The following is a 143,653-nucleotide window of genomic DNA, read 5'->3' on the forward strand; positions in this document are numbered from 1 at the left end:
GTAAATTTTGATATATGAACACATGCACCCACCTTGATGTTAACTATTAATCAGCCCATGGTTATCGCCTCACAATCTGAATTACAGCTAACTCAGTGTAAGTTACACAGGATTTGTAAGTCTACACTTCAATATTTAAAATTTCAGTGACCGGGGCGCCTGGGTGGCTCAGTCGTTAAGCGTCTGCCTTCGGCTCAGGTCATGATCCCAGGGTCCTGGGATCAAGCCCCGCATGGGGCTCCCTTCTCGGCCGGGAGCCTGCTTCTCCCTCTCCCTCTCCCACTCCCCCTGCTTGTGTTCCATCTGTCAAATAAATAAATAAAATCTTAAAAAATAAATAAAATAAAATTTCAGTGACCAAACTTGCAAATGTTTTAAAAGATATCCCCTTACATGCAAAAAACCATAATTTTCATGTAATATTCACACATGTTTGTATGAATACCCATGTTTCCAGTGGTGCTTTTTTATTCTTATCTTCAGCCCTTACTTAGGTAATCAGGTGGTTCTGGGCTCCCCAAATCCTAGATTGGGGCTAATGATGCACATTTCTTCTGCACTGCACACAAACTTACTAGTTTGGTAGTAAGTAGAAGGATGTTAGGAGAAACTTAACCAATGCTGGCCTCATTCCAGAACACCCTGGTTTACAGAAAGGATGGACATGAGAGCACGCATTAGACCTCGTATGCATCATCTGTCCCGGAATGAGACTCCATGCAGTGCTCTGGAGGCTGAAAAGGGGACATGAGGTAGGCAAGTCTGGAAGGCAAACCACGCTCACTGGCAGAGTGAAGGCTCCCACAGCAGAGCAGGGGCGCCAAGCCAGGACTCTAAATAGGGTAGCTGGCATAAGACAGAGAGGCTCAGAAAGAGTGGGGCGACCTGCTGCCAGGCGAGAGGAGTCCGTGCTTAGAAAGGGATTATTTTAATGAATGGGGAGGTCTACAAAGTGGGAAAGAGATCCCAGAAAGGACAGAGTGCGAGGAAAGAGTCCAAAGGGCCAGTGTCCCAGGCAGTAGCCTCAGGCATTAAAGGCTCCAGGACAACATCGATTCATTTATGTTAGATGGAAAGTGCTGGCAGAACACATAATGGTACAAAACTAAGGCTACAGCTGTCAGTTTTGCAAACTATATATGTCTTTCGAAGCTGGATGCACTGTGATTTTAACATGTGATTTAAAAAAAAATTATTTATAATTTCTATACCCAATGTGCGGCTTGAACTCATAAACCTGAGATCAAGAGTCATATGCTCCACCGACTGAGCCAGCCAGGTGCCCCTTAACACGTGATTTTTTTTTTTTTTTAAAGATTTTATTTATTTATTTGAGAGACAGAGAGAGTGCAAGCAAGAGCAGGGGTGGGAGGGTGGGGTGGGGATGAAGCAGAGGGGGAGGGAGAGGGAAAGAATCCCAAGCTGACTCTTCTCTGAGTAAGAAGCCCGACCTGGGGCTCTATCTCACAACGCTGAGATCATGATCTGAGTCGAAATCAAGAGTCAGAGACTTAACCAACTGAGCCACCTAGGCGCCCCTACCATGTGATTTTAATGGTTAAGAGTTAAATACACTGCAATATCTTCAAGCCCTTACCACTGCTGAATAGTCAAAGGTAATGGGCAATTATTATTTTCAGAAAATAATATACTTTGGTTTTAAAATGTGGTACCAAAATAAATGCTTTAAAGGACATACGTGTGGGCGCCTGGGTGGCTCAGTTGGTTAAGCAACTGCCTTCGGCTCAGGTCGTGATCCCGGAGTCCTAGGATCGAGTCCCACATTGGGCTCCCCACTCAGTGGGGAGTCTGCTTCTCCCTCTGGCCCTCTCCCCTCTCACGCTCTCTCTCACTCTCTCTCTCTCAAATAAATAAATCTTTAAAGAAAAAAAGGACATGTGTGAAAGGTTAAAAGTAATATTCAACAAGTGTAAACTTTTAGAGAAATATACTGACAGCCCACACATATCTACATCAACAAAGAAAACTCATTACCTTCACACTTCATATTACACATTTTGTGCTAGCATTAGATGATATATTAATTTTATTTTCTTTACATAAATTGAGGAAGAAACATACAATCAGATCCAAATATATTACAAGGCATTTAGGGAGGTGTGTTTTATTGCCCAACAGAAAATTATCTGAAATCGACCTTGAAAATGGAAAAAGACTTATTTAAAAGCACTATCCTGGCTCCTTTCTTGTTTAGAATATATCCTGGCTTTCAGGATATGTTCTGAAATTCTGTCTTATGTGGTTAAGATTCCAGATGTTCCAAAAAATCATATTCAACACATTCTTCTAGTTGTTTCAAGACCCTTGGGCTATCTGTGACAGGAAACTCCAAGACTGGAGGTCCTCGGGTATCGGCAGGCAGTTTACTCTGGGTTTTAAAAGCACAATTTAGAGTCTGGAAGAATGGCTTCAGTTGCCTGATGCTGGAAACAGAATGTTGGCGCAGAAGGGGGAATTCATTCTTCATGGTGATCTCATCAGAGCTGCCAATTTCCTGCAAAACATAACAAAACAAAACAAAAACCACAACCACCTCATAAAGATAATATGGCTTTGCTAAGGGTTAGAGATGCAAGTGAGGTACATGCAGGCAGCCAACCTAAGCAGTGGGTTCATTTTTTTTTTTTTTAAGATTTTATTTATTTTTTGACAGAGAGAGAGACAGCGAGAGAGGGAACACAAGCAGGGGGAGCGGGAGAGGGAGAAGCAGGCTTCCCACGGAGCAGGGAGCCCGATGCGGGGCTCGATCCCAGGACCCTGGGACCATGGGACCATGACCTGAGCCGAAGGCAGATGCTTAACGACAGAGCCACCCAGGCGCCCCAAGCAGTGGGTTCTTTACGAACATTCACTACCAGTACTAATGGCAGTTTCCAAATGAACTCAAATGCTGGTCTTCAACTGACATTTTCCACCAGGATGTCACCTCAGCCCCCCAGGCCCCGGCCATTCTTCCCGCCGGCCCTTCCTCTGCATAATACAGGGACTCTGTATAAAACTACTTCCACAGATCCCGATCCTGTTATCCAGGATGCTTACCTCAGCAACTGGGATGAGAAAGTGACATATAAATGAGAAAATAAAGATGGGCTTTATACCACCTCCAAGTTTTAACACTCGGATCAAAGAACTTTAGAAAATTATTCAAAGTTGTTAAAATCAAGTGGCACGTAGAGGACTTCTGCTGCCTAGACTTTCTCCCTTCTGCTACAAATATAAATTGCAAAAAGGAAGACATTTACCCCATATTTTAATTTTAGAAGTTCGAGAATCCTAACGGTGTGGGGTTTGCATTCTTGGTGATTCTCCTCTAGATCTGACAGGAAGGCAGGGCCCTCTGTGTCCACTTCTGGAACAAACGCCCACCTGTAACTGGATGAAAAAAAATCTGATGTCAGGCATGCTGACTCAGAGCCCACTTCAAAAAGATTTTTGAACAGTTTTATTGAGATATAATTCACACACCATACAATTCACCCATTTGAAGTGTATACTTTAATAGACTTTCGTTTATTTGCAGGATTGTCTATCCATCACCATAGTCAACTTTAGGATATTTTCATCACCCCAAGGGGAATCCCTGCTCCCTTCAGCTATCACCCTGCAATCCCTTGCACCCCCTTCGTCTGGGCCACCACTAATCTATTTTCTGTCTCTTCATATTTTCTTATTTGGGACAGTTCATATAAACTGGATCATAGAGCATGTGGTTTTTTGTGAATGGCTTCTTTCACTTCATATGCTGCTGCCAAGGTCCATCCATGCTGTAAGGAAACGTCGGTACTTCATTTCTTTTATTGCCGGATATTTCACTGTACAGATACTCATACATCGATGGACTTTAGACTGTCTCCACTTTTTGCTTATTATGCATAATGCCGCTATGCATACTCCTATACATCAGAACCCACTTAAAAAAAACTTTCTTTTCTAAGAAGATAGCAGGAGGGGAAGAATGAAGGGGGGGAGTCGGTGGGGGAGACGAACCATGAGAGACGATGGACTCTGAGAAACAAACTGAGGGTTCTAGAGGGGGGGGGGGTGGGAGGATGGGTTAGCCTGGTGATGGGTATTGGGGAGGGCACGTTCTGCATGGAGCACTGGGTGTTATACACAAACAATGAAACATGGAACACTACATCAAAAAAAAAATTAAATTAAAAAAACAAAAAAACTTTCTTTTCTTACAGCAGGTTTAGGTTCCCAACACAATTGCCTGGAAAGTCCGTATGTGCCCCCCCCCCACCACCCGCCCGGCCATGCGATGCCCTCCAAAGTCCAGAGTTTACCATAGGGCTAACTCTGGTGGTGTGCATTCTGTGGGTTTGAATAAATGTATAATGACATGTATCCACCATTATAGTATCAAATAAAGTAGTTTCACTCTCCTAAAAATCCTCTGTGTTCTGACTCCCTCTCTTGTAACCCCTGACAATCTTTTTACTGTCTCCATAGTTTTGCCTTTCCCAGAGTATCACAGAGCTGGAATCATACAGTATGTAGCCACTTCAGATTGGCTTCTTTCACTTTGTAATATGCACTTAAGAAGAACCGACATTTTAACCACAAACAGTTCTACATGATTATTCTCTTATCTCTGTAGGGGGATAGGACAGAGAGAAGTGGTATCTGGGGCCAGGCATGAAATTAACCATATGAGCAGCTGTGTTAAGCCTATAGGAAATGTAAGCCAATAGGGGCAAAGTGAGCTGGAGATAAGAGTGTTCCATTTATTTTATTTATTTATTTATTTTAAATATTTTATTTATTTATTTGAGAGAGAGAATGAGAAAGAGAGAGCACATGAGAGCGGGGAGGGTCAGAAGGAGAAGCAGACTCCCTGCTGAGCAGGAAGCCCGATGCGGGACTCGATCCTGAGACTCCAGGATCATGACCTGAGCCGAAGGCAGTCGTTTAACCAACTCAGCCACCCAGGCTCCCGAGTGTTCCATTTATTTAATTAAAAACAAACAAAGAAATCTACACAAATGCAGTGAGGACCACCAGCCCGTGACTCTTGTTTTATACGCATTCAATAGCAAAGCCCGCTCAACACCCCCCTCCCCCCCTGCCCAGAAACCCATCCATAAACACTATTATGAGCCAAATTCAGGAAACCACAGGTGTTGTAAGAACTCTGAAACCTGGTATTCTCATCCGCCACTAGAAACCCCAACCGGGGCTTCTCACACACCCTACACAACAAAGTGAAAGTGCTGACAAGGAAAGTCACCATTTCAAAGAGGACACATGGTCTTATCTGACTTACATTTGAAATAACGGCATCTTGTCAGGTGGAAAAGAAAGTGCTGTGTCCAGGAATTTGCAAGCTGATAAATATAAGACCAGTTCACTCTGGGGTATCTCCCCCACTGAGGGCCCATTTCCATCGGCAACTGAAACTTTCATTCTGTTGATTTTGTTGCTGTTTCTATAAATTTGCAAAGAAACTCGTTATAAATTCGTTCACATACGCTGTAGTCCATTTGCCTGTGCAAGGTCCATAAGGAGTTTTTTCTGTTTAAGAAATGGTCAAATAGCTGGTCCCTTCACAAGTACTTGAAGAAAATAACACTGACTGTTAGATAACTGTACATCACAAAGTGATGTCTGCTCACATATGCGCACAGACCCTTGCACAACTCACCTTAATAATTCATCATCCTCTTTCAGATCTTCTTCAAGCTGTATGAATATCTGAATCTTAAAAAGAAAACATAAATTCAATTTACTATTTGAGAGAGATTAAACCCAGCTTGATGTTTAGAATGTATATGGCCATAAAAAATAACAAAGCAAAACAATCAGCAAAATGAAAAGACAACCTACAGCGTGGGGAAAAATATTTGCAAACCAAATATCTGATAAGGGGTTAATATCCAAAATATATTAAAAAACTCATACAACTCAGTAACAAAAAAGCAAATAACTTAATTTAAAAACAGGCAAAGGACCCGAATAGATATTTCCTTTTTTTTTTTTTTTAACGTTTTATTTATTTATTTGACACAGAGACAGCGAGAGAGGGAACATAAGCAGGGGGAGTGGGAGAGGGAGAAGCAGGCTCCCCAGTGAGCAGGGAGCCCGACGTGGGGCTCGATCCCAGGACCCTGGGATCATGACCTGAGCCAAAGGCAGACGCTTAACGCCTGAGTCACCCAGGCACCCCCTGAATAGACATTTCCAAAGAAGATATCATGGCCCACAGGTCCATGAAAAGATGCTCTGCATCATTAACCATCCGGAAAATGCAAAACAAACAAACAAAAACCCCAGTGAGATATCACCTCACACCTGTCGGAATGGCTAGCATCAGAAAGAGAGACAACCAGTGTCGGTGAGGATGTGGAGAAAAGGAACGCTCGTGCACTGTAGGTGGAAATGCAAACTGGTGCAGCCACTGTGGAAAGGAGGTTCCTCAAAAAAGTTAAAAACAGAGCTACCTTCTGATACGGGAATTACACTTCTGGGTGTACATCAGAAGGAAATGCAAACACGATGTTGACGAGATATCTGCATTCCTGTATTCACTGCAGCATTATTTACAAGACATGGAAACAACCTAAATGTCTACCGATGGATGAATGGATAAAGAAAATGTTGTACATTATACAGTGGAATATCACTCAGCTATAAAAAAGGAGGAAATCCTGCCGTTTGGAACAACATGGATGAACCCTCAAGATATTATAATAAGTGAAACAAGTCAGACAAATACTGCATAATCTAATTTGTATGTAGAATCTTAAAAAACAAAAATAAGCCAAATTCATAGAAAAAGAGACCAGATTTGTGGTTACCAAAGGCAGGTGTGAGGGAGGGGAAATGGGATGAAGATGGCCAGAAAGTACAAACTTTCATTTTAAGATAAAAAAGTACTAGGGGTGTCACATCCAACATGACAATAGTTAACATTGCTGTAGGGTATATATGAAATTATTAAAAGTAAATCTTAAGAGTTCTTATCACAAGGAAGAATCTTTTTCTTTCTCTTTTCATATCGACGAGATGATGGATGTTAGCTAAACTTCCTGTGGTCCTCACTTCACCATGTATGTTAGTCAAATCACTGTACACCTTAAGGTTATATACTACTGTATGTCAATTATATCTCGGTAAAACTGGAAAAAACCAGCTTAAAAAATAGCAAATAATATCAAACAATACAAATTAGTTGGAATAAGCTGACAGTTAAAAGATCAAATATGAGGGGCACCTGGGTGGCTCAGTCGTTAAGTGTCTGCCTTCGGCTCAGGTCATGGTCTGAGGGTCCTGGGATCGAGCCTTGCATCGGGCTCCCTGCTAAGCGGGAAGCCTGCTTCTCCCTCTCCCACTCCCCCTGCTTGTGTTCCCTCTCTCGCTATGTCTCTGTCAAATAAATAAATAAAATCTTTAAAAAAAAAAAAAGATCAAATATGATTGCAGAAGATAAAGTATTCTCTATTCAACCAAAAGCTATGTGTTATCAACTTGAAAATTTTCAGATAAAATTAGATATATATGAAATAGTACATTATTCCTGAAAAAGATTTTGAAAATATTCCTAAATATATGTTTAGAATCTTATGACATATCTGTATGACTAATTTACAACTAGATGTGAGTAAGGAAGAAGAACTAAATGTGTGGAGTATTTCAGAAATGCTGCTCTTAAAAGCCTACCCACAAACTTATAGTGCTTTCAGAGATTAATCGTTGTTAATAGCCTTCTAAACAGCAGTAAGCTTTCAACCTTAAATTTTTTTTAAAAGATTTTATTTACTTATTTGACACACAGAGAGAGAGAGCACAAGCAAGGGGAGTGGCAGGCAGAGGGAGAGGGAAGAAGAAGGCTCCCCACTGAGGAAGGAGCCCGACGCGGGGCTCCATCCCAGGACCCCGGGATCATGACCTGAGCTGAGGGCAGACGCTTAACCGACCGAGCCACCCAGGCGCCCATCAACCTTAAATATTTCTATATAAGATATGGTTTCAAAGAAACTCACAACATAGGTACAGTGGGCCTATTATGGAAATCCATTATCAGTGAATGTGAACATCTGGCCATGAAGTTCTTCAATGGATATATGAAAGATTTAGGAAAGATTATTTTTCATTAGGAATCTTTAGTTACGCAGATTCATGGTATGGTACGGTAGGTCATGGTATGTGGTGGTAATATTTCTAGTCATGGGTGTAAACTCTATAATTTAGAATTTAAGGGATTAATCTGCAGATTATGTAATTAATGTCACCATAAATTACAGTTTACACCAGTAGCTTGGAAACACGATAACCTGACATCTTCCCTCTAATTTGCTTTTGACTTCACTTGAGATGGCACCTCCAGCTCAGATATTGTGAAGGCATCCATATCTAAAGATGATCTGAATCTTTTCTCCCTAGAGGCACTAGATCTAAAAGAGCTTGCCTAGGAACTTTCCTGACTGTAGTAGCAGGAAGATAGTAACTTACAGAGATTTTATGTTTCTTGAATTTTACCTTCTCAACTTGTCCAATGGTGGCCAGTTAGTAACGTGTACATAGTTATTCACTGTGCCTTAAAGTTTTATACTTTGTTTATACAAACTATAAAATTTCCCAGAGATACATTAAATGGTTCTGTCTCAAAAAAAATTCCCTATTTAACCAAGAGCTGACTGTGTGCTATGAGCTTGGTTGAAAATTTTGCAGATAAAATTAAGATATATATGAAATAGTATACTATTCCTGAAAAAAGCATTTAAGAAAGCTCCAGTCCCGCTTTTAAGAGTAAAATATTTGTACTTACTAACTCAGAGACCATTATGGGCCACAATGAAGTCAAATGTTGGGGAGATATTCTTAGCAGCAAAACTCTGAAAAAAAGAAACATCTGAGCAGCAACTATGGATGTCTGTCCAACTCTGAGATTGTCTGTCAGGCGTTCTAAGGAAAGAAGATTTTAAAGATGTCACACAAATATGCAGTTTGAGGTTTCTCATTAGACAAAAATATAAAACTGTATTTGTTTTGACATTTAACAACAATGCAGCCTAAGACCCCCCCCCTTGTTTACCTCCAGCCCTCTTCTTTATGAGGTGAAGCAGTTCATGGCCTTTGCTAAAGGAATGAACCAAGTGGCTCTTATTTCCCTGCCACAGCTGACCAGAAAAATATCAACTTCTGACTTAACCCAGAAATCCACTGGATGACCAATGACCATTAAATTCTCTTCTGAGAATATGAAATATAAGACACAAGAACCACAGACAGTCCTTGGTGAGTGATGGTGCTCTAGGATCACAGAGGTTGGCTGGCCGCTGACACCATATTCTGAGAGTGAGGAGTGGGAAGTGGCGTGAGTGAATAAAAGGAGAGGTATTCAATGAAGTTGGGATTTCATGGCCAAGACAAAAACTTTAATTCCTGTAGGGAAAAAAGGTGTGAGTTCCTCTAGCCCCTAGCAGTCTTCCCCACTTCTCCACTGAAGTAACTGTCTGCAGAATGTGATTTTCCTCCCCATAATTTAAGGTTTCTTAGGAACATAACAAATTGCTATGGCAAACAGCTAAACTACAGTCATGCTAGTTAAGATTTGTTTGTAGTATCTTAGTAATAAACTTGCCTTTATCTGAACTAGCTTGAGTAGGTTTATACATCTTGCTTTTTCAGCCTGGGCATTATTGCTCCACAGGGGCCAGTCAAGTGTCCCAAGACTATCAGAGAACGAATGCTCTGAATTCTATTACCCCAGGACCTCCCGGAGGCTGGGCCTTTCAACAGTTTAGGGGACAATGACAATAAAAGGAAAGTGCTTTGTAAAGTGTCAGGGTTTTTTTGTTTTTTTTTAAGATTTATTTGTTTGACAGAGAGAGAGCATGCACACAAGCAGGGGGAGCAGCAGAGGGAGAGGGAGAAGCAGGCTCCTTGCTGAGCAGAAAGCCCGATGCAGGGCTCAATCCCAGAACGCTGGGACTATGACCCGAACTGAAGGCAGATGCTTAACCGACTGAGCCACCCAGGCGCCCCTGTAAAGTGTCAGTTAACAAAAAATGAGAGGGGGTAAAAATGTCTATTTTTTAAAACATGGAGCATTTTTAGAAATACAGCACTTGAGCTATGCAAAATGCAGGGGTATGTGGAGAAATTTCTCCTTCCCTAAGGGCCCCAAACCATCTCTGAATTTAGTCAGTGCGCACGTGCACACACACACACACACTTTTATAGAATACATACAGTATTATATTGCCCCTACCTCTCTCTTCCTCTCAGAGGCATGATTTCTTAGAACATTGGATGCTTAGATTCTGCCGTGGTCAAACCATATGACACTGTTTGAGAAAGGCTCTGGTCTGTTCTTTTCCTGTTCTACATGCCTAATACTGTCTCTTTAGCTCTCTGGGCCTTACCCTGCATTTTAAAGGTGTGTGTGATGGGAGACGGGGGAGGGAACGAACAGGTGTTTGACCTCAGAGTGGAAAGGCACCAAAGGGACTGTCTGGTGCACTGGCCTACACGTTCTCCTTTCTAGCTTCCTCCTCTTGCCTCCACTGAGAGCGGACTCAAGGCTGCACTTTCCAGCGCTGTTGAGTGACCAGGTGCATACAGACCACCACGGACGCTGCACACGCACTAGAGGACAGGTGATTCCTGTTCTTGTTTCTCCCCTCTATGATTTGTAGGGATGCAACAAAGTACGGCTTTGACTCTGCATTCACTTTTTTTTTTAAATGTAAATCCAATTTCGTTAACATATACTGTACTATTAGTTTCTATTAGTTTCTATTCTGTACTATTAGGTATAATTTAGTGATTCATCAGTTGCATATAACACCCAGTGCTCATCACATCCAGTGCCTTCCGAAATGCCCATCCCCTCCAGTGACCTTCTGTTTGTTTCCTAGAGTTAAGAGTCTCTTACGGCCCTCTGCATTCAGCCAAAGTCTTTGGAGAGCTGCCTTCACCCTTACTGGCAATCCTGGCCACCATCTGACTGAATCAGCAATTCAAGAAAGGATCTGTTGATATCTGAACATTAGCTTTCATGTATTTCAAGTACTCAGGACATCATGACGTGAAGATCTCCTTACGTGTTTCACAGGTTGAAATTACGTCAGTTTTAGTATAAAGATATTTTATTATTGCAAATATAAAATATAGTCATAATTAATAATTGTGAGAGCTATTAATGTTCTGAACTACAACAATTAGGGCCTTTCAAATAGTTAATCAAGGAGGCACATGGGCTGATAATTACTACTAATATTTTTTTTTTAAATCTTTTTTTTTAAAGATTTTATTTATTTATTTGAGAGAGAGAATGAGATAGAGAGCATGAGAGGGGGGAGGGTCAGAGAGAGAGGCAGACTCCCTGCTGAGCAGGAAGCCCGACGTGGGACTCGATCCCGGGACTCCATGATCATGACCTGAGCCGAAGGCAGTCGCTTAACCAACTGAGCCACCCAGGCGCCCAATTACTACTAATATTAAGAGTAATCAGGATGACTTGGGCAAGAGAACATGCTTTGTGAGCTGACAGATACGTTTATATATTTATTTATCTATTGACTGATTGTAGGCTCCACGCCTGGCATGGAGCCCAGTGCAGGCCTTGAACTCAAGACCCTGAGATCAAGACCTGAGCTGAGATCAAGAGTCAGGCACTTAGCCTACTAAGCCACCAGGAGTCCCAACTGACAGATGTTTATAAACACTTTTTTTAAAGGGCAGAGCAAGAGATTTATGTCATAATTCTACCTGGAAACAACCCGAATGCCCTACCATTGGTGAACTGATGAGCAAGTCACAGAATGGAATGCTGTTCAGCAATAAAAAACAGTATGCTGTTGATAAATACGATGGAACGGATGACTCTCAAAATACATTATGCAAGTCAAAGAAGCCGGACTCAAAGGCTGCACTCCACCTAATTACATTTAGGACATTCTGGAAAAGATGAAACTGTATGAGCGGAAGGCAGATTAGCACTTGCTAGGGGCCACGGAAGGGTAGGGGGATGACTTCCAAGGGGCAGAGGAGAACTTTCTGGGTGATGGAAATGTTCTGCATGTTGACTATGGTGATGGTTCCATGACTACATGTGCTCATCAAAATTTACAGAACTATATACCCAAAAGGGTGACTTTTATTGTATGTAAATTATACCTTAGTAAACCTGGCCCTCAATAAAGAATTTACAACATAATTCTAATATTTGTAAAATTATTTGTTACACTAGTCTTCATAATATTAAACAACTCCTTTAAGAATTGTATTAATTTTATCTGATTCCATTCAGGCTATGAGTCTTAAGGGAAACACATTTCTATTTGAGAATTCTTTTGTATCTTGGAGAAGGGTGAATTTAGACAGAATGCCCACTTCACCACCTCCACATTTTATGAGGGAAAAAAACCCTTTAAAATCATGTACAATAGCTGTAATAATTCATTTTTGAAGCAAGGAATATGGTGAGTACAAAAGAGAGAAAAACTGTTAAGGAAAGGTTAAGGACTTCTCCTTCACTAGCCTTGGGGGTTAGTGCTGTAACCTCCAAGTATCTTGACTGCAGGTGGGACCTAGCAGGAGACGACGCTAAGAAAGTACTGTCAGACTTTTAGAACTACCTAATAAAAACTCATAGCATTACAATCATTGACTTTTAAAATAAAGTTTCAGATTCAAAGGTAAATTTCCGGAGTTCTTCTACAAGTACTCATTTTGACACTCCTCCATCCGGCCAGAACGTGCTGTGGGCCTCTCTGGCGGCCGGCCCATCTCAGCCAGCCGGGGGTCCACCCACGAGGGGGCAGGGCTGGGGTGAGGGTGGGGTGGCCTTCTTACCTTGTATCAGAGGAAGGTAAAGGTGGTATTGATCAAGTTCTCCACTGAAGACAGCAAAAGCCTGGCGCTTTAGCAGCATGGCTTTCTGCTCAAAACTTGAGAACAGTTTTAAAGAACTGCTCTGCATGTCTAGAATAAATACAGCAGTAAGTTCCATTTAGTGGGAAAACCGCAATCAGAGGTAAGTGACAGGACATTCATAATCATGTACATTTCTATCCTTCCTGGTGAAAATCATGGTCCTGACTAAGTAATTATGATCTTGTGGTTATTATTCACATATTTATTTGTAAATACAAATACTTCTTTAATGACATTAAACAATAGGGCACTAGAAGAGGATATGAGGGACAGACAAGTACTCCTAATAAATCATGGTAAACCTATCATTACTTTCAAAAATATTCCCCCACTGTAAAGGTGTAGGAAAGGTTGTTGGGCCTTCTGGCCAATAGACTGGGACCGGGAGGCTCATTCATGAGTCCTGACACATTATGCACATTATGTTACAGTTTGCAGCTTAGATGGCATCATTAAAGATCCGAGTGGAGTTTTGAGCTCTGTGGTAAAAGCCGATTATGATGGGATCAGTCCTTTAAAAGTGTGGTTTATGTGCAAGTAATATACAACTTACTCATTAAATCTTTAAACATTGTTTTCTCGTGAGTCAGAAGATGGTCAATAATGGACTTCCAACTGGATATTAAAAGAAGGCAAAATTAATTAAATATGTAAAGGATGACAGTCTGAATAGAGGCATCAAGAAAAGAACAAGCCCCTTTGAGATCTATTAAAACCTGTTTTCTGAAAAGAAGTTAGGGAAATGAACAGGTTCTAATACAAGGGAAAGCTGAGCAAAAGCTTTTCATTTATAAACTTAACAACACAGGTGATGAATAACAAATGAAAGAATGAATAATTCCCAGCTTACAGTAAAAGAAAAATGTTTTTTTCAAGAGTTGCCCTGTGTTCACACAGGAGGCTGTTCATACGCTTGTGCTGATGGAAAGAACTGGGAGTAGCGACATCAAATACGACTAATTTTCAAGTGGGCTCCCCAGAAGAGCAACAGGACTTCAAGGTGAAAGCCACAGGACTCGGGGGATAGCAGGGCAAACTTCAACCAATCGCCACCCCCCATCCATGCCACTGATAAAGACGTCAGCCATGACAGGGGGAGAGCCAACATAGTGGTTTTGTTGACTTCCCAGGAAAGGGCGCAGGGAGTTCACCTCACATCTGTCCCTCAGCAGCAGGGCCGGGCCTGGCCTGGCTGCACGGTCTCAGTGAGAACTTGTGAAGCGTGAGCTGAGACGTGGGATAAGGACAACACAGTGTCACCAGCGGGCTCTGTCATCTGAGTTGGAGTATCTGTGACTCCAAGCTGGAGCAGCACTAGGCCAGGGGACACTGGAACCCTGGATTGTGCGCTCTGGGGATTATATGCTCTCGTAACTGAAATCCTTTTGATAAAAAAAATGCACCTCTATATTTTTAGAACACCCACCCCCTCTGCCATGAACACAGTTAACATGAGGGCTTGTGACAGGGACGTCCTGGGATCTGGGTTGATGCTAACTGCTCCCCTTTCAAGTATGAGAATTATGTCAACCGAAACACTTTTTCCACTTGAGGATTTGCAGCAGCCCTTTGTCAGAACAGCGTTTCTTACTGTGCACAGCAAGTGTCCATCTGAAAGAAAGCAGGGTCCAAGAATAACTCCAAGACTTCTTTCTTCCAGGCTCGCTTCGTATAGGCGTAGCCACTCAGGGAGCTCAGCAGCTGAGCGCCGGCCCGGAAGCTGGGAGCGTTGTAGGCACTGAACAGGGGTGGGGAGGGAAAAGGGTCAATGTCAAAGACTGTGCAAAGAAAGCCACTTGGTACATTTCCCATAACCGATTTTGCTCCCTACCGGCGGGACACCAGGGAGGAGACGGCGTTACCTGTGATTGCGTAAGTAAGGAAACACGTAATAAAGCAAGCGGGAGATCAAGGGCACCGCTTTCTCCTTCTCGTCACTTCGATAAACCATGTCCAGGAGAGATGCCAGGACCTATCAGAGCGGGATCACAAGGAAAACAGAAACCTTCTAAAGCCGGTGACAGTAAGAACTCATCCTCGAGGGGCACACAACCTAACAAGACAAGTCCCAGGGGCAGCTTGAGGCCGAGCTCGGCTCTGCAGGCCAGCCGGGAGGGGCGGCCCGCACTCACTGGCCTGAGAACGGAGCGCCTGCACGAAGCTCCGGGCTGGCCATCATGCCATCGAGGGAGGACAAGTCAGGTGTGCACTGACCTCTGCCAGGAGGGACAGGGCCTGCACGCTGTACACCGAAGGGGCAGACGCGGACACCATTGCTGAAGCCGCGGCGGTGGTATCTGCTGACAGAAAGAGGCATTTCTGCTTTAATCATGGCGGATGGGCCACCATTTATGCCCCTGAAACATCACATGGATGTGCGTGATGCACCCCAGCCTTGCATACTGAGGATGTATGTAAGTATACCTTAGGGGCTCCTCTCTGTCAACATGTTCAACTTCAGGAAGAATCGGCATTGTGATCAAATAAATTAGCACTGACTCACTGTCCTCCTCCCAATCTCTCTTCTCAGCATTGTTCTCAGAATGTCCACATCCCCTTGGATGATGATCCTACCCTCTGGGCCCCTGACCCCCTAAACTTCTCTCTTCCAACAATCTGTTACTCTGTCCCAGCTCGGTCACCCACTGTCACCATCACACCCTTGGCTTCACCAATTTCCCAAATCTCCATTTCCAGCCTCCCTCTCTGACCACATCTTACCTTTCCCGAACGCTTGCACAGACCACCAAACCCTTTGGCCTGCCACCCTGACCACCCGTCAACTCCTCCAGGTCTGCCCTTCTCGCCTCCCCACCTATACCCGTGGTCTCCCATCTACCGGCAAACATCCTGGGCTGTTTTGCTGCTCTCTCCCTCTGAGGCACTCACCTGGAAAAATGCAAAGCTGGCTAAACCCACAGATCAGCCTGTGTGGTTCTGTGTAGCTAAATGCTCTGGAGAAAACCAAACAACGATGAAATAGATCTCACTTTCCTTCATGACCATGAATCTCAAAAAGGACCTGATGCTACCAGATAGTCCTACCATCTGTACCCTGGCAGTATGCTGGCTTTCCTACTCTGCAACGTCATTCTTGCAGACCTTCCCTCGATAACCATCAACATTCTTCCCTTCTCAGCTGATAACGCACCTCCTATTTCACTGAGAAAATTAATGGAAACAAACAGGAACTCCCTCAGTTTGGCTCCTATGTGCTATGAATCTAGAACATGTATATATATATATACATTCTCTGCCTTATCTCCTGTTTTGATAGACATGTTCCTGGCTCCTATGGAAGAACAGTAATTCTATTTATGACATCAAGCTTGGCCCCATGGCCATCAAGAGCTTCACTTTCTATCCTTTCTCTCTTTATTTCTTCCTCTGCTGCACAGATCTGTCACCATATAAATATGCTCTGGAATATTCCAATTCAAAAACAAAGCAAACAAGGGGTATTCTTTGGTCTTTAGTTCTATTTGGTTTCTGTCCTACTGACCAGTGAGCTTCAAGGATTCTCTGCATTCACGGCCTCCTCCTCCTCCTTTCTACCCGCTCCAGTGTTCCCACCCCCGTGGCTTCCATGTTGTCAAGCCCAGTGGATCTCTGTCCGACCTTCCTCTGTTTCTCAACAGCCTTCCATTGTGTTACCCCTCCCTCCTTCTGGAAGCACCCTCTTCTCCTGTTTCATGACTCTGTGCTCTTGGTTTTTCTCCTACCCCAGTGACCACTTAAGTGTCTTTTCTGGCTCCTTCTCTTTTTTTCTGACATCTCAAATGTAATACTTGCAAAACCAAGCTCAATTTTCTGTTATATAATGTTCTTATTTTGGTCTTCTCCACCTCAATAAATTGCGTAAGCGAAAAACCAAAGTCATCCTTGATTGTCTTTTTTGTTAACCACCACATGCAGCCCATCAGCAAATTCTGCTGACTCTGCATCTAAATCAGTCCACCTTTCCATCACCCCTGCCTCTGCCCAGCAACTCGTTCCACAGCGAGTGGGAGGAAATCTAAGCTCCTGACCAGGCTCCTCTCAAGCCCAGCAACCCTCAACTCCAGCCAGGCTGGTCTCCTGGTTCTGACCCACACCCACCTCGAGGACTTGCCATCCCTCTGGGCAGCGCCCTCCAGGTCTTTGCACAGCTGCCCCGACTTCTGACTTCTCAGCGCAACGGTCACCTCCTTGGGGACACACTCTGCAACATCTCCCCGCTCCCAGCCGCGCCCTGTAATCGGACTCTTACTGTCCTCACACTAAGAACCACTTGAAATTCTCAGGGTCATTTACTTCCTTTTTCGATCTTTGAAAAGCTTTCATTTTGAAATAACTTCAGATTTTCAAAAGAGTTGAAAGATCCCTTTGTAAATGTACTTTTTGCTTATCCTCTTCCATGCTGCCCGTGTCTGAAGCTGTAGGGCCCGCACGCGGCACACACCACACATGGACTCTGAGTGAGAACCTGCATGTCCGGTGCATGCACACCAACTTTAAATGGGGACAAATACGTTACTGGAAGCCTCATTTTGTTTCATGCTTTCTATGGCCGATATGTATACGTAATTTGTTCAAGTCAAGTAAAATATAGTCATGATCTAACCATTCAGGGTTTTTGGTACTCTCTAATTAAGTTTTATAGAGAAGCCCAAAAATCACCTCCAGCTTTGGAATTCTGATTTCTTTAAATAAAAATGAGGTAATTTTCCCAGAGTATTATCTTGAGGTTAAATGGAATCATTGCACAAAAGCCAGGCCCAGTGACCGTGGACCGAACACGGTCGGCACAGCCGCTCTGGTGGAGAAGCAGTCCGATCCGTACCTCAGTACGTGGGACAGAAATGACTGAGGGCAAATTAGCCCAGGAGATGCAAGCGCTCCCTCCCTGAACCACAACCATAACCAGAGCCACAGCCTGAGAAAGGCTCACGGTTGCTTTACATTAGCAACTGAGAGCACACTAGATCTAGTATCTTCGTTACACAATGAAGTATAATTATTTTTGTTACACAAACCACAAAACAGGTTATGAAACCGGTATGGCCGAAGCAGCGGCCAGTGGGACTGCAGTTTGTCGAGTACGCCATCCTTCCTCCTCCTGGGAAGAGAAGCCCCCTTCCGGTGGGCACCCATTTCTCGTGGCTCCCGTGCACCAGCCCTTCCCTCTTCTCCTCCGGGTCAACTGTGTGGCCCGAGACCAACCACCCAGAATCTCTGCGCGAGCCTTGGTTCGCCTCAGCTGAGCGCCTGATTCCTGCTATGCCTAGAACCAGACGCCAATGCCAGGGCTTTTCACCCACGGGCACCGAAGTGTTTTGTTCTGTTGTTTCTATTACTTCTGCTACTTGTGAGAGAAAAGAGCCCTGACTTCTTGACCCTTCTACGGGAGATTAAAGTTCACAGACTTAGCTTTGAGCTGCTGCTGTAACTATTGCTAGTGACAATGAAAGAGGCAGTAAAATATTACAGGACGGTTTTCGAACATTTCCTTTGTGGCGGGTACTGTACTATGTAGTTCGTATTAAGAACCTAAATGTAATTTTTTGCCTTTGTGTTAATAAAACTGAGAGCAAACCTGTTTACTCGTTTGGTGTAACCAATACTGGGACTGGACATACGTTCCTGTCCCTCTGTTAAATAATACTGAGAACTAGCAAAAACAATTACTTGCTTCAAGATACACTTAATCCTGAAAGAACAACTAAAACAGCTTACGACGTATCGAAACAGGCAGCGTGCTTGTCAAGATTCACTCTGGGACTCTCGCCTTGTGCTGCCCCCACCAATCCCAAACTCTGCCTAATCCCAATCAGTTCCCCACCCTAAAAGATCTGCCACAAACAACTCGGTCAAGGCCCTGCAACCCTACAAATGTCCTCCGCGAACTTCCCCGATGAGACGTTGCTATGACCCTGCCAAGTCTGTCTCTCCCTGCAGTAGGTCTAATAATCAAGAGTACTGGTTGATTGATGGTCCGAGTAAACAGATGAGTCTCCTCTGAGAGTCTCCCGACTGCTTTCCTAGGAAGCTACAACTAATAATAAGGCCAGGGTGTGCCCCGCCCATGTGACCTCCACTAGAAAATCTTCACATCTCAGACAGTGATGAGACACAAGGATCACTGAGAGGCAAGGGTGTGTTAGTCATAAAGAAAAGACACAATCTAATGGCCTGACAACAGTTTGTTGGTTTACTAAATTTTCTTTCCACAGTTCCACAAAAAGAAAAACATACACTTCCATATTTTTTATACCCCACAGATTTCTTTTACCTAATCTGTGCAAGTTATCTTGGGAAGCTACTTTCTTGGATTCTGATCTAGGCTCAGTGAGGGCTTCCACAGTAGCATACGTCACTCGGGGCCCTGTCAGTGGAATCCTATTGTTTATTACACATAAATGATGTTGTAAACAGTAACAACAGACTGTCTGCTTTTTTTTTTCAACTTTTTTTTTTTAAGTAGGCTCCACGCCCAGCACAGAGCCCAGTGCGGGGCTTGAACTTACAACCCTGAGGCCAAGACCTGAACTGAGATCAAGGGTCAGATGCTTAACTGCCTGAGCCACCCAGGTGCCCCCAGACAGTTTACTTTTAAGGAAAAACCAGACCCCCTCACAGTAGCAGGCAGCAGGCATTACCTTCTGACCCTCTCTGTACCTACCACACAAATCTTCCTCAGCATCAGATTCTTCTAGAGAGATCTGAGGCTGGGCCTTCACTTCCAGGTTTCTGCTTAGCCAGCTGGTTTGTTCCAAGGAAGAGCCAGCAATGTTCCCTACAGCTTCCAGGATTTTTTGAGTGACTTCCTGAGAGTAATGAAGAGAAAGAGGAGAGGCAGTTAGCTCAGGAAAAGAATCTAAAATGCCTACAACAGCACCAACCAGCAGAAATACAACATAGGCCACAACTAGAACCACACAGGTGATAGGAGGTTTCCCAGGAACCACATTAAAAGATCAGATGAAACAAGTTCATAATGTTTAACCTCATATATCCAAAATACGATCAACATGCAATCAATGTAAAAATTAATGAGATTTCACATTTTTTTTTTTTGCACTAGGCCTTTGAGATCTGACGCATGTTTTACACTACAGCACATTCAATTCGGACAGGCCACATTCCCCGTGCCCAACAGCCACATGTGACTAACGGCTCCCGTACTGGAGTATGATCAGTAGAGAATCAGGTCACGTGGCTGTGATAGGGAGAGAAATGCTGAGCCACTTTCTCAAGCCAGCATCACCAAGTCTCACCAGCGGAGCCTGGCTGCAAGTCCCGGCCATCTGAGATTCGAACCACCCTGACTTTGACTCTAAGCTGTGTTTAGGCATAAGGCAAGAGCACGCCCGCCTGCCTGTGGCCAGTAGGGGTGCACTTGAGGGAACTACCTTGCCCTGCGCCGGCGCAGAGGTGTGGTGTGGCTGACGGTGGCCGGGAAGAGCAGGAAACGGGACCGAGAGCTCAGAGGAGGTCCCACTTCTCATGCGGAGAGTGATGGGGAAGAAGGGCAGGCCCCGTCTCGAAGCAGGGACAAGGAGTTGGCGTCGGGAGGCTGGGCACTGTGGGACACAAGCAGCCACAAAGAGCAGGGGCGAGGTGCACCAGCCGTATCGGCTGCGGTAATGCCCGTGGCCAAAGCTACCCCAGAATGGACCAAAGGGAGGGGCGTGCTGTAGGCAAAGGGCCACAAAGCGGGGCCTCGAGAGGGGAGTTTGGGAATGCCGTCCACGTGCCAGTCGCAGTGTCTGGGCTTTAATGACGCTTCCGTCTCAACAAATGGAGGCCAAAGGAGTCCCGAGTTTCTTAATTATGCTTGACTGTGCTCTAGACGGTGCTCCAGTGGTTCAGCAGTGGGAACTGGACAGACCGTTCACAAATGCCAGGGATCGTAATGATTCGAAGAAATATCGCCAGGGCCGTAAAACTGATACACGTCCCATTTAAGTTGAAGCCTTGGCTCCAAAAGCCCCCAAATCAATGATTCTCATGGTTGCAAAATAGTGATTTCCTAACTCCATCGTTCTATTTATTCTATTTATTTGTTGGCTTTCTACTCTAAGATCTCCCTTCTCCTAGGGTGAGTTTCACTTTTATTTTTCAGGATTTTTGAGGTTTCCTACGAGTATATACTGCTTTAATCAGGGGGGAAAAGAAAGGTTTCCAGGGAAGAAATTCACATGGACAGAGTTATTAACCTAACGCTGCTGAGGCGGCGGCTCCAGCTGCATCTGTGTGCGGTGAGGAGTGGGGGCATCCTGTCAACCCACAGCAGATTGCTCAAGTCTGACACGAGAACTTTGGCAGGAGACTCTGGCCCGGGTCTATGGAGCCCTCTAAAGACCGTAACAGAGGAAGTCAGCTGTGAGAACACATGCAAATCTAAGGAACGATTCTGCCCAGTGTTGCTGATCCACAGGCATGTCCTATAAAGGCGGACAACCACTCCTGGAAACGGTAACATCTGCTGAACTTTTCACACACAGACCTGCAGGTCTTTCTGGTCCTTCTTGCTTTCCAGGTTGGGAGTTCTCGTCACAAAGTCGTTCAGCATGCTGTTGAGAGACAATCAGCTTTAGACTAAGAATGCTGCAGAAACAAGAGATGTTCCAGCAGAAAAACAGGGTAACGTGAATGCTGGGTCACAATACCTGAGGAGCAGAAAGTATCCGGGGGGAGCCAGATTCAACTGTACGGATTCCTTTAACACGCCCAACAACGAAGGAAAGTTCTCTTGCAAGGCTGTTACTGGGAGTCTGTTTTTAAAAAACGGGAAAACACCCAACTGTGAACAAGTCAAAACACGTCTTACAAGCACATTTTAGGTCTGGGCAGTTGGAAAGCAGAGGTAAGATGGTGTATCCGACTGACCTGTTTGTTCTTTTTTAAATTAAAATACACACAAACGAAATTTTTGTACTCTGGCAAGAACCTGGAGTCTGGAGACCAGAAATCCTGCTGCTGACAGGTCAGATGCTCCTGGTTTCCTGTCTGTCAAATAAAGGCCTTGAACCGGAGGCCCGTCTGATCCCTTGGGCCCATCTAGCTCTAGGATCCGGCCTCCCCGGTGTTGTTGGTAACGGAGTCGGCCCTTGGGTCACAAGGTCACCCACAGGAGGCTGATCTTCAGTGGCTCTCACAGCGAGGCCTGCGCAGCACAACACGCTGCAGCTCAGCCACAGCCCGAAGACCCCGGGTTCAAGTCCTGGTGCCCGACGTACCGCCTCCGGAGTGACCTCGGCAGTGCTTCTTCTGTAAGAGGAGGAAGGTAAACACCTAACCTGCAGCTGCTCTGGCAGCCCACGGATCACTCAGGCCGCTGTGACAGACACTTGCTAGCATGACGATGCACAGTAGCTATCACCAGGAAAGACATGACCGGGTCCTCTTTAACTCCCGGAAGAAGGAACTGAACGATACTTGGGCGTGAGGCCTCAACAGCTGGTCTGAACTGCACCCCAGACCCAGGGACTCCTGGGATGCTGACCCTCTCGATCTAGCCTCCTGCAACCTCAGGGTGTGGGGAGTTGGAAGAACCATGGAACGGGAACTGTGTTAACCAAGGAGCTTGGATCTGGTTGTCAGACTGCCTGATTGCATAACTCCTGCCACACACGTGAGGATCTGGAGGCTTCCTTGAGAAGGGGGCTCTACCCCCCACTTCCCCCTCGTTACTGCAACAGAGATGGCCCCACACAGTGGAGGGGCTGTGAGCTGCACCCGATGTGCCTGTCTAAGACCTGAGCAGCCCAGGAAGCTTTCCTTCCCACCCGTGGAGAACCGTGTGGGGGATCCGCCTCACTGCCTCCTGCAGCAGAGGCTGCTGAAAAGCGCCAGTAAGCTCGAGACACCCATGCAGAAGCCACGGGAAAGCACTGAGGACAGCACCCAAAACGATCATTTCTCCTTTTTCTAAAAGAAGTCTTTAACACGTTTAACACTGAACATAAAGTGTTCAACCAACAGCACCCGGCTTTTATAAAGTCAGATTAGATCTCTGCAGAAGGAAAAGATCATCAGGGCATTCTCACAGCTCAGGAGGAAGCTAAGACACCATCAAGATATTTTCTGAACTAAGGCTCTCCAGTCGTCAACAAGTACAACCAGGATTACATTTAGAATTGCTGCAATAGCATCTATAATTGAGACGTGTTTGGGAAGGGTTGTGTTACCTTTGGACGAAAGCATAGCAAAACTGCAACACGGGGATATCCACAAGGGGCGCTTTCTAAAAATAAAAGTGAAACCAATGACTCCAAGTTGGTAGGAAATAAGGTTAGAAAAAAGAATTACAACACAAAATAAACAGAGTCTATATCCCCACAAAGCAAAGGTTTTTAGCCAGAGTCTTTCAAATACAATAACACACGTGAACGCATCCCCCAGGTATAACAAAACAAACCTACACTATGAGGTCCCGAAACATTACTGACCTTCTTAGCAGACTTCCAGGGCGAGTCCACGCCAGGCTTTTAACCAGTATTCAGGGAAAATTTGGTATAATAACTCCTAAACAAAAAAGGTGGTGGCCAATGTTGACCCTCATGAGTGCGTGCAACTAGCTACAGGAAAGAGACGATAAAGAAGTTCTAATTCTTAGCTCAAGGAATTTCCTCAAACTCAGGCCAGACAACTTCCCTAAATCCCAAGTGGCTGCAACTACTTAGAAACTGGTTTTGAAGATAAATTTTTTCCCCTCCGTGCTTATAAAAAGTTATCTGTAGAGGTTACAGAAGTTGAGCTACTTACTAATCACGAAATGTAATTCTGTTATTCGAACAGCCAAAAACCAGCCAGCCACGCTAACTGAATTTAAATAAAACCACCAACCAGCCAGCCAGATGAGATCTAGTGCTTTGTTTTGTTTTTAGCCCAGGAGTTGCAGGTATTTGTAGGAACTGAAGTAACATGAAGGACCAAAACTGTGAGCGCCTGCCGTGTACTTAGAAGGTGTCTCAGAGGCTCCTCCTGGAGGACAGCCCAGCCCGGTCCTACAGCCATGACTCCGCTGGTAGGAAGTGACCCCCAGCTCGCAGGGTCTCCTGACACTTGGGACTTGCTCAGGGTTATAAATGCAAAATCACCGTGAATCTGATGGCCCCTCCATCCCTGCTCCCCTCTTCGAGGTTGATTATTTTAATATTTATGTATAAGAGTGAAAGGCAACAAGACTACCCGGCATCTGCGGGAGGCCCGACAAAGGCCACGGACGTCGCCCACGTGCATTTGGCATCCGATTCCTTGTGCTTCAACGGTTCCATAACTGGCTGCATGGTGTTAATTTTTAGGCTGGCCTATCCTCTTTTCCTAACTAGGATACAGCTGACTGAGGGCAGAAACAGTTTTACTACTCCTAAGTAGTAAAGGAGGCCTAAGTAGTAAAGTAGAGGCCTTCTTGGCATGGACATTTCTGGAGAGGCTCCCTGGTGCTGTGCACAAGAGGCCCTTTTGGAGGAGGCATCCAAATGCAGAGTTCTACTCTAAGACAGGCAGAGCTATAAAAACGGCTAAAGAAATTCTTGGTCAGTTTTCTCACTTACAGGGTGAGACATGGCTGAAAAGATTGCTGATTCCAAGGTTCAGCTTTTGTTTGCCATCCTCAGTGTGATGACCTTAATATCCAAAGCTGTATTCCTTTTATTTGTTATAAAACTTTTTATCATGGTAAAATATACAGAAGGGGCTCAGCTGGTTGAGCATCCGACTCTTGATTTCGGCTCAGGTCATGATCTCAGGGACCTGGGATCGAGCCCTGCGTCGGGAGGGAGTCTGCTTGAGGATTCTCTCTCTCCCTCTCCCTCTGTGCCCTATCTCACTCACTCTCTCCAAAATAAAGAAATCTTTAAACTATACCTAAAATTTGCCATTTTAACCAGTTTTAAGTGTCCAGTTCGGTGGCATTAGCATTCACATTGTCGTGCAACCGTCACCACCATCCATCTCCAGACTTTTTCATCTTCCCAAACGGAAACTCTGTCCCTGTTAGACAGTAACTCCTGTCCCCTCTCCTCCTGCCTCTAGCAACCACCACACAACCTTCTGTAGAATGTACGTATGCAACGGGCTGCTCCAGAGACCGCGTGTAAGTGGAATCACGTTTTTGTCCTTCTGTGACTGGCCTCACTTGGCATGGCCTCAAGGTTCACCCACTGTTACAGCAGGTCTCAGAATTAACTTCCTTTTTAAGGCTGAATGATATTCCATTGAATGGATAGACCTGATTTTGTTTATCCAATCATCCATCATTGGATATTTGGGTTGTTTCTACCTTTTTACTATTGTGAGTAATTCTATAAACAGTGGTGTACAAATACCTATTTGAGTAAAACTCTATTTTTAAATAATTACTTTGTCCATTTTCATTTAGGGTATTATTCTTATATTTTTCCTAACAATTTTATTTTTTTAAATTTTTATTTATTTCCTTACTTTTTTATTATGTTAGTATTGTATGGTGTTTATTTTTTAAAAGATTTTATTTATTTGAGAGAGAGAGCGTGCGTGCGGTTCATGTGAGTGCGGAGGAGGGGCAGACAGAGAGGGAGAAGCAGACTCCCTGCTGAGTGGGGAGCCCAACATGGGGCTCGATCCCAGGACCCTGAGATCATGACCTGAGCCAATGGCAGCCACTTAACCAACTGAGCCACCCAGGCACCCCTTTTCCTGACAATTTTAAATCGTGATAGAAGGCAATTATTTCAAAGTCAAAATAAATCCCTGGTTTCTATCAAATTAAGAACAAAATAGCTCCTACACGTTCAATGAGGCACCCTGCTTTGGTGAACACAAAAAGCTCTGGGGTGCCAGGCTGGCTCAGTCGGTGGAGCGTGTGACTCGATCTCGGGGTCATGAGTTCAAGCCCCATGTTGGGTGTAGAGATTATTTAAGAATAAAATCTATTAAAAAAAAAAAAAAGCTCTAAGGGCATTAAAAAAAGTGTTAAACCACAAAGTCTGCTCTGTTTCAAAAGCACTGCGCGTGACTGGCAAAGGCCTCGAGGTAGCAAGGACTCTCTTGGAGGCTGTGCTGATACGGAGAAGCACAAGTCTAGGAGCTTCACAGGTCCATTCTGGCACCCCCACAGGTGCCTACCACTTCTACCGCGGCCAGACGAATCTCTTCCTTCTCAGAATGCCTCGAAGGAGTCCTGTCCTCTGACCTGTATTTTTCACTTTTACATAAAAATTATGCAAACTTTTAACTTGCCCTTTGATGAAGACATTCCTCTTCTCTTTGAACTCTGGTCAGAGTTCTCTTCTTGACTAGGCCTGTGGGGACCAGGGCTTTCAGCAGAAGTGACTCCGTCCCCCACTAACCTGAACAAACACTACCGTGGTTTCTAAGCAGCTCAAGGTGGGGGCCCTCAGATGACAACCCCCGTCCCCTTAGAATGCCTGCCCAAGAGAGCTCAAGGCTGCCAGAACAATTTGCCATTTGCTGAGTCAACACCCGATAGGCTCCTGACCCCCCTTTTCAGAGCATTTATTAAGAAAAGCATAATTATAAATCCTTCCTTTAAGATGTACATGCATCTCCTACAATAGGAAATGTCTTTGTAAAGGACCTGGGAGCCGTCCTGTGAAATATCGCCGTTGAAAGAGACAGGGGCCCTGTCTCCCAGGCTCCGGGGTATAGGGGCCTGCACGCCCCAAGCACCAGTCAGCAAACCTGGACGGCCCGCTCACAACGACCAAGCCCCCTACCTGCTTTTTCGGAATTTTCTACTTCCCTGACTTTGCTGGACCCCTGCTCGTTCACCCTTCCTACTCCCCCATTTTCTGGCTCAAGTACCCCCGCCGCACGAATCAGAACTGAGGTCAGCTCTCTCCCCCAACACGGTAGCTACTGAATAAAGCTGGTCCTTGCCACCTGTAAGTAGCATCTGGCTTTGCCTCTCTAGGACGCCTTTTAGGCTGCAGGTGATTAGAAAGAACCCATTCCCAGGCAGGGCGTGCTGCAGCCGGGGTGTAATGATGAAAGATGGGCCCTAACCTCCAACGGCTCCCACCTCCAAACAGGTGCACTGAAGCCCATTAGGCACACCTCACGGGGTCTCCCCCAAGCCCAGTAGAACAGCTCCATTCCCCAACCCCAGGAAATCCCAGTTGCTCCTGTGACCCCCGCTTCCTTTCCCCAAACACAATTTATAAGACACGGTGACAGGAGGGTGCCGCGCGTTCATCTGGAAGATCCCCAGGCTTCCAACCTCGTCCCCTCGGATTTGCGGCGGCCTCTTCACCACCTCCTTTGCTAGGTGCAGCACCGTGTCCGTCTGCAGGGTGCTGAGCGCACAGATCAGGTCGACAAGGGTCAGCTGGGATGCGCTTGCTGCTGGGACAATCTGCCAAGTGGAAAAATAGCTCCCTTAAAGCTCACAGAGAGAAAACAAAAATAAGAATGATGGCAGAGAATACTCACAGGCAGTATTCTAGAATAGCTGCCCCAGGGAGAACGAGCTTTAACTTTTTAAAGTAAATATTTAAACAAAAACTGGGTAAAGGACTCTACTGGTGGGGATAAAGAGGAGGCTGAGCATTCATTCACAGGAATGTAATCAGCATCTGACATACATTAGGAATAACAGGGGCAGGTGATGATGGGGCAGTGACAGTGGTATGTTCAAGCTTAGAAAGCATGTTATTTCATTTTTTAAAAAAGTAATCTCTATACCCATCGTGGGATTCAAACTCACATCTCTGAGATCAAGAGTTAGATGGTCTACTGACCGAGCCAGCCAGGTGCCCCTCAGAAAGCATTTTAGAAACAGACACACTTAATTTGAAGGAAGCAGGCTGGCACTGAAAGACAGCCCTGGAAGTACGAGGACAGTAAAAGAAAAACCAGATCAACCAGGTTCTTGATAAGTTAGCCTTGGCAGGAAAGCCCTGGTGTGGGAAGTCCATGTTTGATGATGGAAGTCTGCATAACGTGATTGCATGCACTTGGAAGGATCAGGTTTACCACCAGGGAAGACCCCGCAGTGCTAATAAGCACGGTGGCCTGGACCACCAACCTCTTGTGCCTCCTCAGGGAACAGGACCCTATGTTGGGCACTGAGATAGTGTCCAGGGGGTGGGAAAGACCCTCTGAGGGAGATATGAGATAGGAACCTAGAGGGTCAAGAGAGAACAAAGTGTTGGTTTTGCAGAAATAAACCAAGTCCCTGGAAGACTTAGTGATGGACCAATCAGTGGATAAAGAACGGATGAGATGTGAACTGAAGTTATCTTTGGGAATAGGAATGGAGGATTTAAATCGGTTTTACATTTTTGTAGGTATTATTTTTATAAATTAAAAAGCCTATGGAACCTGATGTGTCAATGTAGGTTCATGACTGGAACAAACACACCACTTGGGGGGCGGTGGTGTTGATTGTGGGGGAGGCCATGCACATATGGGGCAGGGAGCACTCGGGAAATCTCTGTATTTTCCCCTCAATTTTGCTGTGAACCTAAGACTGCTCTTAAAAAAAATAAAGTCTTTAAAATAATAGTTTAAAGAAGAGCTATAAGATGGTACTACAACCAGGGAAGGACCCACAGGGGTTCTCACAGGGAGGATAACATACCGTTCCTCGAGCTGGGTGGTAGGTTCACGGTGGTTTCTCTTTTCTGTGGAGCATACACGCTATATACGCTCTTGAATGTGTGCTATTAGATATTGCATTTAAAAGGTTAACCTAGGTATTCATTACACAGAGACCCGAGAACAAGCCAGGGGAGAGCCCCCCAGAACAAGCCTAGTGGGAGGCGCAGCTTTTAAAACACTGAAACCACTTCAGCAGTTTCCCGTGCCGGCCTCCGATGTCACCTCTGATTACATGTGACTCTGGTATTTCTGGCAGAGTAAGTTCAAGTATAACTCTAATTTTTAGACTCTACCTTCATCTTACTGAGACGCTTAACCTTCTTTCTGCTCCACACTGCTGCCACCGCGGCTGTCAGCTGAACTCCCAGATGCGCCGTCAAGGGGTTCAAGAAGTCTAAAATCTTTTGTCGTATGGTCTAGAACGCGGCAAAGGGAAGAGTTACGGCAGAGTGGTATTGGTGCTATCATCTATAATATATTCCTGAACATGTTTATTTTTGGTGGGATAATACAAGACAAAAGAAGCAATAAAACCACAGAGGAAGTTCTCTCACTTTGGTGGTTTTAAAGTAAACGGAAGAGGATCCCTTCATGGCTCCAAGGAGATCGACGGGTCTCTTGTGAGTCTCCTCCCTTCTCAGAACATTCCAGAGAAGGGCCATGGTGTTAACAATTCGAGGCAACTCTTCCAGAATGGCATTCTTGGCATTTTTCAAATTGGTAGGATCGCCTACAGCGGTGGTCTAAAATCGAAAATGAGCATGAGACTTGGCCGTACCAGCTCTCTCCCCACGAGGCCAGGGCGCGGCTGGGGTGGGAGTCTGGGCCCTATGCTTCCTGTGGTTTCTTTCTGGGCACCCGGGAGTCTGAGACTCCACATCAGACTCAGTCATTCAGCCAAAGCATTAGCCGCATTTGAAAATTTAATCCCCAACAGGGCACAGCAACTGACAGCTAAAATGGCTTCAGACTGCAGATTTCACAAACACCATGAAGTCATTGTAAAAAATATGTGCAAAAAAGATAACATTTTGTCCCATTTGGTTACTGATAAAACAATGGGCAAGGGGAAGGCGCCCTGGGGAGGGCCAGAACAAAACTACATTTGCATTACTTTTGCATATTTGTGCACGCATATTTGCATATGCACTTGCATTATTTGCAAGCATACATTTGCATACATATCTATGTTCCTTACACATGCACTTTTCTTATCTGAACTGGTCATAATCCAATCAAGACAAAACAATATATGAAATGTGCCTCAAACTCAGGGGGAAAAAAACAAAACAAAGAAAACCCCCAAACTTACCTTTTTGTTTTGGTTGGGTTGTTCCAAAAGACAAAAATGACTAATGGTTGTCAGACCTTCCAAAAGAGTGAGTGGGTAATCCGGAGAAATGTTTTCCCTCTTGGAGGTTATGCTTTGGTGAAGAAATGAGAAACTCGTTTTGAGAATTTTTACGAATGAGGCTGTCAGGTTTTTAATCCTACCTATAAATGCAGACACCAGAGAGCTAGCACTATCTTCAATAAACTGGGACCCTTATAATGAAATCTTGTTATAATAATGAGGGGCATTTTTTGTGCTACTTTACATTCATTCAGTCACTTTGGAAAAAATGTTTTCAGATGTTTTAGAATTTCTGTGAAGGTGATGCATGTTTTTATTTCTGTTTTGCAAAAGTCACGGCAAGTGGCTGCAAGCTCAGCTAGCCTTGGTGTCTGTGTGGAATCAAAAATGAAGGACATGAGCATTTCGTTCCTGGCTACCCCCTCTTGACAATGGTAAATTGGCTTCTGATTAGGCTGAAATTATCCTCCACCTGGCTTCTAGGGCACATCAGCCATTCATCACAAACACTGGCCTCAAAGTAGTGATAACGTATCAAACGGTTTGCCATACCTGATAGAGAACTTTACAGATTCGCTCTCATACTGCTTGACCAGCTCATCCAAATTTTTGCAAATCTGGACAATGAAAGGGGTCACTGTCCAGCCCAGGGACTTTCCAAAGTACGGTAAGGAATGCGTGACCAAGCTCACCCAGGCCGGGTGCATGCCGTAGCCGTAGGCCGGCTGCAGCCCCCGCACCACGGCAGCCACCAGCAGCCCCTGGGAGGTGAGAGGGTGGGGCTGCACATACTGCATGGCGCTGATGGCCTGCTGGAAGTTCAGGGCTCTCCGCCACTCCCGGGACAGTTCCGGCTGATTTTCGGCCTCCTCTTGGACCTGGCCCAGGTGATGTTCCAAGACAATGAGTACCTGCAGGAGCTTCAGCAACTCGATCTGCAGGGGGTGCTCACTCCAGATTTGATCCTGGCCCAGGTTGATGAGACTCTCCTCAAAGAGGCTCTCCTGCGGGGCCCGGCCTCGCTCGGCCGTGGCCAGTCCATAGCGCTTCTGGCTCGTGTACATGGACGCGGACAGCGAAAGCAGGACAAACTCCTGAACTTTGCACCGCTGCAGCAAGCTGTGAATGAACTCCACATTCTTCCCCTCGGCAGACTTGGCCACGGAGACCAGCTGCATCATTATTCTAATCAAAACCTCCACGCTCTTGACCTGCACGTCCCGGTTGCCAAGGACGTCTCGGTGGGAGACCTTCAGGTAACAAGGGTAATAGCTGCGCAGGAAACTGAGGCACAGGTAGGTGAGAAGCTCGATCAGCAGAGAGTGGGGACACACGCTGGGAGACTGGGTCTGGAGTTTTCCATAGAAACTCTGGCCAACGAGGGCCTCCTGGTGACGAGCGAGGAGGTTGGAGATGAGGTTGAGGTGTGCGGTGGAGCTGGTGTCCATGCTGGTCCTGGACACTGCCTCGATAAACTCCTTGGGGTTGGTTTTGAGCACGGCCTCTAACACTGAGAAGGCATAAAGAACTCGCCGGGAGTCGTAGGGCTGCAGGTAGAGCAGAATGTGCTTGAACAAGGCCTCAATGGTCTCTTGCCTCTCTCGCTGCTGCTTTAGCAGCCGGGATGTGCTGAGGGCCTGGAGCTCCAAGTCGGCCTCCTCGTCACTGGAGAATGACTCCGAAGCCTGGGTCTTGTCCGAGTCCACGCGTGCCAGGCTTAATTTGGCACCGGACTTGAAGCTTTCCGCCTGGAAGGCCGCCAGCAAGGCTGAGCGCTTGGGATAAACCTTGCTGCCTACGGGGATGGGCGCACAGCAGCTCTCTTCGTTGCTCAGCTCCTGCGGGTCGTGGGAAGGGGAGGAAAAGGAGGATGAGTGCTCGCTGTCCGTGTGGGCAGAGCTCGTGTCTGCAGACTCCGTGTGCTCGCTGCTGTCCAGGGCGCTGCAGGCCGTCCCGTCGGGAAGGTCCATGTAGGAGGGAAGGTCGTCCTCGCTCAGCTCGCTTCCAGGTGGACACTTCTCTGGTTCCTTCTCCACCTCAGCCCAAATGGCCTCACGGTCAACGGTGGTGAACTGGCTCAGCGGCACGCCTTCTTCGGAGCTGCCTTCCTGAAGCTCGGGTGCTCCACATGACTCTTTGAAGGGGGTTTTCTTCCTGTTAAACCAACGATGCAAGTCTTCTGAAAATTACAAAATGACAAATGACTTCAGGACAGAAGGGTTCTATAACGATCTTTATCTTAAAGCCAGACAGAAAGATTGATGTTATTTATTTTTTTAATAAAGATTTCATTCATTTATTTGACAGTGAGAGAGTGAACACAAGCGAAGGGAGTGGGAGAGGGAGAAGCAGGCTTCCCGCGGAGCAGGGAGCCCGATGCGGGGCTCGATCCCAGGACCCTGGGATCATGACCTGAGCTGAAGGCAGACGCTAACAACTGAGCCACCCAGGCGCCCCAGAAAGATTGATGTTAATAAAATTCTCCCATAAAACTAAGACACCAGAGTCTACATTGTATTATGGACAAAAGGCACAGCAGCAAGTAAAAGTGAACAGGTCTTTTAAAATGTTCAGGGAATCAGATAATTTGGTTACATTGTCATAGAAAATACAAGTATCACAACTTTTACGGGGAGGGTGATTAAAAAAAAAGGCATTTTATTTTGTTCCTTTCAAGAAATGAGTTTCAAGAAATGTATCCCACAGGAATGCCAGCAGGTCTTCAAAGCTGTAAGGTATTGCTGAACTGTCACGTGTGCAGACAAGCTGGAAAATGAACAAAACATTAAGAGACTGAGAAAACTTGCTGTACATGCATGCCATGGAGGACTGTTTGGGTTTTTAAAAGATACACCTGTATGTACTGATATGGAGCAATGTGCGGGATGTATTAAAAGAAGAAAAATCAAGCTGCAGAATCAAGCTGTATCGAATGAGCTTATTTAGGGGAGAGCATCTATAATACGCGGCTCTGAAAAAATCTGTAAGACTATCCACCAACCATCAACAGTACCTAGCTCTATTAGCGAGCACTGCAGGGGACTTTCGTGCGCGTTTTGACCTCCTTATTACTCCAATTGTTAAAATAAGCATGTTAGTACTTCTGTAATCAGAAAATATGGAACACTTTAAAATACTCGGGTCTCTTTAAAAAGGAACAGCCAGAAAGCAGTGTTTGGTCCGTATGGCCAAACCTATTTACATATGCAGCTCTCAGCAAATCTATTTCGTGAGCATCAAGCAAAATTAGGAAAAGGAGGAAGAATAAGACATTAGAAATCGATGAGCTGCCTAAGGCTCACGGTGATATCTTCCAAAATAGGTATCTACAATATTATAGAGATAGGGTGGGGGGTAAAGCAGAACTCTTCCAGTTGCTTCCAGGGGAAGGACGTGGCAGGGAAAAGACATTTTCTCTTACTAGGAAGGTAGCAGGAAACATGGGTTAGAGGAAGCAGCAGGAAGTGCCCTGACTTTTAAAACCGGGATGTGTGGCGTTAGGACTTTCTTCTTCACACAAAGGAACACTAAAAAATTTACCTGCCCTAAATGACAGCCAAACTTTGAAGAAGGTGCTTTAGTTTATACTTCTTTGGATTTTACTTATTATAACATGGAATAATAGAATGCCTTCTCTTTGCGAAGGCAGCCAGCTTTCCTTCCTAAAGGAAAACCAGAGGTTCCAGTTTTAGTCAGGGAACCTTGTAAAGAGAAGAAGCGTCTCAGAAATGGCTGCTTATGGGGGTGTTTGGCTGCTTCTCCCTGTAAGATAAGACTGGTACAAACAGAATATTTACAGCCCAGGGGGCTAAACAAGCTAACTCAAAGCTTGTAAAATCATCACTGAGAAAACGGCAGGAAGTCATAAAACACACCTACCGTGGGAAGTCATGTAGTTCACAAACTGTGCTAGGTACTAATCACCCACATGTAATGCGCTCATCAGGTTTATTTCAGCCTCGTTTTTCTTCTTCCTACCTACATTCTACTAATCTGTGCTAAAGATGCCTCGGGGAGCACCTGGGTGGCTCAGTCGGTTAAGCCTCTGGCTCTTGGTTTCCAATCAGGTCGTGATAGAAAAATGGACAGACAGGAAAGAAACCACTTACCTTGCTGTTGAAGGTTCATAAAGAAAAGTTATTTTCTAGATAAGTACAATTGACCAGATTACATGGAAATTTCAACTTCTCGGCCACTCATAGCTGAAGGCAACCTAAACTACCCCTCGGTCTAAGCAGGGATCTGGAGAGAAACGCCGGCCTAGCCAGACATGGAACTGCGACTCTTCTAAGTGAAGGCACTGGCCTGGGAGACACTGGGATGGAGGGTCTGTTATTCTTTCCTCATACCTTAGGTGCATTTGAATTGTTTTCAGTATAGCAAAAGAATAAAAAATCAGCTATTTTTATTGGAACATGGGTTACTAACAATTTCCTTTTTTATTAAAAAAAAAATCTGATTTTTCAGCTAAAACAACAAACCCACTCCCTAGCATTTCTAAGTGCTGGTTCGTCTGCTTACATTTGAAGAGTTCTCACAACTTTACAAAGTACCCTCATACCGCTGGAATCTAGCCAAACCACTGAGTGGGGCTAAGTACCTTGACTGTCCTGATAGGCAGCTGGGGTCCAGGCGGCCCCTTGCTCCCTCCCAGGCCCAGAGGCCCTGGGGACACAGAGCTCCCCGGGCCGCCCTGGGAGGTGTGCTCACCCGCTGAGTTCTCCTGCTTGAGGCAGTGAATGGAGGTCCTCTGGGTTTTGGGCTGGAGCAGGAGAAGGAGCATGGGTTCCAGGATGCGCGCCACATCACCAAGGGAGAGCGCCCGCACCAGCCAGCCCTGGGCTGCCGCGCTGATGGCGCCGTCCGTGCAGGCCAGGCTGTCCAGCACGACAAACAGGGATCTGTGGGTGGGAAGGGTACCATCGAGCCAGCGTCTGGTGATCCCGTGCACCAGGATGCCCATGGGGAGCTTCACGCATGCTGGGCTTAGGAGACCCAAGCAGACAAAGACAAGGGATTTCCACCCTAGAATCACTGGGGGAGCTTTTAAAATCCTGATGCCCAGGCTTCACCCCAAATTGATTAAACTGACTGTGGGGGTGGACCCCCAGCATCAGAATCAGCTGGCATTTCTCTAAGGCTGTGTGTCTGGCCCCAGACACATGGAAACAAGGAAGGGAATTTTTTTTTTTTAAAGTGCAACAGATTATACTGCAATAAAACTCACATTCACACGGTCGATGACACTCAAGTGTCCACACTCAGGGTAGCCACTGCCCTGATAGAGACCCAGACCACCTCCATTTCCCTACAAAGGTTTCCTCACGAGGTATGATCTCAAAGCTGCTCAGGTGATTCTGATGTATTGGGCTTCCTCCCACCAGGACGAAATTAAGAATATTCCTACTACGTATTCACATGAGTCTGGCCTAAAGTCACTCAGGGGATCATGGGAATCGTTTGCTGTGCATCCAGAAAATGGGGTCATGCTATCAATTTTACACATCTCCCCCTCCTGGGCCCAACACACTGCCCAGGAACCTCGGCAAAGCGTCCTTTGCATTAAGGGTAATGTACCCATGAGGACCATCTTACCTATCAAAGGAGCGGTTGTGAGATGTCACACGACTGCCCTGCGTCTCTCTTGTCAGGTGCCAGATGACGGAAAACCTGAACAGGGCTTCCAGTCTTGTCCCCTTGATTAGGAAATAAACGGGAGTGAGGAACCTACTTCCCTCACAGCACACTGTTTGCAGTCACAGCAAACCCGACTTTAGTGACAAACAAGAGCTCAGCAGAATGACAGCAACATCAGCAGCAGTGCTGGGCTCTTGGTGTGCCTGGGGTCCCACTTGGCCCGTGGAAAGGAAGACCTGCATCCTCTTTTCCTTGCTCACTTGAACACAGTAAAGCATATTTTCAAGACTCCACATTAGCCCATGTCCAGGGTCACACCTGGGCCTGTGGTCGAAGATCACAAGATCACACACCTTGGACGTGCCAGGCCCAAGTGGCTCAGAGAGCAAGGACACAACTTGACTGCAAAGGATGGCCAGGGTGACGCATTCTCTATGACTGCCTACTTCACCAGTGGCTCTAGGATCCCTGCAAGCACTCAGTGTCCTGCAAACATCATGGAAGTTGGGAGAGATTTCCCTGGTGAGTCTTAATATGGACACAACCCATGTTTTTAGGACTCTAAAGGGGATGGCCAGTGCTTCTGAAGGCCTCCCAATCCTGAGATTCTGTAACACCTCTGCTTATTGATCAGGATGTCCACTGAGCCCCAGAAGGGTGGAGTACATGTAAGTCTACGCCGGCACATACAGGGATGGGTGGCCTGGCAGTTGGGATCTTTGTAGGACAGAGATGACAGGCTGCAAAGACTTACCTTGTCAGGGTCCAGGAGGGCATGGCAGATGATATCTTCACAGATGTTGGCCGTTGGGGCCAGGCAGTGCAGCCGGTAGAACAACTCTACACAGGTGATGTGATGCTCCCGGGTCTCCTTGTTCAGCTGATTCCAAAGCACACGAGCCACCCTCTGGGGCAGAAGGGAGACTGTGTGAACACAGGCAGCACCCACACTTCTTCCTTGTGCCAGTCCAATCCCAGCCCCAAGGAACTGGATCCTCAATATACAAAGAAGTACCACCAACAAACAAAATGAAGCAAACCAAACCCCAAACCAAACCAAAACCCCATCAGGCGATGTTATAGGTTAAACTTGGAGGTGTCTTTATACCCAACGTAGGGCTCAAATTCATGATCCTGGGATCAGGAGTCACATGCTCTACTGAGTCAGCCAGGCACCCCAAGACTACTCTTTTTGTTTTTTAAGTAAGCTCTATGGCCATGTGCGGCTTGAACTCATGATCCTGGGCTCAGGCATCGTGTGCTCTATCCGATGAGCCAGCCAGGTGCTCCCTGAAACCTGGAAGTCTGGACTTGCAGCTAAGCACACTGCAGCTCTTGCCCAGACATTAACATTACTTTCAGAGAGGAAATCAACTGGAAGCAAGAACCTACTGGTTGACAAATCCTTTCAACAAGCACACTTGACCAAGCCTCACTGTGTGCTGGCACCGGGGGCTGCAGAGCCATGGGCTCCAGGAACTGTGGAGCATTTGCACTGGTCGCCAATCTCGACGCAGACACGCTTACAGCACCTTACCACCTAGGGTCGGCAGACATGGGTCACCACGCGGTACTGATGAAGAATCGTGGCTTTCAACTTTAATGCCACAAACGTGTCTGTTCCCATTTCTGTGCACAGTGCCACAGCAGATGCCCAGCTCACTTTCAGGACACAAATCCCATCCCAAATCAAGTCCTCCATCTCCTCAGCCCTGATCTTAGCTCTTTAAACATATGGGGCCTGGAGCTGGCTGCAGCTCCCCCACCCCCGAAGTCCCAGGGAGCACCAGAGGGGTGCCTGACCCAACTGGGTGAGACTCAAGGGGAAGGCTGGCCCCATTTCCGGGACGGAATTTCTGAAGGCATTCTTCCAGGTCATGGGAAAAGACCACGCCTCACAGACTGTGATATTTTTAAGTACATCTCAGGTCAAATGACTTCTTTTGGCCCATTTATTTCTATTTGACAAAACTATCTTCTCTGCCTAGATCAAATTAACCATTGACTGGCTCGAGCCTCTAACCATTATTTTCATTACTTTTTTAATCTAAGGGAATGTGATTTCCAATTATCGAATTGCAATGAAACCTCTGATACAAACTTTTGATTAAGTAGAGTAGTCCCCTTACTTGTAGCCCCTGGGGGCAAATTTATGTGGAAGAGACTCTGGAAGTTTTAAAACAATGTTTTTTGAAGCGTTAAGGAGTTGGTGTTGGTCACAAAACACACGCCTGCTCCTTCATCTGTGTTAAGCTTCTCAGTCCCCATGTCCTGAACCCTTTCTCAGTGAACTGAATTCTGCCATTACCACCTGATTAGAAAGGTCAGGGCACTCGTGGGATAGTGGACCTTATTCTTTGCATCGTGGGCATCGCAAACACTGGCATGTGGGTTGTTCTGTGGGAATGAGAAAAGGGCTAGGAGATCTGGAACCAGCCCTACACCTGGAGTCCGAGAACTGGGGCGTGGCCTGGCTGTTGGTGCAGGTGTTTTCACTGCCTGCCATCCAGCGTGTTGACATGGGCAGGCACCAGCCACTGCGGCCGCTCTGGACGAGGCTGGATGCTCTATAAAGTGCACTCCAGTGCCCGGCAAGTGGTAAGGACTCAGATATGCACCAAATTGGACTCAAAATAAAAATCAAGGCTTCAGAAAGAACTCAGAAAAGCCTACTTTCCAAAAACATCATTAAGGGTACATCATCAAAACAAGAGTATTTAATGCAGTCATTTTTATTCTATGGATAGCTTTCCAAAGATTCACAGACCAAATTCTTTCTTCTGTTCTAGTCCCTGCGCCTTATAACACAGTGACCCCACACTTCTCAGATATACGCAGGAGCAAGTAAGGATGTGCCCAGTCACTGCTGCTGTATTAACACTGTTCCTGGTCCTGAGGTCCACACAGACTCAACTCTGGTAAGAAAGCAAGGGAGTGGGGGATGAGGGGCTCAGGCCAAACAGCAATCAAGTAAGGCTCTGCCAGGACCTGGCACCGTAGATGGGGTCTGAGTACACAAGTTAGTCTGGCTGTGTGAGGAGCTCTGTAAACTCTCAAAAAAATACCATAACTCATGAAAATTATAAAAAAAATACAACAATGAAACATTTAGAGTCTCTGGAAATTATCCTAAGGGCATTCAGGCAATAAAGAAACATTTATTCAAGAAAATCTACTAAATTCCAGTAAAAGCAACAAGTCTGTGGCAGTGAACTGCGACTCTATCCACCCCGCTCAGCCCAGCTTGGTGTGACGAGGAACGTGACTATCCACTCCAGGAGGAGTCCCCTCCCCCCAGGTCCCAGTCCAAGGCTCTGCATCTCCATGAACGAGCAGACCACAGCATTTCATGCCTCATCCTCACTCCTGGGTGGAGGCTGTATCCAGACACTGCAGGCCAGGGGTGCTGGGGTTCCCACTGGGGTTCCCACTGTTCTTACCCTATGTGCTTGTGGGGTATGTTGCCGAGAAGCTCAGATGACCAGAGGCCAGGGCCCCTGAGGGCAACCCGCAGGGCTAGCCCTCCAAGAGAAACAGGTAACTGTCTCAGTCCCAGCTCTTTCTGAGCAATGGGATGCAGAGACTGCCCAGAGCGAGGGGCAGGCCATGACACAGAAGGCTCCCTCAAGGAGAGCGTGAGGAAGTTCGAGCCTAGGAGTGCTCTCAAGAACAACGGAATTCTGTAGTAAGTAAGTACCACAAGCCTGGTTGGCTCCGCAACAGCAACAAGTTAAACCACAGGCCAGCTCGTTTATCAGGAACAACCAGGACAAGAGATAGCTAGGAAGAACCCTTGTAGGTAAACAAAACAACCCATAGACTGGCCTCAAAAAACTACCAGACCGTGCAGTAACGTATGCCTTTGGACATTGTTGAAAACGCGAGAGTAGCGAGCCAGCCAGCCGTTCGTGGAGCCTAACAGCTGGGTGTGATACCGACAGAGACAGCTTACGGAGAGAGCCGGGAAAGAGACGGTCAGTGAGAACCCTGCTAAGATCACCGCCACTGCAGGGTGACCATACATCCCTCCAGGGAGCAGCGCCAAAGGACTCACACGGCAGGGGAGACAGACTCCACCAAAACAGTCTAGGCAAGTCACCAAACAGTGAATAACACATGAGGACAAATCAAGATTGGCGGGGGGGGAGGGGCCAGAACACAGTAAAATTGCTACGATACACTATCTAAAATACCCAGTCTTCAAAAAAACTGTAAAATAATAAAACGTGCAAAGAAACAAGAAAATATGACACTCACACAAGGGAAAAAAGTGGGCAATGAAGGTATCTGTGAGAGCAACTGGGTGTCAGATTTATTCAACAAAGACCTCAAAGTAGCCATTGTAAGTCTGTTCAAATAACTAAAGGAAACCATGTTTAAATAAGTAAAGGAAGGCATGATGACAATTTCCCATCAAGCACACGATATCAACAATGGCTCAGTCGTTAAGCGTCTGCCTTCAGCTCAGGTCATGATCTTGGGGTCCTGGGATCGAGTCCTGCATCTGGCTCCCTGCTCTGTGGGGAGCCTCCTTCTCCCTCTGCCTCTGCTGCTCCCCCTACTTGTGTTCTCTCTCGCTCGCTCTAATAAATAAATGAAATCTTAAAAAAAAAAAAAAAGGTTGAGTAAAACACGAGGCACACAGGTATTACTGGAACATTCAGAAACACACTTGCATGTAGCAGCATAGAAGAGGGAGGCAGGGGAAGGCTAGGGCCCATGTACAGACTGAATCCACAAGTGAAGGGCCAGGAATGGAGAAGGAAAATGGTATAAAAAAAAAAAAGAAAAGAAAAGAAAAAAAGGCAAAAACAACAACAACAAAAACAAATGGAAATTCTGGAACTGAAAGTATAATAACTGAAATGAAACTTTCCCTCCTCAGGGGGCTAAGTGGCTCATCTGAACGGACGGAAGGAAGACTTGGTGAAGAAAATGGATTGAGAGAAATGATGCAATCTGAAGAACAGAGAGAAAAAAGAATGATGAAAAATGCACAGGGCCTTAGAGAGATGCGGGCCACTGTCAAAGGGCAGCTGCACACCCACAGAGGGAGTGCTGGGGGAGGAGAAAGAGAAAGGAGCAGGGGAAATATGTGCAGAAGTAGTGGACAAAAACTTCCCCAAACTGATAAAAAACCATTAATCTATATAGTCAAGAAGCTTAAAGAATTCCAAATGGGATACACTCCACAGGATCCACACTGGACACACCACAATGAGATGCTAACAAAGATAGAGAGAAAATCTTGAAAGCAACAAGAGAAAAACCACTCCTCATTAACAAGGGAAACCCAAGAAGAAGAGCTGCCTTTTCACAAGAAATGCCGGAGGCAAGAAGACAGTGGGATCATGTCTCCAAATGGTGAATTCCAATGTAAGTTCAAACATTCACATGAGCATTTGTTACGGATTATTGAAAAAGTGCTGTTGGGGCGCCTGGGTGGCTTAGTTGGTTAAGCATCTGACTCTTGATTTTGGCTCAGGTCATGATCTCAGGGTTGTGAGATCAAGCCCTGTGATGGGCTCCATGCTGGGTGTGGAGCCTGCTTAGGATTCTCTCTCCCTCTGCTTCCCACACCCCCTCCCCCATGCGCCGTTCACACGTGCTCCCTCTCTCAAAAGAGGTGCTGCTTTACTTAAATATTGCATATTCAAGGTTATCAGTGGCTGATTAAAGTATAATTTATTCTTATATTCCAAGTTTTGAAAGAAAAGAAAAAACCTAACCAAGAACATTATATCTAGTAAAACTATCTTCCATAAAAGGAGAAATAAAGACATTTCCAGATAACAAACACTGAGTGAATTTGTTGCTAGTAGACCTGTTTTATAATATGAAACACTGAAGGAAGTTCTGGTGGGGGAATGGGGTAAATGGGGGATGGGCATTAAGGAGGGCACTTCATGGAATGAGCACTGGGTATTGTATGCAACTGATGAATCACTAAATTCTACCTCTGAAACTCATAATACAGTATACGTTAATTAACTGAATTTAAATTAAAAAAAATCAAAACAAAACAGAAACACTAAACAAAGTTCTTCGAGGTGAAAACAACTGACCCCAGATAGTCAATCAAATCCATACAAAAAGCACCAGTAAAGGTAACCAGGTAGCTCTAAAAAGACAGAGTAAATGCATGTCTCCTTTCTTTCAACTGAGTTTTTTGAAAAGGTTGAGGAGGGCACCTGGGTGGCTCAGTCGGTTAAGTGTCTGCCTTCGGCTCAGGTCATGATCTTGGGGTCCTGGGATTAAGCCCCGTGTCAGGCTCCCTGCTCAGTGGGGAGCCTGCTCCTCCCTCACCCTCTGCCTGCCCCAGATCCCCCTGCTAGTGGTCTCTCACTCGCTCTCTCCCTCAAATAAATAAATAAAATCTTAAAAAAAAACCTGAGTAAAACACCAGGCATACAGGCATCACTATGCTATTACTGGAACATGCAGAAACACACAGCTCCAAAAACACATTGAGAAAAATCATTAAAGCGATTAAAACATTACACTGGAAAATATCCATTTGCTGAAAAAGAAAACAGTAAAGGAGGGATAACAAAAAACAGGGAAAACAGTAAGTAAAATGGCACACTTCTGTGAATACAGTAAAAACCACTGAATTGGACACTTCAAGTGGGTGATTTGTATGGTACGTGGATTATAGCTAAACATAGCTGTTATTAACAACAACAAAAAGAAATAAAGCTGAGAGGTGGCCTCAGTTATGTGACCTGCTTGAGAAGAGCTCATCCCAACAGGGAAAAGGCAGCCTGTTTCAAAGGCTTTCAAAAGTGCACGGGCTGTTAGGACCTGAAGGGACAGTAGAGTTTCCGTATCTCATTCACCCATAAAATATATAAAATCTCTCTTCCTAAGTGTCAAAACTTTTCAGGGTGGTCTGTGGCCCCATCATTGCAGGTCCCGGGGAGTGGCCACATCCCTATCTGCACCACAGGACCTCCTACCCGCCGTCAATGCTGCGTGGGCCGGAGAAGCAGAAGGTGCTGACCCAAGGGTGCCTCAGCCCCGACCCATTAGTTCAGACTTGAGGGAAAGACATCCAAGCATCATTAACTATAGGAACCAAACTTAAGGGTCATGAGGCAGACTGAAGGTCAAGTGGCAACCAAGTTAGTGAGGTGACCCCTGGGCACCCCCTTGGCCGAGTGAGGTGCAGAGCGAGCAGCCTCAGGATCTAACAGCCCGCCCAGGTGACACCCCGTGAGACCCAGCTGCATTCCGCTCTTGCCCTTTGGCATCCATGGGCACTATCTCTATAATAAACTTCACTTTTTCTCATGAGCTCACCGGAACTGCTTTTAGCTCTTTGCAATTAAATGAGCCCTATCATATGTAGCTTTAAGTGATTTTACTTTGTCTCCTCAAAGAGGGACGCAACACCTGCTCACCATCTTCAGCAATAATCTTTCCTAAGTTTGCCAAGTACTAAGTTTTCCTTGAGGTTAACTAGCTTCACAGCCTTTAACCTCATAAATTAGGGCACAGTCTCTTCTTCTTCCGCATATTTAGATAACTTAACAATCCTTACATGTGAAGTCCGGTCAGCCTAAAACCGAGCACAAATATTTACCGAACTCTTGCTGCAGAGCCAGAAACTGTGCCACAGCCTGGGACAGGGGGCCAGGCAAGGCAGGCAAAGGTCTCAAACGACCCTCTGGGGCTGTCACAAGAGCCGCCATATCCCGACCACAGTGACTACCACCTCGCGGACAACTTTAAACAGATGGTTGGGAAGTGGGTCTCGCCCACCTCCTCCCAGTGGGAAATACCTGATAGAAGTCTGTCTTCTCCGCAATGACTTTCAATATTCCTGGACCAATGGGAGGAACTGTCACCATCTGCAGCTTGCCGAAAAATGGGTTGTGTCCAGAGCTTTTATAGCGTTTCATCTTGTCTTCGATGACAAGGGCTAGGGACTGGGAATGGTTGATCACCTCCAGCAGGGTGGAGATGGCCACGTTCTGGAGGAAGCAGTCGGTCACACAGCAGCTAACGGTCATGAGGGATCTCAGCCACGACGGGAAACTGCAATCGCCGGCTCCTGCAAGGAAGCCAGACAGACAAAACCACGTGAAGATGGCTCGCAATGTGCAGATTCTAAGACACCCTGAGAGCCACAAGTCAGTGGCTTTTAAAAGCTGGTCAGGTTATTCGAATTCTAAAAATGTCAATCTCAGGACTTTGAGATGACTCAGTGTCTGTCTTTTATTTAAGAAAATATATTTTTATTTTTTTTTTTAAGATTTTATTTATTTTTTGACAGAGAGGGAAACAGCGAGAGAGGGAACACAAGCAGGGAGAGTGGGAAAGGGAGAAACAGGTTTACCGCCGAGCAGGGAGCCCGATGCAGGGCTCGATCCCAGGGTCCTGGGATCCAGCCCCACATTGGACTCCCCACTCAGCAGGGAGCCTGCCTCTCCCTCTCCCTCTGCCCCTCCACCGCTCATGCTCTGTCTCTGTCTCAAATGAATAAATAAAATCTTAAAAAAAAAAAAAAAAGAGGCCCAAAATAAACTGTGGACTTGAATTCTAAGTGCAGAGCCTCCAAGTACAGTGTTATCTGCAGCTGATGAGCCAAGAGACAAACTACACAGGAAGTTTACTGTAATGACTACAAAAGGGGACAGCTTGGTCCTGTGTTCCCACCAACTTAATCACTTCTTTCTTGTTTTCCAACTTCCTCTTTTTTCTTTGAAGTGTTCACTGCCTGCTAAGGACTGAATTGTGTCTGCCCCAAATCCATATGTTGAAGCCCCAACGCCTAATGTGATGGTATTCAGAGGTGGGGCCCTCATGATGGGATTAGCGCCCCTATAAGAACAGACACCAGCAAGACCCCTCATACCCCCAGGATGTGAGCACCCTGTGACAAGGTGGCCGTCTATAACCAAGGGGAGAGCTCTCATCAGAAACTGATGATGCTGGCACTCTGATCTCAAACTTCCAGGCTTCAGAACTCTGAGAAAGAAATTTCTGTTGCTTAAGCCACTCAATCTATGGTATTCTGTTATGGCAGCCTGAGCGTCTAAGACACTGCCTGTTATGGGTTGAACTGTGTCCCCCCCAACTCCCCAAAATTCTTATGTTGCAGTCATAAGTCCCTTTAGGACCTGAGAATGTGACCTTATCTGGAAATAGGGTTGATGCCGATGTAATGAGTTCAGACAAGGTCATATTAGAGTGGACCCCTAATCCAATATAACTGGTGTCCTTATAAAAAGGAAACTGAGCACAGGATGTATACACATACACAGGGGGAATCCACGCAAAGACTGGAGTTATGATGCCATGAGCCAAGGAACTACCAGAAGCTAGGGGCGAGGCTAGAGCACATCCTTCTGAACCTTCAAAGGGAGAACAGCCCTGCCAATATGCTGATCTCAGACTTCTGCCTCCAGAACTGTGAGGCAGTACATTTTTGTTGTTTAAGTCACTTAGTTTGTGGTACTTCGTTATGGCAATCTTAGCAAATGAACACAAATCCTTAACAACCGGTCTGATGAACTCGTCTATTTCCTGATTATCATGAAGCACCTTTTATGTTCCAGACCTCTTAATGGGCTGTGCGGGACACCTCAAGTTTAAAAATACGGTCCCAGCCTCACCAATCTGCCATCTTCAAGAGGCAAGTCAAAAGCACACACCACGAACGACAAAAGCGCACATGGCAGAGGGGGTTTTGGCTCGTCTATAAACACCAGCTACATGACAGGACTCCTCAGGGCGGACCCCGGGGGGGTTGGGGGGTGCAGCCCTCTCACCGGGAAGCTGGAAGAGCGTTTCGCAGAGCCGCTCCGTCTCCTGCTCGGACAGGTAGACGGGGAAGGTGGCGCAGTCCAGCAGCAGGCGGCAGGCGGCAGCGAAGGCTTCCCGGCAGCCCTCTCGCGAGCTGCCCAGCTCAATGACCACCTGCTCCACAGCCCAGTCCCCCTCCGTTTTTCGGCCAGGGCTCCTGGGCAGAGGCGATGGCAACTCTGCACTTTTTGTCTTAAATGGAGACCCTCGAGCTGTGAACAAGTCTGAGAGCATCTGCTTAAACTGGGGCACGCTGATGGGCTTTGCGTCCCACGGGTTCTTCCTGTCGGAGTCACTGCCCGCCGAGCTCGGCGGCCCGCCCTCGTCCCTCCGGCCTGCGGGCTCTTCACACTTGCTCTCTTCTCCGGACCCCGTCAGCTGCACTCCAAAAATGTTCTTGTGGGCAAAGTTGGCAATCAGCTCCTGGATGCAAAGAAACGTCCTCTGCATACTCCCACCCTTCTTCCAAACATCATCTTTTTCGGGAGAAACCCTGGGGACCCTCCAGCGCTCCGAGAGCTCTGGCGACGAGGCGCTGAGCCCGATCCCGCTGTCTTCAGATTTAAGGGGAGGAAATGAAGCATCTTCATCAGCCGGAATCACTGCCTTTGTGTCTATAATCATTTCACTGTTTTCACCTTTTACTGGACTCTGCAAAAAAAAAAAAAGGAAATTTGTATTGTACCCATCTCATGAAGCCAAGGGATTCAAGTATCAGCTGAATCGGGCAAACCATGAATAGGTACTTCCTGTTTTTCGAAATCCTTATTCTCTGCACCAAGAGAACCCCTGTGTAGAAGTGTATAATAAAATGAAGAAGGCACAGCACGGGGAAGGATGGGGAGCAAGTCCAAAGAGGAGGCTGCTGGGACCCCACGCTCTGTGCCTCTGGGAAGGCGGGTTTTGAGCCCACTTTGTATTATTTATTTAGGTTCAAGGTTCAAAAACGTTATTTAAAAACAGTTACTGACATATTTAAATTAAAAAACTGAACGAGGACATTGGGCTGAGGATAAAATAAAGGCATGAAGAGGTAAAATGAGAGCAGAAAGCCAGAATAAAGTGTTTACCCGTGTATATGTAGTACCCATCTGCCCATCTGAGCACACTCCATGGCTTTTTCAAAGGGATGACACTGCAACCTTTAATCAGCCAACCTCTCCTCTTACACTGCTAACGTGAAGAATATTCCATTAAATTTAAAACACTGCAGCATTTAAACCACTGTGCTCTATAGGAAACAATGAAATAGTACACACTTTGTGAAACATTAATAATTATGTTTGAAGACACATGCTTGTTAAACTTTGTATCTTCAATCATTTAAGGGATTTTTTAAAATTAGCTATAATAGCTAGAAAAAAAAATAAAAGGACTAACTTTGGAAGGGAAATTAACAGTCTATGAGTGAGTCTGCACCCTGAGCTGGGAGCAGCTCCCTTTGTGGAGTGCCTGCTGCCCAGTGGGCTTGCGCTCCCGCCCACAGCTGCACTGAATGGGTGTCAAGGGCAGAGTTTTCAAAGCTTTAAGCAAAGTAAAAAATAAAAATAATCCAACGACTGCAGGCCTCAAACTGCTTGGGGGACTCTGTTACCATCTTCTGGGAGGACCGTTTGGCAACGTCCTTGCCAATTTAGAAGGAGCATGCATCTCTCCCAGTTTAAAAAGAAATGGGTTTGACTGCAACCCATGGAGAGGGATTGATCCTTCAGAGAAACCTGCAACCACAAAACCAGCTGTGCAAGGATGCTTAGTGCAGCGCTGTTGGTAATAGTGAAAAACCAGAAATCACCTAAATGCCCTTGATGGGGAAGAGCGGAAGACAGAGTAAAGCCGCACCTAGACTATCCCATAGAAACCACACGAGAGGAAGATATCTCTACATAAACCAGTACGGAACGAGGTCCCCAGAACACTGAGAACCAAAGCAAGTCAGAGAACAGTGTATGTTATGGGTTGAACTCTGTCCCCCTCAAAAGATGAAGTAGTCCTGCCCCCGATACTTGTAAATGTGACCTTATTTGGAAATAGGCTCTTTGCAGATGGTCAGGTTAAAATGAGCTCATTAGGGTGGACCCCAATCCAACATGACTGATGTCCTTACAAAAAGGAAATCTGGACACAGACAGGGTGGGGATGAAGACAAAGCAGGGTGATGAGTCTACAGCAGAGGGACACCAGAGACTGCCAGCGCCACCAGAGCTGCGACAGAGGACGGAGCAGACTCGCCCTCCCCCCAGTCAGAGAAAACCAACCCTGCCCACACCGGGACCTCGGGTTTCTGACCTCCAGAACCGTGAGACAATAACGTCCTCTTATTTAAGTCAGTCAGTGGTACTTCGTTACTGCAGCCCAAGTAAATGAATATCTCACTTTTGTGTTTATTTTTATTTTTTAAATTTTATTTATTTATTTGAGAGAGAGGATGAGAGAGAGAGTGCGCGAGCGAGCACGAGCAGGGTGAGGGGCAGAGGGAGAAGCAGGCTCCCTGTGGAGCAGGGAGCCCGATGCGGGACTCGATCCCAGGACTCTGGGATCATGACCTGAGCCGAAGGCAGATGATCAATGGACAGAGCCACCCAGGCGCCCTCACTTATGTGTTTAAAAAGACACCAATATCACACAAATACACACACATAACAAGGTCTGGACAGTGAGCTGAATCGAACCAGTAACTGTTGGAGGAAGTGGCGGGGGTGCGCAAAGGGAAGGGGGGGTGGTCAGCTTCCACGCTAAAAGCTCTTGGGAAGTGTTTGAGGATTTTAGCAGCATATTTTAGATATTACTTTTATATCCTCTGATCTTTACTCCTACCCTAACCAACCCTAATTACTTCCCGCTCCCAGGAAGGTATAAGCCCAGCCCAGAGAACCCCGTCAGCTCCCCAGGGGCGTACCGTGCTTCCATTTGCGGGCTCCATGTCCAGGTAGGAAGGTGGCATCTGGACCTTGCTGAGCACTTTGAAACATGTCTTCAAGGCATGCGTCAGCTCGGGTAAGCTTAACACCTCCATCTCCTCAGCCAAAGGCTGCACCAGACAGCCCAGCACCTGAGGGAGGTACTGGGTTTGCACTTCGGAGTAAAGTTCCTGTGGAAAACAGACATTAGTTAACTAACAGGTTTCCAATTTCTGGTCAGAAAAAAAAAAATGCGCCTCAAAATGGCACCTTAAAAAAGTCAATTTTTTAAAAGATTTTATTTATTTATTTGACAGAGAGAGACACAGTGAGAGCAGGATCACAAGCAGGGGGAGAGGGAGAAACAGGCTTCCCGCGGAGCAGGGAGCCCGATGCGGGGCTCGATCCCAGGACCCTGGGATCATGACCCGAGCCGAAGGCAGACGCTTAACGACTGAGCCACCCAGGCGCCCTTTTTTTAAATTTATTTGACAGAGACACAGCAAGAGAGGGAACACAAGCAGGGGGAGTGGGAGAGGGAGAAGCAGGCTTCCCGCCGAGCAGGGAGCCTGATGCGGGGCTCGATCCCAGGACCCTGGGATCATGACCCGAGCCGAAGGCAGACGCTCAACGGACTGAGCCACCCAGGTGCCCTGAAGTCAGTTTTTTTAGAGCATGAATAGGTTTCACGTTCATTCCCAAATCAGAGAACAAAATACTTCTTTTTAATCTAGACAAATCAATGGACATTCTTCTTCTCTTTTCAAGTGTCTTTACCTTTTTTGTTTTTTTTTTTAAAGATTTATTTATTTATTTAAGAGAGAGAGAGAGAGAGAGAGAGAGAGAGAGAGAGCATATGTGCGAGCAAGAGTGCATGAGCAGAGGAAGGGCAGGGGGAGAGAGAGAATCTTAAACAGGCTCCACACTCAGCACAGAGACCCATGTGAGGCTTGATCTCAGGGCCCTGAGAGCATGACCTGAGCTGAAATCAAGAGTCAGACGCTCAACCGACTGAGCCACCCAGGTGCCCCTCAAGTGTCTTTACTTTTCTTAATAGAAGATCATTGCCACATTTATTTCTATATTAAGGAAACTAGTTTCCTTTGACAAAATTAGCCAACGGCACAGTTTTACCTAGAAATACATTTACTCTCACTCCTGAACAACTGAAGTGCAGGGTGATGCTATCCACCTCTGGTTGACATAACTTTGGCTCAGGCCAGTTACAACTGGCTCAAAGTTTTATAACCTCTTTTAAATAAGACATAAAAGACATTACAGCTTTTGAAAGAGATTACATTCAGCTACATCTTTCATGCCAAAACATTGAAAGTGTTGTGTATTTATGCACACGCACTTTTCAGGAAGGTGAGGATTATCAGGCCAAGGACACAAACCAGAACATAAACAAGCACGCATGGAGCCGCCTCTTCCCGGCAAGGGGCCTTACCAAGGGGATAACATCCAGAAGGAACACCAGGAGGGTGCAGAGCTCTGACACCGTCGGGGGAGGGCTGATGCTCTTCCCAACAGTGTAACTCCGCTTCGCTGGTCTACATAAGTCACAGGAAAGAAAATCAAATCAATTCTTTCTCCTGTAATAGCTTCAAGCATTTCTTACGATGTCCAATCAAGTTACTCTATTTCAAACATAATGAAAGGCAGCTCTGTCGTTCTAATAAGTAAGCTTTAGTGACTAAAACTATCGGACACAGAGAACTGTCAGTCTGTGTCTTGAATTTGCTTGTCTCCAAAACAGGTTCACTCAGACTTGAACTTCATCAGTTCAGATGAGGGCGGACCCATGCCCAGGTGGGATGCCACACCCAGCAGATCTGGAGCTCCATCGACAGGAGCAAGTGCTAGGTACCCCACCCAAACCAATGGCATGTTCCAAGGGAAGCTGCCTGGCTAGAGAAGACAGGGGCTGAACAGTGGTCCCCCCTGCTGTGGGAGCAACCTGAGACAGCTCCTCTCGCATGACACCCATGAGCTCATCCACACTAGCTGCTTAGCTTCTCCGGCTTCCATAGAGAAGCGAAACTTCACCAGTCAGCTCTATTGGGAGCTGCTCATACTAAAACGTAACACTTCTTTTTAAATAAGCAGACAACTGGTTAAATAGGTGAGTTAAAAAACATATACATGTTGGTTTTCAAAACAGAGTAACTTTGGATTCATCTCCAATCACAGGACAACTCAACCTGAGTTAATTGTCTTCACTGCAAATTAGCACTTAGTTATCTTGGGAGTCTGAGCAAGAGAAGGCCTCTCTTGAACTGTGTACACTAACCCAGCAACCGTTCTCCCAGTCTGCTCTAAGGGAACCCCGCATAGGCCTGTGAAGAGACAGGACAAAGTACTATTGCAACAACGAAGAAATGGAAGCTGGTGTTTCAGCTGGATGTACAGACAGATCTCCAGAGGACTGTTAGCCAACCCCCAAAACAGCAGACCGCAGAAAGTCATATAAAACTTGACAGCCTTGTGTAGAACTTGAACAGACACACCAGACTATGTCATCTCTGGAAACACAGGTTATAAAAGCACAGACAACATCACGGGCAGGACAGTATGAAAGGAGAAGGTGCTGCAAGGTGGGAGTTAGTTCTATCTGGGTAGCAACATTTAATTCCTTTAAAAAAAATCTGAAAAACAATGGCCAAGTGTATAATTTCAGTAATAAGTGCATGTGTGTCTGGCATTATTTCTTGTTCTTTCTTACATTTGAAATGTTTCGTAGTTGATTTTTTTTTTTTTAAAAAGGAAAGCACACCTTGTAACTCTGAAATGGAAATAGGCTGACCAAAATATACTCTAGCTTCAGTTTAACATGGCCTTGCTGCCACCCATGGGTCCAGCTATAGTTAACGGATTCATCACAGATTTGAATGCCCACCGGGACCTGGCTCTAGAGGACACAGGGGAGCACGGTGGGAGCGGCTGGGAGGTCAGGCATTCCTGGGTTCCCGTCTCGGCTGGCCGCCACTAATTTCCTGGGCAATGCCACACGAGGGACCTCCTGTCGCTGGGCTCCAGCTTTCTTTTTTTAAAGATTTTATTTATTTATTTGACAGAGAGAGACACAGTGAGAGAGGGAACACAAGCAGGGACAGTGGGAGAGGGAGAAGCAAGCTCCCCACCGAGCAGGGAGCCCAATGCGGGGCTCCATCCCAGACCCTGGGATCATGACCTGAGCCGAAGGCAGATGCTTAACAATTGAGCCACCCAGGCGCCCCTGGGCTCCGGCTTTCTTATGTGATCCAAGTGCCTACTTCTCTTTGGGGTGTCCAGAGGAGCTAATGAGTATGCCAGAGGAGAGCCCACAGCAAACAGTAAGTAAAGCTTCTACTGAGTTGCTAGGTAGGGGAAGAACAGTGACAGCAAGGAAGTCTGACCATGTGACTTAGGACAAGACAGGGTCTGAGAGATTACACTATCCCTCTCGCTGTGGGGAGAGGGGCCTGGGAGAGACTTGCAGGGAAGCACTCGGCTCCCCAGAGGGGCCACCGTCCATGACGGCGAGGTGGTGCAAGTCACTGACCAGATGAACGGTGACATAAAGCTGATCAGGGCAGCTTAAGACATTAATGCTTTTATCTGACCAGTGATACAAAAATTTCAGTAAGAATTTAAGAAGACTGATGATTTTAAAACCACTCGCTCTAGTCACAGAACCATAGAACTCAGCCCCTTTAAACAGATGAGCCTCCAGGAGCGCTGTGTGAAGGAGATATATTTGGTCGCTGTAACTAGAAAATGCAGAGGGTTTTCTCTAGTTAGAATTAATAAATAAAAAAGCTCCAGAATTATGGGGCAGAGATTACCTGAACTTTCTTAATGGCAATGTTTTTATTCTACTACAATTTAAACGGAATTCTTTTCCATCGTGTGCTCAGCAGAGACCACCCAACATGAGCCACAGTAAGCAGCTATGAAAGCACGAAAGCTTCCACTCCTTCCTAAACATTCCGTAATCCTGAACTGGATACTTACCTAAAGCAGTCCTCAAAACACCTGGTCATATAGTCCCAGAGAAAGTCTGTGCTGAGGGAAGTGATCAGCAAATTCACCGTTTTAACAATCTCAGAGGCATTTCTGTTTTCTTTTATTGAACTGTAAAGGAAGGTGGATGCTCATGAATAGATGTATGAGAAACCCTCTATCATAAGAACACGTGTCTGAAAAACTGTAATTCGTTTATTTATTTCTAGAGAGATGGACAAATCCCAACAAAGATAAAAATGTTACTGGTCTGATATAGGAAAGAGTGCATAACGCCATCCTTAACAGTATTTGTATTGATACGTCCTCTAAGAAATAAGTGTAAGAGCTAATGTGAAAAGAATCTGGTATAGAAAACCAGTTTTAGTCCAACTGTGAGTCCTTAGATACCCTGTTGGTGAAATAACATGGTACACCCATTTGGGCATGAAATTTGGCTAAAATTTAAATGTGTGTCTTCTATGACGCAGGAAATTTATTCATACCCATTTGGGCATGAAATTTATTCTAGGGATTTCTCCTACAGAAGTCCTTGTACAGGCACACAAGGATGTATGCATGAGGATACCACTGCAACGTCATTTAAAAATACTGAAAAAGTAGAAGCCACCTGACAGCCAATCAACAGGGGATTGGTCAGTCAGGATTTATTTAAATAAGTGATATATCCTTACTGAGGAACCTAAGGCAACGTTATGTTCCACTGCAGAAGACAGGAGAGCTACTCACAACTTGCATTTAAAAAAAACAGGCAACTAAATAGCTAATGTAATTCCATCTTTATATATTATTTATTTATTTGACAGAGAGAGACACAGCGAGAGAGGGAACACAAGCAGGGGGAGCGGGAGAGGGAGAAGCAGGCTTCCCGCGGAGCAGGGAGCCCGATGCGGGGCTCGATCCCAGGACCCTGGGACCATGACCTGAGCCGAAGGCAGACGCTTAACACACTCAGCCACCCAGTCGCCCTTAAATACTATCTTTTAAAGATTTATTTATTCATTTGAGAGAGAGCACGTGCGTGTGCGCGAGTTGGGGGAGGGGCAGAGGAAGAGACTCTCGAGCAGACTCCCCACTGACTCTGGAGCCCAACACGTGGCTTGATCCCATGACCCTGAGATCATGACCTGAGCCGAAATCAAGAGCTGGACGCTTAACTGACTCAGCCACCTAGACTCCCCTGTAATTCCATCTTTAAAAAAATATATATTTTTTGTATGCATTCAAAGTCTGGAAAGAAATGAAAATGTTTTATGTTTTTCTCTCAAGGGAGGTGGGATTGTGGGTGATATCTTTTTTCTTGATACCTTCAAATATCAGTATATTCCACAAAGAGCATGTATTACTTTTGTATTCAGAAAAGTAGTAATTCTGGGAGAAAGAACAAACATTCTGGGAGAAAAAAAAGCACACATTCAGAACTCTTGGTACATTCACAATTAAGAAGCCAGAGAAATCTTCAAATAGATTTGTATTTTCAATATACCCAATGCCAATTCGGGCAGAAGGAAATTACATCAAGAATAAAGTAAAAAGGAAGAGACTATTATCTTAAAAGGAACAAAAGCAAGGGGTGCCTGGGTGGCTCAGTCGGTTAAGCGTCTGCCTTCGGCTCAGGTCATGATCCCAGGGTCCTGGGATCGAGCCCTGTGTGGGACTCCCTGCTCCACACGGAGCCTGCTTCTCCCTCAACTCTTCCTCCCCACCCCACCACCAATCTCTCTAATAAATAAAATCTGAAAAAAAATAACAAAAACAAAACCCAGGGTTGAGAGATAACCACATGCTCCAAGGCAACATGTCTGCTGTGTCCTGAACCCCACCTGCTCTGCCTTTGGGGTCCTGCAGCACATGTCCTTGGGGTGCCCCTGGCGGGCTCTCCCCTCTGCTGCTGGACCCTGGCTCCACGTCCTGACCTGCCCCCTGCCCCCGCCGTCCTCCCTGTAAGTCACCGCATGGGCACACCAGATCCAGTTGCCCTTCAATGGCTTTCACACCTGCTCAGTAAACATGGTTTGTACAGCCCGGGCTGGGCAGAGACCAGCTCAAATGCCTTTGAAACTCTTCACAGTCTGCAACAGGAAACAGGCCGTTCGTGGTGACTGACTCAAGAGCATCCGAAATCTTCATGAGTGGTGTGATCCGTTGCATGCCCGCTTTCTCTAGCGCCACACAACTTCTAATAAACATAGGGAGATGAGACTCGCGCCATTAGAGAGGGGGAAGAAGCGCAAAGCTGGGGGCCAAACCCAAACCCATACCTTATTAGCGAGTTTCCACTCTGGGTATAGCTAAGTTTAAGTTCAGAGCCAAGAGCGTCTCTGCAGTAAGAATAAAAGGCCCGGATGACTTCGAGAAACAAATTCCCAACCACTCGAGGCCCTGCAATTAAAAAGAAAATGGTCAGAGATGAATAATCCATATTTAAATCAATAAATGACATATGCGTGAAACAGAAAGAGTAACTATACACACAATTTTATTGTCTAAAATGCTCAGAAACTTTAGTTTGACAATGACAACTTTACTGGGGGAATAACATCCATTAAAATGGCCAATTTTTTTTTTTTTTTAGATTTTATTTATTTGAGAAAGCGAGAATGAGAGAGAGAGAACACATGAGAAGGGGAAGGGTCAGAGGGAGAAGCAGACTCCCTGCTAAGCAGGGAGCCCGATGCGGGACTTGATCCCGGGGCTCCAGGATCATGACCTGAGCCGAAGGCAGTCACCTAACCAACTGAGCCACCCAGGTGCCCCTAAAATGGCCAATATTTTTGTAGCACTTACCACGTGCTGGACACTGTTATAAACATTTTGTATCTGTTACCTTATTTACTCCTTAAGTAGCCATATGACCAGGTATTACATTGTTGTACTGACTACAGATAAGGGGACAGGGACTGAGAGGCCAAGGAACTACTCCAAGCCAGACTCTGTCCGGGGGAGCCAAGAGGTATGCTCAGTGTGCATAAGTGTGTATAAACTGCTTGGCCAGAGACACTACTCAGCATAAATACCAATGGAGTAGGGCAATTTTCCTATTTTACATTGTTTTAAATTTTTTTTACATTTTTATTTTTTTTAAGATTTATTTATTTATTTTAGAGAGAGAGCGAGTGAGCGGGGGGGGGTGGGGTGGGAGGGATACAGAGAGAAACCCAAGCAGACTCTACACCGAGTGTGAGCCCAACGTGGAGCTCAATCTCATGACTCTGGGATTGCAACCTGAGCCAAAACCAAGAGTCACACTTAACCAACTGCCCCACCCCGGCGCCCCTATTTTTTATTTTATTTTTTTAAGTAATCTCTACACCCAGCATGGGGCTCGAACTCATGACTCTGAGATCAAGAGTCGCATGCTCCATTGACTGAGCCAGCCAAGTGCCCCTCTAAATTCTTTTAATCAAATGAGCTAGAACCCCACAAAAGAAATACCACCACTCCTGAAAGGCTTATTAAATGGCACAAAAGAACATAACCAGCTGCAGGTTAGGGAAGCATTCCTGCCGATTAGGCAGGTGGAAGGCAGGTAGACATTTCCGCTCCACACACAGCAGCCATCAGGCAGGGAAGGGAGTGACTTCTCACCCATGTGTACAAAGGGATGAAAACAGGATCGATTCAGAGGAAATGAAAGCTCTGTCAATATATCCGTGTTAAAAAGCAAAGATGGATCCAATCTTTTATGCTTCTTTTTCATAAAAACAGAGGATGTGCCTCTGAGAAAACTTTTTCCACGATAAGCCCCACGTATATCTTATCTGTAGTATAAGAATGCTGAATGCTTTTTACAAATGAAGGCAAGTTTGCTGCCATGATTGAAGGAGAAAATGAGGCAGTGGTTGAAGCCTGGTAGCAAAAGAATGACTGCCCTGGGCCTTCTAGCTCTATTTCTGTATGATCCACTCCTCTGCCTCTCAAGTACGTCCTCCCTGGAGACAGATAGAAATTTTAGACTAAATTAACAGATAGAAAACTTAAGACTGCTAGATCGGGCAGAAGCCTGCCACTCACCCCCTTCTGGAAATGACGGTGGGGGGCCCAAGCTGACAGCAACATTTCACTTGGGTCACCCAGGTGCAGGGTCGAGACATAAAACACCCATCCTCCAAAATGCGGTTACGTTTTTGCTCTGGATATTTCCCCAAGTTATGCAGGAAGCTCCCCATACACTTATATAGCTCACTTCATTTTTTAGCCAAAATCATGATTTTTCCAAGCTGCAGTCACTCCACACAAAGAGGAAAATCTACTGGAGCCATCGCTGGTTGAGGTAGCAGGGGAGGGGAAGGATGGGGGGAAGGGCACAGGGCAGCTTCAGGTGGCACTTAAGGCCAGAGCTTGGAGGGACAAATGCTTCACGCTTTGACTTTGGTTAAGAGCAGTTAGAGCGTACATGTCATGGGATACAAGGTCATCTGTGTTACATGACCGAGCATCTCGGGTATGGTGGGTCTGCGTGCAATCGGGTAAGCAGCTGTGTCCTGTCAGAGAGCTTAGGCTCTAGAGTCAAACCGACCACATTTTAATCTCAGCTCCTGGGCAGAGGTTTGCCAGAGTAGCAAATCACTTACTCTTGCTCAACCTTAGTTTTTCCATCTGTAAGATGGGAACAGTGAGGAAACCTACTTCAGGGTTGTTGGAGGCAAGGAGGTATGTATGGAGATGTACATTAGATGACGTGTACAAATCACTTCACACAAAAAAATTGCTCAAAAAATGTCAGCTGTTATTATTAACAACAGTAAAAACACATGAGGACCTCAGAGTGTCCCTTCCATACAACTTGACTGGATGCCTTTTTTTCCCTTTGCATCCCTAGGGCCTAGCATCGTCCCTGCTCCATGCCTGCCCCTGAGTGAATAAATGAAGGGTCTCCATCCCCCACCCCAAGACCAGAGGGAGAAGGGACCTCAATAATGCCCTCGATTCTTGTTCTCTGCAAACAGCTACCAGGCAGTGTGCAAATCCTGAGCGCTCAGATGACAACATCAAACTTGAAATCCCAGGGCACCTGGGTGGCTCAGTCGGTTAAGCATCTGCCTTCAGCTCAGGTCATGATCCCGGGGTCCTGGGATCGAGCCCCACGTTGTCGGGCTCCCTGCTCAGCGAGGAGTCTGCTTCTCCCTCTCCCTCTGCCCCTCCCCCCACCTGTGCTCTCCTGCTCTCTCAAATAAATAAAATCTTTAAAAACAAACAAACAACAATAATTAACAAAAAACCCCTTGAAATCCCATGGAGAAGATGCGGACCCCATTATGGTGTTCAAGTGATTAGACGTTAAGATCTTTTTTTTTAAGATTTTATTTATTTATTTGACAGAGAGAGAGAAAGCACAGGCAGGGGGGAGTGACAGGCAGAGGGAGAGGGAGAAGCAGGCTCCCTGTTGAGCAGGGATCCCGATGCGGGGCTCGATCCCAGGACCCTGGGATCATGACCTGAGCTGAAGGCAGACACCTAACTGACTGAGCCACCCGGGTGCCTTGGATATTAAGATCTTACTGTGAATGGATATCGGAGCAATTTCTATTCTTTAAGCAAGGGAGAGAGGTCATTTTTTTTAGCTGACACTCACAGGACCACAGTGTGTTAACAGGGGACCCTTCAGGAACCGGAGTCTAGTTCAACCCCGTTCATTTGGCAGAGGAACAGACTGAGGCCCACATGGCGGAAGTGGCTTGCCCCAGGTCACAATGCAAAAAGATGGAGGAGGGTCTCCTACCCCACCCCCTTGAAAATAAAATCAAAGCTCATTTGAAGCCTGATACTTGACTGAAGAAACATTCTCACAAAGCCAGTACGGCATGTGCTCTGTAGGTGCATACACAGATGTGCACAGGAGGAGCTCAAAGGTATTTTTCTAACGAAAGTGTTCACATTATTGTGCAAAACTTTTAAGTGGTGCCTAGATATGATAACTGAACACATGACTGAAGTACTTCAAGATTTGGAAACTCCGATGATGGAATTACATTCAAAATAACGTGTTGACTGTGTCTCACACAGGCCATCCACAGTGGGCCCATGATGGCGACCGCACTTTGCACATTACCTATTTCCGGCTTGTCGAGCAGACTGACGAGGACGCGGAATGGCTTCAGGTACGCGTGGTGGCGTTCCTCTACGTTGGCATCTGAGAACTTCTGGTGCAGTATTTCAGCTAGACCCTGTTTTTTATTTTTTTAAAGCCACAGATCAGGATACTGTACATAGCACAGTTTGACATTATTAGTTGTTCTACTTGTAAATACGCTGGGACAGAGAGAAAACCAGTCACACAGCACGGAATGAGCACACAGAAGGTTTCCCCACTGTGGATCCAGGGCATGCCCCATGTCTGCTTTGAGGCCCTGCCCATCAATCCACTGAGGAATCATGATCAGGAATGTTCTGATTGGGATCTACTTTCCAGAAAGGCTCCTTTACCTCAACTAAAAGATCCTTGGAATATTTTTCAAAAAAATACGAGGACTGGTCTTCGTAAGAATTTGAGAGTTCAGATTCTGGCACAATGGTATTTCCTTTAATATCTGAACCTATAAAAGAACAAGGACCATGAGCTGTTAACAAGATCTACAGTTTTAAGGTACATAATATTGTGCAAAGGTCTCATGCTCCAGCATTTTTAAAAATAGAATTCCTCCAACAGAAAACCAAATTCCAATCTGGCAAGACTAAGTCACATTTTCTTCTGACAAAAATGTGGTGTACTAAGGATTCCACCTCAACAGGCATCAATTTAGTTTGTCCTGAGAATTCACCCTCAGTGTTTTGACAAGTCTGATTACAAGGATCTAATGGAACGAGGATCAGTTTTAAAAACCGTGTTTGTATGGCAGTATATAAAATCAAGCTGTTCTCATCTATATGCCCTTATTTTGAGCCCCGGCTAAGTCTGTGAGGTCTTCGGGACAAGGGGAGGCAACTCATGGTACAAGGAGAGAGCGTGGACTCTGGGGCCGAGGCTAACAGGTCGGACCCAGCACTGAACTTGGATCCTGGGTCCTCTCTATATACAGCAAGTCAAGGCCAACTAGGATGGAGCTGAGCATTTAGCAAAATCATCCTTTTGATAAAAATGCTTAAAGAGCCTGTAAATATTCTTCTTGAAATTCTTCATAAGCTTCCATGCAATGGATTCTGGAAGTTCTGTAACCAGGGAGAAGAGAGGAAATAAAGGGTTCAGAGAACTTTCTGACTTTGGTGTGAGAAGACCTCTATGTTGAGGGTTATAAAAGTGGTGAAGCAGAGGATTTTTTAGGGCAGTGAGACTACTCTACATGGATGTGTCATGGTGGACGCATGTCCTTACACATCTGTCTACACCCACAGAGAGCACACCAGCAGGAGCGAGCCCTGATGGAAACCACGGAGTCTGGGCGATGACGTGCCAGCGCCGGTTCATTGACTGTGACAAATGTGCCACCCGGGTGGGGGGAGGGGCACCTGGGGGAAGATGGGAACTCTGCACCTTCCTCTTAGTTTTGATGTGAACCTAAAACTGCTCTAAAAAAAAAAAGAGTCTTAAAAAAAAAAAAGCTATGGAAACCTTTCATGTCGCTTGGTATACCGCTTCTGCTCAGGTACACGAACGTGGGAATTTACAAAATTCAGAAAGTGCTAGCCTCCTAGCCCTGTGGTTTCCTGGACTCTTGTCCCCGTGAAGCCTTCCAACCAACCGTCAGGGGCTCTCTTCCTACAAGTTTACAGGCTGTCCGCAGAAACACAAGCCTGGGTTCTCAAGCTCTTCCCTTAAGTTATCCAAATGTCTTACAAAACTTTATGTCAATGCCACAAACATTCTCATCCATACCAAACCATCTTTTACACAAACTCCGTAACATTTGTGGGTCTTCTCTCAAACCCCCAAACCGATGAGACTTCTTTATAGCAACAAGCTTCTACTTGAATAAGGTTTAGCTACAATTTTTTTTGTAGTACTTCAAGCTTCTTAAAATGGAGTTCAATACTCAATATTCAATAAATATCCCACTTATTTATGTCCCTGTTTTTAACTATAATACCTGCAACATAACCAAAGCTACAGTGTAGGCAGAACTCCACTGACTGGGCCATATTCAGTCAGCATGTTATCTTTCCATATCTTATAATTCAGAAACTTATCACAAAGATTGAAACTTGTTCCACAAATCAGCACTAAAAGGTTTCACGTTAACTTTGACTTTCACTTATTGGATACTGCTCAGTACCTAGTAACCACGCATAAAGTCTTCTGTTCAGAGACATGTCTCTCCTCAGTAGGGTCTGGGTGGCTGCTGACAGGATCTGCACGATGTCAGATCTGAGCAGGGGAATGGCTCTCTCACTGGAATCCTATTGGAGGACAGAGAACACTTTACTGCAAAGGGATGATGAAGTAGATTACTGGCTTTCTGACCCGTGGCCCCTCCTACCAGTCTACAAAGCTCTCTCTTAAAAAGGTCATTCTCAAAAGGAGTTGGTTCTCCACAATGCCCACAGACAGAAGCCATTCAGTTTTTGCTATGGAAACATCATCCTCACAAAAAGGAACAAGGATCTTTTTTTTTTTTTTAAAGATTTTATTTATTTATTTGAGAGAGAGAGCATGAGGGGGGGGAGGGTCAGAGGGAGAAGCAGACTTCCCGCCGAGCAGGGAGCCTGATGTGGGACTCGATCCCGGGACTCCAGGATCATGACCTGAGCTGAAGGCAGTCGCTTAACCAACTAAGCCACCCAGGCGCCCAAGGAACAAGGATCTTTAATTGGCTGAAAGCAAACTGTGATCTGCCAACTGCCTGAGGTCTATCCCACCTGCTCCACGTCCTCAGGAAATACCAGTGACTTCCCTGGAAGAACACAAACGACTTACCAGACAGGTATAAAATGGAAAGAAGAACAGAACAATTTCTAGGTTATTTCTTTGCACCAGGACATTTGAGTCCAACAGTGAGGCACACAGAGACTTTACCTGTAAATGATAAAACAGCATGAACATTTCACTCCCAAGACATTTAGCAGCATTTGCAGGCTACTGTTTACAGTCGTAAAAATGAAACTAACTTTTCCTGGGAATCTTGAAACCACTGTGTGAAATCATGTGGAACAGATCAGTAAGGTGTAAATGTGGGAAATGTGGGTTCTAGCCCTAGAAGCTGGGGGGGGCAGTGTGTGTTGGAGGAGGTCAGACAAGACGTGACCTGGCTGACCTGTGGAGCTGGAGGTGCCTCACGTCCCCGGTCCCGGAATGTGCATTCTGCTTGCCCCCCTGCTCCGGAGGTCCCCGAGGGACACAGCCTTGAGACAGATGTGGCATTGAGAACACCTGCACAGTATATGTGATTGAGCCCAGTTAAGGCCTCTATGTAAACTTTTAAGATTTGGCAGGTGAGTACTGTATTGTATGGATGGAGGCCTCTGGGATTCGTCCTGCGTAACCGACCACCCTGACCTACACGGTACGCAGGCAGGTTAAGGAATGTTGTGTGTGAGACTCGTGCTGCAGAGGTGACCTCAGGAGCCTGCTTAGTGGACATTAGCTGGCCTCCAGGTCAGAACTGGCCCTTTTGGTCTGGACGCCAAGAGCTATGAAATTTGCCTTGCATGCCCTCCTGCTCCAGGCTGGGCTGGGCCCCCGGAATGGAATCCAGGCGGGGAGGCGAGCACACCCAGCCCAGGCTCCTTGAAGATGTAAAGACATGATAACATAGGAATGCAGTTCGTACCAAACTGCATGTAGGTGAACAATTGTTTAACTTCAGACCTCATCATTTGCTCTATAAATACAGCCCTATGGGGATGGTCAGTCTCAGCTGAGAGGAGGACGCTCTGCCTAGGCCTCTCCATCGGGACTCCAGCCTGGCTGTCTCCACGGGGTTTCCCCAGCTAGTGAGGCTGGATGTTGTAAGTACCCGATTTGATGAAACTCTGTCTTATTCTCTTTTACTGCTTACTATTGCTCTCATCTATACACAGATTTCCCTTTTCTTCTGTTTTTATTAGATTTTTATAATATCAAAAAAGTGTTTTTTCCCCTTCAAAACAGAGTACAGCTGCTGTGAATCTTTTCTTAAGAACAGACGCGAGATCTACTGGACCTGTGGCCACCGAAGACAAGCCTCTAAGTTCCCTTGCTTATTAAACTGTCCACCTACCAATCTGGAGTGGCTTGCCTCTCTCTTTGGTCTCTCCCTGCCCGCCGCATACATGGGCCAGTTTCGGGTGACACCCAGAAGCTCCCAAGGAGGCTGTTAACTAACAGTGTGACATCGGAGAGTCGGTCAGCTGCAGCCCTCGCATGTTCCATCTGAGAGCTGGAGAGGCTTGGACCAGAGGGTCAGGTTCTAAGACCTCAAATTCTATGATCCTAGAAAGGAATGTCTTTAGGTTCCAATAGGGACTTCTGGCTAACCTAAAACTCCCAAGACATTCCGTTAAATGGATTCCAAACCAACTTGATACATATTTTGTGTGTCTTTTCCAAATATAGATACACGTGATACAGAAGAGCCATAAGAGAAATGCTAATAAAAAGCTACGAGACTTCAGAAGAGGGGAGGGAGAGATCATTCAACTGGGGAAAACAACACAACTCTGTGGGAAGGCTGAGCTGGAAGGACAGGGAGGATGTGCATGGAGGTCATCGAGAAGGGATGGGGAGTGAGTGCAAGGAGCAAGGAGGTGGCATCACAGACCTACAGGCCAGGCTGGGCAGTCCATTTGGGAGTGCAGAAGGTCTGAAGGGAGGGCAAGGCATTGGTGGGTTGGGAGTGGACTTAAACAATACTCTCAAGTTTGGACTTTATCTGTAGGCAAGAGGAATCCAGATATTTTTCAAGCACAGTATAGGTATAAGCAAAGCTATGCTTTAGCAAAGAGCTAAGAGCGATCAAAAAAGCCTGGATGGGCAGAGGATGGGATGGGGAGGAGCGAGTTGGAAAATTATGGCAAGGTCCAAGCAAGCATCAGAAGCTGAAGGAAGCAGGGCAGTGAAAATGGAGACACACAAGGTTTACCACTAGGTGGCGACAGACTGCAGGCCATTAGACAAGCCGTAAGTTTGGGGAGAAGAGAAAGATCCGGAAGGGTCATAATAAGAGACGGCCTTGCCAGGGAAGAAAGCAGCCCTCCGAAGGGCCTGGGGATGGATATCCGAAGAACTCTGACAATCTTGGCTTGAGAGCAGCCAGAGGAGAGGACGACATTGAGAGACTGAGACCGGAGGAGGAGGGAGCCTGATGAGCAGACGGTGGGGGGACGGCGGGGGGAGGGCAGTGAGACACAGGCCAGGGAGGAAGCAAGGTTCTAGCTAAAGCAGGAGACTCTGCGAGGCCCCTGGAGCGCTGCTAACAGCTAACTGTACCACTGAAGCCTGGGGGGGGGGCCTCCAGAAGGGCCCTCTTTAGGTGCAGATATGTATTTGAATATGTAAATCGTTAATGCATATGTGAAAAACCACCACCACCGTCCTGGGGTTCATCCTGCGTACTGACGCCTCCTGTCTTTTTTTTTTTTTTTAAAGATTTTATTTATTGATTTGACAGAGAGAGCGAGCAGAAACATAAGCAGGAGGAGTGGGAGAGGGAGAAGCAGGCCTCCCGCGGAGCAAGGAGCCCGATGCGGGGCTCGATCCCAGGACCCCAGGATCATGACCTGAGCCGAAGGCAGACGCTTAACGACTGAGCCACCCAGGCGCCCCTGACGCCTCCTGTCTTGCTCAGCAGCAGAGCGCACATACTCTGACGCCTGGAACACCTCCATTTCCCTGCTGCTCACACCGATGTCCCTTTGCAGCCCCAGCTGACAACCTGTGCACGAGGAAGCCGGCCCCGCCTGCCCCACTCTGCCCCCCTGATGAGCAAAGCACCCACCGTGAGCTGGTAATCTGTCCCCAGCATGTACTTCTGCTCCTTGCCCGGGCAGTCCCTGCTGATGTGGCCCACCACAAAGAGCGAGGCGGGAAGGCGGATGGCCGGGCTCACCAGGACGCTCCCCCAAAGGGCAGCATAAAACACCTCTTTGCCGACCACCAGGGACAGCCTCAGGAGCAGAGCGTCTGTCCTGTGGATAAGAGATACAGACTGTAAAGGCTCAGTCCCAGCAGCCACCGCTTGCTCAGCCTCCCCCCGCCCCCCTGTGGAACCCCATTTCCTCATCCTTCTGAGTGGCGGCCATCTCTTGCCTTTCTGTTCTGTCCACCTGCCGGCAGTCACTGAAACGGAGTTTGCTAAGACAAACATGTCCCCGAGACGTATGGCTTCTTGGCCAACAGGAAGTGTCTGACCAGTTGTGTCTGTGGATCTGCAGGAAGGGCCGTTCCACCGCCACAAAGGGACGAGCGGATCAGCCTCAAGAGGTTGGTGCAACTGACTGGAGACTTAAGTAATGATAAAGATCCCCCCACTTGAGCACAGCCAGGGGACATCTGACTTTAGAAACACTGGGGATAAAATTTGCCTGGGCCTCCCACTCGACACAAATTCCACAAAGCCTGTCACTCTGCCCACAGCGCGCCCCTATGTTGACTTCCGCTCTGGAACGTTCTCCTGCTGATGCCTGACATTTCTTTGTCCCTTATCTCTATCTGGGTCTCTCTCCCCTGACACGCCATCAGCAACTTCACGTCCGTCCTTTAAGAGAAGCAGCGTCATCAGCAGGTCTGGATTTGTTTTTTCCACGGATACTGCCCGAGGCCAGGCCCCCCGCCTCCGCTCCGTGGCCCGCGTGCAGCTGACTAGGGCACCTGCCCTGTCAACAATGGAAACGGCTTTGCTAGGCCAATGAGAGCAGCTGTCAATAAAACAGCAGAGGCAAATTCCCACAAGGGGATTTCACTGAATGAGTGGACGGACTCAAAATCCAAAAGCATTCCACTCCTCGCGTCTCCTATTTGCAAAGAAGACACACAAATATCACAGAAGGAGTAGCCCAGTGTGATGCAATGGGCTACCCAGCTTCCTGGAGTCAGGCCCCTGTCGTCCAAATCCCGTGTCTGCCTCCTGGCACTGGTCCCTAGGACGAATGTACATGTTAGCTGTCAGCTAGGAGATACAGAAGAGAGAGGGAGACGTTCTGAGCAGGACTGGAGAGTCTCGTGTAAAACCCTGCATGGGCGAACAGAGTCAGCACTTGGGCCCCGCCGCCTGCCATGACCACTGGGTCTGCGTCCTTAGCATCCAGAGGATCACTGGCCACACAGGTAGCGCTCAAAACCATTGTGAAATGAATGCCACCCCCGCCCTTCTATTACGACTCAAATCGTCTTCAGCTTACTTTTCAATAATCAGTTCAGGGTATACAAAGACTTTTCATACCAAAAATTATCTACTACCTCTTTTTTTTTAAGATTTGAGAGAGCAAGAAAGCTCATGCACGCACATGAAGGGGGAGGGGCAGAGGGAGAGAGAGAGAGAGAATCTCAAGCAGACTCCCCACTGAGCAAGGTGCCCAACACAGGGCTCGATCCCACGACCGTGAGATCATGACCTGAGCCAAAATAAGGAGTCAGATGCTTAACCGACTGAGCCACCCAGGTGCCCCTACTACCTTTTTATATTAACAGCGAATTTGTTCTCTTTAAAGCTAGTCTGAACTTTTTTGTCTCACAAAATATGTGATTTTTACTGTGCAAATGATGCACAGTATCATCTTTATAGAAAAACAAAACTGAAGAGGTATGAGTAACAGCCAAATGTTTAGGAAAAGCACACAGAAGAGTTTAGTGGCTAAAGATACCGACTGATCTCCTATTGAGGCTGAGCAAACAAATACAGCTTATCTTGCCCAGCTCTGAAAATCGCGCAGCAAAGGCCGCAATTTGAGGCAGAAGCATGGTGCAGCAGATGGGGCTGATGGGTCACTGTCCCCTGGGCAGACAGGATGTCCCCAAGCTAGGCAGATTCCTACAGTAGGAGATTAATTGAGAAAGCCCCTGGGAGTGCTCCCCTTTCCCCAGGATCCCTCTCAGGGGAAGACTGACGCTTAGATAAAACCCGTCGCAAACACTGCAATGTACACACTGATATCACGTTCCCCTTTGCTCAGAACAGTGTATTCCCAAAGTCAGTTGCACGGAACGCTGGCCACGAGCTGGTCCACAGAAGAAATCTGGGTAATGCCGCCTCAGCTATCCCTTCTTCAATATTCAGAGTGCGCCAGCTAGTTTTCTTTATTAAAGAAATGCAGCTTAAGTCTCATTTTATCCTAAAAAAATTAATAGATATTAAAAACTTAAACGATGCCATGGTTCACAAAAGGGCGATTATGACAAGCCTTGGCTATGGAGCACACAGTGAAGAGCAAGATAACTGGGTTAAGAGGCAGGTAACTCTCTACTAAATAAGAATCACTCCCATCATCTCAGATGTGAAATTCCAAAATTAGCACACACATTTGAGAGTCCAGGACTTGCAATCTTTTCTATTCAGAATCAACCAGCAACCTCCAAACCCTTCCTACTTCCATCCCTCCTGCCTCACGCTGGCTGGTGCGCTCATGCCTCCTACGAACACCAGCTCACTCGCACGACACCCACACGCTCTCCTCTATTCGATGGACAGCAAGTGACACAGACCGCTTGCCATGAACCCCAAGCCTTTCCCAACTTTGGCCGTGTAGCCACTTGCCTAGTGGATGGTCCTGGAAAGCCAGGCTGTCACAAGAGCAAAGAGCTTGGGGCGTGAGCATCTGAAGGAGCACGACAGTGACAACAGTGTCCTGCACCACCACAGGTCAGGTCCATGTCCAGAGGGGTAAAAAAAATCCTAGAACCAGCAGAGCTCACCGTGGTGCCTGGAATCAACCAAAAGAGAGGTCAATAAATGTGTTTCCAGGCGCCTGGGTGGCTCAGTCAGTTAAGCGTCCAACTCTTGATTCTAGCTCAGCTCATGATCTCATGTCACGAGACTGAGCCCCGAGTTGGGCTCCATGCTCAGCAGGGAGTCTGCTTGAGATTCTCTCTCTCCCTCCCCCTTTGTCCCTCCCCCTGCTCGCTCGCACGCTCTCTCTCTAAAATAAATAATCTTAAAAATATATACATATGTTTCAACTACTATTTAAATGGGGCTCTCTTAACCCTGACACGATGGACTTTGGGCCAGATAAGGCTTCGTCGTGGGGACAATCATGTCGCTGCAGGACTTTGAGCACTAGACGCCAGTAGCACCCTCTCTACCCTGTGGTAACAGCCAGAAGAATGATGCTAAACTTCCCTGGGGGATACAAATCAGCCCAGCTGAGAACCGTGGACTCACATTTCTGCTTGCTTACAGACCTCTGCAAATAGTCACCTTTCCCCCAAATCCTCAGAAGAGGAGTCTGGTACTTTCTCCACACTACTCCTGCTTTCTCAGTGCAGCAAAACACAGCTGTGAAGCTACTTCATGGGCACTTGAAAGAAGAAAATCTGGCCAGGAGTAATTCGCAGGCACACAAGGATTAGAAAGCCAGGGTGAAGCGTTAGTCCTAACACTGGCCAGAGTTCCACAGACAAGCACAAGCCAGGAACAGTCTGCGCCTCCAGGGAATTCGTGAGTCACCCGGCCTGCAGAGGCCCCAGCCTAACTCAGCCCTCTGCGTTTGCTGCCAACGGGGACATCAGGACCCTCCCCTTCACCCCCCACCCCTCCCTTTCTTGTTCCTGCACAGTGTTTGCTGTGGGTGTCTGCCTCGGCTCCTGAGCACTTAGGGGAAGAAAGAGTTGCCGACTTCTCTCAAACTAACATGGATACAGAGACCCAAGACTCTGGTGCAGTCATCCCAATTACTGTGCCCATACACACCCACTCAGAGATTCTAGAACCCTCGACCAGCATCCACCTCAGAGAGCTGATAACGAATGGCTTTGGGGTGCTGCAGACACTGGGCCTGGTTTTCTCTCATGGCTCCATCTACTCAGTGATTCATGCAGCTCTACTCAGCTCTTGGTTCGATGTCAAGAAATCACACCAAAAAAATCCATGTTAAGCAACTTTAGCAGATGTTCAAATGAACCCTCATTGATCAACTAAGAGAACGCACAAAAACACCCCAACTATTTACACTCTTCTGGTGTGATTCATTCTTACAAATCAAAAAAACCCAAACTGCAATACATTTTGGGAACTGATGTGTTCATCTGTCAGATGATGGAAAAAACATTTATATACACTGTGATACACGGATCTGTTTGGGAAACATGAATGGGCCAGAACTTCTAGAAAGAGGCTGGGACAGATCTGGGAAGGGTCCTCTCGCTGACTTTTAAATGACCTTCTGCTCATTCCCTCCACACACCTACCAATCTTGCATATGGCCACAGGCTTAAAATAGCCCCGACACAGACTCTGTCTCCTAAGGAAGTAGATCCTACTGACCCGACCCACTGCAAAGGTGGACTCTTCACTGGGAAGTGGGAAGCCACCACCTGTTCTATGTGAAAGTTTGAAATGTTTGAAGTGCAAATTTTTGGTTAGGTTTGTCAAATTCTACTACAAATGCTCATGACTTAAATGTACCCTTGGTCACTGGCCACAATCCCTCAAACCATTCTAATTATTTGGTTTCTCTGAGTTTAGGGGAGCACTCCAAACAGACCTTGGATTGATTCCTTGATTCCACCCGAGCCCCCCACATTCCACCCCCCAGTCACAGCCAACGTGACAAAGGCGGTGTGGCTGGGGCCTCTGGCGTGGGGGAAATGTGAGCAGTGTGTGGTGTAATCAAATGGAAACTTTTGCAAGCACAGAGGTTTCTAAACCTCCCAGTCAGGCTGCACATGGGCTCTTAAAGCAGGTCCTATTAACAGAGGTTAATCACAGCGATCACTCAGAATGGTTAATATGACAGGAGTGAACTCTTAATGTGATGATTCCCCAGAGAAACAGGATACTGTGTATACCCAATAGTCTGGATGGATTTATGCTTTCTTCTGCTCCTAAGCATGACCAAAAATAACCCCTGCATGAACTTTTATGCATACGGGCTTTACAAATTTCCCCAAAGTGCTGCTGAAATTTGTCAAGCTATTCTGCTTAGCATCGCCTTTGCGTGCCCCAGCCATCAATGAAGCATGGCTCTGCTTCGACCGAGAAGCAGCCTAGTATAACGGGAGGAAAGCGGGCTTCGGAATCTGACCTATGTGGCTTAGGATCCCAGCTCTGCCACTCACTGACCATGGGACTCTGGGAAACCTTCTCACTTTCTGACTCTCACCTGTGACTGCAGGCAATTCCTGCAGTATTTGGTCAAGCAGAGACCTGCACAGCAATGTCAAGCATCACCCCGACTTCTGCATCTTTCCCTGCCGTGCAGACCCCTGCACCTCCCTCCCCGCTTCTCCCGAAGCGGCAGCATCACACACAAGCTACAGATCCGTCAGCACGTCTGTGAGGATGAGACCCACCTGTCGTAGATCTCAGAGCCCTCCTCCAGGCCGGGCAGCAGGCCCACAATGAAGGCCTGGAGACTGGGCAGGAGCAGCTTCTGCAGTGGGAGAAAGTACTTCTCATACAGGCTGAGCAGCACAGGCCTCACCGACATGGCCGCGTTTGCCAGAAGAGGAAACAAGCCACAGCTTTGGAAAAGAAGAAGGGGAGAGGAGGGACAAATGAGACACCGAATCAGAAGTTTGCAACAATCACCCAGCCACAGGGAGTTTTCAAAAGCAGCCAGCCAGCCGTTTACACTGGGGCTGTAGACGCTTGCTCATCACGGGACGGTCCTAACGTACCGTCCGGCAAAGAGCAGGCACCTAGACAGGAGGTCCGTCACAGTCAGACTTCGAACACACTTAAAAAACGGCCTGGGAGGGTCCGTTCCTGACGTAAGCGCTGGTTATCTCCTGCTGGCATCTTTACGATGAATTGCTGCTCACTACTCCCTATTTTGTCATTTTCTCATCTTATGAACCGAAATGCGGATTATTCAGGTAATAAGAATGTGATATGGTAGGAAGCTACTATACCTGTATAGGAACAAATCCTTGGCCAGCCATTTGGTCCCCACAATTTTGAAGATAATCTCATAGGTTTCTAGGGCTTTTAGGTGCACACCGCTGGGCAAAGCAGGATGCAAGCACTGAGCTAACCTCTTGCTGATAATGAGCCGTCTCGGCAATAAGGAATACCTCAGGTTACTCTGAAGGGCCTGGAAAACAAGAGGGAAAACATGAGGAGGAAGGGAGCGATATTTACCATGTAAAGTAAATCTTCCAGGGCCAGGAAGACACGAGCAGATGCAAAAGGAAGACAGAGGGCCTGAGTGGGGAACACCGGGGGGCCATGAGCCAGGGTCCAGGGACATGGGTATCAGCGAAGCCCCTAGCAATGCTGGAGATGAGGCAGGCATCAGAATCAAGAGCAAGAGAGACCCTGTCACCATAAGACCAACTCCTCGGTCACACATGGAAACCCGGGTACCAGTGAGGGCTCCAGTCCACACCCGAGGCTAAGCAGAACATAGACTATATTGGGCGGGGGGGGGGGGCGGACTCGACCCTCATCCCTAAGAAGACCCTTGTCTGTGTGCTGGGGAAGCCCTTGGCATCTTCCCGGGAAGAAGAGGTCTGAATTATCCCCATCATTCTCCTAGCTCAGCTTCGCAGGCAGGTGGCTCTGAGTGAGGGGTCACCCCAGAAGAAACAGGGGGGGAGCACACCTCTAGCCCATGACTCCTGGCATCTTCAGCAGTTGGTGATCCTGCTGGGTGGGAAGGACCCACGTCCCACAGGAGAAATGCCCCACTCTGCTGGGGTGCAGCAACAGGGTTCCTGGGCCAGGCCTCTGCCGGCTGGACACAGATCTTGTCTGCGCTAAAGCAGCCTGGGTATTTGTGGTAGCTGAGGAACACGGTCAGGAGTGTGAGCGGATCACTGCCGTTCTGCACAGCCTCAAGTGACCACGGGCAGAGTGCTGTGGCTGGGTGGCTCCTCATGACTCAATCTTATAATACAAAGTGTCTGTAGTTATGGAACAAGCCATAAATATTTGCTCAAAGCCTACAGGGTGAAGTCCACGCTTCTTAAAAAGCCACTCAAAGGCCTCCATAGCGTGACTCCTGCCTGCTTTGCCTCCCCCTCCCCCATCCATCTCTTAATACTTCAGCTTCAAACTTTGTAGCAACACAGATCCATTTGTGGTTCCCGTCTGCCCCTCTGCCCAGCCTCCTTCCTGTGCACCTGGCTAATTTTCCTCACATGAGACTTAGCGTCCCCTTTCCTGGAGGCAGAATGGTCCCCGCCCTGGCAGGGCACCCCATCCTGCGTGTTTAGTGACTCCTGCCCCGGGCTACATGTGCACATCTGTCACCGATTTACAACTGTCCTAATGATTATCAGCTCCTGGGCTGACTTAGGGGGGGGAGCAACTTGAGGGCCGAGTATGCTGTCTTCTCCTCTGTGGTTTTCAGCACTCTGCACAGAGCCTAAAACAAAACAGGCGTTCTGGAAGAATGTCACAAGACGTGTGTGATGCCAACCGCATTCTATCTGTGTCTCCCAACCACTGGCCCCTGGACCGTATGGTCTTAAGGCCATGACAGCTTTCTTTTTATAAACAAAGAAAACAATCCTGCCCCTAAAATACACACTGAGGTTATGCAGGAGGTAAAGGAAAAGGAAGGAAAATATTTTTCATCGGAAGCCTGTAGTCTAATTGAACTCTCAAATTCAATAAACCCGCATCTCGGAAAAAAAAAACAAAACCACCCATATAACTAGAGGTCATCAAGAAATACCTTAAAACATTATATATAAAAATCTGATATTTTAAAACAAAGGAAAAGCCAACAAAATAAGTTTTTTTAACGATTTTATTTATTTATTTGAAAGAGAGAGAGGGAGAGAGAATCTCAAGCAGACCCCATGCTGAGCACGGAGCCACTTCCTGTGCATCCAATAGGATAATCGGATTTTTTTTTTTTTTAAGTAGGCTCCATGCCTACTTATGGAGCATGGAGCCCAACATGGGGCTTGACTGAACTCATGACCCTGAGATCATGACCTGAGCTGAAATCAAGAGTCAGACACTTAACCGAATGAGCCACCCAGGTGCCCCCCAAATAATTTTTTTAAATGTGCTCCTGTCAAAACAAATCCTGAGGTAAGCTGAAACACATGCTGTAACAGGATAAGAACAAAGTGAGACAGCTTTGGCGGAGGGGAAATGAATGTGCCAAATGCACAGGAAACTGCATTTTATTATGGACATTTTCAAACACATAGAAAAGCAGGTGGAACAGCAATATAACCCTTCCCCCGGCTTTAGTGACTATCCAGTGCCTGCCAGTCCTGAAGACGCGGCTTTTAGAAAATCATGTCTGGGGCGCTTGGGTGGCTCAGTTGGTTGGGCGACTGCCTTCCGCTCAGGTCATGATCCTGGAGTCCCTGGATCGAGTCCCACATCGGGCTCCCTGCTCGTCAGGGGGTCTGCTTCTCCCTCTGACCCTCCCCTCTCTCATGTGCTCTCTCTCATTCTCTCTCTCTCAAATAAGTAAAATCTTAAAAAAAAAAAAAAATCATGTCTGTGACTCAGCTGGCTTATCAATAATGTGGCTGTGGGCTTTCTCCAGGGATTCAAGAGCACGAGGGAGAGCCTCTGTCTTCACCTGTAGCAACTGTTCTTGTCAAGATCAAGCACCTGTGTGTTTTTTTTCCTAAGATTTTATTTATTTGAGAGAGAGACAGAGAGAGTATGAGCCAGGGGAGGGGAGAGGCAGAGGGAGAAGCAGACTCCCCGCTGGGTGTGGAGCTGGACACAGGACTCGATCCCAGGACCCTGAGACGATGACCTGAGCCGAAGTCAGACGCTTCACCGACTGAGCCACCCAGGTGCCCCCAAGCACCTGTTTATTAAGTTAATACCCACTCTCATATTGCTCAGTGTATTCCAAGGACTCCTGCTGCTTGAGGTAGAAAAGATGGGGCACACCCAGCGTGGTGGGTCACCTGGGACTCACCAGCGTTTGTCTTCCTTGGGCTGTGCATGTCCAGAATCCCATTTCTCTGCCCTTTTGACCCTGGGTGTGGCAGAATAACTGACTCTGGCCAGTGGGGTGAGTGGAGTGATACGTGTCATGCAGGCCACAGGCTTTAAAAGCCAACTCAAAGCTTGTTGCATTCTCTTTTCTTGACTCTAAGACCATGGACATGTGGGTTGAGCTGAAGCCCCTCCCAGCCTGGCTCCCTCAGAAATTATAGAACAGAAACCACGTGCTGACCCAGCGAGGCAGAACTCAACCATGTAAAACTCACGGAGATTAGGGATTGTTTGTTACCATGGCATAACCCTCTCTATCCTGACTGATAAACCTCTTCCCACATAAATGCAATTACAATGAACCACAACCATCCATTCTAAATGAATGAGGCTGCTTGCTCATTTCTTTTTCATTTAAATGTGTGACTTATTTGAAAAAAGACATAGGAAAAGAAACATAACAAGCACTGAAGCTGCGACCAATACACGAGGAATAGATTATTCACTGTTTGCTTTCTGTGTTAATCCACAAAAACATGGCATGTCTGAGAAAGGGACTCAGTGCTGTTGAGGGAAAGGTGGAAAGATAAAGGAAGCCGTCGGATCTGAAAATTCAGCAAAAACAAAAGATATAAATAGACCGTACTGAGAAAAATGAGAAGCTGCTTGTCGTTCCTGGTAAGAAAAACGCAATTAAAACTACAAGAAAGTACTATTCTTTTCACCCATCAGGTTGTCAAGCTAGATCAAAGCACACAGTTCAGGAGCAGAGCACAGTCATGGAGAGACCGTGAGCCAAGCTAAGTTCTTCAACTAGAGTCAGGATGTGGCCAGACAGACCCTGCGAGCCTGCTCCTTGGGGCAGTTAGGAGATTCAACCCTTCTGTATCATTTTCATCACTAATCATGGGGCTAAAATCGTGCCTAGGTCACAGCGGCTGTGCTAACCCACTTCCCATAGAGCCTGGCACTTAACAGGTGCTTCCACACTAAGGCCAGGCAAACAAACCAGACTACAATATTATAATTCTGGTTTACCATGTGAGCTTGAAGATGAGAGGGTGACATCCCAGTCCCACCATTGGCTTGTTGGGCAATTTCTGGCTATCGTTTCATCTATAAAAATGGAGATCACGGCACCTCACAAAGTTGGAAGCATCAAATGAGACACCCCCTACAAAGAGTAAAGCAATGTCTCCCACCCAGGAGGCAGCCAGCAAACACGACCTCTTATCACGATAAACCAAAAATGAAGCACAAGACTTCGAGAGATGGAGAGAAGATGCATTCTAAGACAATCCACTGAAGCCCAGTCATTTACAGGTAATGCCCTTTATTGTCCCAAAAGCAAACAAGGACACTAGTTAGGTATGTTGATGAAGAAGGGTGAGAAATACATCGAATCAGAAAAGCAAAGCTCAAACTGCTCTATGTTTGGAGGTAAGATCCCTGCAGACCCAAAATATGATGAAAATCCCAAGAGACACTGTAGCCAAGGAGGAAATCTGCATTGATGAGGTGCAGTTGGGGAACATGAAATTTCCTTTTAAGAAGACAGAGGAAAAGATAAATAGTAATTAATATTTAGGATCAAAAGGGAAAATAAAATATTTCCTAAATGATATTTAAGGAAAATTTCTAAACAAATATTTTGCAAGTCCTTTTTTTTTTTTGAAGATTCTATTTATTTGACAGAGCAAGAGAGATAGTGAGAGAGAGAGTGTACAAGCAGGGGGAGTGGCAGGCAGAGGGTGAGGAAGAAGCAGGCTCCCTGCTGAGCAAGGAGTCCAAGGCTCCATCCCAAGACCCTGGGATCATGACCCGAGCCGAAGGCAGACACTTAGCCACCCAGGCGCCCCAACATTTTGCAAGTCTTAAAACTGAAGATTAGAATCACCAGTTGAAAATACTTTGCATGCAGTGGATTTGGAGCACGCACTTCTGGAAACAAAGGATTCCCCTAACAGAGCTCCTCCTCCCCTAGAGTGACAGACTTCATGCAGGAAATGAGGCTGTGAGCCCCATTTAAAAACACCTTCTGTGAGCATGGACTGTTTTTCCATCTCTTTGTGTCTTCCTCAATTTCTTTCATAAGTGTTTTGTAGTTTTTAGAGTACAGATCCTTTACCTCTTTGGTTAGGTTTATTCCTACGTATCTTATGGTTTTTTGTGCAATTGTAAATGGGATCGATCCCTTAATTTCTTTTTCTTCTGTCTCATTGTTAGTGTATAAAAATGCATCTGATTTCTGTGCACTGATTTTACATCCTGCCACATTGCTGAATTCCTGTATGAGTTCTAGCAATTCGGAGGGGGAGCCTTTTGGGTTTTCCACATAAAGTATCATGTTATCTGCGAAGAGTTTGACTTCTTCACTGCCAGTTTGAATGCCTTTTCTTTTTGTTGTCTGATTGCTGAGGCTAGGACTTCTAGTACTATGTTGAACAACAGTGGTGATAGTGGACATCCCTGTCGTGTTCCTGACCTTAGGGGAAATGCTCTCAGTTTTTCCCCATTGAGAATGATATTCGCTGTGGACTTTTCATGGATGGCTTTTATGATATTGAGATATGTTAAAATGTCTATGTTACCCAGAACAATCTATACATTGAATGAAATCCCTATCAAACTACCATCAACTTTTTTCACAGAGCTGGAACAAATAATCCTAAAATTTGTATGGAACCAGAAAAGATCCCGAATAGCCAGAGGAATGTTGAAAAAGAAAACCAAAGCTGGGGACATCAGAATGTCAGACTTCAAGCTCTATTACAAAGCTGTCATCATCAAGACAGCATGGTACTGGCACAAAAACAGACACATAGATCAATGGAACAGAATCGAGAGCCCAGAAATGGACCCTCAACTCTATGGTCAACTAACCTTCGACAAAGCAGGAAAGAGTGTCCAGTGGAAAAAAGACAGTCTCTTCAACAAATGGTGCTGGGAAAATTGGACAGCCACATGCAAAAGAATGAAACTGGACCATTTTCTTACACCACACACAAAGATAAACTCAAAATGGATGAAAGACCTAAATGTGAGACAGGAATCCATCAAAATCCTAGAGAACACAGGCAACAACCTCTTCGACCTCAGCTGCAGCAACTTCTTGCTAGACGGGTCTCCAAAGGCAAGGGAAACAAAAGCAAAAATGAACCACTGGGATGCACAGCAAAGGAAACAGTTAAGAAAACTAAAAGACAACCGACAGAATGGGAAAAGACATTTGTAAAATGACATAACAGATAAAGGGCTAGTCTCCAAGATCTATAAAGAACTTATCAAACTCAACACCCAAAAAACACAAATAATCCAGTCAAGAAATGGGCAGAAGACATGAACAGACCTTTCTCCAAAGAAGACATACAAATGGCCAACAGACACATGAAAAAATGCTTCACATCACCTGGCATCAGAGAAATACAAATCAAAACTACAATGAGATACCACCTCACACCAGTCAGAATGGCTAAAATTAACAAGTCAGGAAACGACAGATGTTGGTGAGGATGCGTGTAAAGGGGAACCCTCCTACACTCTTGGTGGGAATGCAAGTTGGTGCAGCCACTCTGGAGAACAGTATGGAGGTTCCTCAAAAAGTTGAAAATAGAGCTACCCTACAACCCAGCAATTGCACTCCTGGGTATTTACCCCAAAGATACAGATGTAGTGATCCGAAGGGGCACCTGCACCCCAATGTTCATAGCGGCAATGTCCACAATAGCCAAACTGTGGAAGGAGCCAAGATGTCCATCAACAGATGAATGGATAAAGAAGATGTGGTCCTTATATACAATGGAATATTACTCAGCCATCAGAAAGGATGAACACCTAACATTTACATCGACATGAATGGGACTGGAGGGTATTATGCTGAGCAAAATCAGTCAATCAGAGAAAGACAATTATCATGTGGCTTCACTCATGTGTGGAATATAAGAAACAGCACAGAGGATCATAGGGGAAGGGAAAACTGAATGGGAGTCATCAGAGAGGGAGAAAAACCATGAGAGACTCTCAACTCTAGGAAACAAGCTGAGGGTTGCTGGAGGGGCAGTGGGTGGGGGGATGGGGTAACTGGGTGATGGGCATTAAGGAGGGCACGTGATGTTATGAGCACTGGGTGTTATACGCAACTGATGAATTACTGAACACTACATCTGAAACTAATGATGTACTATATGTTGGCTAAATGAATTAAAAAAAAAAAAACAACAAAGCAAAACAAACAGCTTCTGGGTGAGCAGTATTAATTAAGTGGCATCTCGCAAACGTCCCTGAAGGGGAACATAAGTTAAGGAAACAGTGGCCACCACAAAGGTTCCCACTCTGGCTCCCCCAAATTCTCCAAAACTTTTCCTTTAGGTTTGCTGAGGGCTAATGCATGGCCAGGAGGGGACCATGTCCATGTTTTCAGGGCCAACTGAAAAGGGAACAAGTCATCCAATGATTCATTCCCCCACTTTGGCTGCCAAAGATTCAGAGCTCAGGGTGGTGGTTCAGCCATGGTTGCTTTCTTCCGTCAGCCACCGACTCAGGAGCTCCTCTACCTGGGAGCTGTCGACTCAGGCATCCCTGGACATGAGGAAGTGTTTGGCCCATGTGGCCAGCCCACTTTTAGGATCTGAAAAACACCTCTCAGTAGGAAACTGGAGGCCTTCTGCTGCATCCTCTCTGAGAGGGAGATCAAGCCAGATGCCCATGGCTGTCGCGGCTTTTCAAAAAGAAAGTGTTCTATTTAGAAGAGCCCTGGCCTAGGAGGTTTCAAAACTGAGTGCTGTGCATGGCTGGTGGGAATGTAAAATGGTGCGATCGCTGTGCAAACAGGATGGTGGCTCCTCAAAAGATTAGGGGTGCCTGGCTGGCTCAGTCGGCAGAGCACATGACTGTTGATCAGGGGGTCATAAGTTCGAGCCCCACCTCGGGTGGAGAGTTTACTTAAAAAAACAAATAAATAAAATTGTTAAAAAAAGATTAAATATTTGACTTGTTTACCAAATTACTGTATGATCCAGCAATTCCACTTCTGAGCACATGTGCAGAAGAATTGAGAGCAAGGACTCAAACAGGTATTTGCACACCCATGTTCACTGCAGCGCTAATGTCAAGCCAAATGTCAAGGATGGATCAATAAAATGTGGTCTATACATACAGTGGACTGTTACTCAGCCTTAACAAGGAAGGAAACCCTGAGGCACGCTACCACATGGATGAACCCCGAAGACATCACACTCAATGCAATAAGCCAGATGCAAAAGCACACATGCTGTATGATTCCACTTACACGAGGCCCCCAGAGTCGTCAAAGTGACAGACCCAGAAAGTGAACGGGCGGAGGGGACCAGGGGCTGGGGGAGGGGGGAGGGCAGCCCGTGTTTAATGGGAACGGTCTCAGTTTTGGATGGTGGTGCTGGTTGTACAACAAGGTAAACATACTGAATGCCACGGAACGGTACACTCGTAAACAGTTAAAATGGTAAATTTTATGTATATTTTATCACCCAAAAAGAAAAAAGAAATGAATGCTGTGTCACCCAACTGCTCCTGCAGCTGAGCTGCAAGAACCACGAACTCTTGAGTGACATTTATTTGTTGAACAAACTGAAAACTCTTTCCTCACCAGATAACAAAGGGACTCCTTTTAATAAATCCTGAAGGGGGGCGCCTGGGTGGCTCAGTTGGTTAAGCGACTGCCTTCGGCTCAGGTCATGATCCTGGAGTCCCTGGATCGAGTCCCACATCGGGGCTGCCTGCTCAGCAGGGAGTCTGCCTCTCTCTCTGACCCTCCCCCCTCTCATGCTCTCTATCTCATTCTCTCTCTCAAATAAATAAATAAAATCTTTAAAAAATAAATAAATAAATAAATAAATCCTGAAGGGACCCAGGGACTCAGCCCAGCCTCTCCTGAGTGTGAGATTTTGGTGGTGGTTTTGTTTTTGTTTTTGTTTTTTTTTAGAGAGAGAACTCGTGAGCGAGCAGGGGTCGGGGGAAGGGGCAGAGGGAGAGAGAGAATCCCAAACAGGCTCCACGCTCAGCATGGAGCCCAACACAGGGCTCGATCTCACCATCCTGAGATCACAACCTGAGCGAAACCAAGAGTCCAAAGTTTAACCGACTCAGCCACCCAGGCAACCCTGAGTGTGTTTTTAACCCTTAATTAGCAAAATAGCCACCTGAACTGAGTCCACCTTCTAGCGCTTAAAAACTCCTGATTTCCTCTTTACCTGCTCCTGGCTGTTGGAGAGCTGCCAAGACTGGGACCCGGGTGTGGGTCAAGGAGGGCCACCCCGATGCTGCCTTGCTCTGGACAGCCTCTATCCAGGCACTGTGCTTCTCCAGCAGGACAAGCCAGTATTTCCAGGGAAGTTTCATTGTTTGGGGTGTGTTTTTTAGGAAACCAGAAACCCAAGTAAACCTAATAGATACACAGACAGAGAGACACAGATATACAGAGTCTATAATATATATATATATACATATTTATATTACATATACAACACATACGATAAACACTGAATAAAAATGATGTATACTAAAAAAAAGGATGAGAAATATTCTTCAGCTATAAAACAAGTATCCCAAGGAAACTCATAAATCTGGAAGGAAAAAATGGCCATGTTTTCAAAATCACTTCGAAAAGTGCTAAACAGAAAGGAAAAGCTAGGATTAAACCAGAAATAAGCCTTCCTTCCTTATTTTCCTCAAGAATGACACTATTTTAAAAGCATTCCTTGAGCTATAATCAAGATATAATAGTTTGGACCTCACTGTCTGCATTGGCTCGGCAGGCTGACCTTAAAATAATAAAAAAAAATCTATAAAACATAAGTTTGAGAAAGGAAGGTTGGAAGCACATCCAAGCTTCGTTAATAGAGACCAGGAGGTATCTCGCTTTGCTTCACCCATGAGAATGTCTGCACTGCACTTTTACTTTGACATCATGCTATCTGGCAGGACTCAGCACGATGCAGACTGGGACTGTGTAAGAAACAGGGTTACAAATTCCAAAAAGGCAGACCACGGACTCAGAAAGTACTTTAATACACTTAAAAAATGGTTAAGATAAATTGTATGTTAAGTATATCTTATCACAATCGAAAAATTTTTAAAGAGAAATTAAACAATATGGGAAGGGGGTGAGTTACGTTTGATTTTCAGAAGTTCCTAGAAGAGCGCGCCCAGACCTGCTCTTTGCGGTGATAAGACTGACTTCGGAATGCCAGATGCTTGTCTATAAAGAAACACAAGCAAGCCAATTTAAAAGCAGGGCTCGCATCAAGCAAATGGTAAAATACCAGCAGGTTTTCCTTCTGGAAGTTGGTCATCTTTAAAAGGCTGTTCGTTTCATGCCACAAAACCGAAGCCGTACCGTGAGTAAGGCTGGCCAGGTGGCACAAGCTTGAACACTCATTAAATCCCTGCCAAGGGACACCAACGGTGCCCTTCAGACAGAAGGAAAACAGGACAGACACGAATAACCAACTGGCCAGGACTTCCCACACGAAAGCAGGCCAAGTCCTGCAGGCGGAGATGGTGAAGAGTGTCATGTCCCACCGGAAATGGCAGTGACTCGGCCACCGTGCCAGCTTGGGAGGGCGGGGCGGGGACGGCAAGAGACAGGAGCAGCAACGGGGCCCTAACAGGCAGGACAGGCAGTGGGGATTTCACAGAGAACCCATGAAGTCTGCTCCTGTTTAACTGGGGCAGTGAGTGACACCCACCCATTCCCCCTGGAAATGAGCGCTTGCTTCTTAAGAAGGTCCCGGACCGACACACGGCTCTGTGGCGCCGTCGCATCCGCGGCCCGCTGAGCACAAACCTGCCGGGCCGTGCCCCAGCCGAGCGGTCACCTCTTGCCTCCCAACACCCACCCCCGCCGCCACGACCTCGGCTTGCAGAGAAGCTGCTAGCAGGGCGCAGCCTTCTCTGCTTCACCCGACCTTCCACATGAGGTGGAGACGCATCAGAATACATGTTTTGCTTTTAAAAATGTCTTACAATTCTTTTTATTCCTTTCGAATCGGCTCTATCTTACTGCCGGAGCTAATACTAACTCACACTTTCTTACCGCGCTGCCTGCTAGGAGCCCCACCGAAGGCGGAGCACACACACCGGGGGAGGCTTTACAAGCGCAGCCCAGGGGCGAAGGCGGTGGCTACCCCAGGCCGGGCCAGGGCGGCGACAGCAGGGGGACCCACGCTGCCACCGACCGCACGTCCGCGGGCACGACGGCCCCGACACCACAAGCCCTGGGCCGACGCCTCTGAGGCGCCGTCTGCGAAACTCCTTTTTCTCAGCTGAACCAGAGTTGGCTCTGCTGTGGAGGGAACGCGTTGCTGGTCTAACTCATGACAAAGCGAGGCAGGGGCAGGGGACGTGTCGTGGAGAGCACAGTGCTGCAGCTGGGGCCACCCTTCCTCCGCTGCCCAGCCCAGCACAGGTTCCCTGAGCACGGGGACCTGGTCGGGCAGGCGAGGCTCGAAAGGAGCTGAAACATCCTGGGTGTTCACGCCATTCCCACTTTCCCAGGGCATCCGATTCACAAGGATTGCACGCCTCTGTACCCGTCTGACACGAACCCCGGGTCCCGGCTCTCGGTTGAAAGGACTTGGGAATCTCCACACTGGGTCAGGAAACTCCTTCTTAGAACATGACAGGGTGGGGCGCCTGGGTGGCCCAGTTGTTAAGCGTCTGCCTTCGGCTCAGGTCATGATCCCAGGGTCCTGGGATCGAGCCCCGCATCGGGCTCCCTGCTCCGCGGAAGCCTGCTTCTCCCTCTGCCACTCCCCCTGCTTGTGTTCCCTCTCTCGCTGCGTGTCTCTCTGTTAATTAAATAAATAATATCTTAAAAAAAAAAAAAAAAACAGAAACAAAACATGACAGGGCATCTGGGTGGCTTAACCCAGGTTAAGCATCTTGACTCTTGATTTCGGCTCAGGTCAAGATCTCAGGGTTGTGGGAATGAGCCCTGTGTTGGAATCCGCGCTGGGTGTGGAGTCTGCTTGGATTCTCCTCTCTCTCTCTCTCCCCCCTTGCCCCTTCCCTCTCTCTTAAAAACAAAATACCCAAACAAACCCCAAACAAACCACAACATAGCATTGCTACTTTGGCAAGCTGCAATACACATGTCCAAATATTGCTCTTTATTTTTCCCCTTGTGAGTTTATTACAACATCTATTGTAGAACCCACTCCCTCTCACCACTAATAACAATCTTCCCTGTCTTCCCACACAGAAACTTTAGATGGCTAGCATGGTAATGCCTTCCATGTTTCCAGCCTTACATCTTACCCTTTTCCCACTGCAGTGCAGGTCCTGAGCCCGCGCTCCCCGCCATGTACCTGTACGTGGGCTCTGCAGCCGTACCGGCTGAGCTGAACACTGTACGCTGAATGAGGAAGCCTCAAGCAAGCCTGAGCTTCCCTCAGTGTCCTCACCAGTAAAAGGGGTTGAACAGCAGCAACTGCGGAGGATTATAGGTTCGAGAAAGAATGAGTGACAAGCTTGTAACAGGGGCTCACTAAAGGGAATCATTCTATTTTGGGGGCTATGAGCCAAGAGGCTGGAATGACGGATAAGGGCGGGAGGAGGTCAAGGCAGCAGAGTTCGATAGTGAACCACATTAAAGGAAATGAACATGTGGGGCAAACGTGCCCTTCAGGACTAAACACTGACACATACGTGATGCAGAGAATACGAAAATACTTAAGAATTTATAACCACAAACCAGAAGATCTCATAAAAGTGAGCGTATCATTAAGATACTAAATGACTCGCTGTCTGGACACACGTCTTTTCTGCTGTTTAAATGTATTTTAACCCACATACAAAAGATATATTTAACAAACAAACCAAAAGCCTATTATATGGAAACCAACTTGTTAAAGTCAGAGCCAGAAAAGCAGCAAGAATATCTTGGGGAAAAGGTCTCATTACAAATCCCAAACGGGCTTCAGTCCCAAAAGTTCTACTGGTAGAACTCAATATTCTTTAAAATTCACACCCAGAAAAACAGAATTGGCACACTCAAATAAGACTAAATGTTATCTCCTCCTGCGCAGAGCAGGTTTCTTGAGATCTCCGGAGCCACACTTTCCAATCCTCGGTGTTGTAGCCAAGTGGGTTCAGAATGGCTGTGTGGAGCTCAGGACGCATCCTCCCCAAGTGCTCTGGTTCTGCCAGTCCGGAGCCTCAGGCGCCGCACTGGGAGCTGGGATCATGTGACCTGCACGTACAGCAAGTAACTAATTCAGAGTCGTAGCTGGGAGGTGAAGAACACACTTCAACACTGCTCTGCCTGTTCACTCTGATCTGAATCCATCCGGGTCCCGGAGATAAGCTTTCTGCATAGAAGCAGGGGGCAGTTAAAGAACAATGATGGGACGAAGAAGGCTGCTAACAAGGCACCCGGGAATGGTGACTGAGGCATGAAAGCCTGGCTCTCTCCAGATCCCTTCAAGCCCAAGCTGGCTCCGCTTTCCAGAACCCAACCGCTATAAAACTGCCCGGGCCACCCAGAACCAAGACGCTGAACACAAGGCGAGCATAAAGCAGGTGCTGAAGGAACACTACCTCCTCAGAAACAGAACAGGGCTTGTGCAGTGAGGATGAAACCAGGGCGGGGAGACAAAATCCTCCGCAGTTTCTCTGTACATATCTTGATTACAGCCAGAACCATGCCAATGCAGATGGTGAGGGTGCCAATCAGCATGGCACATGCTGCATCTTTTAAGGACAAACACCTTTACTGTTGAGAAACAAGTGTCCCTGCTTCTGCCCACAGAGGAAACGGGTTCCCGCGGGTTAAGGATGGTCTGACATTGTGGAGTCAGTTACCCAGCATTGGGCTGTAAAGCATAGCTCACCCAACTATACAAAATCGAAACGAAGAAATGTATCCCCTCACAACCAAAAGTCTAGAGCAGCGGTTTTCAAACTGGGGTAGTTTTGCCCCTGGGGGACATCAGTCAATGTCTGGAGGCATTTCTGGATGTTACAATGGAGGTTGGCATCTAGCGAACAAAGGCCAAGATGCTGATGAACATCCTAGAATGCACAGGACAGCACTCCCTGCCCCATCACGGAAGGTCAGCGGTGCCAAGGCCAAGCAACTGGTCTGGGGGAGCACATTCCTATATTTGGCTAATGTAAGGGCTCAGTGACATCCTAAAAGGACGAGTCTTTTCGTGCTTACATGCTCCTCATGGTGAGTTGACTTATCCTCGGCCTTTCCCTGCTGTGGCCTCAGATGTCTGCCGCACATCAGGCATTACATTCTCCCGCAATTAAAGAGAGGAACAAAAAAAGTCAAGTGTTTGTTCCTTTCCTGTCTCTCTGTATTAGAGGAAACCCTTTCCAGAAGGCAGCTGGCCACAACTCATAGGTCAGGAAAGGTCACATGCTCATGTCTGAATCAATCTCTGCCAAGGAAAACGGAATTACTAGGAAGAAGTCCTGGAACAGTAACACTGACTGCTGAGGCTGGGAGACGGGCGCTCCCACCCTGCAGTGCTTCGCCACCTGACCCCTAGACATAACTGAGAAGGCGGAGGGTGAACAGCGGGGTAGACAACCAGCACGTGCATCTCAACCTCAGAAGAAGTGGTGAGCCTGAACGCGAACCCGAGAGCTCTCTCCTTCCTTCACTCCACAACATCTGAATTATTGTACTTTCCAGCAGATTTGCTTCCGAGGCCGATCTCAGGCATTGGGAGAATCAGTTTGAGTACCATCATCACCAAAAACACAAGAATAAAATGTTAAGGCAGAACTGTGTGGCTCTGAGAAAAGCAATTCAACACTTTACCAACCGATCAGGTAATGAAATGGCATACTTTCTGGCCATATAAAGATAAGCAGTCATTTAAGTTAGTAAATAAAGACTAAACTGATGTTTCAGGGGACCGCAATCCGATGGGCCTGCAGGTCTGAGATAATCGTTGAGACAGGAGGTGCCCCCATCAAAATCAGTGCGCACCACGTGGGGGCAGGGACTGCAACGTCCATCCGAATCATGCTCCCCGCTTCTGTGGTAAAAGTGGTAGCCAGGCCCTGGTTGCTCCACCAGAGAATATTTTTCCCCTTTGAAGATATGAGTGGAGGGAATGTGTGCCATTAAGATCTATGCATGCTCCTATATGGGCAGCAAACAGAGCAACTCTGGAAGCCATGTGTTAAAAATGGCAGAGTCCCAGGCTTGAGTCTCTGGAATAACCATGGGGAAGAGAGCTGCCCAATCTGGAACACCATGCTGAACTGACAGAGGAGAGAGAAACTTCTATCTTACTGGTGGCCCTGGGTTTTTGGATGGCTTTGCTACAGCAGCTGACATCACTGTAACTAATACACTGCAAATATCATCATTACTGAACACTGTTCCAGAAAATGCTAGCAAAATACCAGGAAAAAAAACACAACAAATTCAGTATTGGTTGATGATATGCACGCTTGTCTAGCCACAGAACTCAAAACCGTTAGGTGAAAAAAAAATTAGAAATAAATTCATGAAGATGGCCAGTTTCTAAATTCTGTAAGTTAATCGTTTTCTACACACCAACAACCAGTTAAAACACAGAGTGGGAAATAAACCCATTCACAGCAGCAAAATACATGCATAGAATATCCAATGTATTTAGAAAACAGGAAGGACTTACGTAAGAAAAATGACTCAATTCTTTGGGACAAAGTGAATACCTTTTCCCCAATGAAGAGAATGACCACATTTCCATGTGGGAGGGCCAACTGCGTACAGATGTCTCTTCTTCCCCAAACATGCTGTCCTTGTTACCTCACGCCAATCAACACCCCCCCAAGATGTAACTTCACAAATGATTCTAAAGTTCATTGGAGGAAAACAGCCTGGCCACAGTAGAAAGACTCTGAAACAGAGGAGGGTTAGGTCGGTGTAGAGAACCCAGTCCTGGGGACAGACACACTCTGAAGCGCAGCCGGGTAAGGGCCATGGTGTCAGTGCAGACGATGAGCAGATCGCAGACGCGTGTGACCAAGGGGTTAGCTCTATGCCCACGGACACAGCTTCTCTACCTCTGGCGATGCGCATTGGCAACATCAGCCACATGCACGAAGACGTTCACGAGAGCTTCATTTAGAACCAGGAAAATCCGGAAGCAAACCAGTCCAGCAGTAAGGGCTTCCAGACCTCGCCCCCTTCCATACAACCCCGCCCCCCATTTTGTCTCCCCCACATCCAAGACTAGAGGTATGTATGACTGTTCAACTAGGCTTTTTTGCCCGTTTTATCATGAGCCTTTTTCACACGGGTAACGACACACCTCCCTCACTTGGATGGTTGCATACGTCATCCTACTTTTTTCCTACTCCATACAATAAAGTAGTGTAGATTCTTATGGTTATCTTTGTATTGTATTTCTATAAGATTAACACAAATTTACAGTGATCACGTACTAACTCTCTAATTGGTAGTCATTTATTTTGATTTTTTTAAAGATTTTATTTGAGAGACAGAGAGCGAGAGAGTGCAGGAGCTGGGGCGAGAGGGAGAAGCAGCCTCCCCACTGAGCAGGGAGCCCGACATGGGGCTCGATCCCAGGACCCTGGGATCGTGACCTGAGCCGAAGGCAGATGCTTAACCGACTGAGCCACCCAGGCGCCCCTCTAACTGGTGGTCATTTAAATGCGAAATGCAAAAGCCACAAGGAGCTACTACTACACTCCCACTAAAATGGCTAAAATAAAGACTGGCCATGCTGAGCATTGGCAAGGATATGGAATAACTGGAGTTCCTGTACACTGCTGGAGAGGTATAAAATGATACAACCACTTTGGAAAAAGATTTGCCAGTTTTTTAAAAAGTTGAATATGTATCTACTGGAAGAAATCCAAAATGTCCATTAATAGGGAAATGGACAAATGAGTGGTATACATTCATGGCATCCTACTCAGCAGTAAAAAGGGATGAACTGTCCATCTACACAATCACCTGGCTGACTCTCAAACTGGTTTGCCAAGTGAAAGACGCCAGACCAGGGAGTAAAGGGTATATACCATATGATTCTGTTTATATAAAATTTTAGAAAATGCAAACTAGCAGATCAGTGCTGCCTGGAGACAGGGGCAGAGAGGGATAGGGGGGAGGCAAGGAGGGGAGGAAACATCTGGGGGTGATAGATACATGCCCATTATCTTCGCGGGATGATGGTTTCACAGGGATATACACATGTCAAAACTCATCAAATTATATACTTCAAGTATATGTAGTTTATTGCATGTCAGCAAAGCCATAAAAAAGAAAAAGGAAAAAGGAAAAGACCATTTAAAAAAAGATAAATAAATGGGAATGCCTGTATTTGGCTCACATACAAGCCTGAACACAGGCGTTCACGTTCAATCAGCTGTCCTTTTTGAAAAATAGCCAAGTTTAACTTAATTCCTACTGTAACAAAATATCACAAAGTAGGTGGCTCAAACAACAGAAACTTACTTCTTACAGCTCTGGAGGCTAGAAGTCCTAGATCAAGGTGCTAACTCGGTTCTCCGGCCACCTTCTCACTGTGTGCTCACCACATGGAGGAGAGACATGTCTCGCTCTCTCCCTCTTTTTATAAGGCCACTAACCTATTGGATTAGGGCCCCACCCTAATGAATGACCTCATTTAATCTTAATTACTTCCTGAAGATGTATCTCCAGATACAGTCACACTGAGGCTCAGGCCTCCAGCACACGAGTTTGGTGGGGATGGGGGAGACATAATTCAGTCCATAGCACCTTCCTTACCATGGCCTGATGTGAAATTTCTAGTTCCATAACTTTCTTGACAGAATTTATAAAACATAAGCAGACAACAAGCTCTTTCCTTATCCATAAACTCAATTCTGCTAGATGAGCTTTTTCTCCCCCCAGATGTGCTTTTGCTATTAGATTACTGGGGGAACAACTCACCTGCCCAGATCTGGACTATTTCCACCCCTCCAGCAGATCTCAAAGAACAGCAAAAATATCCTCTATTGACATGCAAAATATATACACTACCCTAGCTATAAATTACTGAAAGTATATCAGTCTCCTGATTTCAGCAGAGGAATGTTCCTTCCAAAAGGACCGTGTCAGCTGCTTGAGGCAGCTCCCACAAGCCCGAATCAGCGACCCCCTTGTCAATTCTCAGCTCCTTCCGGAGAACGTGGGACAGGGTAAGGAGCAATAATGCCGTCTGAGCCCGACGCGTCACCTACCAAGAGGAGGAGGACAGAAGGGCAAGGGACTTGGCAGCCTCTGCCACAGTAGGATGGGGAGTTCTACTGGACTTTCTATTAGCTACGTCTTCTAACTTCTGGTGCCAAGGACATCAGCACACTGCCAGAAGCAAACGAGCCTGGTGTTTACCACCGTCCTGCAAAGAAACAGTTCTACTTTGCTGACACGTGAAGAATCAGTAATTGCCACAGACAACCTTCCAATTTGGTCTCTTCCCAGAAGGCATTCAGGCCACATCCTTCTAGAAGGACCCTAACACCACACGTACCTGCCTCTACCCTTGGGTCACTGCCATATGTGGCAGCAGAAGATCGCTGGGAAACAACTAGAACTGCCCAAACTGAGGTATCACTCTAACAAAATGGCCCCTCTGGGGCGCCTGGGTGGCTCAGTCATTAAGCGTCTGCCTTCGGCTCAGGTCATGATCCCAGGGTCCTGGGATCGAGCCGCGTCGGGCTCCCTGCTCAGCGGGAACCCTGCTTCTCCCTCTCCCTCTGCCTGCCTGCTGCTCCCCCTGCTTATGCTCTCTCTCTCTCACTGTCTCTGTCTCTGTGTCAAATAAAAATAAAATCTTAAAAAAAAAAATGGCCCCTCACAGTGAGGTGACAAGAAGGAACCAGGCATCACAGGCTCAGAGCTGCAATTCATCAACAGTGAAGGCTGGGAGGGGCTCAGGTCCTGCCCCAGGTCACCGGCTGGATGGAGTCTGGTCCAGGGGGATCAGGAGCAGTGCTTTCAATCGCATCTCATGGGGCGCCTGGGTGGCTCAGTTGGTGAAGCATCTGCCTTTGGCTCAGGTCATGATCCTGGGGTCCTGGGATTGAGCCCTGCATCGGGCTCCCTGCTCCACGGGGAGCCTGCTTCTCCCTCTCCCTCTGCCTGCCACTCCCCCTGCTGTGCTCTCTTGCTCTCTCTCTCTGGCAAATAAATAAGTAAAATCCTAAAAAAATAAAAAAATAAATCTCATCTCATGGGAAAGAGGAAGAGGCTGGGGAGGAGGACATAAGGAGACATATGGGAAAAGCCAACTGGAAGGACAACCCCCCCCCAAAAGATACCCCACAACAAGGCCCCTACGAGAAAGCTGGTGCAGAGCTTGTGAGGTAAAGTCAGATGGGACACGAATCATTGGTGTTATGGTCTGAGTGTTTGCGTCCTGCAGTATGATAGCACTGGAGGAAGGGGGAGGTTGGGGGAACAATTAGGCCATGACGGTGGAGGCCTCACGATTGGGATTAGTGCCCTTATAAAAGGGACCTCACAGGGCGCCTGGGTGGCTCAGATGGTTAAGCGTCTGCTTTCGGCTCGGGTCATGATCCCGGGGTCCTGGGATCGAGTCCCGCATCGGGCTCCCTGCTCAGTGCAGAGCCTGCTTCTCCTTCTCCCTCTGCCATTCCCTCTGCTTGTGCTCTTCTATCTCTCTGTCAAAGAAATAAATAAAATCTTTAAAAAAAAAAAAAAAAGGGACCTCACAGAGCTCCCTGGCCCCTTCCGCCATGTGAGGACACAATGGAACAACTATCTGTGAACCAGGAAGTAGCCCGCACCAGACCCTGACTCTGCCAGTGCCCTGATCTTGAACCCCAGCCTCCAGAACCGTGAGAGAGGAAGGCCTGCTCTTCCGAATCCGGTCTCGGGTGTTTTGTTACAGCAGTCCACACAAACTGAGACAGTCGGGAAGTTCTTGGCACACATCCCATCACCACACGTGCCAGCAGTGAAGTTCTTCATGATGTTGCAGGGCAGTAAAAATAACATCAAAGAAGTAACGCTCTACCATTCCATAAGGGGTGTGATGGAAAACCATCTGGGATTCCATCAGAAATAAGCTTTTTGGAAGAACTGGTATATGGAGAGACAATCTGCACTTCATTGTCAGACCCTGTTACAGGCTAAATTGTGTCCCCCAAACTCCTATGTTGAAACCCTCACGCCCAGTACCTTACAATGTGACTATCTGGAGACAGGGCCTTTGGAAAGGCAATTAAGGTAAAATGTCTAGGTGATGTCCAATATGACTGATGTCCTTGTAAGAGGAGATTAAGACCTAGACATGCACAGTGGAGAGACCATACGAGGACACAGAGAGAAGGTGGCCACCTACAAGACAAGGAGAGAGGCCTCAGAAGAAACCAAATCTGCTGGCACCTTGATCTTGGACTTCCAGCCTCCAGAACTGTGCAAAAGTTAATTTCTGTTAAGTCGCCGAGTGTGTGGGATTTTGCTATCACAGCTTAGCTGACTAATACAGACCTCAGACTAAAGAAGCTTTATCTGAACTAATAATACTATCTAACAGAGAAAAGTAGTTGATAGGGTTAGGGTAAGAATCAGAATCCAGCTCAGACTCATGGAGTTTCCAGGTAGAGAGGTCCCGAAGCTGATCAGTTCAGCTGTAGACCAGAACAGTTCACCTGGTCTCCCATCTCCAGCCCACGTTCTTCCGGAAATAATGCAGCGCTAACTCTGAAATGCCACAAGAAGGCTCTGCGTTAACAAGGAGGTACTGTCCTTAAGCGCTAAGACTTGAGAAGCTGAAACTAACAATACCCAGCACCTCCTATTTCTCTTGCTATTCATGTCACCTGCTTTCTGGCCATTTCATGAAACAGCAGGGTGCTGAAAAAAAGCAGCAAAAAAAATGGTGCTTCGTTAAGGACCATTATGACGTTTTTTAAAAAGGAGTTTCGGGCGCCTGGGTGGCTCAGTTGGTTAAGCGACTGCCTTCAGCTCAGGTCGTGATCCCGGGGTCCTGGGATCGAGTCCCACATCGGGCTCCCTGCTCTGCGGGAAGCCTGCTTCTCCCTCTCCCACTCCCCCTGCTTGTGTTCCCTCTCTCGCTGTGTCTCTCTCTGTCAAATAAATAAATAAAATCTTAAAAAAAAAAAAAAAAAAGGAGTTTCAAAGATCAGGTTTTTTGTTTTTTTTAAAAGATTTTATTTATTTAGCGGCGCCTGGGTGGCTCAGTCGTTAAGCGTCTCCCACTCCCCTTGCTTGTGCTCCCTCTCTCGCTGTCTCTCTCTCTGTCAAATAAATAAATAAAATCTTTTTTTTTTTTTTAAAGATTTTATTTATTTAACAGAGAGAGACACAGCGAGAGAGGGAACACAAGCAGGGGGAGTGGGAGAGGGAGAAGCAGGCTCCCCGCTGAGCAGGGAGCCCAACACAGGGCTCGATCTCAGGACCCCGGGACCATGACCTGAGCCAAAGGCAGACGTTTTAACGACTGAGCCACCCAGGTGCCCCATAGATAAAGTTTTTAAATGCACAGAGTTTATTCATTTCTACTATGCTCCGTTTCCATAATCAAAGTTGTAACCCAGGCTTGGCAAGTGGTTGGGTTTGCCAGGGCTCAATTTGTACTTGTTAATTAAAATTTATCTAAAAATAATCAGTGAAAGATGATGGCTTGAAGTCTCAGATAAACAATTAAGCAAAAATTACCCTATTCATGTTGCTATACCTGAAAGCCATAAAAGGTAAACTTTTCTCTAATACATGAAATTCAGAAGACAATACCGAAAGTTTAAAAACTGATATAATTAGAACTCATAGTCTAACAAACCAAGACCTCTTGGGGCCCAATTTTCTCATCCAAGAGTTGAGCTAGATGAGCCTTCCGTTCTTGTCTATGGTTAATGTTTTATTACCAACAATCACCTACCTTAATTAAATAGCATCTTGACCTAACCTTACTATTAACCTACAATAGTGTTTCTATTCACACTATAAAGGTCTTTTACTAATTGGTCACTAATTTACTCACTGAATTTCTGTGTACATGTATAAGTCCAAGCAATCTGACCATTGCCAAAGCCTTAACCTCCTTATTCACATCAACTCTCATCAGGTTCCCTGAATGCAGAAGTTGTGAGTCTCCCAGGAGATAAGTGAATGCCGACACTGACTGGGGCTTGCTCCATCCAGCACCTTCCCAAATCCTCTGCCCCAGTACCTCTGATCTAGCTGCAAAAGCTGCCCACTGCCACCACAGCAGGCTCCCACGCTCAGGCTCACTGCCCACGCATCAGCCAGAGGGATGCTTCCAGCAGGTAACGAAGGCAGCGGGCACCTTGCTCAGTGGTCCTTCCTCCCTTGTGGAACAAGACTGTGTGATCTGCCCTGGCTACCTCTCCCCCCTCGGCTCCTATCACCGCTCCACCCCAACCACACCCGCCCCCTACTGTACCTTGGACACAGGCCCACACCCCAGATGGTCTCCCCGCCAGCTCGCTCACTGCATCCAGGCCTCTGCTCAAATCTCAAATGTCATGTTATCAGAGCCATTCCTGTCTGAACTAACACCCGACCTTCCTTCCTCCCTACCCTAGTTCCCTTGCCTGCTTTATTTTTCCTTAGCATCCAGCAGCTGATATCACATATTTATTCATTGTCTGTCTTTTGCCAACAAAGCCTTATGAACTTGTGTTCAATGCCGTATCCCCAGCACCCAGGTGTTCAATATATCTTGGTCCTACCACTGTATCAGTTTGCCAGGCTGCGGTAACATGGCACCACATGTTGGACGGCTTAAACAACAGAAACAGATTGTCTCTCAGCTCTGGAGGCCGGAAGTCCAAGATCAAGGTGTCAGCTGGTTGGTTCCTTCTGGGGGCTGCGAGGGAGAATACATTCCAGACTGCTCTTCTTGCCTCTGGTAGTTTGCCGGCAATCTCACCTGTTCTAGCCTTATAATCGCATCAGCCAGATCTCTGCCTTCCTCTTCACATGGCGTCGTCCCTCTATGCACGTCTGTGTCTGTGTCCAAACTGCCCCTTTTTATAAGGACTCCAGTCAGAGTGGATCAGGCCCATCCTAATGACTTCACTTTAACTCGATTAGCTCTGTAAAGACCCGATCTCCAAATAAGGTCACACTCTGAGACACTGGGGGTTAGGACATCAATATATTTTTTTTTGGAGGACACAACTCAACCCATAACAACCACTTAGCAGCCATGCAACATCAGGCAAGTTAACCTTCGTCAGTAAAATGAGTCTTAGTAATTCATTGTACCTGCTTCGTTTGGATAGTGAAGACGGTGCCCCTGACATCAAAAAGGTGTATTCCTGTCCCTTTATGTGAGACACACAGATAGTGACATGAAAAAAGCTCAAGAGCATGGGCTTGGCAGCCAGGCAGCCGGGGTTTGAGCCCTCTCTGCACTTGCTGGCTCTCATCTTGCAGAAGTTGCTTAGTCTGAGAACCAGTCTCCAGATATGCTGCAATATAAAATAATGCACATCAAGTCCTTAGCACATGGTATGCTCTCTCGGAATGTTAGCTGTCAGAGGCAGGGCTGAGGCAAAGATCGACAGTGTCACCTCATCCCACCGATGTCTTGCAAATTTTTTCGGTCATCATTTAATCATACATAGCAACAGAAAACAGGAAGCTCGAGCACAGAAAACACAGTAGCGCCATTACACAGGATTGGGTACCGACTATAACAAAAATTTGTTTTTTTAAACTTTTATTCAGTATCACTCATATCCAACTGCCTACAGACATCAGATGGGAACATCGACCAGACACCTCAAACTGGCCAGTCCCAAAGTGAACCCTTGGTCTCCCTGCCCACCTCATGGAGCGGGGTCTTCCCCAGGCTCCCTCCCCATTGCATCTTATGGCTTCTGGAAGAAAACCTGCGAGTCCTACTTGATTGACTCTTCTTTTTCTCTTGTATCCCAAATTTGATCCATAAACAAATTGTTGTACCTTCGAAGTATATTCAAAATCCAAACCCTTCTCCACTGGCCCACCTCTGTTACAGCAACAGCTCCTAAATGGTCTCCCTGTTTCTGCCTTGCCTGACCCCCACCCATTCTCTACCCCCTACAGAGCAGCTGGAACCTGCTCTAGCATGCTAAGCCAGGCCATGCTCCTGGCTCAGCTGCCCTCCGGGGCACCCGCCAGCCCCTGACTCAGTGGCCACTGTCAGACTCCAATTTTAAAGGACCTACAAGATTAGATGCCCTCCCCACCCCTTCCTCTATGGCCTTGTATCCTACACTCTCCCCATCCCTCGCTTGGTGTGTGACCTCACTGGCCTCAGACACACCAGAGCCTCTGCACTTGGTCAAAGGGTGCCTTCTCAGCAAGGCCTTCCTTAAAGACCCCACTTAATATCACAATGCGTCCTCAACGCTCACCGCTCCCTTCATTACTGTTCCCACACGCTCATCACTACCTACCATCCTGTATATTTTACCATCCGGCTTTCCCCTGGCCCCCACGTGGGCAGGGTCTTGCTGGTTTTGCTCTCTGCTGTGCCCTGATGCCTGGGACAGTACTAGCATGTTGCAGGGACTCACACAGCTACTGAATGCACAAATAGCCAACGCTTTTAAAGCTCCTCCAAGAAGGGTTCATCTGTACTTGAACCTGCATTTTAAAAGGTAGGTTAAAATGATTAAACATTTTAGGAAGCTTTTCGGGCATACTGAAACAAGGCTTGTTTAAAGGATACTTCATGGCTTCAGAATTGCACTGACCAAGTTTATTATTTTAGCTAGCTCAAAATGTGTATGTTCCTAAATAAATGGAAGACATCCAGTGTTCACGGACTTGGAAGACTTAATATTGTTCACATGGCAATTCTCCCCAAGTGATCTACAGAGTCACAGCAATCCCTACCAAAATCCCATTGGCTTGTTGGCAGAAATTGACAAGCTGATCCTAAAATGCATATGGAATTTCAAGGGATCCAGAATAGCCAAAACAATCCAGCACAACAAAGTTGGAACAACAAAGTCATTTCCCCATTTCAAAACTTACTACAAAGCTACAATAATCAAAATGTATGGCACTGGCCTAAGGATAGACAGATAGGTCAATGGAAAAGAAATGGAAGTCCAGAAATGAAGCCATCTACTTATGGCCTACTGATTTTCAACAAGGGTTCCAAGGCCCTTGGAAAGAACAGTCTCTCCAACAGATGGTGCTGGGACAACTGGATTTCCTACAAAAGAATACATTCAGGACCTTACTTCACACCACACATAAATATTAACTCAAAATGGATCAAAGACCTAAATGTAAGAGCTAAGACATAAAACTCTCAGAAGAAAATACAGGGGAAAATCTTCATGATCTTGGATTCAGCAATGGTTTCTTAGATATGACACCAAGAGCACAACAGAAGAAAAAGTAGGTAGCTTGGACTCTATCAAAATTAAAAACTTCTGGGGAGCCTGGGCGGCTCAGGTAGTTAAGCATCTAACTTTTATCTCAGCTCAGGCCTTGATCTCAGGGTTGTGAGTTCAAGCCCCATGTTGGGCTCCACGCCTAGCGTGGAGCCTACTTAAAAAAAAGAAAAAAGAAATTTAAAACTTTTGCATTACGGGTGCCCTCAAAAAGGTGAAAAGACAACACACAACCTAAGTGGGGCACCTGGGTGGCTCAGTCGTTAAGCGTCTATCTTCAGCTCAGGTCATGATCTCAGGGTCCTGGGATCAAGTCCTGCGTTGGGACCAGTTTTGATCTTCCTAGACCAGACCCTTTTCTCCTCATCCAAACACACTCACAATTTCTGGGCAGATTTCAGTATTTATGTCATCCCCTGGTCTTCCATGAGTTACCCATCAGCAGTCAAATGGCCAAAAAATAGACCAAAGAAGAAAAAGCCATAAAAATCCTAAGTAGCACATGAAAGATAATTCATCTTTGGGGCGCCTGGGTGGTGGAGTCGGTTGAACCTCTGATTCTTGGTTTCGGCTCAGGTCCTCATCTTGGGGTCCTGGGATCCAGCCCTGCATTGGGCTCCACGCTCAGCGGGGAGTCTGACTGGGATTCTCTCCCTCTGCCTCTGCACCTCCCCCCACTTTCTCTCTCTCTCAAATAAATAAAATCTTAAAAAAAAAAGATAATTTATCTTTGAATAACTGATTGGTCAATTTTCAAGTTTATCTTATTTAGACGTGAATATAGTTGAGAAAAAGACTGTTCAGCTATTCCATCGACTACATCCACGGTATAATTCTATGCCCAGAAGGAAAAAAAAAAAAAGCTGGAAGGAAGGAAGTATACTGACCAGGTTAACAGCAGGTAACTAGAATTACAGAATTATGGGTAGATTTTCTTATCAGCATTTTCTAATTGTTATAATCAGCATGTCATGTAATAATAAACAGAATTCCTTGAAACAATAAAAAGACAGCTGTGTCCCCGCCTCCATGCAATCTAAATACTCTACACCCCACATACCTTGTTGAGCTTGCCCAGTGAAGATATGAGATCCGCCCATTCACTTGAGGACTCGAAATTTCTTAAAGCCTTTTCTATCACCGAAGAGTAATTTCTGTATCTGTAATCATTCAAGAGTTCCTGCTCTTCTGGATCCATCTTACATTCTCACAGTGGAGAAAGTATCTAAAAGTGAATCAAGAAAGAAATGAGGGAGCTACTCAAGGACACAGAGCATTCCCGGCCCAGAGCTACAGTGGACACGTGTCCACAAAACAACCGTGCACAAACTCACTCAGCAATGCAACTCAAATATTTAGCAAGGCTCCTGGGCCAGGCACTGTGGTAGACAAAAGACAAACAGTTCCGGTCCTCTTGGATTCTGAGGGAGACAAATGCACAGAGCAGAAAAGAAGCAAAAATGCCAGGATTCCTCTTAACTGACAAAATTAATTCAGGAGTGAAACTTACAAAGCCGCTCACTAAATATTGTTGCCCGCTGGTAATTCTGAATGCAGGTGGCCCTTCCTACTGTAGGGCATTTATAAAAGCTAAGGAAAAGCAGGTCAATGCTATTAACCAGAGCAACCTCTTTAGTGATCCAATCCTTTACAACTAGACTACGTCAGAGGATTGGAAATATTCTAGAAGAAAATCTGATAGGGGGAAAAAAAGGTTTAAAAAATGAGGATGTAAGAGTGCACTGTTTGAAATCAGTGTCGCCAGAAATCCACCAGGTGCCTGTTTAGCTACTAAGCTCCAATCACCCACCAATCACCCCACCCAGCCGCTGCCCTGACAGCTCCACGCCTCTATGTGTAGAGCCTGGACATGGGGTGGTGACGCCAGGGCCCAAGCAATCACCATTTTATTCTTCTTGACCTTGTATATTCTTTGGCGGATTCTTTTATTTTTTTCCTGTGGCTAGATGCATTCATTATGTATGAACCACTGCAGCTATTATAAAGCCTGAGACCAATACGGTCTCATCCTGGCTCCAACAGCAACCATTTCCTCTTTTTGTCTCCAAGGTGACAGAAGGAAACAAAGAACAGCACGGAATGCTGCACTCATTTGACTTCATGAAAATATCCATCATTTATACGTGACAATGGATGCAATACGAGTGCATGCTTATGTCAAGTTTTGTTTTTATTTTTTCATTAACAAAAAAAATCTGTAGATCAATCTATCAGTTTATTCAAACAAATTACAACTTTGAGAAATATTCCACAAGATATGGAAATGTTCAATGGTTCCCTTGATCTGGCACCAAGTTCCATACTTTGGCATTTTCTCAAAAGGGACGCCTTAGGGTTCTGATTTGCCCTCCTTTAGTCTTCATCTGATGAAGATCTACTTAAAGCGTGGCAGGCACCTACCCTAAAATTCCTTGTCCCCTTTTCCATACTAAGGGAACCCAAATTTTGCTCAGGATAGTGCTAACAGCTCTAGGCAATGAGGGGTCAGTAGAAGCTGGTGGTGGGGCCTCCAGGAAAGCCGTTTGAAAGGAGGTAGACTCCTCTGGCCCGGGCCTCTTGCCCTTTTTACTCCTGCCCCTCTTTCTGCCTGGAACAAAGGTTTGATATTGGAGGGGAAGCCATGTGTGGCAAGCAAGAGGCAAAAGCCATCCTGGGTGTACAACTTTTGTGGTTAAGTAGAAAGACATAGCAGCTGAAGCCAGAGATGACTTTAAGAAGGCACCACGTCAACCCTGGACTCGATGTTTTCTGCACAGAAGAGCTGATCTAAGCCACCGTTCAATCAAGTTTTCTGCTACTCACAACCAAACACAATCCTGATATACGAGGCTAGTATTTCACTAGTACACAGTCTGAAAAGACAGTAAAATATAGAGCAATGTGATACCGTTAAACACACTGAGAATGCTGTAGTTAGCTAACCAAGTTGTGTGTCCTCAGGCAAAATGGCAAATATCATAGAGGAAAGAAACTGAACTGTAGGTACAACATGTTCTTTAAACCTGAATCTTTCATTCATTGGTGAATTTCTGAGAATCCCATGGTATCCGCTACTTCACTTTCTGGTCATTCTGTGCCCATTCCGATATTCCCAAGGCCACCACAACTTCCAAGTTTCCAACGTCAGTGGACTTTTTACCTCTCAGCAGTACTGTGCAGCAGACCATTCCCTACTTCGCAAAACAGCCTCCTTTCAGCCCATACCCTCCTCTGGCCCCACCAGCCCTGTGCTGGTTTCTGCCTCTCCACTGTTCCGTCTCCTCTGCCGGCTAATCCTCCTCTATCCTATTGCCAAATATTGCCATTCCCTGGCACCAAGTTTTGTTCTCTTTCTATCCTTGGTCATTTCCCCATTCCTACAACTTACAAATACCATCTTCATGCTAATGACCCTGGATTTATAATGCCTGCCCAAACCTTCCCCTCTGAGGTCCAGATTCATGCAAATACCTACTTGACTCATCTGCCCAGATCTGCCATAGGTGGTGTCTCAAACTTAGTGCATCCCAAACATCCATCAACAAAATATGGTCTAGCCATACAATGAACAAAGTACTGATATATACGACAGTAAGGGTGAACCTGAGAAATACCTAACATAGCAGAAGCAGCCACACAAAAGGCCACATATTGTATGATTCCATTCATATTACATGTCCAGAACAAGTGAATCTGTAGAGATGGCCAGTAGATTAGTGGTCGCCTAGGGAATGGAGTAGCAACAAGGAGGAACTGCAAATGGGCATAGGAATCTTCCGGGGGTAATGGAAACGTGCTAAAATTGAATTACGGCAATGGTTGCACAACTCTGTAAATTTACTAAAAATCACTGAATTGTACACTGAAATCAATGTATAAGACTTATGGTCTATAAATTACACCTTGAGAGGGTGCCTGGGGGGCTCAGTCAGTTAAGCGTCTACCTTCAGCTTGAGTCATGATCTCAGGGTCCTGGGATGGAGCCCCATGTCGGGCTCCCTGCTCAGTGGGGAGTCAGCTTCTCCTCTCCCTCTGACCCGCCCCCCACTCCGGCTCATGCTCGCTCCCCCTCCCTAATGAGTAAATAACATCTTTTTTAAAAAAACTGCACCTCAGTAAAGCTGTTTTTAAAAAATCCCTATACTCTTGATTCTACCTGCTCAGTGCTCCTTCTCCAGTCTTCCTTTCCTCAGGAAGTGGCCCGCCCCACCATTCATGGGACCTTTGACATCATCCTGGACTCTTCCTTCTTCTTCTTCTTTTTTTTTTTTTTAAAGATTTTATTTATTTATTTGACACAGGCAGAGAGAGAGAGAGATAGCCAGCTAGAGAGGGAACACAAGCAGGGGGAGTGGGAGAGGGAGAAGCAGGCTTCCCGCGGAGCAGGGAGCCCGATGCGGGGCTCGATCCCAGGACCCTGGGATCATGACCTGAGCTGAAGGCAGATGCTTAACGACTGAGCCACCCAGGTGCCCCACTCTTCCTTCTCTTCACTTGCCTTACTCACCCAAGTCCCACTTCTTGTTCTTCCAAAATATCTGTGGACTCGATTGCTCTCCATCTCCGCCGCACCACTGCGCAAGCCATCTTTCCCTATAAGCCTGCAGACACTTCCTGATGGTTCTCCTTCACTCTCACCCCTCTCCAATGGTTTTCACATAGCAGTCCAAGAATCCTCTTAAAACATAAATTACAGCACATCCCCACCATGTTTAAACTCTTCCCATTAAGCTTATAATAATCCAAACTTCCCCACCCCACGGCCTACAAGGGCCTCTCTCTTCAAGGCACTCTGCTTATTCTAAACTGACTCTGCCTATCACAGAGCCTTTGCACATGCTGTGGCTCTCTGCAAAAATATACTGTACTTTGTATATGAACGTACACAATAAGACTGCCCACTGATTCTTGCGAAGGCCTCTTTTTCTGAAATACTAGCCTTTACATTTTTTTTTTTAAGATTTATTTTAGGAGATAGAGCGTGCAAGCAGGGGGAGGGACAGAGGGAGGAGAGAATCCTCAAGCAGACTCTGCACTGAGCGCAGAGCCCAATGTGCAGCTCCATTCCAGGACCCTGAGATCATCACCTGAGCCAAAATCAAGAGTCAGTCGCTTAACCAACTGAGCCACCCAGGTGCCCTTTGCCTTCACACTTTTTAAAAATATTAAAGGACGGCAATGAGAGATGGTAGTTTATTTTCCCAAGTAAGATGTTAGTACATCCAAATAGTCCACAGCTTTTTTTTTTCCCAGGAAATTTACAGGTTTGAAATGTAGCATCTCAACCACTGCAAAACTCCATGCACAGTCTTCACCATATTGTGTCTAAGCACTGGGCTAGGAAACATGGAAAAAAAAACCAGAGTTCCACTTCCATAGTTCATAACATAATACAAGAGGAAATACCTAAACACATAATTTCCATTTAAGGTGGCACACACAGTGACAGAAGGTGTCCTGAGTTAACACTGGCACAAGGAAAAGACAGAGGAAGCCCAACTACCAGCAGAGGAGTGCTCAGAGTCAAATGTGGGTGGCTAGTTAGTAGGAAGAGAGCCTTGGGGTGCCGGGGTGGCTCAGTCCATGGAGCGTGTGCTTTGGTTCAGGTCATGATCCCCGGGTCCTGGGATGGAGCCCCACATGGGACTCCCAGCTCAGCGGGTCTCCCTCTCCCTCTGCTGCTCTCTTGCTCGCTCTCTCTCTCAAATAAACAAATAAATCTTAAAAAAACAAAAAACAAGGGAGAGCCTTCATCTGCGATAGTTTGTAATTAGGAGCTGGGGTGGCAAAAAGGCACCACTGCTCATGGAAAGGCAGGTGTTGGCCAGGTAGAGCAGGTAACTGGAGCAGTTCGATGTTATGGTTGGCTACACGAAGAAAGTACTATTCCGTGTAACTAAAAGCACAGATGAGAAGTTTAGAAATAGTCATTCAAGCAAGCTCCTTTATTTCAAAATATGGGGCATTCAATACTATGCTACTAGGCAAGTCTGGGTGGGCTTGGTAAATCCATCATTATGCATGCATTTATCTTATGCAACACACAAGAATCCTATGACATGGGTATTATCTTGAGGCTGCTCAAGAGGAGTATATTGGGAATCAGGCCCCCAGAAAATTGCCCAGGGCCCTCAACAACCAACCGGCAGAGATAGGAATCCAGCTCAGGTTAGCACAATGGCACAGAGCCTTTATTTACTATATTATGCTACAGGTAAAATTAACAGTTCAGCCCCTAAATAGCTCTTCTGACAATGATCTTGCAACCTATCCTGAATACCTTTCCTGTGAGAGACTGAGCTCAGTAAAACTGGTAAGAGTTCCATAGCCTACTAATAATTACATACACAAAGAAGTAATCATATAAACAAGTATATCTGACCAGATGTATCCGCCTTAAAGCTGAATATGTCATTAAGAAATTTCTCATCTTATCCATTCTAAATTCTTAGAAAAACAAGTTTAGGCGAAAAAGCAACTGCCAGATCAGAAGGAAGTCAACTGTAAAGATGTTTACATGAAGGAACATATGAATTAGATGAAAAGAGTGAAAAATCACAAACAGCCACCCTCTCACAAGCAAGAACATTAGATAATGACTCTTAGTCGACAGCACAGAAACATTCTTCTGCCATTGGTTTAATCAACTCTGGGGCACATTATTTTGAATTTGGTCTTTCAGAGTGGTAATTAAATTGCAGTGGAAAAAATTTTAAGACTAACGGGAGCAGGCTTTGTGGGGGGGGAGGGGAAGGCCTCCATGGCCTTACCAAAAAATCCTACAAAGGTTTCTCCAAATACAGAGCGACTGTCTCAGGTTAGGGAAACACCTGCGGGTAACAGTCTCCATCAGCAGCCGCCCTACGAGTTGCTAAAGGTCCATCCACCCGGCAGCTGGCGGCGAATCTGCAAGACTCCCGGACCGGGCGGGGAGAGCGCGCGCACTGCGGCTCCCATCCCTTCTCCAGGGGACAGTCTGGGAGACTCTAAGATCTTCCCTTAACAGAAAAGCCCTCATTTTACAAAGGTTTCGGTCCCTAGCCCTCCGCCGGGACCAGGACCGCACCGCAAACAAAGGCGCGGCTTTCTGTCGTCCGCCGGCCGAGGTGAGGAGAGGGCGGGCGGTGACCCACCTGACCTCCACCTGCCCGACGGGAGGCCGCGCGGGGCCGGCGAGGGCTTGGCCGCCCTTCCTTTGCCGCGGGGGGCCGGGGAGCCTGAGGGACCCCGCCCTGCCCCCGGGCTGCCCCTCGGAGGTCCCGGGCCGGGGCCCACGCCCACGCGCGGCCTCGCCGGGGCCGTCCCCGCACTGCAGCAGTGCACGCCGCGGGCCCGGGCCGCGATCGGGGAGCCCCCCTCGCCCCGGGACCGCCCTCACAGCGCCGCTCGAACCCTGCGCACCCTGGGGAGGACGCCCGCGCCGCCTCGTCGCTCCCGGGCCCGCGGGAGGAGACGCCCCAGCTGCCCGGGCTTCGCCCAGCGGCCGAGGGCGCGGGGCTGGCTTACCGGCGGCGGCAGCGTCCCTTGTCGGCGGGCGCGCCCACGTGCGGCGCGGAGGAACTGGCCGGGCTGTGGCAGGTAGAGCGAGCAGCCCCGGCAGCTCAGCCCGGAGCCGAAACTGGGGAGGAAGCGCCGCGCCCGAGCCCGAGCGGCGGCGGCCCCAGCCGGCGGGGCGGGATCGTGAGGAGGGCCCTCGTCAAAGGGGGGCGGGGCCGGGCCGGATGGGGCGGGTCCAGGGCGGGCCCTCAGCGCGCGGGGCGGGGCAGGGGGCGGGACCAAGGGAGAGCCCTCAGTGCGGGTGCAGAACCCGAAGGCGGGCCTTTGACCCGGGGGGCGGGATCAGGAGGCGGTACCTCAGCGCGCGCGGGGCGGGTCCTGGACATCGGCTCTGGGGCGTGGGGCTCTAATCCCTAGTCCCCCACAGCCTCCGGGCGGTGGGCGTCACTCTCAGCGGCCGCAACTAACTGCCGCCCTCGCAGCGGGGCTGCTCCGAGGAAGGCCTGCAGAGGTGGGAGGGGTGGCTCCGACTACCACCTGGGGCTCCCCAAGCACACCCAAACGGAAGGGGACAGCGGTCAGTTGATCACCGTGCTCCAGGAGGGGCTTTGGAGTACGGACGAGAACCGTGGGGCCCAAGAAAAGTGGGGCCGATGGCACATGGCTCACCCCATCCTTTCCGCTGGGACCACACCCAAACCCTCGGGGAGGAGGTGAAATGAATCCTTCCATACGCGCTGGGGCCGCGGGAAGCCCCGGGGACCTGGTTAAGGCGCCCTCGCCCCCAGAGGCCGCACCTTTCTGGACCTTGGCGTCAGAGGCGAGGGAATTAATTCGTGGAATGAGTTTCATTGTGTGGGTTCTGGCTCAGAAGGAGACCTCAATCAACTCTAAAGAGCATTAATATTTCCAGATAAACTCTAACGCCTTCCTGTCATCCTCAGGAGCCTCCGGACCTGCACAGTTCAGACCCACCCAACCTGGCCTGACAGCTGCAGGGCCACACGCACCTAGAAGGACTGGAGTCAGGCGGAGTTCGCCTGTGCATCCTGATTGCACCAGCTGGGGCTCCCAGCCAACCAAAGCTGCTGGCACCTGTTGATTGAGGTGGTAATTTCTGCACAGGCCTCTGACCATTTAACCCTTGACAGTCCCTTAAGGAATTTTCAGATCTAGTCTGGGGCTCCTAAAAGCTAGGTCTCCCTGAAAGAGTTAGGAGGTGGGAGTGGGAGGTCCACGAACACTTTGAAGTTGTACAGAACATTTTGTGTATATGTTTTTGGAAAAGGGTATATAGTTCGTATCAGATTCCCAAGGGGATCTATCGCGGGCCCCCAAATCACCAAGAATATTTTCATCATTTGGGATGCGGGACCCCCTTCCCAGTCTTCTGATTCTGATTCCATCTGCATTTGGCATATACCAAGTGCACCAGATGTAAATCCTCTAATGGTCAATTTTAGGAGTGGTCTTAAAGTTAGAAGCAGAGGAAAGCTAAAGGATGAAGCATTTAGTGGGAAAAAATTAATTTCATGAAACTGATTTCCTGATGAAGATATGAGAAACTCCATTTTTATAAAAACAGTTACCAAAGAGGTGAGGTGGGTTTTTTTTGCTTTTGTTTTGGGTTCCTCAAATCCTAGCCACACTCCACACTGCATTTAACTAAGAATGAAAGAACTGCTTATACTCCCCACTGAAAGGGAGAACCAGTCTATTCATGTCAAAACCACCATGTATAACTTTGTCCTAATACATTAAAATAAAATACATGCCTTGTATTTGTCACCAGTCTCTAAAGAACTCCAGGTGTGTGGAAAGTTAATTTAAATGAATTTTGACAGATTCAAGTATCATAAACCCTTAAAAGAACCCCTACACTTATAATCAGGATTGATAGCATTAAGATTTGAAAGTTTATTCCTAAACGAAATCTGTTTCCGTGGGTCAAGTTGCCACACTTAAAAGTCTACTTAGCTGTGTTTATCTGTAAGACATATAAATAGAGCCTGTTACTCACATAATAATATGCTAATCAGAGCATTTCAGATTTAATCTGAACCAGAACTTTAATCCTTGCCTCTTCTGATAATAAAGAAGGGGTTATAAATAAGTTGTGACTACATTCTCTGGCTCAGGCTGGCCCACCTGTTAGAGAGATTGGCCAGGTAAACACATTCTGAGTTTCCATGTGCAAATCCTGGTGATCCTCTAACCCTGTCTTTTCTGTAAACTAGATTCTCCACCACCCCATCTGGACAAAGTCCTGTGTAATTCTGTATTTGATGCTGTGCCCACTTTGTGGTTGATTTGTAGTAACACGTAAACCTTTGTCAGGATCATCATTATCACCCGTCATTATCATACTACATCATTGTTCAGGATCTTGGTCTGTCATACTCTTTAGTGAAGTTCACTAGGTGAGGGAGAAGCCCAAAGGCCAGGCCTAAAGCTGATACTGTTTGTGGGTTTAACACGCATGTGTCAGCCTAGAAAAGTGTATCATGGAGAAGCTGGTTCGGACAGGATCACTGGCTCCATTTGGTGTCTCAAAAACACACAGAATGGGATAATCCACTTAAAATATGCCACATTTAAACCATGTTTCATTTACCTATTTTATGGAAAAGTTCACACAGAGGCTAAATGGGGGATCTAATAACCAGATGGCTTATAAATCACTTAGATTCGATGTATCATCTCCCCTAATTTTTACACCAAGGGAGTTGCCCTGGTCTGTAGACTTGTAATAGTGAAGCTGGGCATGCCAAGCACTAGGCACCAAGAAAAACCAAGGAATTGCAATCCTGGTTTTTCACTTGGATACGATCCTGGCTCTTGGCTCTTGGCTCTTAACTGTGGGATCTTGGACAAGTTAATCAACTTCTCCAAGCCTTTTTCCTTATTTGAAAAATGATATTAATACCTATCTCAAAGGACAGCTGTAAGAAATACATAAAACAACATAGGGAAAATATTAAGCATGACATATGGCCTAGTATGCCATGGTTCTCAATTCATGATTTTTTTTTCTTTTTTTTCCTTCTGATTCTAAACCTAATTATTTTTTTCACTACAACACACCGTGAAACATTTTCATGCACATGTATTAGATTCCTTTCAGTTGCAAGCAATAACATAATTCAAACTAGCTTAAGGAATAGGAACATTTCTTTTAAGGATTCAGGGGTATCTTGGAGCAGCTCTTCGAATCTGGGATCTCAGGAATAGTCTGAGGCCAGGTAAGGGATGCCACGGTGGGAGGTGGGACAGTTTCTCTTGGAGCCACTCTGTGTGTCTCTTGAGAATTGGTTGCTTCTTTTTCTGGCTATACTTAGTTCCCTCTGCTCCATAGACCATGTGGAGCGGGGCGGGGCCACCCACAGTAATAGCTCTGAGCTTTCCCTGATCCAGTCTAGCTAGTCCTCCTCCTTAGAAGACAGGCCTACAGCTGGAACAGTAAACAGAGGCTAGCAGGACAAAGTCACCTTGTGGCTGTGGCAGCTGCAAACATGGGAAGAAGCAGTGGGCAGAGGGTGTTGGGCAGACCATCCCATAAGGGTCCCCTATGACCTTTCCATAAACATGAGACATGCTGTTCTGGTCAGCAGTTTACAATTAATGGTCTTCTAAGCAGGTACACACTGATCCAAAAATGTCAAGATGATGCTTGGCTAGAGACAAAAAAGGGAGAAGAAATAAAAGGAACTGGCCTGTTTACTTGTGCATTTCCTGTCTGTGACTCCATTAGGCAGAACCTGAAAATACTCCGAAGTCCTGGTGCTACTGCTCATCATTGGCAGGGTTCTGGAGGCTGGCTGCAGACGGAGACCAGAGTATGAAAGATATCAAGGAAACCTATCGAAAACCATTAAAATGTTTTTAGAGCCAGACAAGAAGTCATTAAGGTGTCTTGGGAGCTATGGTCCTAGACAAATACAAGAGCAAGCTGGATTTGATCAGGCAACGTAGAGATGGCTAAAGGAAGTGAGATGCAGTTTGGGTGGGATTCAGACGTCCCTCCACCCAAAGTGGATGAGGAAGTGAGGTGTGGGTTGTCAGAGCTAAATGACACTTTGCCATGCTGCCATCATTAAGCTGGAGAATCCAGAAGCACTTTGCATGCTGTGATATACAAATTAACAGGATTACCTGCATAGTCCTAGTTCCCCCAAATAAATGAAACCTTGAGCATTTCCACACTTTCCTGCTTCTCAAAAGGAAAATGGTCTTTTTTTTTTTTTAAAAAAAAAGATTTTATTTATTTGACAGAAAGAGACACAGCAAGAGAGGGAACACAAGCAGGGGGAGTGGGAGAGGGAGAAGCAGGCTCTCTGCTGAGCAGAGCCTGATGCAGGGCTCGATCCAAGGACCCTGGGATCATGACCTGAGCTGAAGGTAGACGCTTAACGACTGAGCCACCCAGGCATCCCAAAAGGAAAATGGTATTATTCCTTATTTCTGCAATGCCATCGTCAGGTGATACGATGTGACCTTTGTGGTCATAATCAGGTGACAACATTGCTGTATCTCATGATGAACAGCCCATCATAAACTTGGTAAATTTGTGTTTTCATTCCTTTGTAGTTTGTCCATTGTGCACCTGTTGTATTTCTGTTGTTTGGCTAGCCATTCCTTCTGAGGTCTTGACTCCCTAGCAAATGTTCTTCACAAGTGTACTTCTCTTTCGTAAGATTCTTTAGTTTCCAAGTCCTTTTTCTACAGGGTATAACCAGAACCCAGGAGGCCAATTACAAAACCAATCCCATTGCTTATTGTCAGAGACTATAAAAGGGGCTCAGGGAGGTATCTGAAGGGTCACCTTGGGCTGTAGCTCTGAGGGGAGCAGGAATAGGTCCGGGAGAAGGTATCTGCAAGTGTCAGAGCAAAGAGATGGTCTGGACAAAGTTGCCCATGCAGGAACAATTTGAAAGAAGGGGCATGGCAACTTTGCAAACCTTCTGGGAACACAGATTACAAAACCCAAGTGAAAACCCCAGTGTGGAAGAAATCATACCCGTTGAAAAAAAGGACATTCTCCCTGAGTCTTTTAAGCCATACTACTTCATAAGAACCAATGAAAATGTGCTCAAATGTAATGAAACAGAATGTGATACAAAGTAGGATTGCAGAACTATGGAAACAGGATAAATCACGTCCTTACAGAGTTAACAACCTAGAATCAGCAAGGTATGGCTGGAACATGGCTGGAACCTGCTCCGTAGCCCGAGAGCTCTTGCTAGACCCGTGGTTCTTAAACTGCTGTCCCAGCACCAGCAGCACCTGGGAACTTGTCAGAAATGCACATGCTGGGGCCCCAACTCTGGGCAATGTTTTAACATACCCTCCAGGTAATCCTGATGCCCTCGGACACTGTAGAACCACTGGACCAGGTTCTTCGCCCTTTCAGGCTAGAGTTTGGACATAGCAAAATCGCTCAGTCCGATTCTAGAACAAGACACTTTCTCCCAGGGAGGTTCTAATCGACATTCCCCAAGGACGGAAACAGAAGCTGACTACAGCAAAAGAATTCATTCATTCATTCCACAAACATTTATTAAGCATTAAGCACCAAAGCAGACATTCACCAGTTTTGGACGACTTTGTCATGGACTAGCTGGCCATGAGGCTCGGTAGCATCTGGAGGCAGCAGGGCCAAGTAGACAGGGGTCTCGGCTCCCTCCTCCACAGTCCTGGGGCCATGAGCCTCACCCATGTCCGTCTTCACCCACCCTGGGCAGCATGCGTTCAGCAGAATCCTGTCAGCTTTTCTCTTCTCATCCAGACGCCGGGCCAAGATTCTTGATAAGACCGTGACCCCCAGCTTGGACACCCCATAAGCTGAGTTGGGCCAGCCTTCCTTCTCATGCACTTCATTGTTTGTATCCTCCACGAACTTCTTCATGAGGTCCACCAGGTCCTCCTCCATGAGCATCTCACATCGGAACTTCTTTTGTAGATCTGCGCTGCAATTTTCAAGAGCTTTTGAACCCTCTAAACTACTGATATTTACCACCCTGCCTGAAACAGAATAGTAAAAACACAGGAGCACGTCACAAATAAACAATGGTTGGTTGACTCTACCTAACATGCAATTCGATTCATACTGCAGGCTTAACTGCTGATTTTTAAAAAATGACTCTAGGAGGCACCAGTGGGTTTTAACATTATGTTGTGCTCTCCTCCCCCAAAGGGAAGGATGCATTCCCATCAGCAACAGGGGCTAAAAGCAGTGATTTTTCATTAGGTGAGGAGGAGGTAGGTCTGGAGTGGAATCACCAGGTGCTTTTATAAAACCATCCCCTTGCACCCATGAACACTCAGGTGCCTGTGAACTTACTCTCCTAGAGACAGCACCCTCACCCTGAGGATTAAAGCTCTTTCTTGGCTTGCACAATTTCCTAGGGCCACGGGCAGCCACCTCTTTAACTCCGAGTACCAAAAATCAGGGTCAAGCAATGCCGTGTCTATCCTTAATGATGGCTACTTTCACACATGGAGTGGGTTGATTCTCCATCCCAGTTTTGATTTTCATCACTTTTTTAGCCCATAGCTAAAAAGTAAATATAATGTAATTAATGAGTTAATATTCATATTAACAATAATTCACAGCTACTAAAGAGATCGTTTTGTCTATAAAAAAAATATGCAGGCCCAAAACTGTAAGACAATTTGAAGTATTGATGGAAGTCCCCAAACCAGTAAATGTGTGAATTTATACAGTTCATCCAACATCAAAACCCACCACATTTGGGGGTTCTTACATATTATCCTGAATCCACTTCCTGTGCATCCAATAGGATAATCGTTTTTTTATTTTGTTTTGTTTTTTAAGTAGGCTCCACGCCTACTTATGGAGCATGGAGCCCAACATGGGGCTTGATTGAACTCACAACCCTGAGATCAAGACCAAGACCTGAGCTAAAATCAAGAGTCGGACACTTAACCGACTGAGCGACCCAGGTGCATCAGGATAATTGGATTTTATTGCATTTTTTGAGTGGCATTCATTCACCATGGAGATGGGGCGGGAGCTGGGGGGGGGGGTGGGGAGGGTGTTGCACATTCTACTAGATATCCTTATGGACCAACCCCACACAGAGATATCCTCACTTTGTCTTGAAAACGAGCACCTCACTTATCTCCAGGTACCCAAGACTCTTCAGTAATTTTCTTCCTCTCTTGTAATGCATATTTCTTTCTTTCTCAACCTTTAACTGTGAGAAATTTGAAACCTATAGAGAAGTTTGCAAGAAAAGTTCAATCAACACCCATACACCTTTCCCCTAAGTTCCTCAATTATTAACATTTTGCCACATTTGCTTTCTCTTTCTCTTAATTGCAGACAAATATAAAACTTTGCTCTAAACACGTTAGTATATATATGGTAACAAGGGTATTATCTTACATAACCACAAGAGTGCTCACACTCAAGCCCTTTATCATGGTACAAAACTATTACCTAAAGTACAGTTCACATTCAAAGGACTCCAATTATCTCAATAATCTTCCTTTATAGGTCTGTTTTCATCCAGGCTCCCATGTGGGATCATGGATTACATTTAGTGGTCTTGTCTCTTTAGTCTATTTTTTTTTTTAAAGATTTTATTTATTTGTCAGAGAGAGAGAGCACAAGCAGGGGGAGTGGCAGGCAGAGGGAGAAGCAGGCTCCCCACTGAGCAGGGAGCCCAATGCTGGACTCGATTCTGGAACCCAGGGATCATGACCTGAGCCGAAGGCAGACACTCAACCAACTGAGCCACCCAGGCGTCCCTATTTTTTTTTTTTTAAGATTTATTTATTTATTTTTAGAGAAGGGGGGTAGGGGAAGAGGGAAAGGGAGAGAGAATGCCAAGCAGTCTCCATGCTAAGCAGGGAGCCCGATGTGGGGCTTGATCCCATGACCCTGAGATCAGGACCTGAGCTGAAACCAAGAGACAGACACTTAACTGACTGAGCCACCCAGGTGCCCCTCTCTTTAGTCTATTTTAATCTAGAATAGTTAACAATGATCTTTTTGAAGACTCTAGGCCATTATTTTGTAGTATTTGTCCCAACTTGGATTAGCATGATTTTTAAAAAAGATTTTATTTCTCAGAGAGAGCGCACAAGCAGGGGGAGTGGCAGGCAGAGGGAGAAGCAGGCTCCCTGCTGGTCAGGGAGCCCGACGTGGGACTCGATCCCAGGATCCTGGGATCGAGCCCCGCATCGAGCCCCGCATCGGACTCCCCGCATCGGACTCCCCGCATCGGACTCCCCGCATCGGACTCCCCGCATCGGGCTCCCCGCATCCGGCTCCCTGCTCGGCGGGAAGCCTGCTTCTTCCTCTCCCACTCCCCCTGCTTGTGTTCCCTCTCGCTGTGTGTCTCTCTCTGTTGAATAAATAAAGAAAATCTTTAAAAAAAATAAAGAAAATAAACGGCTTTGTTTTTAATCACCTGGCTGCTAGCAGGAATTAAATTCAAAAGGGAAAGGAGGAAAGAAAAATGAATTACAGGAGCTGCTCTGTGCCTTTGGTGAAAATTAAAAACTTCTAAGAGTAAGAGGTGTCCTCTTTGACCTCAGGGGACACCTCTGGGAGAAAGGCCAAGGGGTGACCGTCTCAACAGCTGGATGCGTCCAATCATCCCTGAGAAGGGCTGCACCCACACCACCCACACCTCCCTTTGCTGAGGTCCTGGGGGGCCCAGGGTCCAGAAACAAGCCCTACCCCATTCTTAGAAATAGTGTGCAAGTAGCTCCGCCTAGTGGGCAAACATTTGATTAACCTATTCACTCGATTTTTTTTTTTAAGATTTTATTTATTGACAGACAGAAACACAGCGAGAGCAGAACACAAGGAGGGGCAGAGGGAGACGGAGAAGCAGGCTTCCCGCTGAACAGGGAGCCTGATGCGGGGCTTGAACCCAGGACCCTGGGATCATGACCTGAGCCCAAGGCAGATGCTTAACGACTGAGCCACCCAGGCGCCCCTATTCACTCCATCTTAAATGAATAAGCAAGAGGGATAACTTTCTTTAAAGACATAATGTAACACTAAATAAAATGTGGCTTTTAAGTCAGTTTTGTTTGGGGAGAAAGTGATTCCCTACAAATCAAGAGGCAATAATCCTCAGCTTTTTACCCTCCAGGTCAATGTGAGTTTTACTGAAAAAATCACAAATATTCTGTGTGTTGTAAACCAGATTCCCACTTTGGGAATTACTGTTACAGAGAACTGGTTAAAGCCAGTGATTCACCTGCTCTGGGTTGTTGCCTGAGCCCCACCCTCTCCAAAGCCACCTTTTATCTTTCAAAATGGCTTGGTTTGTAATCATTTGGCGTTATGATCCTTCCCTTCACTGGAACTAATTATCCTGATTTGACTGAGGGGTGAAGTCAGGAAACCTGAACACTGTTTTCAGCTCTATTACTACCTGTCTGTGTTCACATCGTTGGGTCTCAATTTCCTTCTCTGTAAAATGAAGACCTAGGAATGTAAGGTTTCTTTAATACCTTGCAGCTTTCAAATTCTAGGCTTCGAAAGCCCACAGACAGAGGACTTCTGGATACTTGGTAAAAGGCACCCTTGTAATGGAAGACTATGCAGCTGTAAAAAATAAGCTTTCTGTCCTAATCTAGAAAGAGTCCCAGATATAGTAAGTGAAGAAAGCAAAGTGGCAAACTTTATACTTAATGTTCCCTTTGTGTAAAAAAGGGAGCAAAAGAAATATGCATTTAGATTTGGATTAAAAAACTCCATCCTGAGGGTATGCCTGGGTGGCTCAGTCGGTTAAGTGTCCAACTCTTGATCTCATCTCAGGTCTTTATCTCAGGATGGTGAGTTCAAGCCCCGTGCTGGGTTCCATACTGGGCATGGAGCCTAGTTAGAACAGAATAAAACAAACCTCCAACGCCTTGGCCCTGGGCACTCACCAACTCCGTGCACCTGGACCCAAGGGTTTCTTCAGCCAGTACCTGCAACTCTGCCTGTGGGCTTTCTGTGAGCTAATCCCACTAGGAAAGGATAAAGGGAATTGCCTGTAGAGGCTGGGGATATGAACTGGGCAACCGGGGGGTAGGAGTCCGGGTGCAACTCTCACCATGCATCTTTTTAGATTTTAATATGTTTGCACTAGAGATCATCTTTATTCAAAATGTTAAATTGAGAAAAGCACATTTTTATTATGCAGTTATTTTAATTAAAAATGCATGCATACCAGGAAAAGGAATGCAATTCTAGACACTGCTCCTTCTAGTTTGACTGGTTGAGATTTGGAAGCTTTTTAATGTATTATTTGTTTCAGGCGTACAGGTTTGTGATTCATCAGTCATATAATACCCAGTGCTCATTTCAACACATCCCTCTCCAATGTCCATCACCCAGTTACCCCATCCCTCCCACCTCCCTCCACTCCAGCAACCCTCAGTTTGTTTCCTATGATTAAGAGTCTCTTACAGTTTGTCTCCCTCTCTGGTTTCATCTTGTTTCATTTTTTCCTCTCTTCCCCTATGATCCTCTGCCTTGTTTCTTAAATTCCACATATCAGTGAGATCATATGATAAATGTCTGAGAAAAGCACATTTCTAATAAGAACCACAGCTGCCTTTCTGGGGGAAAAGAGTCCTCAGGGAAGGGAGTCTTCTCTGTCCCCCTCCTTCCCAGTACAGTTGTATGATTCTTCATCAATGACAGTCTTCTCCATTAGACTCAGTGCTCTGTGGTCAGGGATTGTCCCTGTCCACTGTGCTTACCACTGTGTCCCCAGCACCTGGGTTATGGTAGGCCCTCCAGTATTTGTGGAAAAATAAAAGTTATTTATTGAATACTTGGGAGTGGGGGTAAGATACTCCCTAATAAAGAAAAATTTCTTTGGGAGGTTCTGCATCAGCTTGAAGACAGGAACATGGGGAAAGTTATAAAAATGCTAAAACAGATCCTTCCCTCAGGCCCCCAAATGAGCTGGGTGTGGCCCCACTACCCTGGGGAGCTGAGAAGGACCCACTGAGATTGCTCAGAGGCAAGAGGCCTTTGGGGACTTGTAACACCTTATCATTCTAGGGTTGCGTTCATGACATGGGACTGAAGGGCATTGCCATGTACCATACATGTATCTTTTAAAGCTAAGATGTGCAGGTGAGGAGCCAGCTCTTGTGAGAAAATAGTGCAGTTTTCTGTCCCCCCCCCCCCCCGGGAGAAATGGCATCCCTAGGTCACTCCTGAGGGACAGCCCCATGGCCCACTTCCTGCTGAGGGATGCAACCTGACAATCCACATGGCTGGACTTACCATGAGGTTTTATTATCGGCAGTAATTCGATGCAGACATTTCTTGTGGCAAAAAAGTTTGTCTTCAGTGTTATCTCAGCTTGAATGTCAAAGGGCGTTGGATCATCAGCTTCCGAAAAGAGAAGGAAACAAAGTCACGCATTTCCCCCCTGAAATTATATGACAAAGCGCATCTTATCTCTACTCAAAGGAAAAACAAGCTAACTTTTTTAAACCCCTAGGTCGGTGGTTCTCAAAACTTCAAGCGTGTATCTGAATCACCTGCAGGGCCTGTTAAAACACAGCGTTCTGGGCTCCGCCCCCAGAGTTTGGGATGGAGAAGGTCTGGGGTGGGGCTCCAGAATTTGCATTTCTAACGCGTTCCCAGGTGGACGCTGCAGCTACTGGTCTGGCCCCACTTTGAGAAATCCCGGCTTTCACGGCTGCTCCTCAATCTTGAACGGGTTTGGGACGCAGCTGGGGATTCTGTTAAAACGCAAATTCTGATTCAGCAGGTGTTGCGTGAGGCCTTAGCTGCAGGTGCTGCTGGTCCACCGCCCACATTGTTGAGGGGGCGGGGGCTTCCAGCCGACTTGTGTTCCAGGAAGCGGAGTATCTATCAGTCCGTCGTCAATCAGCCGCTGAGGACTGCTCCAGCGGGTGCCGGCCGCTTCCCGCCTGCGCTGCCAGAAAGCCCGCAGGCTGATTTGGAGGTGCGGATGCACAGCGACGGTGAGGGGTCAAGACCGGGGCGGGAATCGATCAGAGCCTCACACTAGTTTTTATTCTGTTCTGCCTCTTGGGTTTCTCTTCCCCATTAGGTTGGTAAATGAGGCTGGCTTGATTATTCTTTCTACCCCCGGCACAAGGTAGCTCAATTAACTTTCTCAGTAGAGCAACAGAGAAAGTAATCTCCTTGACTTTTCCGCCCCCCCCTCCAAAGATGCTACTTCAAATCACAGTTAAATGTATGTTTGATGACAAACAACAAATTCCCGGGGGGAGGGAGCAAGGTTCGCTTCCTTTCCGCCTGAGCCTATCAAAGCTCTCCATTAAACGAAATCTCAAGCCCACTAATATGCAAAGTGCGCGCTGATCGCGTCTCAGCGATTCATTTCCTGTCCCGAGCAGATGCATCTATGAATGCACCCTTTCAAGGAAAGCGAAAGCCCAAAGTGAGCTCAGAGACCCTTGGCAGAGAAAATGTTTTTTGCATTAGACAGAAAGCTGATGAGCTTAGCGGGGCGTGGCCCCCCTCCCCGCAGGCCGATTTTCTGGCAAACCGCAGCGGCTGACGGCTCCGGGAGGGCCCTAGGCTGCGTCCCGCCCGCCCTGCGCTGAGCGAACCGCTCTGGCGACTCCGTGGAAAGCGAGAATCCACCGCGCGAGGCCAGTGCTGAGCGCGTCCCGAGGAGCCGGCGCTGCGCTCCGCGATCACTCGAGTGGACGAGCGGCGGGCGGCTGCGGCTCTCTGCCCCGAACCCTTGGCGCGCCCAGGGACCCACCCCCGACCTACGCTTGAAGGCGATGCCCGCGTTGTTGACCAACACGTTGAGGCCCCCGTACTCCTTGCGCAGGAAGTCGCGCAGGGCGCGGATGCTCTGCAGGTCGTTGATGTCCAGCAGGTGGAAGCGGGGACTCAGGCCCTCGGCCTGGAGCTGCTGCACGGCTGCGCGGCCCCGCGCCTCGTCCCGCGCCGTGAGCACCACGTCCCCGGAGAACTGGCGGCACAGGTCGCGCGCGATGGCGAAGCCGATGCCCTTGTTGGCCCCGGTCACCAGCGCCACGCGGCTGCAGGACGACATGGCCGGGGGAGGCACTTGGCGCGTGGAGAGCGGACCGGGCTGTGGGCCACCGGGGAGCGCGCTGCAGAGGCGTAGACACGGAGGAGCCACAGAGAACTGAGTTCTGGGATCCAGTGCTGCGACGTCTAGAGAACGAGGCCCCAGCCCTCGGTCCCTCCCCTGCGAGGAGTGGCCGTCAGTTCCCCAAGGTTTCGTAACAGCCCACTCCCGGGCCCGCCCCTTCCCCCGGCGCTGCGCCCTCTTGGATCCCGCCCCTGAGTCAAGCGGTGGTCTGCGGGGTGGAGCGGTTGTAGTTTTCCCAAAGCCAAAGCAAATGGTGATGGGTCGATGGGGTCTAGAGATGCATTGCAGTTGGATTGAAGAAACTATTTTAGGAAAACCCCTAAAGGAGAAAAAAGGGGCTGAGTAATTTTCTTGGGCGTGCGCCCACCATCCACTGCAAAATGAAAATGTTTGCCTTTTCCTCAAATGCGATGAAAGTATTTAGACACGGTAACTGTTTCTCAGGACATAGATTCCCCCTTTTTGCTTAAACTCAAGAAAGGCAATGAGAAAAAAGGTCCTACGAGTAGATTCACAGGTGTGGGCAGGGTTCTTTGTGTGTGATTCCCAGTGCGCCCCCAAGTGGGAGGGAGTGTTAATGAAGCTCTTGTGTGCCAAGCCTCTTATTGGAATGCTGTTATTAATCCTTACATAACTCCTGTGGGTGATAAGTGTCTGCATTTTAGGTTTGTTCAAGGAGGATGGATATCGATGTATATATATTTTTTTCCTCCCAGTGAAACCTGTGCACCCACGAAGTTCAAATGAAAATGAATCCCCAGGTGTGTCGAGGTCTGCACAGGCAATTAGAACTGCACCGCACCCCGCCACCCCGCTTTAGTGTAATCTGAAGGTGTTTGATTAGTGACACTTAGATTTATGGAGAGCGACCTCATTGTGACTCAGCTTTTCCCAAGCAGAGCTGGCTAAGCTGCTTGTGTCTGTCTCCTTTTTTTTTTTTTTTTTTTTTAAAGATTTTATTTATTTATTTGACAGAGACACAGCGAGAGAGGGAACACAAGCAGGGGGAGTGGGAGAGGGAGAAGCAGGCTTCCTGTTGAGCAGGGAGCCTGATGCGGGGCTCCATCACAGGACCCTGGGATCATGACCTGAGCCGAAGGCAGACGCTTAACGACTGAGCCACCCAGGCGCCCCTGTGTCTGTCTCCTTGACTCCAAATCAACAAGGGAGGTCAGGAAGGTGGGCTCTTGCTGTGTGGTCCCCTCCTGTGGCTCAACCTGCAGTTTTTTCCTTCTAAAAATTACTTGAAACTTTATTTTAAAGATGCAGGGCTATTCAGGGTTTCTATTTCTTTCTAAGATTAATTCGTGTTTTTCAAAAAATTTGTTTATTTCATCTAAGTTGTTGATTCTTTTGATGTGAAGTTGTTAATAATATGCTCTGATTAGTCCTTTTAATATTGGTAGTGATGCCACCTCCTTTATTCCTGATGTTGGTCATATTTTTTCTCCTGTTTTGCCTGGAGAAAGGTTTGTCAATTTTATGGATTTTTTTCTCCCTCAAGGAAGCATCTTTTGCTTTTACTGATATTTTCCTCTATTTTTTCCTGATTCTATTTTTATTCTAACCTTTATTTCCTTTCTTTTGCTCACTTTGGGTTTTGTTTACTTTTTCTAGTTTCTCACCATGGATGCTGAGGTCCTTAATTTGAGATCTTTCTTCTTTTCTATATAGGTGTTGAGGGCTATTAATTTCCCTTTATTTTTATTTATCTTTTTTTGAGAGGGGGAGGGAAAGAGAGACTCTCAAGCAGACTCCATGTTGAGCAAGGAGCCCTATGTGGGGCTTGATTTCATGATCCTAAGATCATGACCTGAGCTAAAATAAGAAATCAGATGCTTCGCCAACTGAGCCACCCCGGGCCCCTATTAATTTCCCTTTAAGTACAGCTGCTGGTGACATCACATAAACCTTCATATGTTGACTTTTCAATTTTAATCAGTTTAAAATACTTTCTAATTTGCTTATTGATAACTTCTTTGACTTGTATTTAGAAGTATTTTTAAAAACATTTTAAGAAAATTTTTTTTTTTAAAGATTTTATTTATTTATTTGAGAGAGAGAGTGAGAGAGAGAGCACAAGAGGGAGGAGCGGGAGAGGGAGAAGCAGACTCCCTGCTGAGCAGGTAGCCCGATGCGGGACTCGATCCCTGGACTCCAGGATCATGACCTGAGCTGAAGGCAGTCGCTTAACCAACTGAGCCACCCAGGCGCCCGAAAATATTTTATTTTTAAGTAATCTCCACACCCATGTGGGGCTCAAACTCACAATCCCTGAGATCAAAAGTTGCATGCTTGGGGCGCCTGGGTGGCTCAGTGGGTTAAGCACCTGCCTTCGGCGCAGGTCATGATCTCAGGGTCCTGGGACCGAGCCCCGCATCGGGCTCCCTGCTCAGTGGGGAGTCTGCTTCTCCCTCTGCCCCTCTGCCCCTTAGCCTCTCTCCTGCTCACGCGTGCTCTCTTTCTGTCTTTCCCAAATAAATAAATCTTAAAAAAAAGAAAAAAGAAAAAAAGGTAGCATGCTCTACTGGCTGAGCCAGCCAGGTGCCCAGGAAGTGTATTTTTAAAAAATTTCCAACTATTTGGAGGTTTTCCAGATATCTTGCTGTTATTGATTTCTAACTTAATTCCATTGTAATTGGAGAACATACTGTGTAAGACCTGAATTCTTTTTTTTTTTTTTTAAAGATTTTATTTATTTGTCAGAGAGAGAGAGCGAGTACAGGCAGGGGGAGAGGAAAAGGGAGAAGCAGGCTCCCCACCGAGCAGAGAGCCCCACGCGGGACTCGATCCCAGGACCCCAGGATCATGACCCGAGCCGAAGGCAGCCGTTTAACCGACTGAGCCACCCAGGCGTCCCAAGACCTGAATTCTTAAAGAGTTTTAAAAGCGGGGAGAGAAATATTAAAACATGTTTTTGTGCAATGGTAATACTCTCAAAGGGAGGTATAAATTGGTGATGGAGAGAAAGGGAATAATTCAAGAACAAAATGTGTGGGAGGCAGGCGCAGTTGGGATCTAGGGCTCAGATGGAGGCTTGTCATTGGAAGCAGGCACTTCTTGTAACAGGAGGAAAGCAGAGTGTGTGGGTCTAGCTAGCTCATTCTTGAAGGCATTATTTTCTCTTTGAAGAATGAGCTGTTTGAGGTCATTAGCAAGAGGTTTCAGTCTGGGAGATTTGAGGAAATAATAGCCATCTTGTGGAGTGTGAAGGTGAATGTATTAGGGAACTGGGCAGCATTAACTAGTGGAGCTGGGGCCCCATTTGTGATCTGTGGTCATAAATGTCAAGACAGCATGATCAGCTTCCTGCAATTGCCCCACCCCCCCAACCCCCACCATGTCTAGCTGCTAGTGTAGGCTGGGAATGGTGGTGAAGTTGAGGGTTGGTGTTTTGCCAGGCACACACAAAAGCGTGAAGGGTGTTTGCAAGGAAAGGATTATAGTGTAGGGCTATGGCCTCAAAGGATAGAGGAAGGGACATGTTCCCTCATTTATAATGAGGGAAAAACAGTAGGGTTGATGGAAGGGGAGGTCTCTGAAGGCAGGACACCTCTGGAGGAAGCCAGGTCCTGGGACGTCACTGTGGGATGCTTTGAGATGGAGGTCTCAGAGGCTGTGTGGATGAACCATGTAAAGGGGGCAGGCAGGGAAATCTTGTTGGGGTGACGGAGGTCAAGGGACTGGGAAGCCAAGATCCTGGATGGCTTCTGACCTCATCAGAGACGAGGACAGGCGTGGAGAGGAAGAAGATACTGAGCCATGGGCCTCAAGGCGTGTGCCCTTCTGCTGCTGCTGTCCTGAAATTCTTGGTTTTTTAAATAAGGGTCCCTCATCTTCATTTGGCACTGGGCCCTGCAAATTATGTAGCAGGTCCTTGTCACCCCCATGAATGAAGGGGTATGTGGTGAGATTGGCTTGAAGGAACTGTGTCACTCATAACAATGGGGCCCAAGTTTTCCATGTTAGAATCTCCTGGGGATCTTCAGAAAAAAAAAAAAAAAAACACAAAACACAAATACAGATGCCTGGCTCCATCCTCAGACATTGTGATTTCATTGGTCTGGGGTGTGACCTAAGCACCGGGACTCCTAAAAGCTCTCCTGGTGATTCCGGTGTCCAGCAAAGGTTGGTAGCCTTTGGGTTAGAGTAGCAAGGTGGGTTGATTGGTTAAAATCGGCATGATCTTCGAAAGAGTTGGTGATTTCAAAAGAGAAAAGCTGAGAAAATGTTTGGCACAGGTTATTGTGGTAGACAGAATAAGCAATGCTCCCAGGGGTTCCTGTCCTAATCCCCAGAACCTGGGAATGTTGCTTTACATGGCAAAGGGGACTTTGCAGATGTGATTCAGTCGAGGATCTTGTGATGGGGTGATTACCTCGGAGTATCTTGGTGGGCCCAGTGCAATCTCAAAGATCCTTAATTACATTTTATTTTATAATTATGATTTAGTAATCTCTACACCCAATGTGGGGCTTGAACTCACGACCCTGAGATCAAGAGTCACATGTACTACTGACTGAGCTAGCCAGGCGTCCCCCGCCCCCCCGCAGGGTCCTTATTAAAGGGAAGCAGGAAGCTCAGAGGCAGAGAAGGAGATGAGAGACAAAACAGATGGGAGAGAGAGAAATTGGAAGATGCTGTACTGCTGACTCTGAAGACCACAGAAGGGGCCAGGAACCCAGGAATGTAGGCAGCCTTCAGAAGCCGGAAAAACCAAGCAAATCCTCCCCCCTTCCCTCCCCCCCACCTCCAGAAAGAATGCAGCTCTGTTGACATCTTGACTTTAGGACTTACAACCTTTACAACTGTAAGATGATGAACTTGTGTTGTTGTAAGCCACTGAGTTTGTGCTCACTGGCAGCCACTGGTTTTCTTCGAGGATTCCTGCCTCACCTCCAGGACGTCAGGAAGACACCCTTCACTTGGACCCAGCACAGCATCATACAAAGGATTGGCATCATGAACACATTTTTAAAGAAAAGGACTCATTTGGGGGGAAAAAAAAGCTTTGATACATTTCCTGAGGATTGAGGAAGAATGAATGAAAGGGAGCAAGATGCTTGACATCATCTGTCTCACGGAAAACTTGACTCGGTTGGTGGGTTGATGTCAACTAAAAGCAGAAGTGCAGGGCAAACTCCTGATCCAAGTTGCCACCATTTGAATAGCAGTGGATACCTATTCCGAAGAGTTAGGGGTTCTGGTGTGGTTTTTTTTTTTTTTTTTTTTTTATTACAGCTGTGATTCTTCTTCGACTGCCTTTGCACTCCCTCACTGAGGGTATCCCTTCGTGTTCCTAAATCATGAGGGTAAGAACCAAAGGATTCACCAGCAACATGCTGTGTCCGTGGTTCTTCTCCAAAAGGCACATTTTCACCTCGGGGACTGGGTGTCCATGGCATTCATTCACTCATCTGCATCCCTCTGGGGAATGTTTGAGCATCAGTTAGGTTCCAAGCGTATTTAGGAACGAACAGACGGGGGGAAAGCTCCCTGCCCCCATGGAGCAGCTCTTAGCTTTCCTGCTTACTGGACTCAGTTTGGTCATTTGTAAAATGGGAATGATTACAGTGCTCAGTTCTTAGGACTGGTATATGGGTTAAATGAGTTAATATTATAAAGGTGCTTCGAGTCGTACTTGCAAATGGGAACCCTTTAGACATGTTTGCTGGTATATTCTCCAGCAAGGGGAGGCAGGCAGTCCTCTAAAACCAACACACCCACGCACTTACAGCCCCATATTGAGGTCCTCCTGGAAACAGGGGCGGCACTAGGCATTGTTAGACCTGCTGACACTGCTTTGCTGGAGACAGATAGCAACGTAGGCAGAGGTCAGAGGTCAGAGACAGGAGAACCGGCCTCCAGCCTCGCCTTCAAGGAAGTACTGTTGACTCCCTCAGCTTCTCAGAACACTAGGAAGCTCAAGGCGGCCTGGGCAAGAATGGGGCCCATTGTCTTTCTGGAAGCAAGATTAAGGTCAGATTCCTGAGTCAAATGAAGAAGTCAACACAGTTTGGTAACTGCTCTCCTCCTCCTCTTCTTCTCTATCCCCATTTCTTCAGCCCCTGCCCTTCCCAGGAGTGGACGGTGAAGTGGTTCAGAGGCAGAACCGTGGACCTTTGGGTGCCAGGCAGGCGGTGGGGGTGGGGAGGCAAATCCCGGCAGCGCTGCCTGCCTCCGGTGCCCCCCACCGTCCTGTCCTCTGTGCTGTGCACCTACCTGCGGACATGGGCTCATCCCAGGCCCTGGCAAGGCTTGACCAGGCAGGCAGGAGGCAGGACAAGCAGGTGTGGGATGCTCTTCTTCTTCTTCTTTTTTTTTTATCATATATATTTTTACTGTTGTAAGGAACACATAACCTAAAACATCGCGCCTTAACCATTTGTAAGTGTACAGTAAAGCAGCGTTAACCATGTGCATATTGTGGAGCAGGTTTTCATCTTTCGTAACTGAAACTTTGTGCCCCTTGAACAACACCCTGTTCCCTCTTGCCCCCCAGCCCCTTAATCACATTCTACTTTCTGTTTTTGCACGTTTGACCACTTTAGGGACCTCATATAAGTGGCATCAGGCAGTATTTGTCTTTTTACGATTGGCTTATTTCATTTGGTATAATGTCCTCAAGGTTCATCCGCCGTGTAGTGTGTGACAGGGTTCCCGTCTTTTTTAAGACTGTATAATATTCCATTGTATGTATACATCACATTTTTAAAAGATTTTATTTATTTTTGCACGCACGTGTGAGAGGGAGCACGTGCGTGAGTGGGGGGAGGGGCAGAGGGAGAAGCAGACTCCCTGCTGAGCAAGGAGCTCAATCCAGGACTTGGTCCCAGGACCCCAGGATCATGACCTGAGCTGAAGGCAGACGCTTCACTGACTGAGCCACCCAGGTGCCCTGCGCCACATTTTCTTTACCCGTCAGTGGACACGTAAGTTGCTTCCACCTCTTGGCTGTTGTGAATAATGCTACAGTGAGCATGGGGGGGTGCACATTCGACTGCTTTCTTGAAGGCCTGCAGGTGGTCATACTGCATGTTGATGCCTCCAAGACTAAAAGTAGGTCTTCAAACTTCCAGTTGAATTTTCTCTCAACGACATTATTGTCTTGACCGGGACCAGGGTTAGTGCTACCAGCAGGTCCATTCAGGTCTTATTTCTATTAAACTACCCAAGAGTCAAAGTATCCTATCTTTTTTCCAGCTTTACTGAGCTCTAACCGACATAGAATATTTTTTTATGGTAAAAATAGTTTTTGTTTTGTTTATTTTTTTCTTTTTTTTTTAAAGATTTTTTTTTAAATTTATTTATTTGAGAGAGAGAATGAGACAGAGAGAGAGAGCATGAGAGGGAGGAGGGTCAGAGGGAGAAGCAGACTCCCCGCTGAGCAGGGAGTCCGATGCGGGACTCGATCCCGGGACTCCAGGATCATGACCTGAGCCGAAGGCAGTCGCCCAACCAACTGAGCCACCCAGGCACCCATTGTTTTGTTTATTTTTCTTTACAGAAAACAGCATGTTTTTGTTTCTTTTCCCCCCAGCTTTGTGGAGGTATGATGGACAAACAAAAATTGTATATATTTAGGTGGTACAGTGAGACTTTTTTTTAAAGGTATACAATGTGATGATTTAAATACATAGACATTGTGAAATGATCACCACAATCAAGTTAACATATCCGTCACCTCACACGTAGCCCTTTATTTTTATTTTTTCTTTTATCTGTTTTCTTTTTTTTCAGTATTTTTAAATTTAAATTCAATTAATTAACATACAGTGTATTATTAGTTTGAGGTAGAGTTCAGTGATTCATCAGTCTTCTGTAACACCCAGTGCTCATTATACCATGGGCCCTCCTTAATGTCCATCACCAGTTACCCCATATTTACTTAAAGATTTATTTATTTTAGAGAGAGAGATTGGGAAAGAATGAGTGAACTGGGAGAAGGGCAGAGCAGGAGAGTCGAGCAGATTCCATGCTGAGCACAGAGCCTGATGCGGGGCTCGATCTCATGACCCTGAGATCATGACCTGAGCCAAAACCAAGAGTTGGACGCTTAACTGACTGAGCTGCCCAGGTGCTCCAATAGCCTTTTGTTTTAAAAGCTCTAGCATGGGGCGCCTGGGTGGCTCAGTTGGTTAAGCGACTGCCTTCGGCTCAGGTCATGATCCTGGAGTCCCGGGATCGAGTCCCGCATCGGGCTCCCTGCTCGGCAGGGAGTCTGCTTCTCCCTCTGACCCTCCTCCTCTCATGCTCTCTGTCTCTCATTCTCTCTGTCTCAAATAAATAAATAAAATCTTTAAAAAAAAAAATAAAAAAAAATAAAAGCTCTAGCATGTGCAAGGTATTCTGCTAAGGCCTGTACATTGTATTGTTTTATTTACTCCTTCATATTATTTTACCCATTTACATCCTTTATGTTGTTTCATTTACTCCTCACACCGATCTATGAATTAGGCATCATTCTTATGCCTATTTGACAGGTAAGGAAACTGAGGTACAGAGTGCAACAAGCTTGTCTGGTACTGTGTTAAACACTCTATACCAGTGGCTATCAACCAGCAGTGATTTGGGGGTTCCCATTCCCCCCAGGGAACATTTGACAATGTCTGGAGACAGTTTTTGGTTGTCACATGATGTTGGGGTGTTGCTACCGGCATCTAGTGTGTAGAGACCAGGGATGTTGCTGTGCACCCTACAATGTACAGGACAGCACCCCCAGTCCTACCCCAATGAAGAATTACCAAGCTTGAACTGTCACTAGTGCCCAGGCTAAAAAACCCTGCTGTGTGCAAGTGATCTACTGTAGTCCCTACAACAACCCTGGTGAGAAAGTTGAGGTTCACAGGGGTGAACTCATCCACTCAAGCGCTCAACCGGTCAGGGGCAGACCTGGGGTTTGAAGCTGCGTGTGTCTAATTCCTAAGCCAGTGCTTTTAACCACATGGGTAGACTGCTCCAAAGGTGTTGGTGAGCTACATTTCAGGGATGGAGAGGAGGCGTGGGCTTGGAAAGTCAGATGTGGCTATCACAATGGGTGAGCTACAACTTGGGGTCTTCTATGGGAACACAGTGTTGAGCGTGGGGGAACTGTGTTCCTGTTGACACCAGGGGGAGGGCACATCAGCACCAAGCACCTTTCTGACGGGAGGAGGACATCCCATAAATGGATTTGGTTTCGAACTCATTCATTCATTCATTCATCCATTCCATGTTTATTGAGTATCAGTCTTGTGCTTGGTGCTGATGATATGATGGCAAAGGAGACAGGCCAGTTGGCTGCCCCATCAAACATATATTCAAGTGGGGAGATGGACAATACGCCAGCCGACAAACTCCTAGGTTAAGTAGAATGTGATTAGCACCTTGAAGAAGATAAACAGGGTGCTATGACAAAGGATAATGGGTTGGTAGATATTTTACATGGGAAGTCAGGGAGGCCTTCCTGAGGTGGGACCATGTCGACCATATGAAGGCTGGGAAGGAGCCAGGGGAAGGTAACTTCAGGCAGTGGGAATGGTGAGGATAGAGATCATAAACCTGAAGTGTTCTAGCAAAACACAGAAGAAAATCTGCAGGGCTATTCAAAGTACCAGCCTGTGGCTCTGTGCCAGGCTGTGACATGGTAAGGAGCTTACACCAGAGTGCACAGTGTGTGGTGCTTGATTCACTGAGGAAGTCTTGCTGTGAATAAAATGTCAGTAGAATCTAGTATGTTTTAATGATGTAGCTGGTCAACATTCTGGCCCAAGCTCCTCATCTCATCACAGACTGGTTACATTCTGTGGAAGGGAGCTGGTCTGGGGACCACATACTGAATAGTGCTGAAGGAGCTGGTGGTATTCCAACCAGATCCTCTCAGTCTGTCCAGGTGGTCACGGCTTCCTGTGTATTCCGAAGAGTGTTTTCCAGCCCTGGATGGGCACCTGACAGAGCACTGGGAAGTTACATCTCCAGAATGATGCTCAAAAGTGAGAGATGGGGCATGGTGGATAAACTCCCCACCTTCCTCACTCTGAGCTGGGAAGACTTGGAGGCATGTCCACAAAGAGGGTCCCCAGCGGCACTGATCCCCAGTTGTTCACAGAGGTAATCCACTCATTAATATGCCCTGTTACACTTTCCCACTCGTTCACCATGCTGCCTGGGATCTTCTCTCAAATTATCTACTTGAACCAAAATCCTTGTCTCAGGGACTGCTTCTGGGAAAACCCTAATAGGGAGCGTGGCTGAACTATAACGTGCAAAGGGCAAACGATGGCAATGGAGGTTAGATAGCTGTGCAGGACAGATCATGCAAGATTTTGTTGACTGTGGTAAGACACTTGGACTCTTCTCCAAGCATGTGGGGTGCTACTGAAGAGCTCAAGCAGGAGAGAGAGATTACTTTGATCTGTTTGTAATTCAAAAAACTCCTTGGGTTGCAATTTGTGTAATGGATTGGATAGAGCAGAAGTAGAAGCAGGGGGCGAGTTGGGAAACTGCAGCAGTCCAGGGAGGAGCTGGTGGTAGCTAAGGGGTGGTGGTCCAGATGGAAGCACATGCATAGCTTTGAGATCTATTTTGGGGGATAAACCAATAGGACTTGATGGTGGATGGACTATGGGGGCAAAGAAAAGTCAAGGATGACACCTTGAGCACTTGATTCCCAGTGTGGATTGAAAGAGCTGGGGGGCAGGTTTTGCCACAAAACGCTCTCAGAAAGACTGACGTATAGTACTGTGTAAGTTTAAGGTGGGAAACATAATGATTTGATGTATGTATATACTGTGGAATGATCACCATACTAAGTTTAACGAACGTCCATCACCTAGCTAGAAATATTTTTTTCTAGTGATGGATATTTTTACCATCTACTTTCCTAGCAACTTCAAATATACAATACAGTATTGTTGACTGCAGTCAGCATGCTGTGCATTGCCTCTCCAAGACTTGTGTATATTATAACTGGAAGTTATGAGGCGGTCTCTCGCGGTTTTGATTTACATTTCCCTGATGATGAGTGATGTTGAGCACCTTTTTATGTACCTGTTGGTCGTTTGTGTATCTTCTTTGGAAAGATGTCTATTCAGATCCTTTGTCCACTTTTAAAAATGGATTATTTGTTTTTTGTGGGTTTTTTTTTTTTGCTATCGAGTTGTATGACTTTTTAATATATTTTTGATATTAATCTCTAATCACATATATGATTTGCAAATATTTTTCCCATTCTGTAGATTGTCTTTTCATCTTATTGATGGTTTCCTTTGCTGTACAGAAGATTTTTAATTTGAGGTAGTCCCACTTGTTTGTTTTTTGTTTTGTTGTTTGTGCTTTAGATAGCATATCAAAAAAATCATTGCCAAGACCCATGCCAAGGAGCTTTCTTCCTACTTCTGGTTTCTAGTCTTATACCTACATGTCTTTAATCCTTCCCGAGTTAATTTTTGTGAGTGGTGTAAGGTGGGAGTCATCTAGTTTCATTTTTTTTTCATGTGACTATCCAATTTTCCCAGCACCGTTTTTTTTTTTTAAAGATTTTATTTATTTATCTGAGACAGAGAGAATGAGAGAGACAGAGAGCACATGAGAGGGGGGAGGGTCAGAGGGAGAAGCAGGCTCCCCGCCGAGCAGGGAGCCCGATGCGAGACTCGATCCAGGGACTCCAGGATCATGACCTGAGCCGAAGGCAGTCGCTTAACCAACTGAGCCACCCAGGCGCCCCAGCACCGTTTTTTGAAGAGAAAATGTCTTTTCTCCACTGGGTATTCTTGGCTCCCTTGTCAAATATTATATATGCTTGGGCGTGAGGGCTGTTGTTGAGGACACCATGGTGTCTATCCCTATGGCGCCCTGGAATTGGTTTCAGGCCTCTATACTCAGAGGGACTCAGGGAAAAGGGGTGCTGCTTATTAGAAACATCACAGTCTTGGAGCAAGACCTTCTCCCTGCAATGTGGTATGAACCAATATAAGTGTGTTGTCTGAAAGGCTGGGCTCCATGCCTGAAAAGGGAATCAGTTGTGACCATGCTTGGCTGGAGAAATTTCGGAAGACTGGGGATCTTTAGTACCCATCACACTGGTGAGTCCCCTGAACTGGGAGATGTGGGTCTAAGGGCCCTTATCCCTGTCCTTGGGACCCACTTCACTGCTTGTTCTAGAGCAGTATTGCCAAGGTTGGGAAAACCCGCCATTCTTGTACATTTCTGGTGCGTATGTAACAGGGTATTACCTCCTTGCAGAGGAATTAGGCCCTGTCTTTTGAAATTCAGAATATGCACCTGTTCCGGGAAGGGAAATTGTTAGGAGGAATTTATCCTACAGATACCCTCCCATGGGTACAAAATGTTCTTTAAAAGCTCCCAGCCAAGTGGTTGCAAAGGTCACACATTATCCAGCAAGAGGATAATGGTTGTAATTTTTTAAGTGATAAATTATAACTTGTTTACCATCATTAAAAAGGTAAAAGTGTTTAAATGGTCTGAACATTGTATGGTGTGCTTGGTAAACTTCAGTAATTATCTTGGGCCCTGGTTTATGTGTATGCAGGACTTGCTGGTAGACAGTGCTCTCTGGTGGTCAAGTGGTCAAACTTCATGGCATCTGGATCCATCTCCTTTGCCTGTCATACCAAGTACCACAAACTGGGGGCTTAAAACCACGGAAATGTATTCTCTTATAGTTCTGGAGGCCAGAAGTGCGATATCAAGGTGTTGACGGGGCCATGCTCCCTCTCAAGGCTCTAGCAAAGAATCCTTCCTTGTCTCTTCCAGCTTCTGGTGGTTGCCGACAATCCTTGGGGTTCTGTGGTTTGTGGTTGCATCATCCCAATCCCTGCCTCTTCCCCTGTGTGTCTGTGCGTGTCCTCTTCCCTTCTTATCAAGATACCGGTCTTTGGATTTAGGGCCCTCCCTGATCTAGCATGACCTCATCTTCACTAATTACATCTGCAAAGACCCTCTTTCCAAAATAAGGTCATGTCCTGTGGTTGCAGGTGGACATGAATTTTGGGGGGACACTATTCAACCTCCTACAGAATCTTTCCTTAACCGTTCTATTGATTCATTTCAATTAATCTAATGATTGACTTAGTCCCGAGCTGTTGTTTATCACGAATAAGGATTCTTGTCTGCATACATAACACTAGTTTTCTTTTGCTGTAATTTGCTCTGATACGCACACTTTTTTCTATCACCATGAAAGTTATATATGCTATCTTTACTGTTGTTTTTGTTATGGGGTATTAGGTATCTCTAAGGAGCTTAACTGGACTGTCAACTTTCTCTTCTCTACCTTCCTCCCTGGCTTGTAAAAGAAATGATAGCTAATCTGCTGAGTTCTTGCCCAGAGCAAGTTGCTGCTTTTAGCGCTTCACACTGCAACTCATCCCATTATCATACAAGGCTCGCTACACTGTAGAGTCTGGCTTGGGGGAACCTTTTCAAAAATAGGCTTTATGGGGCACCTGGATGGCTCAGTTGGTTGGGTGTCCGATTCCCGATTTTGGCTCAGGTCATGATCTCAGGGTCCTAAGATCGATTCTGCTCCAGCTCCATGCTCAGTGGGGAGTCTGTCCCTCTCCCTCCCCCATGCCCCTACCCCCCGCTTGTGCTCTCTCTCTCTCTCAAATAAATACATCTTTTTTTAAATTTTTTAAAAAGATTTTATTTATTTATTTGAGACAGAGAGAATGAGAGAGAGAGAGCACATGAGAGGGGGGAGGGTCAGAGGGAGAAGCAGGCTCCCCGCCGAGCAGGGAGCCCGATGCGAGACTCGATCCAGGGACTCCAGGATCATGACCTGAGCCGAAGGCAGTCACTTAACCAACTGAGCCACCCAGGCGCCCCAAATAAATACATCTTTAAAAAAAAAAAAAGACTTTAAATCACCTAGGTTGTAATACTGATTTTCTTCCATAGCTGTCTCTGTGCTTTCTGCTCCTCTTTGTTTTAACTGGTGATGGCTACTTTCAGTTATCAGTGGTCTACAGAAGAAAAGATTCTTTAGCAATCATTTTCCAGACCTCACATTCCTTGGAAAAGAATCTTTGTGCTGCTGTCAAAAGATATATTTATCTTCTGCTATTTGGCAACTCTTGTTCTTTGAACCCTCCCTTTTTAGAAAAACAGCTTTGAGATATAATTCATGTACTGAACAGTGTACCCGTTGAAAGCCTACAATTTAATGGTTTTTAATATGTTCACAGAATTGTTCAGCCATCACCACATTTTAGAACATTTTCATCACCCCTCCAAAAGAAGCCCTATACCCATTAGTAGTTACACCCATGCCCCCAGCACTAGGCAACCACTAACCTAATTTCTGTCTATAGATTTGCCTATTCTGGATGTTTCATTTGACTGGAACCTTAAGATGTGTGGTCTTTTGTGACTGACTTCTTTCACTTAACATAATGTTTCAGGGTTCATCTGTGTTGCACTGACTTTTGAAGTTCACATTTAGCAAGTCTGATTCTTGATAAGATTTTATTTTATTTTATTTTATTTTTTTAAAAAAGATCTTATTTATTTGAGAGAGAGAGCACAAGCAGGGGGAGCACCAGAGGGAGAGAGGGTGAAGCAGGCTCCCTGCCAAGCAGGGAGCCCGACTTGGGGCTCGATCCCAGGACCCCAGGAACATGACCTGAGCCAGAGGCAGATGCTTAACCAACTGAGCCACCCAGGTGCCCCTTGATAAGATTTTTTTTTTTTTTTTTTAAAGATTTTATTTATTTATTTGAGAGAGAGAATGAGATAGAGAGAGCATGAGAGTGGGGAGGGTCAGAGGGTGAAGCAGACTCCCTGCCGAGCAGGGAGCCCGATGCGGGACTCGATCCGGGGACTCCAGGATCATGACCTGAGCTGAAGGCAGTCGCCCAACCAACTGAGCCACCCAGGCGCCCCTTTGATAAGATTTTATAATGAACTTTTAGTTCATAGAAATATTTATCTTTATTTATTTATTTGCAGAGAGACAGAGAGGGAGCACAAGTAGGCAGAGCAGCAGGCAGAGGGAGAGGGAGAAGCAGGCTCCTCGCTGAGCAGGGAGCCCGATGTGGGGCTCGATCCCAGGATCCTGGGATCATGGCCTGAGCTGAAGACAGCCGCTTAACCGACTGAGCCACCAAGGTGCCCCAGAAATATTTATCTTTAAAAGTATTAATTGGATATAATAAAGGTGATACAATAAAGACATTATAGACTTTATGGCTTTCAAAATAAATTTTTCAAAAGTACACATGTGTATATTTTGTCAGTTTTTCAGAATTTTAAATAAAACATTTCAGTATTCTAATTTGCTCATCTATGCTTAAAATTTTTTTAAAATTGATTTGTTTTAAAGTGTTCTGCAGAAGTGGCTGATGTAAAACTTTTTTTTTTGAAATATCAAATTTGTGAGACCGTTAATGTCTTCAATCCCTCAAATTCTTTATATCTAAATAGAATTTGACAGATATAGTTCCCCATTACCAATTTTAATTTTAAAATTAAAGCTGTGGTTTAGCAACTTATTGGTGCATAACATATTACTCCAAAATCCAGTGGTTTAAAACAAGAAGCATGTGTTTTCTCACAGTTTCTGGAGATAAGGAATTTTTATTTTTTTAAGCAGGCTTTACACCCAACACAGCGTTTGAATTCACAACCCTGAGACCAAGAGCTGGATGCTCCACCAACTGAGCCACCCTGGCACCCCTATGGAGATAAGGAATTTGGGCATGGTTTTGCTGTGTGACCTTCTGGTTGAAGGTGTCTCATGAGGTTGCAGTTAGATGTCAGTTGGGGCTGCAGTCATGCGAAGGCTTTCCTGGGGCTGGAGGATCCCTTCCAAGATGGCCTTTGGTTGGAGGCCCCAATTCTTAGCCATGCAGACTCTTCACAGGCAGCTTGAGTATCTTCAGGATTGGCATCTGCTTCCTCCAGAGTGAGTGAGCCAGGAGACAGGGAGAAAGAAGCCAAAATGTCTTTTAAGTTCTAGGTTCACAAGTTACATGTCATTACTTTGCCATGTTGTCTGGCCACACAGATCCACTCTGATCCAGTGTGGGAAGAGCCTACATGAGGATATTAATAATAGGCAGGGATCACATGACAGTCTTGGCTGGCTCCACTGGAAAAGTCATCTGATTCCCCAGATTGACCTGGTCCCAAAATAATTTGAAGTCGCTCATTAGGCAGTAAATATTAGGTCAACTCTGAGTGTGTTTTAACTGGCATCTGAACACCTGAACTTAAAGAATATTGCACGGACCATGTGAAAATATATTTTATATGCGTGTGTACTTATATATGAATGTATGTTGAAAAAGTTTGCATTTTTAAAGCAAAGCTGCAACTTTTGAAAAAGTTTAGAAATTGTGTAGTAGCAATCACTAGTCTAGTAAATTGAATCCTAAAAAAGAATTAGACTGGAGGGTAACATCTGTACGTGCTTCAGGAGAAGCTTCACTGTTATTTTAAAATAAAACTGCTGTGTCGAATACGGTAGCCACCGACCACATGTGGCTATCAAACACTTGAAATGTAACTAGTCTACACGCAGATGTGCCATAACATTAAAATTAAAGACTTAGTTAAAAAAATTGTAAATGATCTCACTAATATTTTTCATCCTCGTTACATGTTACAGCGATGGTATTTTGGTTATGTTGGGTTAAATACATTCAAACTAATTTTACCGGTTTCTTTTTACTCTAGCTACGACAAAACTTAAAGTTTCATGTAATTGCTTTTGTGGCTCACATTCTATTTCTTTTGGCGATTGCTGATTTGAAATGGAAAAGTTTGGCTGGATTTAAAATCCTTTGGCGGGATCACAAGAAAACAATCTGAATAAAAACAAAAGCTGCTAGATTTAAAGAATGGATCGTTTCTCTGAACTCTGCGTTAAAGAGATTGAATAATCTGAAACCTGGTTAATGGCAAGAATAGAGAATTTTTGGAAAATGGGGAAACAGTCTCCTGTTTGTTACTGCCTACTTGTTTCTCTTTTTTTTTAAGATTTTATTTATTTGAGAGAGAGAGAGAGAAAAGGAGCAGGGTGGGGGGGGCAGAGGGAGAGGGAGAAGCAGGCCTCCTGCTGAGCAGGGAGCGCAAAGCGGGGCTCCATCCCAGGACCCTGGGATCATGACCTGAGCAGAAGGCAGACGCTCAACCGGCTGAGCCACCCAGGCGCCCCTGTTACTGCCTACTTGTGCAAATGAAGCTGTCCATCAGTGGTAACCCTAAAAAAATGAGAAGAGATCATCTTTAGAAAGTCATCTCGGTCAGGGATTGCATACACACTTGGTCCTCATTATTCATGAACCCATGTTTGTCAGTTTGTCCACTCACTAAGATTCATTTGTAACCCCCCAATCATTGCTCCCAGGGCTCTCACAGTCATTGCAGATATGAACAGAATGGCAAAATATTTGGGTGGTCCAAAGTGTAGGTTTCCAGCTGAGGTAAAAAAAAGTGACACTCTGCCTTCTTGTTTCTTCTCTCATACTGTATACAAGTGTCCTTTTTTTGGTTTATTTATTGACCTTTTTTTTTTTTTTCACATATCTGTGCTTTTCGTTGGTGATTCTGCTGTTGGAAATGGCCCAGGGATTAGAGCCACGGTGCTATCTAGTGTCCTAAGCCCAGGAAGGCTGGGATGTGCCTTATGGAGAAAATCCACATGTTAGATAAGCTTCCTTCAGGCACGAGTTTGTAGGGAAGGAAAAATAATTGTCCCTCTACCCTTCTGGGTTCTTAGCTGAGACCCCTGTAATAAAAGATTAACAAGAGAAAAAACAAACTGTTTTGTTTGTTTATTACCATGTAATTTGCTCTGCTTTGTTTCTATTGAAGTCTGGTTGACACATAATGTTCCATTAGTTTCAGGTACAAGTCTGGAGCTGTGCTGTGCTCCCCGCAAGTGTAGCTGCCATCTGTCACCATACGACGCGATCACAATGCCACTGACTGCATCCCCTATGCTCTGCCTTTTATCCCCATGACTTATTCATTCTGAAACTGGAAACCTGTGCCTCCCACTCGCCTTCGCCCATTTTGCCCAGCCCCCCGCCCCCGCCCCGGCAGCGAGCAGTGTGTTCTCTGCATTTATGGCTCCTTGTTTGTTTCTTCATTTGTTTTGTTTTTTAGATCCCACATGTAAGTGAAATCATATGATATTCGTCTTTCTCTGTTGGACTTACTTCACTTAGCACAATACCCTGTAGGTCCATCCACGTTGTCGCAAATGGCTGAGTCAAACAGAAGTTTATTAACACATCTACCTCGTGTACAGGTGGGAGATATAGGGAACTATGAGTAACTCCTGGAGGTGGCTTAGGACTCAGGATTAAATGCCATCTTCTTTAAAAAAAATTTTTTTTTTAAGATTTTATTTATTTGCGAGAGAGACCATGAGAGAGAGACAGAGAGCCTGAGAGGGAGGAGGGTCAGAGGGAGAAGCAGACTCCCCGCTGAGCAGGGAGCCCGATGTGGGACTCGATCCCAGGACTCCAGGATCATGACCTGAGCCGAAGGCAGTCTCTTAACCGACTGAGCCACCCAGGCGCCCTAAATGCCATCTTCATAGGGGAAGGGGAGGGGATGTAGGTCTCCTGGGGCACAGCAGACGGTTTTTAGGAAAGCTAAAGGGGCCTCAGAAGACTAGATGGGAGGTCGACAGTTCTGGACAGAGTGTGTCTGGGTGTGGAGCCGACTTCTAGTCTCGTCTCCTGCGATGAGAGTCTGTCTTCCCTGCTGAAGACACTCCCGGGAGGGGATTGATGACGACCCCGAGGTCCTTTGGAGGAACTGTCTTCAGGCAGGTGAGGGAGATCAGAGCATCTCTCCTGCACCTGCTGTTTTCCAGTGTCTTCAGTTCAAAGTAATCAGTGTCGGGGTGGCATATTCTGCTGCCCTTCATGTTTTGGTGCTGTGGTGGTGAGTTTAATGTTAATGAACGAACAGTACGTTCCGTCCAGAGAAAGGAGTAAGAAATGTGCAGACCTGTGCAGGAGGCTGTTCTGGAAAGTACTACAGTAACACCTACAGTGTGAGATGGAGCAAAGGAGACAGAAATGGGGCTAAATGTGTGGATTTATGAGATGACTATTCTTTAAAAAACAATTAAAAATTGCAGTGGAGAGCATTGTTGGGAGGCTGAAAGCCAAAGAAATTTACAGCCATGATACCCAGCATCAGGAGAATCGTTATGCCCTTCTTGGCTGGCTCGCGTGTCTCCAAATAAAAGTGTTGTGCGTGGAAGAGCAGGTTTTCAGTGTTAATGAAACTGGCTCGTTTTACAAGGATGTTGGCAAATGAATCCGTATAACGCAAATGGCCTCTCGGTTGAAAACGTTCTATCAGAGGCTTGCAGGAACCTGACCCTAAGAAATAGTCCAGTAGTTACTAATGCAGTGTTTGCAGGAACTCTACAGAGTGTCACTAACTACTGTGGGTAATGGGAATCAACTCTTTCACACGCACAGCCTGTTTATTTTTAATAAATAAACCCTATTTATTTTTAATAAATTAATTGAAAAAAATCAACTTTCTCACTTAAAAATTAAAAAGACTTGAGAAGTTTTATACACATTCAATATTTAATATCTTCCTTAGTGTTTTATGTTCTTGTAATTATGTAATATAAAGAAAATACTGTAATCTTTTCTATCAAGTCTCTGTAAATGGCCTCCGTACCTCCAACTCACTTCTACGTGTTATATAAACAGCAACATATCTGTGTTGCTATCAGATGAGAAAAATTGGGAATTACGACATCACAGTCTTATTTAGAACTCATTTATATGTGACTCAAACAGCCTCATGACCATCCTTGACAGAATGGATAAAATATCCATTAAAAAGAATAAGGCTGCTCTAAGTGTAGTGAAATGGAAGTGGCTTCAAAATATACTAAATGAGAAAAGCATAGTACCATATTGTGTGTACCTAGATTTTTGTTGCTGCTGCAGCAAATTATCACAAATGCCGTGGCTCAATACAACACAAATTTATTATTTTACAATTCCATAGGTGGGAAGTCTGACACAGGTCTTGACTGGGCTAAAATTAAGGTGTTAGCTGCTGCATTCCTTTCTGGAGGTTCTAGGGGAGAATTATTTATTTATTTAAATTCCATTAAGGAGGGCACATGGTGTGATGAGCAGTGGGTGTTAGTCGCAACTGATCAATCATTGAACACTACATCAAAAATTAATGATGTACTTACTATGTGTTGGCTAATTGAATTTATTTATTTATTTGAGAGAGGGCGCACGTGAGAGCACTTGAGTGGGAGTAGGGGGAGCAGAGGCGGAGGGAGAAGCAATCTCCCTGCTGAGCGGGGAGCCCCACTCAGGGCTCCATCAGTTGATCAATCCCAGGACTCAGAGATCATGACCTGAGCCGAAGGCAGATGCTTAACTGACTGAGCCACCCAGGCGCCCCTAGTTGTTTTTATTTTATTTTGTTTTGTTTGCCTTTTCCAGCTTCTAGGGGCTGCCTGTATCCCTTGGCTTCCTACCTCTTCAAAGCTAGCAATATGGCATGCCTGACCATTCCTCCATAGTCATCTGTCCACAACCTAGAAAAATTCTCAGCTTTAAGGATTAGTATATGATGACATTAGGCCCACCTGGATAATCCAGGATAATCTCCCCATCTCAAAATCTTTAACCTGAATGACACCTGCAAAATCCCTTTGGCCCTGTAAAGGAATCTTTTCACAGGTTTTAAGGATTAGGATGTGGACCTCTTGGGGAGAAGGCATTATTTTGCCTGTAGTATGCACCTTTGTGTATAAGAAATATTTACTTAAACAGACTATCTCTGGAAGGGCACACAAGAAATTGGTAACAGTACTAGCTTCTGGGGAGAACTGGGTACCTGGGGGATACGAGGCTGACTTTACAATGTATCTTTCATTCATTTTGATTTTTTTATCGGTGTGCATATATTTATTTAAAATAAGTGAAGAAAAAATTTAAAAGTCTTAAACTGCGTGGTGGTTCATCAGTATTGTATTGTTTGTCTGTGTACATATCTTAAATACTGCTTAAAGAAAAAACCCAGGCGCACTTGACTGGCTCAGTCGGTAGAGCATGCAACTCTTGATCTCAGGGTTATGAGTTCAAGCCCCGGTTGGGCGGTGAGTTTACTTAAAAAAGAAAGAAAAGAAAAGAAACAAAAAAAATCCAACTGCTTCTTACCACTAGGATGGTCACTAGATGTCGCTCGCTCACTCTTCCAGGTCTGTCCTGGTCCCACACAGGGTTTCACCTCGCCTGTGTGTTCATCTTGGGGGATGAATGATGATAAGGCTTCAGCACACAGACTAGTTGCATTCAATTTCACTGATTTATTTATAGTCCCATTATGTTTGAAGCCTGTTTCCTCCCCTGTGAAACGGGGTTATAATAATACCAGCTCATAGAATTATTATGAGGACTATACAAGAATATCTCTAAAATGCATAAACATCTCTCAAAAGGCACACCTAGTAAGCACTGGATAGCTTAGCTATTAATATTAACATCCACCTCCCTGGTTAGTGAGTTTCCCCAACAACTTTCTAATTGTGTGCCAGTTTACTAGTCTTTGGATGCCTCCAATACTTGTTCCAGGTAAGAAAGAAGTGTATCTTGCATTTAGCTTTTTGTGAAATACCTTATTCTAGAATCACACTGATTTCCCCAAATAGGGCCAATTCCACAAATCCAAGATGCATACCAAATAAAGTTAAGATATACCAGAAATCTATGACTCTTGTTAACTGATCTCTCAGTGAATACCTTAAGGGTTATGATACGATTAGCAGGAATTAGTAAACTCATTTTTTATGAAACCCAAGCTAGCACCACACACATTAAAAGGATGTTTTCTCAAATGTGTTTTCTCCCTATTTCCAATCAGAAAATAAAATTTTAAAAAAGCTGAAGAGCTCTATTAGGATCCCAAATTGAAGCAAAAGGCAAAGGTGAAACACATAGTAGGTGCTCAAGAAATGCTACTCTGCCCTGTTCTATGGGATGTTGATGTTGTTCTCCCATGCAAGCCTCTTATTTTTAGAAGGTTCAAGATTTCAAGATAATGCCATTAAATGGAAGGGTGTGTGTGCTAAGTATAGAAACAGATACATTGAAAGAGATTTTATGGATTTAAGAGCCAAAGATATCTTTGGGATATTCACTGCCACATATCCCTAGATGGGACAGTGAAATCTGCACCAAGAAAGGGGGTCTCCTGGGGATAGCCCTGGTGTGGACACAGAGTGTCACTATTTTTAAGTTTTTGAAAGATTTATATTTACTTAGAGAGAGAGCAGGCGGAGGGGGAGAGGGAGAGGGAGAGAGAGAATCTCAAGCCGACTCACCGCTGAGCGTGGAGCCCGATGCAGGGTTCGATCCCAGGACCCAGAGATCATGACCTGAGCCGGACCCTCAATGGACTGAGCCACCCAGGTGCCCCGTGGGTGTCACTATTTTTAGAGGCATGCCAGTCTCTGAGGCTGTACCTGGGAGGACCTGGCTTATCTGTTCTGTCCGACTCTTTAAGCTGATACGTGGGAAGGGTAGGCTGGGGTTCACAGGATCCTAGAAGCAGAATGTGCAGGGTGTTAGAGATGCTCTAGGAAAAGTTTCTGGTTGTGCTGCAGGCTGGTTATGGGGGCAAAGCCCGGTGAGTGGCAAACCCCTGGGGCAGTCAGAACAGAGAGTCTGAGCCAGCAGCACAAACAGCTTGAAGAAGGTGACCCGGAGGACTCCAAGAAGGAGGCTGACTCTGACTGCAAAGGTCACCATGCCCAGGTTGGTGATAGCCTGGTGGTCATGGGGGCACATAAGACCAGAGCAGTGGGCCGAGGTCACTGACTGCTGGTTGCAGGACTATGCATGCGGGGAAGTGAGGCAGCCTGAGGGATCCTTCACAATGGCCAGCACAGCTGGGACCTGCACTTTATTTCTGGGTTTCATCCCTAGAATCTCCTTGGCATCAAAGACCCTGATCTCCAACTAGTGCTGAAAACATGAGCCTAGTTGGCATGGAGACCTGGGCAGAAGGACTCCTTGGTGCTCTGGTCTGTGGGGAAGTAGGTGCTGGAGATAGAACAAGGGAACTTAAGAATGGTCATCTTAGTGCCCAAGTTAACAAGTGCCCAAGATGCCCAGTGTGCATCTTGATGGGGGCAGAGGAGCTGGCTGGCTTAGAGTAGCAGCAAACCCCAGTTCTATGGTGAGATCCCACCTGCTGGGAAATCAAAGACTTCTTGCTCCAGCTGAAGCTGACCACTGATGGCCTCTGCCTGAGAGTCCTCTGGGTAGGGAGCATTGTGCTCTCAGTGTGGAGCTTCTTGTGAGGGACAATCGCTTGAGAGGCTGAGATATCCCAGAGGCTGGTCTTGATAACACCCACCTAAAGTGGCCCTGGGAATTCAGATCAGTTGTTGGAGTACCTGCATTGAAGATCTTGAGTATAGATGTTCCTGATTTGGAGGATGAGGTTACACTGTCCCAAATGCAATACTATAACCATGATGTTTTTTGGACCAAAATGGCAACAGGTTGAGTCAGGAGTCCTTTGGTTCAGAGAAGTCCTATGAACCTTCAGTTCATATTGGTCAAAAAGCATCCAGAGTTCTGTAATTTTCCTTGTCGGGTTTTCTGCACCTTGTAGTGAATGGTGTCTATATTATTAGGTAAACCTCATAAGCTTTATTAAGAACTGTGTTCTCCAAAATCAGCAACTTGAATCCTGCAGGATGTGTGTTCTTATACACTGCCTCCTGGACTTGTGTCTTTTGTTTGAAACTTCTGATCTTCCTCCTGAACACCAGGAGAGTTTCCCCATGCTTGGTCATCTTCTCCATCTTGGAGGAGATGTAAGTTAATGCATAGATCCTAAGGATTTGAGAAATCTCACAGGTGTTTGTTGGAGTAGGTAATTGACTGGATGTGACCACTGGTTGACCCTCTAGCCAGACCTGGGCTGTTGAGGGCCCCTTATCCCTCCCCTGTCCTTGGAATGTATGCTCTGTCCCACCGTCCCCATAGTGGGAACTGTTTTCAAGGAGAGTAAGGTGTTGTAGAGACCATCTGTACTGTGCATGTGCCTGCACCCAGTTAAGGCCTCTATAAAAACTTTTTAAGATTCTGGTGGGTGGGTGCAGAGATATACTCATCTTAACAGCCACCCAAGACAAGCCTTGTAAATAAGTTCCCTTGCTTATTAAACTTGCTACCTAACAATCTGAGTGGTCTGCCTCTTTCTTTGATCTCTCCTTGCCCTCTTTGAGTACAGAACCAACCCTTTCTTAGAAGCTGTCTGCTTCTCTGTCCTTCACAATTATCATTAAAGACCAGCCTTGCCAAGGGCTTGGTTGTATTTCCAGTAGTAGCTGTCCTTCAAGGCTTTTAGTGTGGAATGGATGTGCATGAAGGCTAGAAGGGCTTTAGAACATGGGATTGGGGTGGGAAATAGCCCTAGCAGCGCCAAAAATGTGAGCGGTGATAGCAGTTCCAGGCCCCACACCATGTTGCCTCATACCACCTCCAGTGAAGTTGCTACCTCTGATGCTTCTCCCCCTGTGTCCCCCTACCACCACACACACACACACACACACACACACACACACACACACACACACTTCTCACCTGCCCAGGAAGCGTGCAATATCACATGGGAGAAAGAGATGGGAACAGTGACCTGGAGAGGTACTTCTTAAAGTCATAGTTTAAAAAAATCAATTATAGTAACTTAATTGTCATATCTTCTACCTACGTAGGTTTGCATTAGTGATTTATAATCTTGTAGTTTCAACAGATTTTCTTCTCCAGCACTACTGGGGGATGTATCATGCCTCTATTACTAACTGGCTTACTGCAGTTGTGCTTCTCAGTTTTGAGTTGCATAGCAGGTCTTGCTAGAGAATGGGTAAGGTAAGGGGATATGCAATCTGAGAAAACCACTTCCTCATTCTTATACTTCCCATCCCAGAATTGTTGGTGATAAACTGTTTGGAGGAAAGCAAGTTCAAGGGAATAAAAAGTCCTATTTACTTTTTCCTGATTATTACCCAAGGAGCTATCAAAGAGCCCATATGAAACTATCAGAAAAATCTCTGGTTACTAAAAAAGAAATAACAAAAGCTTAAGTTTATCAGAAACTTGCCAAGCAAGGGAGCCACTGGTTGAATGAATTTCATCTAGTAGCCTCCCCTAGGTTCTTGAACTATTGAGTTTTATAAGGTTTTGTTTGGATTGTTAGTCACAGGAAGAAATCAGAAGTTGAGATCTAAACTGGAGTTGGTCAGAATTTATAAATTAGCAGAGTTGTTGAAATAGTTTGTATCTGAATAGTTTTTCTCTGAGCTTATTCTTTGGAAACTTATGAGGCCACCAAGCAAACTATGGTCAAGCTGTTTCAGCTTAAACAGTCTTCCTGTATTTAAAGTTTGTGGTTTCTGTATAGTTTATCTGGTTGGCAAGATATAAATGCTTCATCTTTCTCACAGTCATACTTCTTGGATTCTACTTCAACCGTATCTATGGGACAGACCACATCCTTGACCATGTGATCAGTCTAGAGCTATGCCACTGGCTTAAGTACTTAGGATGGAGGTCACTTGAGTTTCAGTAGATACTATATTTTGCTTCTGTCAACAAGATCATTTGATAAAGCAGCTGTGGGGCAATATTTAAGATTCTATGGAGTCATATATTTGATCATGGGACACTGACAAATACTGAGTTGGTAGTCTACTTCTAAGCCAAGTATGTCCAGTTTAAGCCAAGAGAACAGACCTTACCCCAATTTGAGGAGTATGTTGAACCACATATGGGGTACTATCCGGATTACTGAATTTTCTAATACCTTTGTTTTCGAGATCTCTTTAATTAACATTAAAGATCAAAGAAGACTTCAATAGGGATGGAAGTACAACATTCCTTCTTTAAGATGGCACATGTTCTGCCTTGAGAAGGCTATAATATGTCTAGCATGACTCTGTTTTAATCCTCTCTCTGTCCAATCTTATGAATTTCTCAGGCAAGGAGAGCGAGAGAGGGAACACAAGCAGGGGGAGTGGGAGAGGGAGAAGCAGGCCTTCCGCAGAGCAGGGAGCCCGATGCGGGGCTCGATCCCAGGGCCCCGGGATCATGACCCGAGCCGAAGGCAGACGCTTAACGACTGAGCCACCCAGGCGCCCCAGCAGTAGAGATTCTATTGTCTTGACCTAGACATTGATTTTCCTCATGGGTCAGTTTAGAAATACAAGCTAACAGGAAGGAAATTAACAGCCTTCTCGAAGGGAAAATTTAAAGGAAACTGGATATTTTTTCTTTTAGTTTATTTTTTAAAAGAGTTTATTTTTCAGTAATCACTGCACTCCACTTGGGGCTTAAACTTACAACCCTGAGATGAGGAGTCCCATGCTCAACCATTTGAGCCAGCCAGGTATCCCAAAGGAAACCTCACATGCAAAATAAAAAACTTCCCCTTGCTTGCATGGGCCTTCAGTTTTCATTTCGTTTAGCCTGAAAACCCCTGGTGAAGAGTGAGAAATAATCATGAGAGGAGAGGAGTCTGTACCACATGGATGCTTCTGTGAGGGGAGGGAGGTGGTGGGCATTCACTGAGCCCACGGGGAGCCAGGCTTGGTGCAGGGCAGTAAGAACTTCCCCTCAGGGCCATGGACGTGTCAGGCCCCACTACAGGGACTCACGATGGAGGACACTTTTTTTTTTTTTAATTTTTTTATTCTTATATTATCCCCATACATTGCATCATTAGTTTTAGATGTAGTGTTCCATGATTCATTCATTGTTTGTGCATAACACCCAGTGCTCCATGCAGAATGTGCCCTCCTCAATACCCATCACCAGGCTAACCCATCCTCCCACCCCCCTCCCCTCTAGAACCCTCAGTTTGTTTTTCAGAGTACGATGGAGGACACTTTACGCAGCCATTGTTTTTAGCTTGTCCACCTGACCAGTTCACGTACTCTTCACAGCAATCCTATGTCGTTTCCTCCATGGTACACTTGTGGAGACTGACATACAGCAACATGCAGGATTTTGCTCAAGGTCACCCAGTAAGGTGGCAGAGCCAGGACCTTTTAGTTTCTAGATGTTTGTGTTGAGAGCTTTCAAAGAGGACAGTGGGAAGAATAGTATTGCGGACACCCATGTATTCACCAAACTAGCCTCAACAATGACGAGTATTTTACTATCGTTTTGTGTTCACCTTCTGTTGATATTTCTCTGAACCGTGTTAATGTTACAAACTGGGTGACCGTTTATCCCTACTTCAATACCACATTCACCTTGAGGAGATTTGACCATCATTCTTTCATATCCATTGATACCAATCCACATTCACTTTTCCCCTTGTCTCAGCCTGTCTTATGGATGTATCCTAAGCGCCCGCTCCCATTTCACACTCACACCACAGAGGGTGTCTAGCCTTCATGGGCTGCCCATGTCATAGTAAAGGCTGGTAAAGTATGCTTGCCGGGGAAAACCAGCCCCATTCATGGGTTAATATATCATCTGTGGTGACTTTCAAGCTACAACAGCAGAT

At 46.3% G+C, this 143,653-nt stretch overlaps 2 protein-coding genes across 6 annotated transcripts; both read right to left on the reverse strand.

The window, feature by feature from the left end:
• Positions 1–2,026: 2,026 nt before the first annotated feature.
• On the reverse strand, positions 2,027–103,154 carry DOP1B (DOP1 leucine zipper like protein B). 4 transcript variants are annotated; one of them, XM_044919434.1, is made up of 37 exons: positions 103,014–103,154; positions 96,568–96,732; positions 70,118–70,299; positions 69,557–69,727; positions 64,047–64,236; positions 61,049–61,147; positions 60,408–60,531; positions 58,624–58,733; positions 58,250–58,364; positions 54,459–54,579; positions 52,189–52,308; positions 49,643–49,745; positions 48,192–48,383; positions 45,262–45,946; positions 43,270–43,541; positions 36,240–36,392; positions 35,444–35,544; positions 34,559–34,749; positions 30,401–32,027; positions 29,807–29,918; positions 29,049–29,237; positions 28,788–28,910; positions 27,113–27,247; positions 23,079–23,134; positions 21,558–21,662; positions 21,395–21,461; positions 19,571–19,712; positions 15,121–15,203; positions 14,769–14,878; positions 14,498–14,644; positions 13,460–13,521; positions 12,826–12,954; positions 8,792–8,928; positions 5,669–5,724; positions 5,291–5,452; positions 3,264–3,393; positions 2,027–2,515 (listed from the first exon to the last, which is right to left on the reverse strand). In XM_044919434.1, exons 2-37 carry the CDS (start codon positions 96,703–96,705, stop codon positions 2,264–2,266), a joined length of 6,891 nt encoding a protein of 2,296 aa, XP_044775369.1. In that variant the 5' UTR covers positions 96,706–96,732; positions 103,014–103,154; the 3' UTR covers positions 2,027–2,263. The 4 variants fall into 4 exon arrangements, 3 of the variants coding, with proteins under 3 accessions (XP_044775369.1, XP_021533746.1, XP_021533747.2); XM_021678071.1 differs by lacking the exons at positions 64,047–64,236; positions 69,557–69,727; positions 70,118–70,299; positions 96,568–96,732; positions 103,014–103,154 and having other exon boundaries at positions 19,568–19,712; positions 61,049–61,229; XM_021678072.2 differs by lacking the exons at positions 64,047–64,236; positions 69,557–69,727; positions 70,118–70,299; positions 96,568–96,732; positions 103,014–103,154 and having other exon boundaries at positions 15,121–15,206; positions 19,568–19,712; positions 61,049–61,229.
• Positions 103,155–108,499: 5,345 nt separating this feature from the next.
• CBR3 (carbonyl reductase 3) lies at positions 108,500–116,205 on the reverse strand. Of its 2 annotated transcripts, none has more exons than XM_021677972.2 (3): positions 115,768–116,205; positions 114,274–114,381; positions 108,500–108,965 (listed from the first exon to the last, which is right to left on the reverse strand). In XM_021677972.2, exons 1-3 carry the CDS (start codon positions 116,054–116,056, stop codon positions 108,589–108,591), a joined length of 774 nt encoding a protein of 257 aa, XP_021533647.1. In that variant the 5' UTR covers positions 116,057–116,205; the 3' UTR covers positions 108,500–108,588. The 2 variants fall into 2 exon arrangements, with proteins under 2 accessions (XP_021533647.1, XP_021533646.1); XM_021677971.2 differs by having other exon boundaries at positions 108,500–109,025.
• Between the last annotated feature and the right edge of the window lie 27,448 nt (positions 116,206–143,653).

Source organism: Neomonachus schauinslandi, chromosome 1, assembly GCF_002201575.2.
Source record: "Neomonachus schauinslandi chromosome 1, ASM220157v2, whole genome shotgun sequence".
NCBI classification, from domain to species: Eukaryota; Metazoa; Chordata; class Mammalia; order Carnivora; family Phocidae; genus Neomonachus; species Neomonachus schauinslandi.

Bases quoted from the DNA above. Each gene is read 5' to 3' on its own strand.
- CBR3 (XM_021677971.2), bottom strand. From the start codon at position 116,056: ATGTCGTCCTGCAGCCGCGTGGCGCTGGTGACCGGGGCCAACAAGGGC. The intron at 114,382-115,767 runs GTAGGTCGGGGG...TCTTTTCGGAAG, and splicing joins CGCGGGCATCGCCTTCAAGC to CTGATGATCCAACGCCCTTT. The intron at 109,026-114,273 runs GTAAGTCCAGCC...ATTCTGTTTCAG, and splicing joins GCCGATAATAAAACCTCATG to GCAGGGTGGTAAATATCAGT.
- DOP1B (XM_044919434.1), bottom strand. From the start codon at position 96,705: ATGGATCCAGAAGAGCAGGAACTCTTGAATGATTACAGATACAGAAAT. The intron at 35,545-36,239 runs GTAAGTCTTTGC...TTCCTAATCAAG, and splicing joins CCCTCCTGGACCCTGACAAG to GGGACAAGACTGGAAGCCCT. The intron at 5,725-8,791 runs GTAAGTACAAAT...TTTCTTTTTAAG, and splicing joins CCATAATGGTCTCTGAGTTA to ATTCAGATATTCATACAGCT.